Source organism: Scaptodrosophila lebanonensis, unplaced genomic scaffold (assembly GCF_003285725.1).
Source record: "Scaptodrosophila lebanonensis strain 11010-0011.00,11010-0021.00 unplaced genomic scaffold, SlebRS2 tig00000113-arrow-arrow-pilon, whole genome shotgun sequence".
Taxonomy (NCBI): domain Eukaryota; kingdom Metazoa; phylum Arthropoda; class Insecta; order Diptera; family Drosophilidae; genus Scaptodrosophila; species Scaptodrosophila lebanonensis.
Window position 1 is genome coordinate 1,003,658 of NW_022060575.1, and position 121,896 is coordinate 1,125,553.

At 40.1% G+C, this 121,896-nt stretch overlaps 6 protein-coding genes across 7 annotated transcripts; 3 read left to right on the plus strand and 3 right to left on the minus strand.

The window, feature by feature from the left end:
- The first annotated feature begins 36,272 nt into the window (after nt 1-36,272).
- On the plus strand, nt 36,273-40,117 carry LOC115628328 (WD repeat-containing protein 63). Its single transcript, XM_030524385.1, has 7 exons — nt 36,273-36,525; nt 36,581-37,245; nt 37,298-37,463; nt 37,601-38,892; nt 38,945-39,120; nt 39,182-39,384; nt 39,443-40,117. Exons 1-7 carry the CDS (start codon nt 36,293-36,295, stop codon nt 40,071-40,073), a joined length of 3,366 nt encoding a protein of 1,121 aa, XP_030380245.1. The 5' UTR covers nt 36,273-36,292; the 3' UTR covers nt 40,074-40,117.
- A 1,603-nt stretch (nt 40,118-41,720) lies between these two features.
- LOC115628336 (gamma-tubulin complex component 2 homolog) lies at nt 41,721-44,128 on the minus strand. Its single transcript, XM_030524400.1, has one exon. It carries the CDS (start codon nt 44,094-44,096, stop codon nt 41,847-41,849), a length of 2,250 nt encoding a protein of 749 aa, XP_030380260.1. The 5' UTR covers nt 44,097-44,128; the 3' UTR covers nt 41,721-41,846.
- Nucleotides 44,129-47,334: 3,206 nt separating this feature from the next.
- On the plus strand, nt 47,335-62,883 carry LOC115628422. Its single transcript, XM_030524510.1, has 4 exons — nt 47,335-47,395; nt 47,468-47,651; nt 62,331-62,660; nt 62,794-62,883. Exons 2-4 carry the CDS (start codon nt 47,484-47,486, stop codon nt 62,881-62,883), a joined length of 588 nt encoding a protein of 195 aa, XP_030380370.1. The 5' UTR covers nt 47,335-47,395; nt 47,468-47,483.
- On the plus strand, nt 62,849-114,905 carry LOC115628331. Its single transcript, XM_030524392.1, has 18 exons — nt 62,849-63,335; nt 63,456-63,692; nt 79,927-80,050; nt 81,335-82,156; nt 86,372-86,488; nt 87,529-87,652; nt 92,162-92,516; nt 92,705-93,185; nt 93,333-93,544; nt 110,086-110,211; nt 110,754-111,355; nt 111,811-111,975; nt 112,037-112,376; nt 113,018-113,410; nt 113,482-113,695; nt 113,762-113,878; nt 113,942-114,340; nt 114,622-114,905. Exons 1-18 carry the CDS (start codon nt 62,979-62,981, stop codon nt 114,816-114,818), a joined length of 5,382 nt encoding a protein of 1,793 aa, XP_030380252.1. The 5' UTR covers nt 62,849-62,978; the 3' UTR covers nt 114,819-114,905.
- Nucleotides 114,906-115,597: 692 nt separating this feature from the next.
- On the minus strand, nt 115,598-116,358 carry LOC115628330 (ubiquitin-related modifier 1 homolog). Of its 2 annotated transcripts, none has more exons than XM_030524391.1 (5): nt 116,274-116,358; nt 116,147-116,214; nt 116,003-116,078; nt 115,873-115,921; nt 115,598-115,812 (listed from the first exon to the last, which is right to left on the minus strand). In XM_030524391.1, the coding sequence occupies exons 1-5, from the start codon at nt 116,309-116,311 to the stop codon at nt 115,744-115,746; spliced, it is 300 nt and encodes a 99-aa protein (XP_030380251.1). In that variant the 5' UTR covers nt 116,312-116,358; the 3' UTR covers nt 115,598-115,743. The 2 variants fall into 2 exon arrangements, with proteins under 2 accessions (XP_030380251.1, XP_030380250.1); XM_030524390.1 differs by having other exon boundaries at nt 116,003-116,084; nt 116,274-116,346.
- A 404-nt stretch (nt 116,359-116,762) lies between these two features.
- LOC115628332 (transmembrane protein 70 homolog, mitochondrial) lies at nt 116,763-118,007 on the minus strand. Its single transcript, XM_030524393.1, has 2 exons — nt 117,300-118,007; nt 116,763-117,229 (listed from the first exon to the last, which is right to left on the minus strand). The coding sequence occupies exons 1-2, from the start codon at nt 117,801-117,803 to the stop codon at nt 117,023-117,025; spliced, it is 711 nt and encodes a 236-aa protein (XP_030380253.1). The 5' UTR covers nt 117,804-118,007; the 3' UTR covers nt 116,763-117,022.
- Nucleotides 118,008-121,896: the final 3,889 nt, after the last annotated feature.

Here is a 121,896-nt window from a genome sequence, read left to right on the forward strand (position 1 = left end):
CTGTAACAAGTTGTAGCGGAAGCTGCGCCTGCATTGTCTTCTTGGACTCTTAGCTTGTAGTATGTGTGTGTGTGTGCACTATTTTATCGTCCAAAAATCTACAATCAGTGCTGGTTGCATAAACATATTGATTTGTTGTTGTTGCTGTTGAAGTTGCTGTTGCGCACATATAAACAAATCAGCTGTTGTTTGCCGTCAGGCCCCAAACAATAATTGCATAAATCAATTTTACACCAAATTTTGCTGTTTGCAGATTTGGTTGTTACTATAGTTGCTGCTGCTGTTGTTGTTGTTGTTGTTGCTGCTCATATTGGCCAGCCGCATGACTGCCCACGGTGTTGCAGCTACAACTTGCCAACTTACCAGTTGCAGTTGCTGGTGCGTATGCAACATAAACATTGTAGCCACATGTTAATTTGATTAAAAGCACGTTTTGGCAACGCCAATTCAATAACACTGGTAACAACAACAAATGAAGTGCTAAAAAGCAAAGGGGCGCCTGCGCATGCGCATGCATTTTCCTAATTTCAAATACTAGATATACAGTGGAAACCTATATACCGAGCAATCCCCATTCGATTTTAATATTTATATTAATTATTATAAGGTGTATTAATTATTATAAGGTCTTTTCAATTGATCTCTGCATGGAAATTTTCCGCATAGGCTTTGAAGTTTCATGAAAAGTTCAATAATAGTTGATGTTCCCCTAAGGACCGTTTGAAACCTTACACTCATTTATTACTTCTAAGCAATGCGTCAAAGAATTTAGATCTCTGCATTTTAAATTTAATTTTTAAAACAACCTTAAGTCCCGTTACTTTATGATTTGAATTATAATTTTTGTTACGATGTGGTTAGGTCAGCAAAAAACTTCCACACTGTTGAGAGCTTTAAGTCATGCCGATTATTTCCAAAATTTAGAATAATCTTTAAGCGAACATACATGTTTAAGAATCCCTTTACTTTCTTGCAAACTACATTTTTAAAGGATAAATATAACCCAATTAAATAATATTTTCAAATATATGTTGGAATTTTGAATGCTATTGTTGTTGAATTTTTTGGCATAAATCATTACCTTGCTATATTTTTATTTGTGCATTATTGTGGTTTATTTGCCAAAAATTACTAAAAAATGTTGCTTAAAAGTTGCTTTTTGTATTCATTCCTATGTGGCCTACAATGTTGCTAATTGCTGCATACCGATAGCGATGCGATGGCGATCCCGAAAGTAGAAACGTGATTATTCAAGATCAAAAAGTTCAATAAGAGAAACACATATTTTTTAAGAAGAAATTGTACCTTAATCAAGAGCAAGACCGAGTAAAACACATTTTGCATTTTCTATACTAAAAGCTATAAAACGAGAAAGAGGAAGGAGAGAGAGATGTGAATATTTCTCTTGGCTGCTGTCATGTTATCAGTATTTGCGAATCTTTATGCTTGATTTTGCGTATTAAATTCTTTAATTATTTATATTTAAGTAAAAAAGGCGAAACATATTCGAAATAAATTGGAATGGCATCTAGTGGCTGCAATGCTGCCGTGTTTCATCTTGTATTGTAAACCTTTATTAAAATATTTATATTTGCGATTGTAAAATAGTAAAATAGTAATCTACTACTCATAGTATAGTAGCTTGCAAACATTGTTGTTTTCACTGTAGTCGGTGCTTGAACGCTGCGTGGTGGCCAACACAAATGACGCCTCCATCTCCAACTCCATTTATGATAAATGAAAGTAAAAGTACAAACACTTACACTTCATAGATCATTAGCGATGTTTATATGTGTGTGTGTGTGTGTGTGTTTGTTGTGTTTTGTGCGTGGCGTTCAATGCCCCATAGAGACACACACACATACACACGAACACACTAAAACAAGCATACAAACATACATTGCATACTCCCATGTAAAAGTCATTAAAAATAGAAATGGCAGTGCCGCAAAGTGTGCGAAGCGGCAAAAAAAAAACTTGTTCTTTCACTTTCAATGTCACGCCACAACAAAAGACCTTCAACTTCAAGTCAAGCCCACCAAAAGTGTTTGTCTTTGCGGCCACTTTGCCTTGTAGGTAGTATATGTGTATGCGTGTGTGTGTGTGTGCTTGTGTGAGGTTGTGGGGCGCCGCTTCTTCCGCATGGAAATTAATTGCGGCATAAACCAAACATTTTGCGAGTCAATGTACGTAATTTGAAAATCGTGCCAAAATGGTTGCAGAGCCAATTGAGTGAGACTTTGTTTGAAGCTGAATCTGAGGCAGCAGGTGCGCCGCGGCGGTGGAGGGGACACTGACGGTGGCGGCTACAGTTAGCGATAACACCCCCGCAAAATGCTTCACTATACTTACTACACTACAGTATATGTATGTACGAGTATGATTGTTAGTTTGTATGTTTGTCTTTCTGGCCTTTTGGCTCTTTTGAGGCTGCCAGCCTGCCAGCCTGCCTGCCTGCCTGCCTGCTCGCTTGTTTTGTACTCTAAAGTCATTTGTCTGCATGTCTCTTTGTTGAATTGTCTATTTGTTTGCCAAAAAGTGCCATGAAGACAAGTTGTTGTACCTGTTGTTGCTGTTGGTGCTACGCTTGCCCAAAAGCAATTTTATTTGCTGCCGTGCTTGTTGTTGTTGTTGCCTCTGTGGCTGCTGCTGCTGCTGCTGCTGCAACAAATTACTATCATTGCTGTTAATAGTTCATTAAGTCACGGACGGGCGCATGTGAACGAACAACTGAACCGTCTAACCAAGCAACAAACGAATGAACGAATGAACGAACGATTGGGCGAACGTGAATCGAAAACGCAAACGAAATTTCAAGTGGCAGAATAATTGAGTGAACGGTAAGATAAACATATCAATTTGTTATTAAGTCATCAATTAGACAAACAAATAATATGTGCCCCGGCAGGTCTTAAAGGGCACAACACAACATCAGTTTCCATAAACACCCATTGAATGGTACTGCATTTTGTACGGGTTTTGCCGAAACATTTAAACCATGAACTAATAGTCAAGGGAACTCCAAGGAAGCTATTTATTTAGCCAAACATCACAGTTGTAGTGTAATATAAATGATAAACAAATGGTACTCGTCTAAGTTGGAAACTCTTCATCAATTTAAAAGGCATTTTAGTTTAAATAATACTCGTATTTAAGTTCTTTCATTTGTAATTATTACTCATTTCTGCTGCTTGCCATGATGTATAAAAATGTTTTACAATTACGTATTACACTCACAAGTTAGTTCCAATCAATTCTTAATTATATTATAAAATCATATATAGTAGATCTGGTCCTCGTTTAACACGACCTCTTTTAATATGAACGCGGTCTAACACAATTAAAAATCTGCTACCATTTTACACGATAGGAAAATTTCTTGAAGCATTCGCATATACTAGCACCTTGGGAAGACCATTCCAGTTGATAAGAGAATGTGAAAAAATAAGTTTAACTTATAAAGTGTGCTACGAAAATCTATTAAAAGCCAATAAACAATCGCAAAATCATTACTTTTGCAAGCAAGAAGAGCACCACAAGCAAACATGTTTAATTTTGAAAATGTTTGGCTAGATGTACTCGTATTTGCTGTGGATGTTATTGAGATAAAACTAGTAATTACCAATTGATTAATGCTAACATTAGTATCACTTTCGAAATAGCAAGCTGTATCTTGTCTGATATTCTAAGTACGGTAATAATCCATGAATATATGCCCATTACAGTTGACAGAGCGAAGTGCCCCTTTGCGAAATAGTTGTTAGACCTCAGTCTGCTTGTAACTAGCGGTATTTCAAACATTATTATAATATCTTCTGATTCTAAATACACAACATTGAACTGTATACCTGTTAATAGGATAAATCAAATATTTCGCCTGTATTATTATACTTGTATTACAATACAGGTTGTACATTACAAATATTACAATATTTATTCGGCTCCGAAGAATATCCTGCATCTACAAATGTGTTTGATGTATTTTGGTGTGTGAGTTTGTGACGCCGGAGAGGAGGAATGTTAGATACTTACATATAAGTATGCTTATTCATAACAAAATGAATTCAAATCGCAATGTCTGTCCATCCGTATACTCGTTTCAATCACCACTCCTCTTACAGCTTTACAGCTAAGTCCAGCTTTGAACCGAGGTTCCTTTTTGATGCATCCAGAAAATGTCAAGAATATTCGTGTCGGATTAATATATCATAAACGCTATCATACAAACGACATGATTTAAAAAGTGTTTCGCGGTTTTGTCTCATTTCCGCTGTAATCTAGAAGGTCCCATTTTAAAGTAAAGGCTAAAAGAATGGTGTGCAATTAAATGTGATCGTAAGCCATTGGGTAATGGCAATGTCAGTTTTGTCCATTCATAATACCGACAGCTCACATCAGCATCGTGCTGTTCTTTTTGTAGCCAAATTTACGAAAAATTGCCATTTGATTTATATATATATATATATATTGTATGTGTATACATAAGTACTATAGTATATTTGTATGTTTGTATTTTTTGCCACTCGTTCGTTGTTCGCTGATCACCAATTGGCGATCGGCAATCTCTCGGCATTGGCTCGTTGACGTTTCGCGTGATTTATGTCTGTCAGGCAGTGACAGCGCTTTTCATGAGCCAATAAAGTTGTCCGTGTCGTTTTGTCATATTCATATATCATGGCAATACAAATACATACATACAAAGTAGTTCACGTACATGTGCGCCTTATGTCACAGGCGCGTATGAATGAATGGAGCTCCAAGAGCCCCCAAAAGCCTAAACATAAACGAAGTTTAAGTGCGCGGGCATCAACATGATGTTGTTGTTGTTGTTGTCTTTGTGTTACATACATATATACATACATACATACATACATACATACTAAGTATAAGTACATAGATGCATAGTTTATTTTATCTGTGCGATTGGTGACAACGGTGACAAAACACAATTCGGCCCAAAACTCGCAGCTGTTCGTTAGACAAACGGACAGATAGACGGGCAGGCAGGCGGACAAACGGACAAACAGAGAGACAGAGAGACAGATAGAGCGACGCACATGTGACGTTAATTACATAAGCTAAGGAGCGCTTAATTATGGCATTAGCGATCTGCACAATGCGCATGTTTTGGGGCTTATGATGTAAGCGGCAAATGCTGTGCGAAACTTTCAATAAGAATAATGGCAATTGTGTGCGCTAATAGAGGACAAGTGGACGGACGGCGACACGGACAGAGCAATTTGTACTCTGAGAATAATGGCTGTTGTTTCTGCTGACAGCTTCCTCAAGCAGTAATGCGTGCTTTGAACTTGGCTATAGCTCTCAGCTATGTTTGTAAATATGTTCGTTCATATACATATAAGTACTTCCATAGCTATGTGGATATTGCACAATATCGCAAGCATAAATTATAATTATGCCTGGCGTTGCAACAATAAATCTTTGAGTATTTACAACATGACAGAAGTGGGTCGCGGCCCAAGCCTGCAACTGGCTGGCAGGTCTCTCTCTCTTGGCCTTTTTGCATACATCTAAGCAAACATTAAATCTGTGTGCAACAATAACAGCTAAACATTTTAAATGCAGTTATGACTAAATACAAAAGTTATTTTTATGTTGCCGCTGTCGCTTGAAATTGTGCGCATAACTTTAAACATGAAAAGTTACTTAGAGCAAGTAAGAAAAATCAGCAACAACAACAGCAGCAGGCGAGTCGGGCTCGGAGCTGGAGTCCGCTTGGGGCATGCCTTTAATTAAAAGCGACAGGTTTTGAGACATTTTGATCTGTATATAAGCACATTGGTGCTCAATTGAATAGGTGCATGTAAAGCAAACAGATAGTTACAATTCAATCCAATTTGATTCCAATCGTATAATATCGTATAATATTGAGCAATTTTTAAATAACATTTCCTAATGTCGAACTGTTTTTTAATTAATTTAAAATCCATAAACTTGCACTAGTAAACCCCATTTTTTGTGTGAAAGTAATTGAGGGATTTTTATAAGAAGCATTCGCAGATAAATTATATTTATTATAGGTTTCCAGATTCACTTGACTAGATGGCGATCTAACTCTGAGAGATAAGTAGTTTCTTTCTCATCTCTATATCTGTGAGGTATGAACAACTTACTCTAGTTTTTACTTACAATTCAAGTTTCAATTCAAATGGGAGGAGAACAATATTTGTTTCACAATTGTAAGGAGGACATTTTTGATTGATAGCCTTAAGTTATATCTAAGCCACACATAATCGCAGAGAGTGGTGGGGGTGGGAAGATAAAAAAAATGTTTGCCAATGAAGTTTAATTTATAGTGATGATTCCATCGGATTGTGCATATATTGTTCTTAAGTTTGCCAAATATTTATTGTGGGTTAATGCAATTGTCAAGCCAAAAAATTAAACTTTTAATTAAATAATGCATGATGCATTTAAAAAATAACATATGCATAAGATCAATGAAAAAACTTCAACAAATCCAACTTAGATCCATTTTAAGGCGAAATAGTGCGTCATAATAAGGAACGTGTGGTCGACTTCATATGGCAACATTTTTTGTCTACTTTATTGCACCGATCGTTACTGTGGCAGATTGTAGATATAGTGATGTACATAGATAAATCGATATTTCAGTTATAAATTTGGGTTTTTGTATTGATTATTGGAAGTCATATAAAATATTTTGTTTGTTAGCTAATGAATAAAACTAATATGTAGTCTACATGCCATATTATGCGAATCTTGTAGTTGTTATGGTTAAAAAGTTATAAATTTTCAGCCATCCAAAGGATCTCCCCACAAGATCCCTTGTATAAAATATATAATATATATCATAAAATATAGTTTCATTTTTCATGTAAAACATTGTAAATATTGTATATAAATAGATGTAAATGCGTCCTATAGATGCTTACTATAGACAACTTTTGTATTCCCTAACTTTCAACTAGCTTAAGCTGCCATATTGGTAGTAGAAAACTAGTTTAATAAATTGTATATATGTAAAATAAAAAAATAAATAAATAAATGTTCATACGAACAGATAGGCTGATGGATATTCTGTATCGTCAAACGTATACATACTTATACTTATACATACTATACATACATACTTATGTATACTAAGTAATATATATCAAGCGACATTTCCTTCCACCTTTTTTCTGTTGCATACATTTGGGATGTTTTTATTTGACCTTTTAAGTACTGTCAGATGAAAGCATTTCGTTTTTAATTAGAGTGTTGGAAGAGTTTTAAGTTTTGCCATGTTTTTTGAAATTTCAAGTGAATATATTCTGGCTTGAAATAAAATCAAGTACTTATAAATGCCTATTACAGTATAGGACAGTTTCAATATTCAATCCTGCCATAAACATAAAATTTGAAAGGTGTGTTAAATTTTTGTGGATTTTCGGGCTACAACTTTGAAAACAGTCCTCCCAGCATATATTCAAGTGAGCTGCACTGTGCGTGTGTGTGTGTGTGTGTGCAGTTAATGTGTGTGCTGTGGAGTAGAGTTGAGTTGTTTTGTTGCTTGCTTTGATGCAGTTATTGTAATTACATGTCCATGCAGGAGCCGCGCCCAATTGAGGCTGAGCTGGTGACACACTTTGTGGCACATCTGAGAAGATGCAAATGCAGCGAGCCGGCTAGCCACTATCCACTATCCAAGTTACCATAAAATTTATGTAATCAAAGCCGCCAGGCCGTGTTCAAATTAAATGCAACAGAAATTGGCGGCTTGGCGGTTTTGTTTTTGCCTGCCGCCGCTGTTGTTTCTTACGATGCTGATGATGATGTCAGCTGGAGGAGTTGGAGCAGTTGGAGCAGTTGAAGCAGCTGCAGCAGGCATCTCCTTAGATGCAGACCTAAGCAAAGGTTATCAAGATCGAACTGTGGCGCCAAGTGAAACGCCAATTTCACTGGCAATCTCAAAACTCAAAACTGGCAACTGCAAACTACAAACTACAGATGCACGCACACTCCCATGTAATGCAATCGCACGCAATGTCGTTTAATTTTCAGCCCCAGACCGGGTGGCGAAGAAAGGCAATGCCATGGCATATAAATCAACATGTGAGCAACACAATATCGGGCCATTCGTATTCACTAACACCATCTAGATGGGCACATCTATAAAACCCATAGCAATTTCATTTGCTTGAAAAAAAGACAGCAACAACAGAAAAAGGGAAAGCTTGTGAGTACTTTTTTTCTAACAGCCAACCGATTGAGAGTGTTGTCACTGCTCCATTCCCAGCACCTCGTTCAAGACCAAGACCAAGTCCACGTCCGCGTCCAAGTCATAATTATAGCAGAGTCTGGATCATAAATCAAATGCTGGCAGGCCAACCATGTGCAAATCACACTTTGGACTTAATTAAAAACGTAGAAAAATTTAGTAGAAAAATCATAAATCAATGAAACAGGCAACTAATAAAATTCAATTTGTAATCAGAACCTTCGGCAACGCCCTCAAACAAATCCACGGTAATAAGAATAATAACAACAAACAGAAAGAGCAACAAGCGAGAAAAAGCTCTTTAATGGCAACGAACGCCAGAAATACCGCAATAGATGCTTAGAATGGATCCAGCCGATGATGCTGCTGCCGCCCCAAACCAATAACTGCGACGCCTGCGCGACTTCTAAGAATGCAGCTCCAGCATCATCATCCGCATCATCATCCACAGCTTGAGCAGCTCCAGCGGCTTCGGCGGCTTCGGCGGCTCGCGAAGCGGCAGCTGAGCTCATAAAAATGAACATGCCAGGCGGCTGTCAAAAATCTGATGCCGCTGCCTGCCTGCCTGCCTGCCTGCCTGTCTGTGAGACGGCTACTCAAAAGCGGCCAAGTTTGAGTGTTGGCTTTTATGCTTTTGGGCTTTGAAGTGACGGTTTGGGTTTGGGTTTGGGTTTGGGCAGACATACGAGTACACTCAGAGAAAGGAAGTATACTAAATACTTACGTCCTGCTTCCTTACTGACCTGAAACAAAACTGATTCAAAGAGGAAAGAAATAAACAAATAATTACAAATTAATATGCACGAGCTTGTATCGCATAAATGCTGGCAGCCAATGGCCAGTTAATAGAGTTTCAATTGAGTCTATAACTCCCTTCAGTGATTTTCTATAAGGATACATCCTATCGCATAAATACTTAAAGAATTAGGTTGCAAATTGCAAACGAAATTTGAATAAAACGTTCATAACCATGTTCTGTTTCTGATTTCAAAGAATATACGAGTACCAGCTGGGGCTGCTTTAGTTTCGAAGTTCTGGCTATGTAGATCAATATGTCCTACGTCCAAGAATATTCGTCTTCCAATGAAATTCTTGTCAAAAATAACTTTACATTCACACAAAGTATGCACCTCTTTCCAAGGAGGGAATTGGTTAAATAATGCACGATCAGCAGAAATAATTCAACAGATCCAGCTCAGTTGCATTATGTGTGGTCGACTTCAGATTTCCCCCTGCCATTCACATATTTTGATAGAATGTTATTTACTTGTACTTTACTTTACTTTATTTAAAAAATTGATCATTTTTATAAATTTTAAATAGGTATAGAGAGCCTCAAATAAGTATGATATAAGCAATGCAAGCAAAAATCTATTTCAAAATGTAGTTTTAATCCATCAAAATCGAAAACCTACCTATTAAATTGGATTAAATCTGAGGTACTGCCTCTCTATATATGTATGTAATTGAAAAACAATGTAAGTACTAACAAGCCTAATCTTAAATATATTTCTTTGTTGTATAAGGAAGGCGATAGTTGTTTCTATACATAAATCATTATGAAATATTTATAAATTTCAATTTCAATTTATTCACTTTTCTTAAAAACATTTTGAATTTACAAGATAGGCAAAGATATCTTTATGTTAAGGCAGCTTATTCTTTTCTACTTAATTAAACAAAATGGAGACGTCATTGTATAGCTCTCCCTTAGGCTTTCTTATCTTTTAAGTTTAACTTATAATGTAATACTATAAATATCTTTATTTTACTTTCTAATATTATCAATTATTTATTGACAGTAAATTTGTTGATTTTTTTATAAAAATAAAATAAAAATAAAAAATAAAATAAATGTAAAAAGTTAAACAACAATCGACAGTGCAAAGCGGGAAAAATTATACGAAATACCCATAAAAAGCGTTCAAAATCTGTTGACTCCAAATAATAGAAGTTCCGTAACATTTTTCCGGGTGCATAAAGAACAAAGTAGATGCCGCTGCCGTCTCACATTGCCAATGGGGGCACTGCATGACGAAGCGGTGTGTTCTGTGCTGTGTGAAAGAAGCCTGCGCTTCATTTGCTGCTGCTGTTGTTGTTGCTGTTGTTGGTGTTGTTGCTTTTGTTAGTGTTGCCGTTTGTTTGCCCACAACACGTTAACCTTGGGGGCACGACGTCGCACTAAAAGAAGAAAAAAGAGTCGGCCAATGTTCCTGACACCACTAACGCCAACTAACCGACTGGCCTCGGTCCCGATCTGTCTAGCCCCTGGGCAAACACTGGAGCTGACCAAGTCGCCAAGTTTCCAAGTTGCATGCCGCCTCGTCTGTTGCTCTCTGTGGCTTGTAAACAAAGTGCCAAATTGATTGACACGTTGCACATTATACTTGTACAACAATAACAACAATAATAACAACAACAACAACAGGAAGAGCAAACTCTGAAGTTTTCTTTTCAATTTAGAGTTTTTAGTGCTCCTAAATTGAACTTTTATGTTCTGCTCTGCGTTCTGATCCGATCTGGCCCCGTCTGTCTGTCCGTCTGTCTGTCTGCTCGATTCAATTTCTTCAGCTCTGATTGGCTGCAAGCCACCTCTGACCTTTGCATGTGCAGCCATTAATTAGACCCAAGCGACCCGCTTTGTGTCTGGGTCAGGGTTGCAGCTCATCTGCCAAATGTCAACCTACCACATTTGTGCATTTGTGCATCAAGCCGCACACAAGCTCACACACATGCAACATTATCTCATTATTGCATGCAATTTATTTCGAGTGCAACCGAAGGCGAGCGGCAAAGCTCTCTGCACGATGCCGTCGCTCTTGTAATTGCGCACGCACGCGACTCGGATTTATACCTACTATATATATATATATATATACATATGTACATATGTACATTTTAAAGAGGTGTGATCAAGAAATATCGGGGCATTCAAATGTCTTAAGGAGATATAACTAATTAAGCAACTCAATTTATACTTTACTTCAGGGGACCGCAACTACAAGTAATGATTAGTTTGTTTCTTTTTTCAAACGAAAGAATCGTACACTCATAGTAACTCTGAGAAAGCAAGGAATTTACCAAAATCCTTTTTTTTCAGGATTATCTATGGATTTTCACCATGATTTAAACACTTTATTTTTTATTAATTTTCTCAAAATTTAATGATTCATTTTGAGTTTTACTTTACAACTTAATTAACAATCATTATTTTTGAACAACAAATAAAACTCATAAAGTAATGATTATTGTTTGAGTTTTATATTTTTTATCAAAAATAAAACTCATGCTGTAATTTTGCCTGACAATATTTGTAAGAATTTCTTTTTATCGTAAAAAGGTAAAATTTCTTTATTTCGTAATTTTTATAATATCCCTTATAATGATTACAGCCCCTGCTTTACTTTATGACTTCTATCGAATTCGTTAACCATTTTAAAATTGAAAATATAACAAAACAATGTATTGTTCCAACAAATATGGTTGAGTGTTACATAAAGTAGCTATTAATAAAATATTTTATATTTGTAATTTCTTTTAATCGACGCGAAATTCTATCATTCAACTAGTCCAACTTTCTGAGCGCCCATTAAATTGTGATTAAATTGCATTGCATTGCATTAAATATATTTATCTAGTGTCGTAGCAGTAGTCGAAAAGAATGGAAGTGCTAAACGAATCATAAATGGTGTTAAAATTGATTCAGACCGGATTGCAAACGGATCCTACTTTATCGAGTTTCTAACATATTTAAAACTAAGAGCCACATTCGAAGACCAAAAAAACATTTGTTTTACTCAGAAAAATTCAAGTTTATTATATAATTCAAAATTATTTTAATAAAGCTTCTAGTAGTTGCTGACAAAGGAAATCCAAAAGTTCCCTAATATGAATGTGGCACAAAATGAAAAGTATGTAATCATTATTAGTTTCGTCTCTCATTTCAGTAATAAAATTCACGTTTAAATTTGTTTTTGCTTTTGCATTTAGTACTATTACAAACATTGTTCCTTCATATAGTGCATACGTATATAGTTGTTAAGTTTCTTATTATGAGAAAATAAATACATTTAATACTTAACTAAAATACTTTTAAATATTTAATTACAAAAAAATTAAAAAATAAATTTTGGGTAAAATCAAAATCATTTTTAAGAGACATTAATGCACAACCTCCTAAAACTAATCACAATCAAGTTTCGCTAAGATATGGGTCCCGTGCGAATACCTTGGTTTTGTGCAATTACCTTGAAAATAAAAAATTGCCCTGAATCAACCTTAGCACCAATTATGGGGCTAGTTAAGAGTTATCAGGTCCATTAAAAAAACATCGTTCTCATTTGAGTTCACTTAAAATGTGCCACATCTTGGAAAAGCCCGTATATGACTTGAAAACTAGTTTTAGTTTAAAGATTAAGTAGTTGTTGCCCGATTACGAACTGCATGTAAAAGTTCTAGAGATTATTTTTGAACCACACCTCTCACATATGGATGCGTGCATCTGTGTGGGGATCGGGACGTTCACGTCCACTTTCTTTGCAATTTATTTGAGTTTATGTGTTTATCTCTTCTCGCAAATCTGCAGCCACGTAGCAATCAGCGAACGGTGACAGTTGGGGCTACTCCCACCCAAAAAAATAAAAAAATTAAAACATTAAAAAAATGCAAAAGTGCGATAGCGGCCGCAATAAAACAATAATAATAACAACAACAACAACAATGTCGTTTCATGATTTATGGCGCGTAATTTGCGTGCGCATGCGCAAATCGAACAACGCTGGCTATAGCCTTTTTGCTGGCATCGCTGCAGCTTCCTGTTGACAAATGAGCCGCAATGTGGCCCCGAAACTGAACGAGTACTCGTATCCGTACCCGTATGTGTGAGCCCAAGATAGTGCCGGCAGAATAAAAGTGTGTCACAAGGCATTCTTTCGGTTTTAAATTACCGATCGTGGTCCTTGTGATGGTCGGGCGGCAGCCTGAGACTGCGATTGGCTGATTTATAATTTCATTGAACTATTACATTTTGAATTGCTTGGGACAGGCGGCGGTGGCGGCGGCGGCGATCTGAAGTTAAGGCCGCCTCGGCCAATTGATTAACAATCAAAATAAATCAATATGCAGCCCCAAAGCCGAAAATGTCAAAAATCGCAACGAGCAAATTGCAATTGCAACACTTTCGCTGCCGCGAACGGCGTATTTTGTTTTTCACACTTGATTTACATTTTAAATTGAAAAGGCAGCCAAGAAAGAAAAACTATACGCCAGACAATTTCCAGCCTCCAGGCCTGACATACAACGCAAAAACCAAGACGAATTGGGCGACATTGTCTGCTGTCGAGCCGCAGTTGTTGTTGTTGTTGTTGTCGTTGTTGTTGCTGTATGAATATGGATTTGGGGCATATTCACGTACAGCTCTTTTCTATGCAAGCCAACGAGGCAGCCATTCAGACAGATAGCCAGTCCCATGATAAAGAGATCAATGGCAAGTGAGCCGCGTCTAAAGCAACTCAACTCATCGTCTCCGTCTCCGTCATCGTATTTGTTGTTGTTGTTGTTGTTGTAGTCGTCAGGTGAAATGTCAAATTTTCGTACATTTACACTTGCCAACATATAATTTAAGTCTTAATCGTCCACGCCATAATGTTGTTAACCGTCTAATTGAAGTTTCACTTTTTTCGAGCTAAACGCAATCCAAGCTTTGTGCTGGCCTGGTCTGGTCTGGTCTGGCCTGGTCTGGCCTGGTTGGGTCTCGTCTGGCACAACAGTCTGGGCCGAAGCTCAAGACTCGCTGACCTCTGGCCGCCACGCAAAACGCAAAAGCGCAGATACATTAATTATCTGTAATGAACGTTTACACTTATTTATTGGCATTAAATCATCGTTTAACGCGCTTTAAGCATGCACTTTGGCGACCGCACGGCCTGTCGGCCTTCGAGTGCGTCTGGCCGCTTCGCTTCAGTCCGCTTGAGTCGGCGGCTATGCGGCAGGCAATTGGAACGCCTGGCAATAATAATACTCTGTGTCGATGCAGCTGTGAAAGCGGTATTTCAGTTTTAGATTCTTGAATGTAACATTTAGGCAAAACCATGAGGGGATGTATTAGAAGGTACAACTACTACTACGAGCTTCGTTCAAAAGAAAAGGTGAAGGTTTTGCTCAATGTTTTCTTTGATTACAAGGGCGTGATGCATTAGGAGTTCTAGCCAACAATACTAAAAGGGTGCAACGTTTGCGCGTATACGGCTTAAACGATCGGAATTGTGCAAAAATATCTTGGATTCTACATCACCTTATTGCGCCAGTTCACACATCAATTATTGTTCGTGATTTTTGGCCAAAAACAACGCCGTAATCATGCCTCCCTGCGACTTTTTCCTATTCCCATAACTGAAGAGACCAGTGAAAGGGAAGTGTTGATAAGATAAATTGATAAGATAAAGTCAGAATCGATGGCCATAGCGCACATTTCAGAAGTGCTTCGAGGATTGGAAGAAACGCCGGCATAAGTGCATTATATCTAAGGGAGATTTCTTTAAAAGCGACAAAATGGGTATTGAAATAAAAACTTTTGAAAAAAAAAAATAATAGTAATAATAATGCAAAATACATGTTTTCTTTTGAACAGACTATGTATGTTAAGGCCATAAATAAAGTCGAATGATATTGATTTATGATGCAGTGCGGTCGTTTTCTAGAAACCCTTGTCCGACCATTTCGAGAGCGTTCACCGAATCGTTATCGGACTTAAGGGATAAGTCAAATTATCTCAGAGCAGCCAAAGCTAGATCTCTTAGTTTTGTGCGTTGTGTGCATGAAATTGAATTTACAACACAGGATAATTAAAAACAATACGAAACTGACCAGTAAAGGAGCCGGAACAAGACCCATATGGAGTTGATCGGTAAAAGGGGCGACACAACTATAAACCGTAGCCTGCGTAGAAAATCAATGGGGTTTCTGCAATTTGAGAAAGTGACGTAATTGTAGACGAACACAAACATAGGCATAACTTAGGAAGTTAGTAAAAGCTGGTACGCCTAACTGCATGTTCCCTGAATCTCAAAACTAATCAATATTTACTGAAGTAAGACCTTGAAGTAAGCGTTTGCGAAACACAGCTCTCTTCCGATCAAGGTTATAAGATCGACAGCTCATCGTAGTAGTCTCGTTTGTGTTGCACAAATATTGATAAGGTAACGAAAGTTAATAAATATATTTAGCCATTTCATCTTGGGGCAAAAATTAAAAAAAAATCTTTCAAACCTTTATTCTATTTCATAAAGCTCGTTATATTTATTAGATTTACGTAATCTTATTTAATAGTATTTGCCAAGCCTGGCTAATGTTTTGCAGTTTTAATTATAGCAGCATAAAGAAAAATCCTGATACAATATTTGTATTTGATTTTACAGAAAAGTTGAATGGGTGTAGCTAACACCTATTATTGTGCAGAATCACTTGCAGAAATTAATGCCATATTGAATAAACGATTAGGACATGAGGAAGGTCAAACTAGAACTTTTCAATTATTATTTGAGGCCTATCTTGTTAGACATTTTTGCATGTTCGTGTAGATCAGCCAAATAGTTTGCCTAATCAGTTTCTGGAAATAATGCCGTCATCAAACACCTCCTTCTATAAGTTGATAGTTTGGATATAAAACACAACGATTACTCTGCCTAGCTTCATTGGAATGTAGTGTCCCAACAGAAACATGACAAAGCTAGCGAGAATATTGGTGTGCAAGGAAGAATAAGCTTTTGACCAAAGTACAGGGTATCCTTTAATCGGATACCCCGTCTGCCGCAATGCTCTTGCTTATTGTTGTTGCAGTGGTTGTTCGCATTGGGCCGCTAAGCCGAAAGTGATGCAAGTGCTTGGTGGGCTGGCCGACCGGGCTGCTCTGATATGCATGTCAAGTTGCAGCAAATTACAGGCTGCCGTTGCACTTGATGCCACGGTCGCTGGTCGGCTGGTCGGCTGGTCGGCTGGTCTTTGTAAATGCTTCCGTTTTCCCAGTCGCTGACACTTTACGAGTGCGCGGCGTTTCTAACAGAGTCGAAAATAAAAATACAAACATAAACCAAAAAGGAAAAGACGACGACCGTCGCTGCATTGTGTGAGTTCATTGGCATTTTGTGCCACATAACAAATGCCTGGCACTTAATAATGAGTTATGAGCGTGGCAAGCTACGAAGCGGCCCAGCAGCCAGCAGCCAGCAACAAGCAACCAGCAACCAAAGAGGCAGCCCCCAGTGTTTAAGGCTTATCGGCTGGCAATCAGCTGCGGCCTCGCCGGCGCTGACTTCGCCGATTGTAGCTGCTAACTGTGTAGCATCATGTTTTATGTATGTGCTTTGTGCTAATCAAACATTTAATAGTTAATTAATTTGATAGACAAGCTGCCAATGGTTGTCATAGAGCGGACAGATAGATACAGATATAAGTACGTATCGCGACTGTGGCATACAGGTGCAGATCTCAGATTCTTTATACAGCCAAGGCAGCCAAGGCAGCCAGGCAGGAGGTGTGGCCTCGTCATTTGTGCTGTGGGTGCAACGTCAAATTGACACATAAAATTGATGCTAATGATGATTTTTGCAACATATTTTGCACACTTCATTTTTTTAAAGCTTTTTTTCGTTGATATTTCGCCTTTTGGCTAATTGCCGGCACTTGCAGCTCGTTAAAAAAGTTTGCAGTTTAAGACATAAATACGTTTATGCCAGCTACAACAGCTCCGGCCACAACAACCGAGTCAAAGTAATGCTGGTAGAGTCAAATGCTGCATGTTGAACACCCACAAAGCATAAATAACAACGGCAATATCGCCAAGCGTGGCGCCCCCGCCGCCCATGATGCCACAAGTGGCAGGCTGCATTGGATTCGTGTTTTGTTGTTGTCGAACTGTTTTTTTCTTTTTTTTTTTTGGCATCCGCTGCGTTTGTGGCGAAGGTGAAAGTGTTTTTAGCCATTGCAATTATATTGTAAATGATTTTATTATTTATTTGCTGAATTAATTTCCACTGTGAAATATTCCATATAAATATTTATGTTTTAATTAAAAAGCCACAAGGAAATTGCATAAATTTCGTCTTTAATTTGTAACGCACAACTATGTGAGTAGAAGCACGCGATCATTATTTTAGCCACGTTAATAGGGAGCAATTTCGGATGGAAGTACTTAAGTTGAATTAAATAAATACTGAATAGGTGGGCTTCAAATATTTTCTGAACAAATGTGACATGAGAGTGTCGATTACATTCGAGAGGATACAGACGGGATTTGTAGCGGATATCCTCTGGCCTTTTCGAGGTAAATAATCGTGCAAATAAACAACTGCTTTAACTCTACTTACTACTCTGGAAGGTAGCTTAATGAACGTACAAGTATATACCAAGATTGATGGCTTAAGCTCTTATAATTGAAGTACTTAGGGTCCTTGCATTTATGTCAACTACTTATTACGATCCTAAACTTAGCACTGTAGTAAAGCTTCGGCTTAGTATTGGACAGATTGAAAAAAATGCATATTCAACATTTTAACGCCTGCTTCGCTATAAAAAGTTGATCTGCTAGTGTGAGTTAAAATACTATAATTAAAAAATATTAATTAAAGTTAAAAGAATATAATTTAAGCCTTCAGCTTGATGGTTTGTCTATATCTATTACACTTTCGAGTAATCAGTAAAATCCATAAGAGGAGGTTGAATAAGAAGGAGGCTGAAGAGGTCACACCCTATTGACCTTGCCAATAGGTTCATATAAATTATTAATAATATACATTGTAAATGAGACTCAGCTCCTAGTTTAAGCTGTATTTGTATTTAGCTACAGGTTTTATTTAAGTTATTGAAATATTAACACTGCCATTTAAGTTAGTCACTTTTTATCAGGAAAAAAAAGTGAAATCAATACACAGATTCTTTGCAATTGGTAAATATTTTATAAGTGTCCGTCGATTCATTTGCGCGTTTGTGGTCCACGGATCATTTAAATTGTTGCACTGACTGTCTTTGAGGTTTCACATCCTCGCAACATACTTGTAAGTATTTTAACAGAATTTATGAAGTTAATACATACATTTCGCACAGGGAACAAAACGACCTTCAGTTCGGAGTCTCTTTGTCAGTGGACGCGGGCACTACATAAAGCAGTCATAATTGAAGGAGCAGCATTGGCCAAAAGACCCCAACCAACTGCAAGAGCTGCCCAGCCCAGCCCTGCCCAGCATGTGAGCAGCGTTGAGGAGATGCCTTGCCTCAGCGCATCCGCAACAATTTGCAACAATTTTTGGTGCGGCGACTGGTTTTGCGTACTTTTCGGCGTACAAATTTAACGTTTTCATTATCATACTTACAGTTTTTGGACAGCAAACGAAAGTGAACTTTTTTCTTATAATTTTTTTTTTTTTTTTTTTTTTTTTGGTTTTTTGCGTTTGTTGCTGAATGCTTGAGTTTAACTTTTTATCTGCTGCTGATGCTGCGAACAAAACGTGTTCCAGTGTGCCTTGTGCTTTGGCATTTTGGCCTGATGGCGCTCCGATGGCCACTCGGTCGCCAGTTATTTATCGTCGCTTTTTTATGATTTAACATGTGTACGTGGCATACGTATGTACATACTATACATACGCACTCACTCCTAAAAACATGCTTATATTAATTTCATTAATAATAAGTAATTTCACTTTTCATTTCACTCAAAACCAGCAAAGAATGCGCCAACTTTCGTTGCGGGTGAAGCTGCAAGTTGTTGTTGTAATTGCTGCTGTTACTGCTGTTGCTGTGGCAGCTGCCTGCCTGCCGGCCTGCCTGCCACATTGCCGCATCAAGAGTGTCAGAAAGGCCAATCAACAGGCCGGGTAGAGGGGGGGAGATGGAGAGAGATGGAGAGAGAGCGTGATAAGGGGGGCATGGTGTAATGGCCACAAAGTGCCGCCGCTGTCGTGTCTTTGGCTAAAATCGATGGCTAAATTAATTTTAGCTGCTTGCCTTCCCCACCCCCCCTCCCCTTTCCGTCCACTCTTCAGTAATCATTCATTTACTCGTACTGCGTAGGCAGTTGCGCACATTTTGACTAGCGGCCACAAAATGTTGTATAATTTTCGAATATTAACTGTTAATTGCATGCAATATTTGGCCGATCGCCAGTCAAAAGAAACCGCCATGCAGAGACAAATGTCAATTTAGCGCCGCAGACATGTGACTGCAACGGCTTATCTGGCAATGTAAGCCCGCCAGCCACACCATGTTAATTGCTCCAGAAAATTAAGTTATTTTGATTGCTGCCCGTTGACCTTTTTTGTGGCAGCCTGCACACACCCAGCAAATGCCAGTCAGCCAAAAAAAGCAGTCCACTGAGGTAGTCAAACAGTCAGTTTCAGCTTCAGCTTCAACTTCAGCTTGGGTTTCAGTTTCCACTCCTGGCTTTGTCAACTTCAGCCGTGCCAAGAGCAATTCTGGCAAGTCGTGCTCGCCGATGTTTATCGCTACGAAATTCATATAAAATAAAATTACAATTTTAGATTTATTTCGATTCCAAATGTTGGCCAAATTCTCAGCTTTGTGGCTGGTATTGTTGTTGCTTTTGTGGGCCATGTATCGACCCGATCGCATTGTGCAGTCACAGTCGCAGTTCATTTCATTGTCAATGGTTTGTTATGTGCCTGAGAAAACTAATCATTATGGCTCATGGTTTTGTTTTATGACCATGCATTTAATTTGTTTAAGTAAACGGCGAGCGACAATAACACTATGCAGACAAATGATTGCAATTAAGAGATCGACGAAATGTATTTTTAAATACAAGTACAAGTATAGACAACTGCCATTTATGCAGAGTGCGTAGAAGAGCTTACAAGTCAAGGCTAACTATTTATTTAATTATTATAATTTATAAGAAGAAATGTAAAAGAAGATTGTGATTTGAAATGAAATGTTCTAAATCATTTTTTAATTGTTTGCGATCAACCAAAAAGAAGAGCGTTACCATTTATAATTTCTTTTACATTATTTTCTCATGCAAGAATGAGAATGTTTAACTACAGTAGCCATAAAAATCCTACTACTTCTTATATAGATATTGAATGAATAAATCAACTTATTTTAGAAGTGTCTTCTTAGATTTGTTAAATTCTATTTTTCGAAATGTAAAACATCTTTTCTCACCAACACTTTCTGAGACATCGTCGGCAGATATCTGTATGATATCTATGGCGCTTAAAAGTGTCCTTGTTAAGGAAGATTAAAATATGTAAATAAATATGCCCAGCAATATGTCAGAGATTTAAAAGTTTAAGTTGTATTTGTAATTAACTACTTGTATAAGTTTATTTAAAGTTATAAATTAAATGAAATTAAAATAAATTAAAATTAAAGTTAAGTTAGCAGTATAATTAAAAAAGAGGATGTATTGTACTGCCTTAGGCGATCTCAGACAGTAGGAGGCTATTTTGCCATGAATTCAAAGAGCAACAAAAGTGAAACGTGAAGCTTATATTGGCATATATATGCATATAATTCATAATATATTAGAGTTGTATTTATTAATTCCTTACTACATATGCATATAATTCATAATATATTAGAGTTGTATTTATTAATTCTTTACTACTTTTCATATTATATTTTCATGCGGTACTAAGTTTATATGAGTTTTATATGAGCTCATTGTACTCATATTTAACATTAAATATTTATATACATATGCATATAATTCATAATATATTAGAGTTGTATTTATTAATTCTTTACTACTCTTCACATTATATTTCCATGCGGTACTAAGTTTATATGAGTTTTATATGAGCTCATTGTACTCATATTTAACATTAAATATTTATATCCGTACGATTGTTGACCCTAAGGTTTATTGCCAATATTTTCATCTTATATGTTTTTATTATAACATCTCGTCTTTTGTGGGCAAATGTTTACAAGCAGCTGTAAAGCATATGGTAGGTATGTATAAACGATGACATTAGCTTTATTTATAGCAGATATTAAGTATACGCCAAATTGGTTTTTATGAAACGAATCTGACCGGAAATGTGTGAAAAATCAACAAATGTGAGCTGCCACAGTTCGAAGTGCAGCTATCCACCGAATGGACCCATCCATGCATTGCACCTGCACCTGCAACATCTCCAAACTCAATAAAAATGTAATTACGCCCTCTGACAACAACAACAACAGCAACAACAGCAAATTGTGTGCTATCAAATGTGTCTGATGGCTTGGATGGCTAGCGACTGGTGGTTTATGGCCATATCGGCCGTCTCTCGACCGCAGCCCTGACACTGTGTGGCAGCCATTAGCAACGCCCAGGCAGCGTGTCGATGTCAGTCAGTGGCTTCTGCCAAGGCCTCGCGACAGGCGATTGTGATGGAAAAGGAGAGGGCGACGGTGACGGCGACGGCGACTGCTTGGACGCTTGATTGATTACACATTTGCGGCTGTGCCGGCCGGTTGAGCGGCGTGGGTTGCTATTAATGTGTTGCCAACTGTTGGTGGTGCTGGTGATGCTGGTAATGGTGGTAATGGCCATGCATGCAGTCATAATGAGCTGCCATCGCAGCTATTACCTCAGCCGCGAATCGGACGTGCTGGCGCGAATTTCGCTTTCTTCGCCGAGGTTTGACAGCGTGCGGCTAAAACTTTGCACGTTTGACCAAATTTGGTCGCACAATACTTGGAGCCTGGGCAGCAGTTGCCGCTTGGGCTGCTGTGGTGCTGTGGCGCTCTGTCACAATGCCACAAAGAGCTCCCCGCTTGGCATTGGCGCATGCTCCGGCAGCTGCGGTAGCTTCTTGTCGCCACTGCGCCAAATCGCCGTATGTTATGCTCTTTATCTTGATGTCGCCACCGTTGTAGGACGTCGTCGTCGTCGTCGTCGTCGTCGTCGCTGTCGTTATTATACCCTTTATTAACGGTCATTTCAAGTTTGCCTATTTCCGTATGCAATTAGGTCTTCACTATAAAGCAAAAACTTCACTTTGACACAATGGTGGCTAAGATATCGAAAAAAGGACTGCATGAGTTGTAAATCTTTGCTTTGAACATTTTTATCTACAGTTGCACAAATTAGTTGCCGGATTTCCTAAGTATGTCAAAAATAATTCCAATTTTATACAGAACAAATACATTTCTGTTTCAATAAGCTCTAATTAATAAATTCTGATTAAAAATTAAACATTTATTCGCAATGCTGTTTGTTGTATTAGAAAGAAATCTGTGGTGCATTTGTTTATAACGTTACATGTTTGTGTGGAATTTATTTGTCAATCTGAACGTTGTTATAGGTTTCCTCTTCTTCCTTTGACGGTCCATATTTTGTGCGAAATTTATAATTTGGAAAAAGTATTTGTTCTACCAAGTGTGTGAACAAGTTATTTCGATGGTTTGGGGAAGCAAAGGTTTTAAAGTGTATTCAGTTTTCGGTGAGGAAAGAAAATTATCTCCTTCATTTCTTGTAGTTGTTGGTGCCGAGACATGCGCCTGATTTCGCTGTTTAACATAGTTACTTGTAGCTAGGCTGAGGGATTTTCACCAAAAACTGTGTGTATAGACAGTAGCCACTAGTAAGTACGTCGTAGGTTCAGGTCAGTGCACTCACCTCATATACCGTAGTATGTATATACGTGTATGCCCCTGCAGTACGTGTGTATATGTGTGTGTGTGTGTGATTAAAAGTAAAAACGCAGACAATCATAAATATCAAATGCGCCATATTTTAGGGTCTATATGGCTTTTTTCACTACTGAATGCGATTGACACACAAAACGGCGCCATTTTCACTTTTGTTCGCAAACGAACCGCCGCGCACCGATCTTAACGACACCTGGCAGTGGCTCCCCAAATGTGGCTACAGTTCCAACTCTAGCTCTAGCTCTAGCTCCAGCGCTAGCTCTGGCTCCAGCATAAAGCGCGTATGAGTCACACGAAGTGCCTGACTGAGTGGCCGGCCAAGTGTAGTGCGCTTAGTTGCCCCAACAAAAGTGCATCATAAATTATTTCGACTTGGCGTTTTACTCAAAACCTTTTTCATTTTTGAGAGTTGTAATGTTTTTTTTTTTCTTTTATTTTCTTCTTCTGTGTCGGACTGCAACTTCTAGCAATTTTCATTTGTTAGTACCACACTAAAGTAGTCACACGGTCAAATATCTGGGACGGGCGGACTTAGAGGCGACGGTTCGACGACTCGACGACTCGGCGACTCGCCGACTCGACACCGGGCAGGCCACATTTGTCGCTTGGCAAAGCGAAATCGAAATTGAAATCCCGCTTTAGTCGCTGGTGTCGCACTTCGGTCACGAATGTCGGTCAAACGTGTTTTTCGCTATTTTACAACTTTAAATATGCCAACAATGGCCAGCCTAAGTAAGCGAACAGGCGCATTTAAAGCATTTAATTTGTGCGCATATTTTTCTAGGGATTATCACACGGCTGCCACCGCACCTCCACTCCGGAATACTCGTATGCGAATTCTAATTTGCCGATTTCGCTGTGCAGATTAAGGCGACATGGACCAATTGGCGGAATGGCGCGCGAAAATGAAAGTTAGTTAGTTGGCCCCACATTTAAGCCATTCTGCCGCCTGCACTGCGGTCACATCTAAGGGCCTTACTCTCACTTCCAACTCCTCACAGAAGTTGACCCAATTTTGGTCCCTCTGCTTGCCACAAACTATTGCGCCTGCGCCGAGCTGCAACTTGCCGCAACAAATGCGCAAAGTGGAAGAAATCAACAAACTAGCCCTATTAAATGATGGGGCATTTTCCAAATGTAGAATGGCAAACATCCTAAGTATAGTACTTACCAATAAATATAATTTTTTTTTAATATTCAGGATTTTCCATATTACTTTTTATGGCTGCCGATAATTTGATAATGAACGAATCTGAGCATTTATTTTATTTATTGAAATTTTATTTATTTATTTTATTTATTGAAAAAATCCACAAATAGTAAAAACTATGACATCTATTATATTATAATATTAAAAATTAAATTAAATATGTAATAATATTACATTATATTTTCAACATTAAAAAGAAAGCTTAAGAAAAAACTGTAAAATTAATGCCGGCATGTTGGGGGAATTTTATTTACCATTTGGCCAGCAGTGCCCCGAATCACAGCCATATGTGATCAGAGACATTATAGACCTAATAAAATAAAAAAAATATAGTAAGTAGAGGATTAAAATTAATTCTACTTAACAGGTATATTTATATATTTATTTTTACACAAATATTTATTATTACACAAACAGCATTTATTTCTCTTGCTTACATATGTATAGTACTTCACCCGTTGAAATATTTTTGAGCAGGCAACGATTTGAAACAATTATTTCAAGAGGTGTCGATTAAAGTATCAACCTCCATTGCGGTTTGTTGAGAATACTCCACCCTTCTAGCATTGTGGGGAGTCTTAAGAGAAACAGGAACAACACACAATGGACAGGCGAACAATGAAGATGGTTTTCTTTGAACTTTGAACTTTGAATGGTCGTATAAAGTCAAATTAAGAACTTTTCATGTAAGGTGCAAGGGGAAATACCCCGCATGAAAAAACCCTGACCATAAACTTGCGAGGCAAAAGCCAGCACCTCCACTCCCTTCTGCCTTTTAAAAGTCTATAAGTACTTAACATAAATTTGAAAACTATGTGGCGGCATTAAGATATATTTAGTGTCAAAGTTTAATTATAAAATGTTAATAATTGTGCAACTATGGACAGATTTTAGATAAATCAAATCAGAAAAGATCGCTACAAAGAGGATTTCTAGATTACTTGGGATGTTCACATACATCGGATAGCTGGTTGTAATGAGATGGATCAGGAAAGCAAGGGCTTTATTAATGAGGGACAAAGGCAGGAACTGATCACAGTAAGACTATTATGGGAATAAAAACACTTGAACACCCGAAGATACCAGCAGTATGTACATATGTTTGTTCCACTGTACAGCGGCATCAGGCAAATCAGTAAACTATTTAGCCTGTTTGGTCATCCGGCCAAAAACAGCCAAAACCAGCAGCACATCATAGTTAATAAGTAACGTAAATAACTCAATGCAAAGTGCTCGTTTTCTTGTCGCTTGCTTTGCATAGCAAGCCGAGCACTTAACGTTTCCTTTTGTTGCCATAAATTTGCATAGGCTGCTGCGCAGCCGCCACATATGTACTAGTTATTGTCGCTAACTCTGCAAGTCAAGTTCGTTTTTCGTTATCGCATCTGGTACGGAGAAGCTTAGCTTTCCGTCTACCAGCATAAACTTTGTAAATCTCGGCGATCGCTACCTATGCAAAATAAACATTTGTGCACATCTTTTAAATTGAACAATTTCGTTTCGCTTATTTTGCAATTATTTCGCCAACATAATTTCGCATATTTGGAATCATAAAAAAGCTTATGATTATACATTTTGGTGACCCCGACGTGATTGATAATTCCACAAAACCTTGCTTAATCGCGTTAAAAAACAAAGCGTACATAATTGAGTTCATTGTACACAAAAAATATTCAAGTACATAAGTGCAAAAGTATAAGTTCATAGTGCCTACTGTACCGCCAATAAGCAGCCGTGTGAAGCGACATTTTTGAGGGCAACGAACATCAGCAGATAAAACAGTTATTCGCGCGCGTCATTTATCTCTGCTATTTTCGGTTTTCGGTTCTCTCTCGCGTTCACAATGTCTGAGAGCGACGGTCAAATGCGCGCCTTCCAAGCTGTCGCATCAGCTGCTGCTGACGTAGCTGATGCAGCGACGCTTGCGCCAACAGCTTCGACGTCAACAGCTGTGGGCAATGCAGTGCAAGCTACGAGCAATAGTGTTGAGTTTTATAAGCGCAAGGCGCAATCATTATATGCGTGGGCGCTTTCTATTCAAAATAAAATAAATGATTGTGAAATTGACAATATTTCAGAAAGTGAGCTGCGAAAACGTGTGGAAATGCTGCAAAGTATTCAGGCCTCTTTTAATTTGGTGCATGACAAATTAGAGGAGCTGGACTTTGACGAGATTGGCAGCAGTTTGCGCTGCAACTTTGCTGAGCTGGTGGTCTGCTTGGAGGGCCGCCTGCTAAATGCAATACAAAGGATGCAATCTGGCGCGCCGCCGTGTTCGACGCTTCGGCAAGATGATCAGTCTACCATTGTGATAAATCGGTCTCGTTTGCCTGAGCTTAAGTTGCCTACATTCAGTGGTGGATATACTGAATATGCAGATTTCGCTTCGATGTTCACATCAGTGATCGCCAAGGATCCAGATCTCTCCGATGTGGAAAAGTTGCAGCATTTGAGGTCAAGCTTAAGAGGATCTGCGTTGGACACGATTCGTGCGCTTGAGATAAGTGGTGCAAATTATTCAGTGGCGTTAGACCTACTCGACAAGCGGTTTAACAATAAGCGTCTTATTTTCCAGGCACACATCTCCGAGATTTTGGGCATTAAAAAGGCTGAAACTACAAGCAAGCTGCGAGAGTTGTCCGACAAAGTCAACGCAAATATGCGTGCACTGTTGAGTTTGGGCAATATGCAAGATGTAGCTGGCAGCATCGTCGTTCAGACAATTTTGGGCAAGGTGGATGCTGCGACGCAGGCAAAGTGGGAGGAAGCCGCCCCATTAAACGTTATACCGTCGTGGGAGCAATTTGCGACGTTCTTGGATAGCAGGTGCCAAAAATTGGAAAACATCGAGCATGCAATGGCATCATATTCGTCGAATTATCAGGTGGGAAAGAACAAAAACACTAACACCAAACGCTCGTTTGTCGCCACTAACCCATCCGCAAATGGTTGTCTGTTTTGTGACATAAATGCACACGAAATATACAGTTGCCCACTTTTTGGTAATTTGTCGCCTGTACTTCGTTTAAAGGAAGCGAAACGCCTCTCTCTGTGTATAAATTGTCTTAGAAAGGGACACAGAATGAGAACTTGCAATTCTGGATCGTGCAGAACCTGTGGTGCCAAACATCACAGTTTATTGCATTTTAATAATTCAGCTGCCGTAAATTTGATGCCTGAGCAATCGTCCGCTTCTGACTTACACTCGCGGCCGTCTTCATTGTTACTGCCACGTAGCGCTCTCGCAGCTGTTTCGCCATCATCGCTTGCTTCATTGCCTGCCCAAAATCTCGGCTCAGATGTTGTGCTCTTGGCCACCGCTGTCATCAGCATTCAAAATCGCGCCGGGACTTGGGTACCCTGCCGTGCATTGCTCGATTCCGGATCACAGTTGCACATTATAACTTCGCGATTCGCTCACCGGCTCCAACTTCGAAAGACCAAGTCGTCGGCCTCTGTGTCTGGTCTTGGTGACGTCAGTTTCAAGTCTGATGGTTGCACTGTGCACTTATGCTTGCAATCATTGGTCACTGACTATTCCGCAAATATTACTGCTTTGGTCGCTCCTTCCATTACTGAGAACCAACCAAATTTCACGGTTGACATATCTCATTGGGATATACCAAGCAATGTCCGCTTAGCTGATCCGGCGTTCTTCAAGCCACAGCAAATTGATATGCTTATCGGTGCCAATTTATTCTACGAGTTGTTGTGCGTAGGTCAGATTAAACTGGCTGATGGCCTGCCACTTCTGCAAAAGACTCGTTTGGGCTGGATAGTTACTGGAGGTGGCTCGCAGCGTCAGAAATCTGCTTTGGTTGCATCCAAGTCTCCGTCTACACAGGATTGCAATACACGAATCGAGCAGATGGTTCGCTCTTTTTGGGAACTCGAAAGTGGTGTCGATCCGGCTGTAAAACTTACAAAAGAAGAGTTCGACTGCGAGGAGCATTTCAAGGCTAATTACAGGCGCCTGCGTACTGGCGAGTATTCCGTCCGGTTGCCTGTAAAGTTCAGCACAGATCTGCTTGGCGATTCCTATACGCAAGCCTATCGTCGGTTCATAAACTTGGAGCGAAAGTTAGAACGCAATCCACTTCTCAAAGCACAGTACTCTGCATTCATTAAGGAGTATTTAGAGTTGGGTCATATGTCGCTTGTATCGCCAGTTTCGCTAAATTTGTGCAAGTATTTCCTGCCGCACCATTGCGTTCTGAAGGAGGACAGCACAACGACAAAGTTGAGAGTCGTGTTTGACGGTTCCGCATCCACATCCTCTGGTCATTCTTTAAATGACATCCTAATGGCTGGTCCTTCCATTCAGTCAAAGCTCGCAAACACGCTTCTTCGATTTCGCACGTTTCCTATCGCTTTAACAGGAGACATCTGCAAGATGTACCGCTGCGTGCGAGTATCAAATCCGGATAGCTATTTTCAATGCATTCTATGGCGTGACTCGCCTCAAAAGCCTATTCAAGTTTTCCGTCTTGATACCGTCACTTACGGTACAAAGCCTGCCTCGTTTCTCTCCGTTCGCACTATGCATCAGCTGGCTGAAGATGAGCATGAGCTATTTCCTATTGGCTCCGATATCTTGCGCCGCGATTTTTATGTTGATGATTTAATCACTGGTGGTGCTTCTACAAAGGAAGTCATAGAAATTATGAGACAAACCACAGGGCTACTTGCCAAGGCTAATTTCAAGCTAAGGAAGTGGTGCTCCAGCAATCCTGATGTGCTCAAACAAGTTCCGGAAGAAGACAAAGAAACTCTAGTTACGTTTGATGATGGCAGCGACATAACAAAAACTCTAGGACTGTCGTGGGATCCTGCGACGGATTTATTCATATTCACGTTTCTGCCAGCATTGACATCTGGTCGAATTTGCAAGCGCACTGTTTTGTCAACTATTGCCAGATTTTATGATCCGCTTGGCCTTATTGGACCAGTAATCGCAAAGGCTAAGATATTCCTGCAGGCGCTTTGGAGAGAAAGGCTTGATTGGGATGAAAGCCTTTCAGCATCATTGACAACATCTTGGCATAATCTTATTGCAGATTTTGAGCGCACAAAGCAGCTGAAATTTCCAAGGCTTGCACTTTCTGCTGGTGTTTCCATTGAAGTGCATGGTTTTAGTGATGCCAGCATAGATGCCTATGGAGCTTGCGTCTACATCATTTCGACCACGCAAGGCCAATCTCGTGCGGAGCTGCTGTGTTCCAGATCTCGTGTGGCGCCGCTCAAATCGTTGACCGTGCCCCGACTAGAGTTGTGCGGAGCCGTTTTGCTGGCACAACTCATAAACGAAATATCTCGTATGGAGTTATTCGACTGCAAGTTTTATTGTTGGTCTGATTCTGCAGTAGCGCTATCTTGGATTCGCAGCGAGCCATCCAGGTTTCAAATTTTCGTTTCCAATCGCATCGCAACTATTCAAGAGTTGACCTCTGGCATGGAATGGCGATATATTCCAACCGATTTGAATCCTGCGGACATACTTTCACGTGGAGCTTTGCCCAGCGAATTAGTCCAGTCCAACTTGTGGCTACATGGTCCCGCATTTCTGACGAAGGACAAATCTTCTTGGCCAGAGTCTTGCATTTCCGCCTCGTCGCTTCCTGAGCAGCGCTCTAAAGTGTTTGTAAGCACCACACTGTGCGAAGACATTGCACAGCAATGCAAATATGTTAACACATTTGGAAAGCTGCAGCGCGTGTTTGCATATGTATACAAGTTCCTGCACCGTGTACGAATTCCTGGGCTATCGGTGGACTGCATCCGTCATGGTACACTGCTGTTGATGCGCTCAATTCAAATGTCTACGCTTCGGGACGAATACAAGACCTTGCAGGCCGGACACACTTTGAAATCGTCTAGCTCCTGTCTTTCTTTATCTCCGTTTCTCGACAGCTCTGGATTGATGCGCGTTGGTGGCCGTCTAAGTAACTCTGCGCTCGACTTTGAAGCCCAGCATCCAATTATACTTCCAAGGCGTCATCCAGTCACGCGTTCAGTCATTATGCACTACCATGTCCGTAATCTGCATTCTGGACCTCGTGCATTGCTGGCCTCAATTCGGTTGCAGTATTGGCCAATTGGCGGTCGGAAAACAGTGTGCAGCGTAGTCAGCAAATGCACCATTTGTTTTCGAGCCAAGCCTCGTCTTGTGGAGCATGTTATGGCTGACCTGCCAAAGGATCGAGTTGATGCTTCACATACCTTTATGGTCACTGGTGTGGATTTTTGTGGGCCGTTTTTCTACAAAAGCGAGGTCCGCAATAAGGCACCAATAAAATGCTATATTTGCATTTTCATTTGCTTCGCCACCAAAGCTGTGCATTTGGAGTTGGTGAAGGATTTAACCACCGGAGCATTCTTAAATGCACTTAAACGCTTTATTTTGACGCGCTGTCGACCTACGAGGATCTGGTCTGACAACGCTACAAATTTCGTTGGCGCACGGAACGAGATGGCTGAGCTAAAGCGTCTTTTTGAATCCAGCGAGCACCTGCAGGCTGTGCAAGAATTTTGCCTTGCTGACTGTATTGATTGGCGTTTCATTCCGCCGCGCTCGCCTCACTTTGGTGGTCTATGGGAAGCGGCTGTAAAGACTGCCAAGCATCATTTCTACAGATCCGTCGGACTATCGCTGCTCGAATTTGATGAACTGCGCACGCTTGTATGCCATATCGGGGCAATTATTAATTCTCGCCCATTGTTATCCCTTTCAGAACATCCAGCAGATCTCGATGTCTTGACTCCAGCTCATTTTCTTGGTGCTGCTCCGCTGTCAACGTACGTTGAGCCTGATCTGACGAAGCTCAATTTCAATCGGCTGGATCGATGGCAGCGCGTGACGTACTACCAGCAGATATTTTGGGCTCGCTGGCGTGAAGAATACTTGACGCTTCTTCAACAGCGCTCAAAATGGCGAGTGTCGCAGCCTGGGCTCTCCATTGATGATGTCGTTCTGGTCAAGGACGAGAATTTGCCGCCCCTCAAATGGCCATTAGCAAGGGTGGTCAGCCTCATCAGCGGCGCAGATGGCGTGTCGAGAGTTGCAGAATTGAGGACTTCCACTGGAACCATTCGGCGAGCCGTTCGCAAATTATGCCCGCTGCCGAAACAAGATGTTGTTGAAGACCCTGGTTCTTCAACAGGGGGAGTATGTTTGGTCATCCGGCCAAAAACAGCCAAAACCAGCAGCACATCATAGTTAATAAGTAACGTAAATAACTCAATGCAAAGTGCTCGTTTTCTTGTCGCTTGCTTTGCATAGCAAGCCGAGCACTTAACGTTTCCTTTTGTTGCCATAAATTTGCATAGGCTGCTGCGCAGCCGCCACATATGTACTAGTTATTGTCGCTAACTCTGCAAGTCAAGTTCGTTTTTCGTTATCGCATCTGGTACGGAGAAGCTTAGCTTTCCGTCTACCAGCATAAACTTTGTAAATCTCGGCGATCGCTACCTATGCAAAATAAACATTTGTGCACATCTTTTAAATTGAACAATTTCGTTTCGCTTATTTTGCAATTATTTCGCCAACATAATTTCGCATATTTGGAATCATAAAAAAGCTTATGATTATACATAGCCCACAAACAAATTTCTCACATAATTCACAAAACGTCCGTAATACGGAAGCCGTTTTTGCAAATTTCACTGATAAGTTAAGTAAATTTGCGGCACTCAAATTTGAATTTCATGTCCCTTTTATCGGGTGCGACTATCTAACGCTTAGCATGGGCCTGCCTAGAAGTGAGGCTGCTGAAATTCCTGCCGCGGTTGTTGTTTCAGTACTCGTAGTTGTTGCTGTTGCTGTTGCTGTTGGTGTGGTTGTTGCAACAGTTGTTGAGGTTGCTGCTTGGCAAATTTGGGTGCCCATAATAACGGTGCATGGCTTGCCTTATTAGGGGAATGCTGCCCGGGCCACACGGATTGATATTGATGTGCCTGTGAAAAGCAATTTTTCGGTTGTTGCTGCCACTATTGTTGCCACTCTCGTCGTTGTTGTTGTTGTTGGTGGTGGTGGTGGAGGTTGTGTTTCTGCCGTCGAGTTATAAAATATAGAAAATTATGCGCTTTAGCTACCGTTGTCGGTTGTCATCAAAAGCATCGAAGGCGCCGCCAACAAAGCCGCAATGAAGTGCTGGTGACGGTGGCAACGGCATTTGGTTGTGGCACTTAACACCTTTTTGACACACGTCTTGGTCATAGCTATGTCTAGTTCGGCTGCGGCTGCTGCTCCTGCAGCCAACGTCAAATGCAAATGAAGATAAATCGCTGCCTGTGATCTTTTTAGCACCTTTTTGCATACATTGCAGTATGTGACAACCCCAACAACATGCAACATTTCAGCTACAACTGCGACTCTGGCTGTGACAGCATTGCCACTGCCTGCCTACCGTTTACTGATTATGATTGCAGCCCCTCCATGCCCCACCGTCCAATGCAATTCAAGATCCAAGACGCGAGCCTCGCGTGCATATGCATTGTCCGCAGTGGTCTGCTTGCATAGCTCTTGTCTCGCTCACAGTCAATAAGGTTGAATGTCAAGTCTGCTCCAACTGCAACTCCTGGTGCTGCCGCTGCCGCTGCCGCTGCTGCTCCTGCTCCTGCTCCTTCATCTGCTCCTTCATCTGCCAGCTTCCATCTGCCATTGTGTGTGTGCGACTCACTTTGCATATGAGCGCGCGCGCTCCGCACAATCAAAATTATCGGACGGCCGTCGACATTGTTGTTGTTTCTGTTGTTGCTTCTGTTGTTGTTGTTGTTGCCTTCGTGTTGCCTGCCTGCCTGCCTGCCTAGTGGTTGCGGATGAGGAAGTTGTTTGTTAGCTATGAAATGCATTTTGTTTCGCTTTTTCTTGCATGCCATGCCGCAAACTATCGGCAGCTTGTCGCGTTTTTTATTTAAATTACCAAATGTTTTGTCAACAATTTGTCCAATGATTTACACGTTTGCATTTGAGCGATGGCGCTTCCATCGTCAATTGTTGTCCACACGCGGTCCTCGACTAATTTTAAACGTACTACTAGCCACAACACTCATCCAGCGCTTGCTCATACCTGCTTAAATGTGCTGAGTATTAAGCTGACAAGTGCATAAATCGCGTCTTAAATCGAAACATGCCCAGAATGAAAGTGACGAGCGACGCGTGAATTGAATGCCAAGACCAAGGCTGATTAGAGATGGGCCAGTCTCTGATCGTGGTCTTGAGAAGCTCAAGCACAGGGCTAGTTAGGGTCGTACTAGTGTAAAAAAACTGAACCTTATGACGATTTGCAACGCGCTTTTTAGCCATGCAACGAAAACGTTGCTTCAGTTAAATTGTTTACCTTTTATTTTAATATGAAAGATATATAAGATATATAAAAATTGTCGCATCAGATAAATTGTTTACTTATTATTTTAATATGAAAGATATACACATTTTTAAAATGGTCGCATCAGATAAATTGTTTACTAATTATTTCAATATGCAAGATATACAAATTTCTACAATTATTTACTTATCGGCTCAAATTGTGCAGCTATATATAAAAAAGTGGCGTTCTTGAACTTTTCTCATAGTTAGTCTCAAGTTAAATGTTAAATACTGTGGCACAAAAATTGTTCAGAAACGTAAATAATTGAGAGCAAGTATGGATGGACTTGTCGGATGAGGCATCTATCTCGACCCTTTTTGTCATTCTCAAGCGCTACAAATTGTTTTTAATTTTTTCTAGCCATGGGAAAACTGTACGGAGCCTTAGCAGTTTTAGCAACATTTAAAGCAAAGTATTCGTTTCAAAAAAATGCAACATGTACTATAGTATAGGTTTCAACTACCTGTGGGCGTTACTGCTTCGTATGGGTAATTATGGGCTTGTCAGGGATCTGCTGCAAATTTAAATTTAACAAGCCAAGGAAGATGTGGTCATTCCACATGAACCAGATCTTGACTCGGCATTAAATTACTCTGAGAGACTGGCTGGAGGAATACCGTGGCATAACAATTTCCGACTGTACTTCAACAATTATTTTACATCAATACCTTTGTTTTAAACACCTTGGAATCTTAGCGTTAATTTAATTGACAGTATAATTGGTAGACAAAAGGTTTGTATAAGGAGTTATAGTTGGCAAGTTAGTGTTTTTTTTTATACCACCTTAACTTAACCATGAATATTACGTAAATACTTTACCAACGAACTTATAGGGCCAATGCATCACCTGGCAAACTTCTATCCTCTGCAGAATTCTGAATTGATGTAGAAGAAATGCTTCCCAAAACTGAAACTATTGCGAAGGTTGGAAAACGACGCTATAATCTACAAAACGAATTAGACAAAAAAAAAAACAGAGGGGTCCCACACAACAAATTCCAAAATAAAACGTTACTCTGCTTAGCCATTCGCCTATTTGGATCAAAAATAGAATAAGACGCACATACGCTAAGAGCGCAGGATTCTCTCAAGAGAATAACAATAAGGATGCAGTTGCATTGTCTTTTAACTTAAATTCCACAACTTGATACCTTAATTAAATAAATTCAAATGATTTGAAGTACATTTTCGACATTTTGTTTATGCTCGACTTATTTGAGAAATACCTTTGCTTATAAAGACTTCAATTAAATTATCACCACCAGCACATTTGTTGTACTAAATACCTAATATATATGCTAAAACACAGTCATTCAAAAAAAAGAGAGAACGCTACAGTCGAGCAAGTCCGACAGTGTAATACCCTGTACCCAGCTAAGTTTCCGGCACTGAGGTATATGCGCCCATAGCATCAGCAAAAAAAGGAAGAAGAAGAGCGAACTTGTTGCTGCAGTTTGGGGGGGTTGCACTGGAGAGAATTGGATAAAAATTTTAACAACAGTAGATAATTATATATTAATTATGTGTGCAAAGTTTGATTTAGGTAGCATTTGAAATGTGGACGGTATTGACGAATTCTGTAGCGGGGGAAGGGGGCGATTATTCCAAAAAATAAATTCGTCCTTTCTCGGACATAGGAGAATCTGGATGCCAACTTTGGTTATTCTAGCTATTATAGTTTCTGAGATCCTTGCGTTCATCCAGACGGACAGACGGACGGACGGACGGACGGACATGTCTAGATCGATTTCTCTCGTCATGCTGATTTAGAATAGAATTACATACTTTGCACAAATCTAATATACCCTTTTTACCCTACGGGTACAGGGTATCAAAATTAATAAATCATTTTAATCGGAGATTATGCCCAACAAGGGTGAGCATACATTCGTAAAAGGGCAAATCCTTAAAATCGAGAACAACGCAAATGCGAATTCGATGTAGTGTTTTGTGAGTAGCCGACCACCACTAAATCGGACCCAACCTGGCCGTACATTGACCGTAGTCGCAGCCACAGCCGCATCCATCCAAAAACTACAGCAACAGCATCGATGACGACGAGCTGTCCATCAGAGAACTTTCGATTTCGATTGCGTACGAGGAGGCGCAGACGCAGGCGCAGTGTAGTGTAGTGTGGAGGCAGAGGCAGTGGCAGCTGCAGCCTTTGCTCGTCACTTTCCTTTGGCGTTTGTTGAACTGCCAGTGCCAGTGCCAGTGCCACTGCCACATGCTGGTGCATGCCGTGGCAGCAAAGAAACTGTAAAGTCAACTGCCACAGATCACGTCGCGGCAGGCCGGCCGAACAAGAAACACACATTTCTGTTGTTGTAGCTGCTGCGTTTTTTGAAGTCTCTGTGACTGACACACAATTGCGTTTTTTGCGCATGGTTCCGTATTTGGTCAAAGATAATGATGTGAAATGCAACAACAGTGGCAACGGGCACAACATTTTGCAATCACCCACTCAAAATTGTGGCCAACAAGCCAAATGGCAGAGTTGCTGGTCGAAACAACGAGCGGGACGGGATGAGACGAAAGAAAATGAAATGAAATATATGTAAATGAGTGAAAATGTTTTAACTTAATTTTATTTATGTGTGTTCACGTGCAATTTTCCATCGGTATGGACATCGTTGCCATGGCAGAGAAACTCGGCCGGCATGTCTGCGCATGCGTCGTATTTCCATGTATTTCCATGACAGCCGGCAGGAAAACCCTTCTGTTTTACAATACTTTATGTGCACACGCTTTAGTGTCAGCCAGGCTTGAAATAGAATTGTCTGGCATTGAAGCATACTCGTATAACCGGACTGTGTAAAAATGGATCGGCCAAGTCTTCCAGCGGAACCAATGGGTGGCACCCCACCGCCAGAGCTGGATCAGGAGGCCCTGCTGCCCCTAACACAGAGACGCCTTAAGCCGTACTTGAAGAAGTTCATGCAACCCGATTCGGATGAGGAAGATTTTTACGGCGATCCCAAGCAGTTGTACAATGTGAACGAATCTTGGCGCACATTGCTTTCGCTGCCCACATGCCAGAAGGTCATGATCACGTAGGTGGTGAGTTAATAAGAATCAAACCTTTTCTTATAAGGAGTACATCCGCAGTCAAAAGGTGCAGAAGGCACTTAAGGTCGAGGTCGGCGTCAATGTAACGCAGGAATTTCCATGGAAGCAGGTACAATTCAAGGATCTGCGGGACACTCTCTTTGAGGAGCTCGAAAATGTTGCAGAGCTTAACAAGCTCTTCAAAGGATTCAATCCCGAGCACTATATACTGATAGGATACTGTCCCACACTAACTGAGCAGGACGACGATCCTCCTGAGGGCGATCCATTCATATTCTTTATTAGCGGCAAAGAGGCCAAGCTGGCCATGGGAATTATACAGAATATGGAGGCTTTCGAGCGCTGGCGTATGCGTCGCCGTCTGCGAAAGAAGCCTCGTCGCTGGGTCAGTCATGGTACCGAAGGAGAGATGAACATACTTGTCCAGCAGCTAAAGGACGAGCCTGTGGATGTGGAAATTCAAAGCGTGTATCCCATACAGCAGCCAAAGCCGGAAATTTTCGGATATCGCATGGCACGAGATGTGCGCGATGGCGTTATAGAGTTGCTGCCGAATGAGAATATCAAATTCGATAACATAACCCGACGTCGCATTACAATCGGCGTACAGTCGGCTCCGCGGCGAGTCGATCGCGAGCAGCAAACGAATCCTACATTTCCATCCAATGCCTGGTCGCAGTACCTTTACGAAATTGATGACGCGGGTAGGTATTAGGATCTCATATATTTCCTCAATTAATTTGTTTTATGATATAGATCTTGAGCTTGATGAGTCCGATGTCGAAGAGGATGAAGAAAAGAAAAATACAAGCAGACCTTCCACAGGAAACACTGAGAAATCAGAAAAACCACCACCTGAGATGTCGGACCAAATCATGTTGCTTCTAAACACACTCGAGTTTAACCAGATAGATGGATACCGGTATGTGCACCTTTTCAAACTTTGGCTCCAATTACAAACACAAGGAAACAATCCTACTCTTACATTAAGACCATCCCCTGCCTCAAAAGCCTAGTCTAGAATACTATATATTTGTAACGCGCCATCATGAATTTTAGGAACGATTACCAACTCATATCGGCCAATAAAGTCGTACACTACACAAGCCCATATCTGCAGGAGTTCATCTGCTTTGCCAACATTTCGAAGAGTAACAAACGTTTCGTGGCCGGCTACGATTGGTATCCAAATCTTTCTGGACTGATTGCTGTCTCGTATGCGTTTAGCACCCCCTGCACCATAAACGAGGCTTCCAAGCGTGTTGACTGGGTACAGCGAGCTGTACTTGAGCCCAATCCCGTGCTGCTTTGGAGCTTCTCCGATAACCTCAATTATAAGTTGGAGTTTGAATCGCCCTTTGAAACAACCGCACTTTCCTTCTGTCCCTACGATGGTGATTTTCTGTTTGGAGGCTGCAAGAACGGCCAACTGGTCGTCTGGGATCTTCAAGGACGTTGCGAACGCCTAGAAAATGAGGAATACTTGACCGCTGCTCAGGCTAAATACCGCACATTGATTCAGGAGTACCTGAACTGGACGATAGACCTAGACGAGGACGTGGTCGTACCGCCGGCTACTATCTCCCCGTTGGAAAATTCACCACGCGGTGTCATTACTGGTATCTATTGGCTCAGCAATCATTTTTATATCAACAACTATGGCAAGGTATACATCGACCCAGATAAGCGCCAGAAACATAAGTTCTTTGTTACTTGTTGCATCGATGGAACCATCAGCTTCTGGAATATGAACGCGCCCGTATCCAAGAAAGATAAAGAGAAGCAAATGCGAACTAAGATGCTTCCAAAGGAGCTCACACAAAACGAATCTACGTTTAAGAGCAAGACGCTCAAGCCGACCTATAACTTGTGGTTCAATGAGCCAGTTACTTCAATCATAGCTGACACTTCGGTGTTTTCCATTCAAACGCCAAGTATTAGAGTAATCAATGCTAGCCCAGCCAATTATCCGATATCTCTGCTGCCAAAAGATCCACCTTCTTTTCGCCAATCAATGATTGTGTCCACCTTTTATGGCCGAATCCATCGCGTCGATTGGCAGGGCATGTACACGGATGGCGACATCAAAGAGCAGGTTAACAGCTCCCTGCAATTCGCCATGGTGCACGACGGTCCTGTGGTGTGTATGCGCAAGAATCCCTTCTATCCGGAGTTGTTCGCCTCGATTGGACGTAACGTGTTCGCCGTGTGGAAGGAGGACTACAACTATTCGCCTATATTTTGGCGCAAACGTCCTTGTGATCTAACATCAGTGGCCTGGAGCGAGACGCGCCCAGCTGTCCTCTATCTGACGCGCATCGATGGTATTCTGGAGGCCTGGGACATTTTGGGTAGGAAATTACTATATTATATGTTGAGTGAAGCAACTTTTCCGTTTCGTAGCTCGCGACGACGATGCCTGCTTAAGTGAGATCTTAGGCGGCGGCATTATTACGGGCATTACGGAGCACAGACCCTCACTGCCATACAAAATTCTTGGCATTGGAGACTACAACAGCAGCATACGTATGGTCAAGTTGCCACACACATTCGACGTGCCACTGGACAACGAACTCGCAGTAAGTCGCAGCAAGGCAGACCTTCTCACAGATGCCCGGATAATCCAGTTTTGTATTCTAGAAAGTGATGGAATATGTATTAAAACAAGAACGCCGCAAGGTCAACATACAGTCCTGGGAGCAAAAATACTACGAACTAAACAAGGATATTATCGAAGCAAAGCGGGAGGCGGAGCAGGATGCTCGCCGGGAAATGGAGAGAATCGAACGTGAAGAGCAGTTGAATGCGCGTAAGCGCCAGGCAGATGAAGATGAGGCAGCGGCGTAAGTTCCTTATCCTAAATCGACAGTATTCCCACTAACGGTATTCTCGACTCCACAGGGCCAAGAATAAGCCGCTTAGCAGCATGCCATACAATGAGCGCATGGCTCATCTGTGGGACGAGTTAAATTTAAATCGAATGGTAACAATTCTAATGTCGCGCAAACAAATGGATCCCGAAAAATTGGCACGTGAGACAGCACTGGAGAAGGAACGCTTGGCATACGAGGTCTCCAAAAAGGAGTCTCATGCCCAGCTGCTCACTACTGTGGCCAATGATGTGGCTAACATCCGTGCCCGCATTCTGCCAGCCGAGATTCCCGACACGCAGCGTAGTGAAATGATTCAGGAGCGCATCAATAATGAGTTAGCGAAGGCTGACAGCTACGAAAAGGTGGAGGAAGAGGCCTTCGAAACACTCCGAAATTTTTCCGAGTTCGAGCGCATCGATTATATAGAGTTCCTAGAACGCGGTCGTCAACGCCGACAGTTGTTGGATCAGTCCTTGGGAGGCAACACGGAGCGCATACATTGGTACAACGAGAAGACTCGCGACCTTTCGATCTACGATTGCAACTTTGGATACGATTTTCTCTACTCCTCGTCTGCAATTCCAAATAACCCCAGCGTATCTACTGTCGATTATAGACCATCTGATGTTTTAAATTTTGATGATCACTCACCATTGTAGAGCAAACAAGTATTATCAAATAGAAAAGCATTCGTTAAATTTAATGCTATTGTTTAACTATTATCAAGGGTATTATCAAGGGGTAATATTTACAATATAATAATTAAGGCCCATCTATAGTATACAAGTATATAAAAAAAAACTGTGCTTCTTAAACAAAAGTGGCCAAATCTCCATGGAAGTTTGTACCTCATTTGCATTTGGCCATTAGTTGTCAACTTTCCCGACCCACGCGTGGTGCGATCACACTCTCAAAATATTCATTTTCAGTTCAAATGTTTGTCATTGATAAACTCCTAATCTGCTGAACCGATTTTAATCATATTTCACATGTATCTGTAGTTCGGTCTAACTTAAAACATAGGATAGTTTTATTCAATTATTTATCGTTTTTACAGAATTTTGTTATTATTTCATCAATATGTATCCGCGTACGTCAAAAATAAGACTGACCAAAAATTCAAACTGAAATAGAGCATCAAGTTAGTGTTAGTTAGTTCTTGAAGTGTTGAACGAAAGTGTGTGTTTTTGTCAGTAAGAAGAAGTATTCAATAATGATTCTAAAACGACTGATGAAATATAAATTTATATTTATTTTATTTTTGATTTTATTTTGAAATGTGAAAAGTCCGCAAAGTACATAGTGCCCTCTAAAATGCTGTGAAGCGAAGCACACCCGATCAGCTAGTATCTTTATAAAAATAGATGTAAAAAAGATGTGCATAACTATACCATACTTCAGAGCTCAACAACTTTTGGGGGGAGTAGTACTGGAAACAGACAGACGAACTGACATCCTGTATTCTGAGGAAAGAACCCCTGCTATATTATATGTATCTATTCATAGAATAATTTGTGAAATTGATTGAAAATAAGTGGGAATGTAGTTACATTTTGTCGGTGGAGCGTGTTAGGTGAATGAACGGCCATCAATGCAGTCAAAGATTGCTTTCCCACGGCACTTCGCAGCACATGTCCATCACATGCATATCGCCTACTCATGCACCAAGTGGACAAGTATTGTAAGCTCTATCATTTCGCTGCCGCACTTAATGATATATATTTCGGGAGCAATGCATCTGAACTTTACCATAATTTTGTTACCATTATTATTGACCAACTTGCGATTGAGCAGCGAGCAGCGAGCCGCGAGCCGCGGGCTCGACACAGAGTTACATCATCGACTGAACAGCCAGTCGACCACCTGTTGTCCTTAAAGCGCAAGCCGCTAAGTGGCCGACTCAAGTTTTGATCCATTAAATGCCGTAAGTTTTTATTAAAAAAGAAAAAGAAATCTAAAATACTTGTAGTTGGCGCTGCATTGCGTGCTGCGTGTTTGGAGCAAGTGCATGCATTTTTTCATATTTACATAACAATTGGCCTTTGAATTCAAATTGGCAACTGGCTCAGCGGCTGTGGTGGCGGCCGTTGAAGTTGAGGCTGCATTAAAATCTGTTTACCGCCATTTAAAATAATTTACGATGCTATGCAAATCGGCGCTTTCGTCGCGGCTGCCGTGACTCGGCATAAAGGCAGAGAAAGACTCGCATATACTCGTATACTCGTATATCGATTATTCACACCCATTGTGCGCCGGCGCAGCCTGTCCCGGATTGTGGTCAAAACAATAAAACAAACACGGTCAAGTTGGGCGCTGACAACAATGTTGGCTTTAATGTGTAAACACTTTCAATTTGAAGGCACGGCGAATTTGGCAGTATTGGGCGCCAACTCCAGTAACATCATAAATCAAAAAATAAACAAATTAAAACTTTACAAATCGCTGGTTGTCGACTGCTCCTCGGACTGCAACTGGCCATGGACGCTCTCCAAGCGTCGTAGCAGCTGCTTGCAGGAAACACCCAGCGAGTCACTCTTCTGGGCTAGCTCGTCAATGAGTTCCATAATGCTCAGCACGAAGCTGCTAAACTCTTCCTCGTACTCGCCCACGCCACTCTCGAATGCGTCGTAGTCTGTGCGGCCAGGTGGCGTCTCCACGTATCTGCAATAGTTAAGACACACATGGCCCAGCGTGAAAATGGAACGCACAAAGGTTGAGTCCTCGCTGATCAGACATAGGAGAAGACACTGATCCAGAAAGAGCTGGAATTGTGTCTGGAGGTCATCAATGTGAGGAGCCTTCTCCACCGCGCGCACCAACGTCTCCCAGTGCGGCTCAATAACGTCTTTGGTCATGTACTGCTCCAGACCCACCACGCTGCTGAGCATACGCTGTCGAAGCATGCACGAGCAAGTCGTCTGTATGACATCCTCGGTCTGCAAATGCCACAAGCTCGCGAGCTGTCGCTGTATGTAGCGCAAGAAGAAGAGCAGGCGGTGGAGCAGCTGCAGCTTCGAAATGACTTCTGCATGCAGCACAAGACTGACTGGCCATTTGGCCTCATAGCGCAGCGTGAACGCCTCATAGCCAAACAAGTTCAGTGTGTCCGGCTCCGTTTCGCCCTCACTGGTCATCACTGTGGCCGGTTCGGTGTCTCCAGCACTTTGTGCGTCGTCCTGCCCATCACAACAATGAGCCCGCTTCATGTGCTTGGCCAGTTGCGTGAGCAAATCGCACATCATTAGCTCACAATGCAACAGATCCTTGAATGGATCAGTGCTAGGCTGCAGCACATCGCCAAGCAAGCCCTGCAGCTTTTCGGGTAAAATGCGATCTACATTCCGTTGAAGTTGTTCATCTGCATGGCTAATAAATGCGTCTGTAAATTGCTCCGGCTGAAGCAGAAAGTAGCCAAATACATTGCGTAAATGGAGCATTATGTTTTGCTCCTTGACGAGCACTTGCAGCAACTTCTGAGCCGATAGCTCGTAGCTGGTCTGGAGCAGGTCTAAATGTTGGGAGTCGTTGGGCGCATAGGTGAGCGGAGACTGCATCAATTTTAGTTGCACATTGCACTGACGAAGAACATTTAGATACTTTCCTGCATTTAATATGATATCGGCATGTGGCAGCAAGAAGCTGGGCAGTCTTTCCAAATGCAAGCGATATCGCTTGAACCAGTATTCATAGCAACACTGCTCCGGAGATAGAAGCGTACTGCTCATGGCACTCACACGCTCCGTGTCCTCGATAAAGAACTCGCGCTGCGGATCGTAGATGACACCCTTTTGTGTCCAGATCTGTACCAGTTTCATGTAGCTCTGGGATACATTCGCAATCAACTGCTCCATAGCTTTGCACAGATCCTCCGCTTCCTTATGATCCTTGTAGAGCTCGTCGAGTAACGAAAGCACCTGCGCACTGTTCAGCCTCCCATCACGCACAGTGGTTGAAACCTTAGCATAGGCTTCCATGATGATCAGCGAAGGACGCAGTTGCTGCACCAATTTCTGCAGATTCAACCTTCCGTCATGCAACTCAGTTTCCAACTGGGCTTGCAGCTCATAATAGCTACTGAGATACTCTTGAAAAGCGGCAGCCAAGGCCTGACGTACCCGTCCACAATTGCTAGTCATGCTAGTCTCCTCAACGAAGCTCTGCACGCTGATATAATAGCTGATGAGCGGAAGAAGCTCATTTGCCAGCGCACGAAAGGCACAGCAGAATGCGTCATCAATCTTGAAACGCACTTTCCCAATATCACGAGCACTTAGCTCCGCAATCTTATCGAATGGCAGATCGGGCTTGATATGAGAGGCAGGCACACCCGAAAAGGCGTAGATTAGATCGCGCATTAGAAGCTTTTCCTGCCGCTCTACAGGTATCTTTCGAACATCCTCGGTGGGTATATAATAACCATCGACTCGTTCAAATATCCAGGAGTCCCGCTGCGGTTCCTCCGCCATAGGCGGACTTTGCAATAAATCTTTGAGCGGGCTAAGACCAGTCGGGGATCCGCTCTCGCTAATATCAGTGGTCTCCTTGTCTTTGATCGTGGCATCAGAAATTGCTGTGAATTCCTCGATGCGATCATGCACGCTGCGAATCTGCGTTTCCAGCTCACCTTTGCTCAACTGAAACCGCATTTTACCCGCGAATTTCTTTTCTATTTCGGATTCCATGATGCTGTAATTCTTCGTGTATCACTAGTGTGTGAAATAGAATTACAGTGATTGAAAAATCAACGCTCATTATTGTATGCTCTATTTTGAAATCTGTTTAAACATTTTAACACCGATTAATGGGAATGGGAATCTAATGGGAATGACCTCTTAAATGTGCGGAAAGTGACGTGGGCAAGGATTTCATCGGAAACGATCGAAAAGCTTATCTACTCGGTCCAACAACCAATTAGTTAACTAAAAGGTCTATCATACAATTATATTATTAATGAGTAAAAGCAGTGAGTGGATCATTAATATAAGATATTGTAATAAACATTGATTTGTTTTGATTTTTAGTTCATATGATAACTCATCTTTTATGTGTCGTTTGAACTATAGTATAGTATGGAAGATATAGCGATTCAAATATTGACGAAGCACTGGACAAATTAGGCTGTGAGCCACTGGATATCGTGGAAGTCACTCCCTGTATTATTTTAAATCTGAAACAAGAGGCTCGTTTATACATTTTGTGGGTCATGATGCGCGCTGGCACTAGGCTATATTGCAGTTATCTGAAGCTTGTCAAGAATACACCGTGCCAGGTTGGTCAGCACGCATTTCGTTAATGGGAGTCCGTCAGCGCTGAATGGGCATCAGAATTCATTCAGGGAAATAAAAAAGCAGCTGCGACACATTACGATTAAAAGCGAGCGCGCCTGTTGGTGACATCTTCAGCGAAGCAATAACAGGTGTTTTCTTCAGATAATTTTTGCGCCATTTGTGCGATGAATCAACAGGCTGCGTGATTGAGGCAGCTAGGCATGTATATACGTGTATGTGAGTAATTAATCATATGAACAACAAATTACATATGTATACTACTATATATCTGTAGGGAAACTGCAGTACGTGTCGTGCATTTTCTAGGCAATTTAATAAATTCGTGATGGGAAAGGCCTAAACCGCTACTGCACTTTCTACAACAACAGTAATGAGAGCTGACTATGAGAGCACTTTACTTGCGGGCTTTGTTGTCACGTGAGTGCTACTTGTCGTTACTGTTGTTACAGTTGTTGTCGTTGTGTCGTTGTCTCGATGTTCTCATTCTAAACAATGCAACGACAGCGTTAGCAATAGCGTCAGCGACGACGATGGTAGGTAGCCACATTAGCATAAATAAATAAATAACCGTAATAACAATAGCAACAACAAATTGCACTGACAACGTGAGTAAATAAATAACAACAACTACAACACGGCCGAGCTTTTGGTTCCTCTGCTCGCCATCGAGTGCACTCGCTCCTCACATGGCGCGTGCTTTTGCTCACACTCTCTATTGCTCTCCGGACAGAGAGGCATAATCCAACGAGCCCCCACGCCCACATGTATGCACGGCACAGTGGGCTGAGCTAAAGTTGAGTTGAGCTGAAGCTACCCAGAGGATGAACCCTTGGACATGGACAATTTTCTCTGCCAGATTTATTTGTATGCTCTTACTAGAATAACATCAGAAACGGTTTAATAATAAAAATAATTAAGAATGTGCATATGTATGTAAAGTAAATTCGATTGCTTAGAACGATAAAAGCTGACAGATTAGTAAAGAAAGAGAAGCAATGGTTTTTATACCAATGTGCATGGGCCAAGTAATTGCTATTAAGCGCCTCAAACTCCTCCGTCGTCAAGTAGATTGGCCACACATATTGGCCCTGTTCATTTGTTGTTGTTGTTATACTCTGTACATGAAATGTACAAGAGTATATTAGGTTTGCGGGAGCTGAAAAATGTAACAGGCAGAAGGAGGCGTGGCAGACCCCACAAAGTATATATATTCTTGATCAGCATGACGAGACGAGTCGATCTAGCCCTGTCTGTCTGTCTGTCCGTCTGTCCGTCTGTCCGTCCGTATGAACACCTGGATCTCAGAGACTATAAGAGATAGAGACACCAAATTTTGCACGAAGATGCGTTATGTGTGTATTCTATACGAGTTTGTTTTATTTTTTTGATTTTCCCCCCCACTTCCCCCCTATGGGGGTTTTCCCGATTTTCCATTCGTATAATCGCCTATATCTCGGAGACTATAAGACCTAGGAACACCAAATTTTAGTCCCAGATGCCTTATGTGAATACGCAGAAAATGTATATTTTGGAATTCCCCTCCCTCCCCCCTCTACCCCGCAAATCGTAACTCCCGTAATTCTTGGAATTTCGAACTAAAATTTTGGAAATACCCCCCAGTTGGTTATTATGTGTCCGTATGCCAAATTTCATTATGATAGACCGATTTAACAAGAAGTTATAGCCATAAATATATTTGCTGATGCAGCGCTGCTGCAGCGCTGCTCAAGCGCTGCCCGCGGCTGTTGTTGATGTTGCTGTTTGGTTGACTGCGAAAATGCTTACACAGACACGAATAGATGCGCATAGGCATACATACACTCACACAGACGCAATTGCTATGTAAATGTTCAATTATACACCCTTTACGTGAGTTCGAATACCGAGAGAGGTAAAATCGATCAAATTTTTTTTGTTTATTTTCTTAATTTTTTTTAATTTCTATATTTATTCTAAACATATGTACAGAGTATTTCAAAGTCGGGACACCCGACTTTAGCTTTTTTTACTTGTTTTTGTTGATATTATTGTCGCCCAGCTACAATCGAATAGAGTGCAAAGCTCAGTTTCAGTTTCGGCAGCGCCGTCCGGCACGGCCTAGAGGAGGCAGCGCCGATGACGATGGCGCTGACGCTGACGCTAGCTTTGATGTGCGATGTGCTTTGACTGCAAAAAGTGCCGTTTTAGGTTTCTTTTTTGTTGCTCGGCTGTCATTGCTAGTTGTTGCTATTGTAACTGTTGGCTATTGCATTATTTATGTTGTTTCTTAGTACATACATACGTCTCACACACAAATGATAAACAAAACGCAGACCCTCACGCACACAAGCACCCACAAGCTGATTTGCGGAGAGGGTGAAGAGAGTTCCCATTGGTGACAATCGCATTCGCGCGCCTACTGCCACAACACTCTCCGTATCGGTCTCATTGTCAGTCTCAGAGTCGGTGTCTGAGCCACAAATGCGGCCGCATTCTCAGTCAAACAACAAACGCAACTGAAGTAACAAGTTTGCGACCATCCACGGCTCGAAAAAATAAATAATAATAATAAAACAAAAATCCCTTCAATTTTCAGACGGCCGTTAATTAAATAAAAGTGAAATTCCGTTATCAACTTGAGTTGAATTTTATCGGTGCAGGAAAAGTGCCAAGAATCGGCTTTACTATACAAGTAATAGTATAAGTGCGGAAAAGTGAGTGTGCATGTGCGCGAGTTATGAAATATCTTGAGCTCTCATCCTTTGCCCGCCTGTGTTTGTGTCCAGTTTCCAGTGCCGCCCTATGTTTCGCCTTCCCACACAGGATCAGTGTGTAGTCTGGCTGCACCGCATCCTTTTGCTGATCTTCACCGTTTGGCATCACTGCAGCATGTCTATGAGTCGCAGTCGCAGCGAGGCGCTCAAGTGGATTAGAAAGCGTTTCTCACGCTCGCGGCGTCAGCCCCCAGGGGTGAGTGTAATTGTAAGCTCAGTGCAAAGTGTCCTGCACTTTGCATGCGCAAATTATTGAACGGTCTAAACTGGGTCATGCCAGCCCTTTGATTCACTAGCAGACATACCCGCATCCATCTACATACACTTGCCCGCATAACTCTGCGTACACACAAAAAAATACACAAATTTTAGCTTTAACTGTGAATATCTTTTAACATATGCAACTTATTGATCTAAATGTTTTTGATTTGCTTAGACTCGACATTTTTCTTAATAACTACATTTTTTTAAATATTAATATAACAATGAATATATTTTATTTCTATTTTTTAACAAAACCTTATTGAAAAATGGACCCGCAAAAGTCTGCGTACAAAATGTTTTTCAAACATATTATGTCGCTAAATTCCTTATTAATAGCTTGTTGGGTATTCTTTTCTTTGAAGGACCTCTGCCAGACGTCGAGGCATCGATTCCACCAGCTTTTTTGTGTCCGCCGGTGTTATTTTTTCCCATTCCTGCAAAATTACCTCCTTGAGCATACTTTTGGAGGTAATGTTGTGCTGCCGGATTCTGCGCTCGAGCAAGTCCCACAAATGCTCAATAGGATTGAGGTCTGGAGATTGGGGAGGTGTTTGCAAACGTTTTTTTACGTTATACAGCAACCACAGCCTTACGCTGTGAGCTGTATGTTTGGGATCATTATCTTGTTGGAAATAAAAATCATTTTCCAACCCCAACTTCTGGGCACTTGGGAGCAAATTGTCCTTCAAAACTTGGATATAGCCTTTTTGGTCCATTATCGACTCTATGAACTCCAGCTTCCCAACGCCATTAGCTGCCATGGACCCCCAAACCATTATTCCTCCTCCGCCGTGTTTGACAGTTGGCACTAAATTTTCTTTATTTAAGGCTGTACCAGATTTTCTCCACACCAATTTCTTGCCTTTTATGCCAAAAATGCAGAACTTGCTCTCATCCGAGAAAATGACCTTGTCCCAAAATTCAGCAGGCTTCGACACGTGCTCATTTGCGAAGTCCATGCGCTTTTTCTTATTCACCTCTGAAATGTGAGGCTTCCTACGGGCAACTCGGCTGTGATATCCAGCTTTTTTAATAACTCTTCGCACGGTGTCTTCAGATATGGTTTTGGAGAACCTTTCTTCCACCTCAAGACGCACCTGCTGAGCAGTCATCCTTGGGTTTAAGCGAACTAAAGCAACGATACGCTTTCCCTCTCGCTTTGTTAATAGAGACGGACGCCCAGATCGTGGCTTTGGTAACACCGAACCCGAGTAAACATAATTATTGAACACCCTCTGACATGATGAGTGAGTTCTGCCCACCAGCTGCCCAATTTCTCTATAAGATTTGCCCTGGACACGCAAATTAATTATTAATTTTCGAAGGTCAGTGTCGATCTCTTTTCCTGATGGCGCCATGGTTGTGATTGATCAAACACAACTTCAATGCATAGCAAAAGTCTTTTGCAAACTTCAAACAAAAGAAAAAGTGCAACTAAGATAACTGTAATTGCATATTCTCTTATTCTACACAGTTTAGTCTGCTTGTACGCAGACTTTTGCGGGTCCATTTTTCAATAAGGTTTTGTTAAAAAATAGAAATAAAATATATTCATTGTTATATTAATATTTAAAAAAATGTAGTTATTAAGAAAAATGTCGAGTCTAAGCAAATCAAAAACATTTAGATCAATAAGTTGCATATGTTAAAAGATATTCACAGTTAAAGCTAAAATTTGTGTATTTTTTTGTGTGTACGCAGAGTTATGCGGGCAAGTGTATGTACACGTGTAAATAGGCGAGGGTGGTTTGAAAGATATGTCTGGAAAATAATTTTCGGTTAGTCACTCGTTAATCGGGGTTTCTCAAGTTTTATGACGCTCTTAGCTTATTTCATACATATATACACTTACATTTGTATATACTTGTATATCGTGTATCTTCCGGGATGCAGGTTATTTGAAAAGTAGAATAGCTAGGCTAATGCACAGCTCTAAGCTATAAGGGGAAAGTCAGGCTCCTAAAAAAGCACATGTATGATATACCAAATGAAAAACGAAAAGTTTTGATAGAAAGGCTAATATGAAGAGAAGCTAGGTGTGTAGAGTAGCTATAAATAATAGAATTTAAAATGTGAAAGAATGTATATGAGTATTGTACACTCAAAATAAAGAAAACAATAACATTTAGCTATTACCATTAGTTTGAACGTACAAGTATTGCGTTCAGTGAAATATATATGAATTATAAAATAAATATTTTCAAGCTAGCCTTAGTGTTTGATATAGAAACAAGGGAGAATTCTACAGTTGAGAAAGCCTGTACCCAAGGAAACTTCCCGCGCTAGTCGAAGTCGTACTGTCCATGGACTAGGAGAGTCTACTCGGCAGGTTTGGTCAATGTGCGTTCAGCCGTTTCTGAAATCCAGACGCAAGGACAGGCGGCGGCCATGTCCAAATCGATTTCTTTCGTCATGCTGATTCAAAATATGAATACTTTATGGGGTTGGGGATTTACCCTTCGGGTTAGTGTTATAATGAAAAGGTTTATTTTTATATTCATTATCATTATATTAATACTTAGAAAGAGATACATGAATAAAAAATGAATAAATAAATATCAGAGGGGTATATAGTAGTAGAGGTACTCACAGAATTTATTTGCTCGAACACGGTTTGAAGAAGCTATGTATTTAAATGGTTCGAAATACCCGTCGCACATTTTGTAATTATTTAACGTTTCTTATGAATTAGATAATTCTTTGGGGGATAGTACCTTTGTACCTGTAATTTGTAGATACATAGATACCCGCATTTGTGGACGTTTCCCCACTTCACACATTTAATTTGTGCCATATTTTCTTGGTATCTCCAATTCTGCACTGGCATTCAATTAGAGGTCATCGTTTCTCATTCCTCTCGCCTGTGAAATTCAATTAAAACGAATTTGGCGCAATTTTCAGTCTAATTTTATATTTCCTGTGAATCGAGTGCGATTCGCACACAAAAGGGTTAAAACTCTTGCACTGGCGTGACTAAGTTCAATTTCTCCCGGGCCAGACGTCAAAAGTTGCTTAAAGCGTGTAACTTAAGCCCCATCCTCTCCACCCCCCCTACCCCTGCACGAACGGAATCACCCGCTTTGCGGCGTTGCTAACCATGACGTGGTCGCCAACTGTCTGCCGCTTTGTTCCGTTTCCGTTTTGCTAAATATCCAGAAAGGTGTGCCGGGGTCTGGGTGTGTTGTTGTTGTTGTTGGTGGTGTTGTTTGTGTTGCTATTGCTATTGTTGCTTTACTGTTGCTATCCTTAGGGCGTGTTGCGCTTGTCGTATTCAAGGCTCACTCCCCGAATGGTGCGCCACTTTGAGCGATTGTGGCTGTCAGGTTTTGGAACAACAGTTTTCGGGCCTGTCTTATCAATTTAAACAAATGCCAAAATGTGAAACTAATGCCACGAAACAGCACGTTGTTAAAATCAAATTTATGCCATTTTATGAAAGTTGTTTTGTTTTGTTTTTTTCGTTTGGCAATTTTTGTTACTGTTTGCCATTTCCAAATTGTTGATTGGGCGTGTGCGGCTGTATCTGTTGTGCACTATAGATATATACATATGTCAGCCACGTACATACATTGTACGTCCGTAGAATACCAAAAAAGTTAGCTATAGTGTGAGGCAATTGGCGATAGTTCCGTTTTCTATAACTTGCAGGCGCGTGCAACTTTTGCTCCAAATACTGAAATACAGAGGAATGTGAGGGCCCTGCTCACTAAATGCCAAATACTTCAATTTAGGAACTTTCTGCTTTGTGTCCATCACTCGTCTACACTGTACATAGGCGCCTCGTCCGCACCCTGGACTTCCCTGTGCACCATATACCTATGAACGTTTGTTTATCCAGCTGATGTTTACTTCACACCACTCAAACTTTCAACGACTCTGGCAACTGAAGAAACCGTAAACACAAATCGCATGTTTCGATCAAAATCGCATAAAATACTCTAGAAAATGGCACAAAAGCCTGTCAGTTGAGGGCGCTCGTAAACAAAAAACATGTCAAAGGCATAAACTAAGTAAGGCGACAAAAGCGTTGCAAGCAAGCTACGATGTCTATGTACATACATACATACATATGTATGTACATACTCGTACATATCTCGAAAACTTGCCAAGTTCAAGGCAGTAACAGCTCATGGATATCTCTATTATGTTGTTGCTGCTGTTGTTATTTTCACGGCGCATAATTATGGCGAACAATGTCTATGGCAAAAGGTCTGGGCGCTGGCACATCAGCAAACAATGCCAAACACGGCAGATGTGGGTGTGTTGTGTTTATTGTTGTTGCCGCATACATATACTTGTACATATGTACATGCATATAGTATATACATACATAAATACATAGTATATTTAGCATTAGTTAGTCGGTGGCGCATTCAATCAAGCGCACAACTCAGGCCTTTAAGCATGCGTCAGTCAGCCAGTCAGCCAGGCAGCCATTCAGGCGTTGCCCATTTTTTATAACCAAGTATCTACAAGTATGTATGGATTCATCCGCTCAGTCATTCAGACAAAACAACGTTCGTTTCGTCGGTTCGCACGCATAGAAAATCATTCAAGCCTGCAATGGCCTATGTTTTAAGACAGTAGAGTCCCCTTAATGGTAATAGAAAGTAAAATTTCATACTTTCAATAGGCAAATAAATATTTCCATCACTTGGGTTAAAAGAGAATACTGTGTACCCATTGCTATGTAACATATACAAGTAGTTTATACACAGTTCAAAACCATCAATTCAATTCATACATATGTAAATCGTTTGATCGTAATAAACGTGCTAGAAAACAGCCAGAACTTCAGGCGCTTCAAGAGGATCAAACCGCTCGCCCTCCTCTTCCGTAGTCTTCAAATAGCTTATAAGTAATTTCAATTTAAAACCCATACCGCATTATAGAAGGATATTCTTTCTATCAAGGTTTTCTTCTAAAATATATAATGGACCAACTAAGTACAGAGTTATGTATAAAGATTAACCAAAAAAAAAAAACATGCTTTTAGTTCCACCAGGACGTAATGGAACAAATTTTTAAAAGGTTTTTAAGTTTGTTACCCCATTTTTGTATGGAAACAGAACCTGGAAATATTATTAATTTTACATTTAAATAAATAAATATTTTAAAATAAAATACCGTGCCATTTTTGGCCAGCTCTAGACAATATATTGAATAACTAAAGTAATTAATAACGCATAATCAGACCTTATCACTATATTTAAATGTGTCGGCTTATGTAAGCAATCAGAAATCTGCTCTTAGATATTAAAAAGTAAATAAAATATACTGTCGCACTTCAATTTGTATATTTTTTGGAACATAAATGTTACTCTGCAATGCTTCTGCAAAGTAGAACTTGGTCTTAGTCAGAATCAAAAACAAATAATACAACTTTCAAATACGTTTTGAAATTAAAAATTCGAAAAATTCGAAAAATCATCGAATTGGTGTGGTAAATATTTGGTCCTGCGACCATACATAAGTAGTATTATCTAAACAACTTCATCGCTAATAAATATCTTATTATTGTTCGGTATTATTTAGAGTGTCTTCAAAGAGTTTATTTTCTAATGGGGTTTCCAAATTTAATCGAACCCCCTCTTCTGAGAAATGTGTTCCAGTTGAGCCAAATTAGATTATTTTGAATCTTAATAGCTGTTGTTGTTGAAGGCAAACGAAGGGCCGATAGAAGGAATTATAGCGGGATTAAATTTAATATAAGACAATGTTTCTCCTAAGCAGTTTTTACTGTATGTTTGTGTAAGTGTGCGTTACACCCTCAACGCGGCGACTCTGCCTCTAACATTTCAGACTGGCGCTCAACTCATTTCAATTTAGTTTGTGAAAAACGCGCGTCGCAAACGCTTTGAACTTGTTTCTGGCCAGGCTAAAATACAGACAAGCTGGGAGTCAGACTAGCGCGTTTTTCCTACTGATCGGTCATCGGTTGCGCCACACCGCCCCGCCCCGGTCCGCCTCCCCAGTGAAAAATTGCCAAAGAAATTTGTGTGTGCACTGAGCGTTTTGATTTTTTGGCGCGTTTTTCATTTGTTTAGGCCTCTCATATTGGCCGGACCTTTACACACTCCTTTGGTTAGGCCTTTTCCTCCTAAGGCTACGGCCGCCACAATTACCCAAAAAAATAGTACAAAAAGAAAAATAAACAAGAAAAGAAAACTTTAAACTAAAAAACAAAAACAAAAACAAACCGAAAAAAAGCAACAATCATGTATTGATAAATTGCCAGCCGACGATTTCCGTCGTGACCTGCGCGTTATGCAAAATGCTCAAATGTAAATAAATATTAAAATAATACAAAAATCACTAAACAAATACAACAATAACAATAACAACGGCATCAGCAACGGCCACGAAAAAGGCACTGCCACACTGCCTTCCTTTTCATTGTAACTGCCTTGTCCAGGTCCATGCTTGCCGCCCTCCCCCGCCGCATGGCTTGAGTTGGGTTTTTGTTGTTGCTGTTGTTGCTGTTGTTGTTGTTGTGAAAAATGAAGTGAATCTGTCTTTTGTTGTAAAGTGAATATCGCCATGATAATAAAACAAAAATAAAAAATAATAATAATAATGTAAAGCAACCAATTTTGAAGTGCCTCGCGTTTTGTACAAATTTTTCTTTATTTATGAAAACAATAAACGCAACTCAAGCTCACAAACCACGCATTAACCGACGAGCTCCATCTTGGGACACTGAGCTGGGGTTCGCGTTCGGGTTCGGGTTTGGCTGGAAGCTTGAAGCTGGACGCTGGACGCTGGGCGCTTGTGGTTTCCTGGCCACAGCGACACGCATATAATTTGCATGTGGATATCTGCCGGGCTTCGCATCGATCTTTATGAGTCGTAACCGAGAGTCGAGCGACGAGACTCAACAACAGCAACAACAACAGCAACAACAACAGCAACAACAACAGCAATATGGCTTATGTAATCTGGAAAATATTCATGAAGCAATATACGCGCCTGCGCTACGAGAAGCAGGCTCTGAGCCCAGCGCCGACATTGATCTGGCATTCGTATGCTGCCATTGAAGCGACGACGGTAGGTTGGGCCCAGTTTTTGGGGCAGGGTAGCCGGTAGGATGGGGCGATGGGGGATGTGAGGGGGCCTTTGTCTGTTGTTATTGATTGAAATTGAGTCATTTTTATTGGCATTCGGTTTACGTATTATTTTTTTATTTTTTGGGATCCAGGCAATTGCCCCTAATTGTGGATTAATGATGTAAAATTAAGTGCTTAAGTATGGGTCGCACATATCGTGGGATCGCTGGCATGGCAGTCGTAACAGGGATATAAAATGTGAAGCTATAAATACCAGTATATATGTATATACATACATATGTACGAGTACGTAGGTGACCAAGCATTGGAATTTAAGGCTGTATTAATATGTTTTGGGTCACCATTAAGCAGTTGATTAATCAATCAAATGTGTTTGTTTAAGAGCGTAATCTTTTTAAACATTAATAACAATTTTTTAGTTAGTACAACTTTGGCTCCAATTTTATATTGAATTTATTTTGTAAGCATTTTGAAACCAATCGATTTGGGTTTGAAGCTACGAAAAACACCTTAAGCTTTATTTTCCATACTTTTCTCAGACTGAAGACAGTTTATTGCCTTCACCTTTATCTGAGCTTGTTCAGAGCGAACACCTTTCAAGTTCATTTCATGTCGATAGCTCCCAGTTTTAAAAGTAAGACGACCACACACTGCTGGCCAGTCCCCGTGCTTGCCAAATGCAGTGCCGCGCTTTCCGTTGACATTCAACGGCTTTGACAGCACATTTCCCGCACATTAAGCCAATGAGATAAGGCAGGCACAAAGAAAAAAAATAACATGAGCCAAAGCATAGCTGAAATGCAAAGGAAATAGCTGAGATTTGGTGGTGAAAAACGAAAGCGCCAACTACTACTAGCGATTGGAGCAGTGTCCAGTCTTTGGCGGCGAGGCCATAGACCATAGAGTATGGAGTATGGCGGTAGAAAAAAGTAGCCACATTTGACGTTTTTGTTGTTATTATTGATATGATTCGTGCGACCAACCAAGTGGTAACCAACTGACCAAGCAAACGATCAACAGCGACCACAGACTGGGCGGCTGGTTCGCAGTCAAAGACAGAGTCAGCGTAAGACTTGCAGTCAGGGGGGTGCAAGGGAGGAGCGACCAAGACGAACCACCAACCAACCACTTGGTCGGCTAAACGTACTCGCTGCCCCATTGATAATAACAATCAGAAAAAGTAAGAGATGCCATATTTCAACGTAAAGTGTTAAAATGTCGATATTAATTGTAGACTAGCTGCGGTAGCCGCCACTGTACCACTGCACCACTCCACCACTGCACCACCGCCCTCTCACCGAGCGACCTGCTACATCGATGTTCGGCACTTGGCGCTCGTTAGAGACGTTCGCATTTAAATAAATTGCGATTATGGCGCAAATGTGGCAGCCAACTACGCGAGCCACTGAACTGTGCACGGCGGTGCATGGTGGCATGATCGGTGGTTGCAAATGCGCTAATAATATTTATCAGTGCCTCATTTGTTGCACCGTTGGCACTGGACTTTGGGGGAGGAGAGCTGGCAGTAAACCAAAAAAAAAAGCAAATAAAAAGTCTAGCTGGCAGCTAATTGCTTTGCCAGATTGTCGGCTCCGGTAGGTGGTTTGTGGCTGGCGCTGTGTGGCGCGGATGGTCTGCCTCCTCTCTTTCATCAGTTTTGTGGACTGGCGCATTGTTAACTGTGCCCATCCAGCGATCCATCGATCCAGCCATCAATGCCAGCCCATGCATATTTATTTAACTGAAGCTTGCATTTTGCATCAACTAGAAGAAATCATGCAAAAAGCCTCGACATGCAGCGCCGAATGCCGCCGAATGCCGGGAACGGCTTTCAAATCGAAAATTGTTAAATGCATTTGAGCATTTTTCCCAACCGACCGACATGAAGTTTGTTTAACATGTACGAGTGTGTGTGTGTGTGTATGTGTGTGTACTTTTTTCCGCACACACGCACGACGTGGGAATTTGCGGGCGACGCACTCAAACGAATAATTTTGCATACAACAAGTTAAAAAAGGGGGATAAATAAAATGTGAAAAAAATAAAAATGTTGCAACGTCTTTCCCCCAATATCTGTAGCCTTTTATGTACGATTTGGCATCTTACGTTGGCGGCCATCATTTCTTTTTTGTCACCCGGTCGAGAGGTTAGGCCAACCCATTAACGACACGCATTCATAGTCAAATTCAATTTCTTTGCCACATCGCACAGTGGTCCGAAATGGAATGGCTTCAATATAAATATCAGTTGCTCTGCTGTGGCTTTCTAAAGAGGGCAGATATAGAATTTAAAGCACAACCTCTCAACAAGGCACAGGTCTATGGCCGCAAGCTCATGTTGAATGCGAATCTGTATCCCCCGAGTTAATGGCGAATAGAACGTTTCCGTCGCAGTTAAATGATCTCACAATATATGGTGATATGTAATCTTTACAAATGATAGCTGATTTCATAACAAATTCAATAGTGAACTTAGGGAAAAAAATAAAATTGGATCTTACTATATACAAATAATAAAAGCTTAATCTTCAAAATGCTCTTATCTCTGGGTGCTGCATATTCCAATAATACATATACTAGCTTTAGTTAGTTTGAAAATGATAAACAATTCAACTTATGAAACATTTTATTCGAATGCATTTTAAGAATAAAATTAAAACGAATACTTGTATTATATCAAATCAGACCCATGCCAACCTGTTAATAAAAACAGAATATTAACTCAGCCGAAACGGGATTAAAATAGAAATGAAGAATAGAAATTTCTTGAATAGTTCCCAAAGATGGTTCTCAAGTCAGACCAAGTCCAGAACAGTTTCAAGATCACGCAAAATAGCACGAACTTCGCCTTCAACCCCACAGTGCAGCTAAAATTCGTACTTTTGTCGAGCTGGATTTGTGCTTGGCACCACTGTGCCTCGCTTAATTTGGAAGCGGGAGCAGCACCCACTCGAGTGTCGTTCGGGCCACAATTGCAATTTGCGACGCCCACGCCAGAGCCAAGACCAAGCTGCAATGCTCACTTATTGGCCCGCTTGAACGAACTGACGGGCGGGTGGGGCTCTTTTGGCTGAGTGCGGCGGCGCCTCGACGATTGGACAGCCTCGATCAGTGGACAGCAGTGGTTAGCAGCTAGCGGCACCTAACAAATTAGTTACTGACGCAATATTTTGTGTATTTGTCTTGTCTTTTCCACTATCAAAATCACACGCAATAAATTTAATTTGTGTGCTGGTCGCAGGTGTTTTTGCCTACTTGCTGGTTTGTTGCTGTTTGTTGGCCGTCTGTGTTGCCTGTTTGTTTTTGTGCTGTTTCTTTAGTTGCTGCCTGCGCTTGTCCAATTAATAAAAGAAAACGCAGTCATAATGTTTTGATTAGCACACAAATGTGACAAGAGATGCATAAAAATTAATTTTCAAGCTTGTTTTCGCTGCGCTCTTATCGACTGCATAAATTATAGTTAAAGTAAATAAACTTGCGGCGCTCGATGTGGGTCAGAGAAGCGGCATTAGATGAAATTCGAGTCGCGTGAGAGTTCCCAAGGTTGAGTCTCATCCCAGTGCAGCGAAGCGACCTTCCTTTAACGACCTGACACGGTCACAGCCACTAGACTCCCCCAGTCTAAAATACGACTAAAATACGAGCTGGCATTTAAAGTTAAAAAGTCGATCTAGTGCAACATTTTCGATTTCCTTTTAATGCTGTCTCACGCCCATAATTTGAACAGCGGGCTAGCAGACGTCGCGACTCGTCGCTCTGGGGGCCGGGCCCAATGAACATGTCGGGCAAGTAGTCACTGGTCCCTGGTCAGTGGACAATGTTCAGTGGTCAGTGGTCAGTGGTTTTATCAAGCCACTGAGAGGCCCGACTTCTCGACACACGCGTGACGCGCGACGCTCGCAACGCTCGCGACGCTCGCTGCGCCCCTAGGCGGCCGGGCTGGGCAATTAATTGATGAGGAGCGTCCGGCACTTGGTCAAAAGTTGTCTTGACAACGTGGCGTGGCAGCAAATTACATTTGCTCCGGCAGTGCGTGTGTTTTATGCCCATGGCCAATGGGCAGAAATCGGCAGCAGTTGATGGCAGCGGCTTTTGTCGGAATGTGGCACAACGAAATCGAGCTGGCAGTGCAAAAAACATATTGATGATATATTTATTGCCACTTGGCCGTGTCGGTTTACTTCAAAAAGCAAAACAAGAATATTATAGAAATTTACCGGCAATCGGTATATTGTGGAGTAAATGATACTGGAACGCCGGACCAATTGAAACAAGTCTCCTACTTAGCCCCGATTTTCAGTTATCTTGTTTACCGAATTAAGTCGATTAAGACAATTTTAGAAATATGAGATTGCACATTTGTGAAAGGAATTTGTGTCAACAAAACAGATAAAAATATGAAAACAGTACAAGTTCTATGAGTAGTTTACAACTCACTGCAGCTTGCATTTCTGCATCTCTCGAATCTCCTGCTCTGGAGGCAAACTTTCAGATTCAGGCTGCTTTTATGAAAGTCTAAAGATTTTTTTTACCCTGTATGTAAAACGCAGAAAAATAAATATAGACCAGTTAGACAAATCGCCCGTCTGTCGGTATGAAGGCAAGGTTCTCTAAAGACATAAAGGAGCCCAAGCTTGGCCTCCAGGTACTTTTAAGCCCTAGGTAGTTAACGTTTTTTTTGGTTCACCCCCTTTCCAGTCCACCGCTTTTAGTGATTTTCCATAGCTCCCGAAATTTGGGGAATTTGCGTACATTATATTTCAAGTCAGCGTAAACTATTTGAATAATTTAAAATTTGCTGAATAAAATCTTACTTACTGCATTTTAAAAAAAGGAACGTTGTTATTTATTTAATAGAATCCCGTGAAAGAAAGTTGGGCAAAAACTCACTTAATATAGGCATTAAATATCGGCTACAAAAACAAATAAAATATGTTTTTGAACATTTGTAATATGCTTTTATGCTAAAAAAAAAAAAACGGTTAGCTAAAAATTGAATAGTTGAAAAATTTAATTGAAAATATTATAATATGTTTTTATTTAACAACTGAATAACTGAGATGAATTAAATTTTTTCATATTTCAATGAAATCAGTCAATTAAATCAAAAGCTATTTATTGTTTTGAAGACTTACCACCAATTAATGTTCTCAAAAAGTAAAAATATGACAATATATTCGATATACATATAAAATATGCTATAAATTACATTACTATATTATATAGAGTGTATTTCCAAGATCTACTGAAAGCATTTTAATGTAACGCTAGAACTGGGAAAAACTTGCTGAGACAAGTAATAAACATAATTTAAGCTAAGTGGAGAATTTTTGAACACATTTTGAAATGGCGATACTTTTCAACCCACTGTGCGCTGTAGAACTAGAAAATGGAAGAGGCGCGTGCGCATTCCTAACAGCGACATCTAGCGGCTATTCTTAGCTGTGTCTAAGTTCGTTGCTAGGACTTAGTACAGGACTCTAGCGCTGAAGTTTTTTTAGTGGGTGTGCAGCTCTAAAGGCGGTCAGGAGCAGCGAGTGTTGTGAACGCGTTTTTCCATTGGAGGCGTACTTTTTTGGACATACGTGTGTGTGTCTGTGTATGTGTACGTGTAAGAGTAAAATATGCAAATGGCTTTGAAAAAGTGGCTCACAAGTGGAGACCAAGTTAGCAGCCGCCTGCGCTGCCAAAGTGTCACATTGTCACATGGAGCGCAGAAGACATATTTTGGCAAGCCAACATTGAAATGCCAGGCTTTGTTGTTGTTATGTGTTATGGTCAAATTTTTGTGGCAAAGGCGGCGGCAGCGGCAGCGGCAGCGGCAACTTTGTTCGCCTTTGTGTACACACTTTCACTACAAATTTGTGCGCAATGTGCCTGTGTGTGTACTCGTGTGTGTGTGTGTGTGTGTGTGTGTGTGTGTGTGTGGTTGCGAGTGTGTGTGTGTATTGTACAAAGAAAGTGAATTCTACTGTGCTACACTTGACCTATGACAATTGCAACAACAGCAACAACAACTGCAGACGTTTGACGTTTTGAGCTTCGCAAACTATTTGATTGCCACCCCTTACCCCCTTTATGGCAAATGCCGATACTGCATTTTACGGCTTAAGTTGCCGCTGCCGCTGCCGCAGCTGTTACTGTTGCTGTCATCTGCTTGGCCCGCAATCGGATCAATGTTGTCCCCAATTGATTTTTGTTATTTGGTGGCACGTTGGCTTTGCATGCAACATGCCCAGCATGAGGCAAGCTTGCGACTACAGCGCCCATTACGCCCACCATTGGTTGCCATAGGAAACCCTCGACATTCGCTTATGAGTTGTTGTAATTACAGACAGCGTTGATTTAACACCTTCAAGACCTGCAGTAGAAGGGCGATCCAACATACATATGAGTAACATAACATATAAACATACTATGCATTTAAGTAGAACAGATCGGGAAATATACTTTAGAACGTAAATGGAAAAGAAACAGAGCAGCTGAGACTACATTTGCATATAAATTTTTGCTCTTTTCCAAATTTTTACAATCAAATCTCATATACGTTTTCGTAGCTGAAAACTATAGTATTGAATTGTTAGTGGTTTTTGAATGAAGTAATATTTTCATGACTAATAATTTATGTTAACAATACTAAGAATGATATTGTTGATTGAGCTCGTTTTCGAGTTTCGATTTTAAATAATTCCAACAGACTATTAAAGGTATTGCCAAAAATGGTTTTTGTGAAGTGTGATCACTTTCTGTTGCATTTTAATAATATATTATTTTGATCCGGGTTCGTTTCACAGTAAAAACTTTATCAACAAAATTATGCTATTATTTAGTCATTAATTTTAATCTTTTGCGTATAACATTTTCAAAATGCTTGTATTCAATTAATTAGTGATTTCAAATGTCATATTTGTGGTTATAAAGAGTGTACATAATTTTAGAATAGAAGTCTGATTAAATTAAATTAACCAAGCACGTTTCTTTCAAGTTGCTACCTTTTACTTAAATTGTTTCACTTATCAATGAAAATAGGCTTGTGGTACTTTTCAATATCATTATTTATAAAAGTATTATTAGTATTAACAATAATAAATTTACCCATCAATATCGACATTTTCTTAACATTTTAAGGATTTATTAACTGAACTGAACTAGCATTTCTAGTTACAGGGCTGCTTAAAGAATGTTGTTCAACTTTTGTTACACAGCTTAGTTCAATTAAACTATGATTAACTTCCATAATATGTACATACTTGTAGGTAGGTTTAATTTTGCTCTTGGGCCCAATATGTCCCTCAATTGTCAAAGAGTTAAGGCATTGCATGCATAGTTTGCATACTTTTGCAGCACAATACCTTTGGCCCATTTGCAATGTATAGTATATCTGGCAGATACAAAGTAACAATGTTAACGCCCCGCACCACGCCACACACACACACACACACACACACACACACACACAAGACACAACCCCACTCCACCCAACACTATCTGTAGTATCATTTAAAGCAGCAACATATTTTGAACTTCACACGTGTCTCTTGGCAGGCTGACACGAACACGGAAAGCGCAAAGTCAACAGCAAAAACAACAACAACAACAACAACAACTGGGCCATTGGCAGTAGAGGCAAGAGCAAGAGAGGCAGCAGTTGGATTGGAAGCAGGCATTGAAAGCGCTGAATTAGCGGCGGCTGGCCATTTAAGCGAAGTCTTGGTGCTGAATGACACGCAAATTGATGGCGCAGGAGCAGCAGAACGAGCGTCCGCACTAGCGCCGCCGGGAGCAGTGGCCGGCGACATGCACGGCGGAGCGAATGAGGCCAACAAAATGGGGCGTTGCACGGCGCCCATAGCGCGCAACGAAGATGAAGATGAAGTGGAGGAGGAGGCGCAGGCGCAGGCGGAGGCAGAGGCGGAGGAGGAGGAGGAGAAAAGAAGCGAGCAGCGATCGTCGACGGCTTTGGAAATTCCAAATGCTAATTATGTGTGCTGTCAATACAATGTTGCAGCCGCAACCGTCGCAGAAACGAAGCCCGAGACGCTGCAGCGCAGCAAGTCGCGTGTACGCACGTATCTCAAGAAATGCAAGGAACGTTTAACGGGTCATCAGACGGCCAAGGCAACAGCAACAGCACCAGCAACAACAACAATAGTAACAGCAACTACAACTGCAACAGGAACAGCGACTACAACCATGACCACGACAACAGCCACAATAACAATGAGCAAGAACGAAGCAGCACCCACAAACAGTCAACCAGTCCCAGTCATTTCAGAGCTGGACAACGAAGACGAGGTTGAGATTGAGATGGAGGAAGAGGAAGAGTGTTGCAGCGATGCGCCCAGTGCTTATGCCGAAGCGTTGCCCATCGTTTTGGCTCTAAGCACAACGCCTGCGCCAACGACGCCACCTACAACAGCAACAGCAACAGCAACAACAACAACAGCAATGCGCCTGTCGACAGCCATTGATGCACAACAGGCGGTCGTCGTGCAACAGGCGCCCATGTACCAGCAGCCACAGGAGGCAACCGCCAACACTTGCAACACGGTTCGTACAAACATACCACATATATACTATATACTCGTACATATTCGTACAATTCTCAAAAATTGTTTTCGCCAACAACCTACAACCACTAACTTGGCCCTTTATATGTGCCCTCAACAGGAACAACAACAACTGCGGCCAACCGTCGACGATGCCACGTTGGCCGATCTGATTGACAGGCATCTCTCGCACATTTATCCCGTCTACTGGGCACGCACGCGTGCGATACTAATGCGGCAGGCACGTGAGCTGCTCGTGCGCTCCTTCAATGGCTGCCTGGCGGCATTCGAGCACCGATTTCTATGCAAATTTGCTGAAATTGCGGCAACGTTGCGCACCACTCATCAAATTGGCGAGGTAAGTCGCAGTTCTAGGGTTCTCCTAAGATTGTCCAATTGTCAATGCAATGCGCAGAAATTAGCGTGCCTCGATTTAAGTACAAACATATGTAAATACTGGCACACTGCTCAGCACATGTTTTTTGATAAGTCTTTATATTAAAAGAGGGCTCTTCTAATGGTAATGATATAGACTGTTCCTGTAGGTAGCAAGAGGTTGTTACTACGCCAAGCTCAAAACATTCAAATTATTTGAGAGTGGATTTGATTTGAAGTAGTATTTAAACATATTCAATACTCACATTTTAAATATTTCATTTTCAAAAACTCACACTTTATTGATATTCTTAGTATAGTACAAGGATGGAGGCACAAGCAATATATTTATCTATTTTAATTTTTAAATAGAAGCATATTTAGCATTTTTTTTTTGACTGTTATATTGCCTAAAAAGAAGCTATAAACAGAATCATATTTAGAGAAGCAATTTTTTGAATATTATTTTGCGTAAAAAAGCTATAAAAAATACAACCACATCAGTTCCAGAACTCATTTTAGTGTTTAATACTCAAAAAAATGCATTGCAACTAGCAATATATTTCTCTATTTTAGTTTTTAAATAGAAGCATATTTAGAGAAACATTTTTTTTTTGGCTGTTATATTGCCTAAAAAGAAGCTATAAACAGAATCATATTTAGAGAAGCAATTTTTTGAATATTATTTTGCGTAAAAAAGCTATAAAAAATAGAACCACATCAGTTCCAGAACTCATTTTAGTGTTTAATACTCAAAAAATTGATGAAAACCAACAAAACACATTACATAGTTCGTGTATATAGTTGGTTTGATTTCGATTATTTTTTGTGTTTGTTAAATTACATATGTGTACTACTGTACATTCTACGATTGCTCAATTGTCGTGGAAATGAGCATGCCAAGTATTTTAAAGGCGCGCTGCTGGCTGATTGCGCAGCCCTGGCAAGCGCTGTACAATTTGGTCTAAACTAACAGCGAGCAGCAAGCGACACAACAGCAAACAGCAACATTAACAGCGCTCTGTTAAACACGCCATGCAGACTGTAGTTGGGTCTCTGCGTTTAGTTGGAGATTTGAACTCGCGGCGCGCAGTCTTGTGAGCGGCAGAAAGCGACTACGACGACGTACAGTCGGCTGAAGTTGAAGTTTCGAGGCGCCAAAGAAATGTGCAAAAATCAAAAATAACTTCACAAAATAGCACAATATTCCAAAGCTACGAATACGAATACATACGAGTACATAAATGAGCAAAGTATTGAAAACAAGTGGATTTTAAGTGCAGTGCCAAATTACATTACAAGTGCCTTGTTAGTGCCTACAACATACGCCCTATGACATATACGTGTATAGTATGTATGATCGAGTGTGATTTTTTTGTAAAGTGCAAATAATTTGTTACTTCTATCGCATAGCAAAAACAAAAACAAAAAAACTACAGTGCCTATAACATTTAACAATAACTTTTTATTGCCTGCATAAATCAAACGCTTTTGTTTTAGAGTTCGAGGTAATTTCTGCTTTTTCATATCTAAGCACTTTTATTGTTAGCGTTAATGTTATTGTTATTGTTATTGGTGTTTGTGTGGTTGTTGTTGTAGCTACCTGCCCACCTATCAGGTATGTAGGTTCAAGCGCGGCAGCACAATCATTAAAATATCATGGTGGCCAAAGCTCACAAATAAAATTGCACGCTTTTCGAATTGAAGTTCATTAACAGCCGCAACTGTTATTTTGGCCGATCGCTATTGCGGTTGTTGTTGTTGTCGTATTCATAACAGTTTCGCAATTTGTTTGCACACGTCCCTGACCTTACCTCACCACAATGTTGTTGTTCCGATCGGTTGCAGCAGCCAGCGCTCAGAAGCGCTAATAAGAATTCATTAAAAGGCAATTGCGTTTACTTTGCACAGCCAAACAAACAGTGAGCGGCTATTTGCATACAAATTATAAAGCAAGTGCAAAAATGTACAAGAGCATGTGTGTGTGTGCATGTGTGTGTGTGTGTGTGTGTGTGGTGAGTGTGTATAAACAAAGCACGGAAGCCGTGGTCAACTGACTGTCCTTCGAGCCAACGACGGCGACCCACGCAGCCATTAGAATTTCCACTCAAAGACAAATGTATGTTGTATAATTTTTAAGTCAATGACAAGTGTGGGCTCCGTATACGACTACTCGTACAAGTATGTACTATACTTTCAAAAATGCCATTGGTGGTACTTGGCAATGTTCTTGACGATATTGTTAAATGCGCTTATCAGCAGACAGACACATACAAGTAAAGAACACGCAGCACCATGAATGACTGGGGCTCTGGGGTGGGGGGACATTGCAAGCGAGCGTGTCTAAAATTGTAATTTATAATAATTTTCGTAACGCATACGCACTATTTGATTCCTTCAATGTGGCGCACATGGCGCACATTTGGCTTTTGGCTTCAAACTGTGGGAGGCACAGACATAACCACACACACACACACACACACACACACACGTAGCCGCAGAGATCGTAAAGTGCTCAGCTTGTCGACATGACCTACTTACACTTACACACACACACACAGACCAGCTTCAGCATCGACTAATGTGTAAATGTGCATAAACTTATTTGAATCAATCAGCAAAATTACGATCACCACAGTAATCACTTCTTCAGTGCAGCAACTATTTACATTTTTCTTTTAGAAGAGAGGAAGCAATATTAAGTTGAAATGTAATCGGTATTATAACAGTTATACCCATGTTCAGACACATTAGTTAATGTACTTCAGATTTACTAAAAATCAAAAATAAACAAAAATTTTAAAAAAGGATTTGTAACAAAATAACATTCCAAACGGGTAAATAGAACCTCACCAGCAGGTGCAAAAAAAGCTCATGTTTAGATATGAATTCCCTTAATTTTTGTTTACACATTTTTGGGGACTACCGTCATCATATTCTATTTCCCAAATGTGTGTGCCTATATAAATATATATACCATAGATAGACTTTGAAGCTTGCAAATTCTATAAATGTCGAACGAAACGGTTGATTACTCCTTTATACCAGTACATAGTATCTTTAAAAACTTCTGAACTTAGCGGTAGAAACTTCTGGGAAGTTTTCAAAATTCGACATGCCGGACCTGCTTTTCATTTTGCCTTAAATGATTTAAATAATTGTAATCAATAATGGAAAATGATCTGATCTCTTTGAATCGTCTGTTCATAGATGTACAACGATAGAGATCGGTTTTTTATTGATGACAAAATGTTTTTTTTAACATATGGCTTGAATGCAAATATTTTTTCGTTGAACACCAAAAAAAGAATGTTAACTAATAATATGTTTTGCAGGAAATTGAATAACAAATACTGTTTAAAATGTGCTTAATAGATTCATGTTACTTGTAGTAATATGTAATATTTTTAGATAAATATAATTTTGAAAAAACGCACAAAATATTATAATATATTATAAAATATATTTAATTATTGACTTACAATTAATCAATATGGCTTGTAAGCCACAAAGTTCAAAAACTTAAAATCCATTGTAGGTGTTATAAACAACTTAAAGCTAGAATATTACTTCTAATTTATATTAATTGTTGCAAATAATCATATCTGTATACGTATATAATTTGTTGTATGCAATATTGAAAAGAGTACAATGTTATATATTTCTCACCAATCTCTGATTATGTGTGGCTTGGTTTATTTTTTTAAATGAAGAAAACAATAGCTAAAATTGAAGGGACATAAAGAGAATAATTCTATTCTTAAATTATTCATTTTGGCGGAAATAATTTAGATTCGATGGAAACTTTAAAATACATTGCTACTTTAAACTTAATTTATATTCATTAATTTGTTGTTTTTAATAAGCTATGCGTGAGAATTTTCTTGTTGCAGTTGGCACTGTAATTACAATCAAGGCATTCTAGCATTCTTGCTGTATTTTTACACAAAATCTTGCATAGGCAATAATTACTGTACACGCATTTGCTGGATGTCTGAAACTGATTTGATTTGATTTCTTTTGGTTTGCGCTGAATGGCGCATAATGTTCAATTAGTTTTGCAAGCGCTGCAATAGCTGACATATGTACATATGTACATATGTATGTGTGTTCTCGGAGTTGACCCGAGCAATGGGAGTAACACACACACTTACACACGCACACACACAACAAATTGAGTGCAGAGGGCGCATGCAGCTGCATGTTAATTACCTTTTAATTTCTCAGCCATTCTTTTTGGAGTTGCTGCCGCTGTTGTTGTTGCTGCTGTTGCTGTTGCTGCTGTTGCTGCTGACTGCCAGCCAGCCAGTCAGCTCTAGAGCCTGCCTGCTGTCTGCTTTTAATAATAAAAACCCAATTGCATTCTGCTGAGATTTCTGTTTTCTGTTATTCATTCATTTCACCATAGCACGTTCCGTAATTCAATTCGTAGGGCTTTTGTGCGCATGCGCAGCATAGAAGGGTACTAAGTACCAGGTTTTTTGTTTTTGTTTTTGTTGTTGTTGTTGTTGTTGTTGTTGTTCTTGTCGTTGAGCACTTTAAATTGTAAGCGGAAATTGTGTATTAAGTGACGGGAGAGTTGGGGGCTTAACAATAGAGGAGCGTATAGCGCAACAGTGTATAAAACTTATTAGGCCGTCGAGTTGAAAAAATAAACTGAAATACTTGTTAAATAAAATAACACACATATAGTACTATACAATCGAGATGCCCTCGCCACTGCTGCTGTAAATGCAGCAGTAATAGCTTCTACTGCAGCTGCCTTCGGATTGGAACATGGCATATCACTTAGCCAGACAGCAATTATTTCCTGCATCGATATGCTAGGCCATTGCGATTGCAGAAACAGCTTCCGAGTTGAGCCAATAGTGTGCCGAGCATTAAGCAGACAAATCTTTCAGCACAGCCATCGTCACTCGCATTGGCAAATGATAAACAGTTGCCAAGACTTGCAATCAAGAGGCTTTACTTTTTTTTCTTTTCTAACTGCCCGGCTTGCTCTTCTTCTTCGTCTCCAACTCCGACTCGGCCGCCATCTCCGTCTCCATCTCCGTCTTCTTCGACTACGAGTGCGAATGCGAGTGCGAGTGCTGTCGATGTCTAATAATTTGCAGAAAAGTGCTTTGAACTGTGTTGAACACAACATGATCGGCATTTGTTAGCGATAATGAATTGAACATTTCTGAAAACATGTTTGTACATAATTTGTATGCAGGCTCCTTGGCACTCGGCGGTACTCGACACTCTGTACTCTGTACTCTGCACTCCCGCCATTATGGTGTCTGTTTGTCCAACTGGATATTTGTTTGTCTATTGGCCCAGAGGCGGGCGACTCGTCTTGGCTGCCTTTGCGGCTCTGCACACAGAAATGCGAAAAAGTGTAAAGTGCATATTTATGGGTTGCATAAAATAACTTGTAAAATGTACTCACGAGCCTCGTGGATGTCCGTGTGTCGAATTTCGAATGCGTTGCCATGCATTTGTTTGGCTAAATGAACGTACGTGTTGTATATACTAGAGTATATGTTTGTTTGTCCACACACACACACACACACACACACACTAATGTATACTCGTATATGCGAGTTCGTGTGTGTTTGCCAAATTATGGCAATGACATGTCGTATATGTGCATATTAGAGTCAGTTCTCGTTAAGGATATGGCGCTTTCAAAATTTGACACTAACTGGCCCAAGTTATTGGCATGACGCGAGAAATTGAATCCCAATGAAATTTTATTGTGGGAGTGGCGAAAATAAAACTTCGGAATTCGATTGCTAAATTTGATCAAAAAATGTATGTATATATATCATTTATATATATAATACAAGTAATTTAAAACAGAATGTGAAATATTTTTACAATAAATGCAGAACAATCGCAAAATTGCTACATGAGACAATAAACATCGAAATAAAGAGAACTAGTTAGGCGAAAATATTTATATTAAGTAAAAAAATTATATAATTTATTTATTTGTACATCCCAAGCCGCTCTGGTTTCACATAAATATCTCTATAGCTATTGTCTGTGAAGAAATCGTTGACGGAACCCTCATATACAATGCATAGGTGCCTTTACAATTATTAAATATTCAAAAACTACTTGAAATCCGTTGTATCAAGTTGATATTCAATTTATAATTTGAACATTTGTTCTAACAGTTTGCAATAAAGCCCTAGTCTCAGTACTTTATTCCTATACTGAGTAGTGGCAGAAGCTAATGAGTTTATTACTTTTTCCCGCATACACGTATGCGGCTTTTTTCTTCCACCCAAGTAAGTTATTCTTATTGTCAGCGGCTCTCTACACACAATACCATTACAATTATCCCAGCATTAACACTTAAGCGCGGTCATCATCCTCCAGCTAAATGATAGTTGGCTTTGGAAATACATATTTTCCACTTCATTATGAGAGAATACATACATACATACATACATACTACTTAGTCACAATATTGTGTAAACAAACTGCGTAGTAAATGCGAGGGAACATCTCTGGTCCTCCCCGCAGCTCCCTGTCCTAGACAGCCCGCCCAGCCAGATAATCACATACCATAGATTAAGTTACGAGCTGAGCAAACGCGTGCATTATGATGTTGTCTGCGGTAGTTTTTTATATAACCCTGAAGATTGTATATGAAAGTATGTATGATTCTTAAATGCATAGTATGTACGTATATGTATGTGTGTGTATGTGTGTGTGTGTGTAGAAGCAGCTATGTGTGGACTGCCTTGCAATAGATATCGAGTCGAGTTGCATGCATCCAGAAGCAGCCTTGAATAATTCAAACGCGTGTGACTCGCTTAGTAATTACCCGAACAAAAGCCACAGAGCATTGGAACCAAGAAGCCTGATGTCCGTTGAATGTCCGTTGTCTTATGCGCACTGCCCGGCTGATGAGTCGGGCTTTCAGGCGTCCACAAAATGCGCGCCACGTCAAGTGGCAGACAGACGCATACTCACATATATGGGCTCCTTTTTGTTTGACTGGCTGGCTAACTGGCTGAATGTTTTTTATTTGTTTTGTTTTTATGTCATCATCGTCATCATCATCTTTGCTTTTCGCCTCGTCTTTGTCTCTGTGTCTCTGCCCCTATCTATTATCTTTGCGTGTGTGTGTGTGTGTCTCTGGGAGAGGTGAACGCTTCCTGCAATGCCGTCAACAGGTAAAGCCACTTGCACTTTGGGCTTTGGAGCTGTTAGTGTGGGAATCTAACTGCTTAAAATATATTTTGTAACCAAAGCAAATAGTTATAAATTGTGTTTCCCGAAAACGCAAACACAGCCGTCAAACTGACAGCCCCAGACTTGGGGCCCTAGTGACAATTGTTTGGACTCTGCGGCTGCACGACACGCTCTAATAAATTGTTCAATAATAAATTATATACGAGTACAGCTCTGCCAGGATTTGTGTGAGCGCGCAGCGTCACGTTATTTGCGCATTTGTCAAGTTCAAGCGTAACTCTCTGTGCCTCAGCCAGGCGACCGCGGCTGCAACTGCAACTGCAACTTCGCTCTTTGCCACCTTGCCTGGGGGGCCAGATATTGGTGCGACGCACAGTGGTTCCACATAATGTTTTAAGCATTCAAAATCTTCCATTGTCATTATAATAGAATTCAATTACTTTTATGATACATTAGGATTCAACTTTGGTTGTAAAAACCCGCATTCCAATTTCTCCAAAAGGTAACTTATAGTACAAGTAGTAACCAGACGCCGTAGCTGTAGGTAGGACTTAGATAAAAGATGTCGTTTATTTTTGAGAGCTAAAAACTTTTAGCCTCTGTTAAATTTGGATAAAACACTAATCATGTTACTTATCTCTTTATTTCAAAAACATTTTATTCTGATCATTATGCTGAAATTCAGACTCAAGTACACAGTGTAGAGATTTTGGAAAATTCAAACTTCAAAGCAGGAAAAGGGCTTCCAATGTTTGTAAACTTGGTTTTTATACTCTCGAAAACAAAAACACAAAAGAAACTACATACTAGGTAATATTTTTCTTGGGACCTGAATTATTAATATTTATAATATATATATTTAAGGTATAGATAATTTAGTAAGATGTTTTTTCTCTCAAAAAATAATAAATATTAAAAAATATTTCACATTCAAACACATTAGAACAAAAGTTTAAATATTGGAATTAAGTTGTTATTGGACTTACGCACTTTGTTTAGTTTTGAACTTTAATAAAACTCGTAATTAAATACTTTTGTTTCAGAATAAAAGTTCCTTGTTTTTAATTTTTAAATTTACTAAATTTAAAGTTCTAATTAAATCCAAAAAGTCTTCACTCTTATTCTTATCCTAACCCTAAAGAGAAAATGTTCGCTTACGGATTAGAATCCCATTTGCAACTAATTGCCATACAAGTACTTAAGCTCGAAGCAAGAATAATATTGGAATCCCTGATTCGATAATATAGATAATTGAAAATGATATCATTACTATATCTGCCATTGGTGGCTGAAATATGGACATCTCAAGATTGGATACATCCGTAAATTATACCTCATGAAATTATAAAAACTCAATTGGTTGAATTTTGAACTTACTTAAAAATACCTTTACAAAAATACGAGCGTCTGGCAAATTAAAAAAAAATTTATAACAGTAATGAAAAATAATTGTAGAGAGGGACCCGCAAACTAAGACCAGTGGAGATAAATATAATTTTTGAAGACCATATAAATTATTAGGGAATAATTTCTTACTTAAAATGTCATCAGATGATCTCGAGGGGACTGAAGCCGGAAGTATAACTCTTAGCTTTCGAGCTTTTAGAATTTAATTTAAAAATGTTTACTAAATGGAGTTATGAACTTGAATTTCTAAACGGATGCAGCTTTGCTTTATGGATTATATGCACATGTACCTTTAGCTTTCTTAGCACCCTTAGTTAAGGCGAAGAGGTGGTTGAGGCCACTTCTAATGCTGGTCTTATTTAGTGCTTGTCCACTGTGCATTGTCGGACCGCCACCTTCGTGATTTGTGGCCTTAGGGCACATGTGCGCAACGTCTTGGCTGCTTGGTGGTCTTTCTGTGACTGCAACAACAGATACGACTAAGACGATGACGATGACGACGACGACGACGACGATGACGATGACTCCTTGTGTCTGTCGCCTGGTCACTGTCTGGCTTTTGGCCGCCGGATTAGCATTGAAATTGACTTCGTGCTGTGCTCATTAAAATTTTACGTGCATAAAGTTTATTTCGATTTGCGTTGGCTATTTGGCTGCTCCTTTTCAGCGTCCACTGTCTCGCATTCGACGACGTTCGTGTTTCGAAATAAAACATAAACCAAAAAACAATTACATTTCGTGGCTGGCAACAACCACAACGAATACAACAATAACAGCAGCTTAGAATTTTTCCAAGTATTTTCTTAGAATTTGTACAAATAGCTACCAGGTTTGTGCTTTTGTTTAGTTTGACTTTTCACTTCCTTATTGGGCAAAAAGCAAATCATCAGTGGTAACTGGCAAGTTCTCAGAGTTGGGGCAACGGACAGGAGTGCTCGTATAGTAGACCCTTTGTCCCGAACTTTCTGCTTTCATTTAACGGAGCGCACTTATTGGCGTTTTAATGCGCCCAACTGTTTGACTAGCTCGGTGACTGACTGGCTCTGCTTGGCTATGCCCGACTCGTTGCATTAACAAGTTTACGGCCGTTTTGGAATTGATGCGGCTAACAACTTTTTCAATTACCCCGATCATGATGATGATCCCGCTCAGTCAGCTGCCTCCCTAGCTGACTCTTCTGCTTCTGCTTCTACAGCTTGAGCTTCAGTTTCAGCTGCTGCGGCTGCTATTATGCCATGAAAACTCGTTTTCAGCCACCAACCACCAGCCAGCAACCGAAGTTCATGATCAGCTGTGAACTGAAAGTGGTTGATTGGAGCAGTGCGCCAGAACTTGGCCAGTTACCGGTTTGTGCTGTTAGCTTTTGCGCCCGCCAATTGCTCGTAATTGAACTGCGTTTGTTGTTGGTAAGACGACCGGTCGACCGGTCGATCACTCTTTCAGTCGTTCAGTCATTCAGTCCTTCAGTCGTTCAGCCATTCGATCGTCTCGATCTTCTGCAGCTCGATCTTTACAACTACGAGTATTACGTGCACAGCTTGGCTGAACTGGGGGCGCTTCTGATGTAACAGCAGCAGCTCCAATTTGGAGGCAGCCAGTTTGCTTTGGCAATGCTTTATGATCTTCATCACATCGGTCACCAAAATCTCTTTGAAGTCTATGAAATCGAATCGCTTGCACACACACACACATATATACTAGAGAGAGAGGGAGAGAGTTCGGTCCGTTGTTATCTTTTGAGCCCGACGAAGTGACAGCCTGTGAAGTGCTTGATGCGCATTACTGTGCCTGTGGCATTTGCCACATTTGCCCTATAATATTTCAACACTCGATCACTCGACGGCCGTCGGGATGGCGGGCAATGTAAGCAGCAACTTCCTGCTTACAGCAAACACTCGTACGAAATAATTTAGTTGCCTGCCAGCCTGTGAGCTGCTTTGAAGAAGTTGCAAAAAAATAATAATAACAAAGAATGAAAAATGCAAGCAACACCACCACTGCAACAACTGCAACACCAACAACGTGCAGGTTACAGATGGGTCCGTGAGAAAAATAAGTTGACTTGCATGTACAAGACTGGAAAATTGTGCTTTCCTAGACTAAAGTCTGCATAGAGTTTCTCCAGGCTTCATGGTTTCGACGGTATTGTTCGAAATTAAAATTAAGTTCATTACATACAAGTTTTCATGTAAAAAATCGATTGAAAGGAAGGATATTACCATACCATGGAATATATAGCCACTACTGAAGTCCCACAATTTTGATCCAATTAAATTTATTAAATACTAAAACTCATAATAATATTACAGTGCGGCTTAAATGTTTTATTATGATAAAAACGTAAACATTTAAGCAGGGTTCTACCTCGCGCTTTTAGCTATAAATACTATATTTCTAAATACACAAATTTGGTGTTCATTTTAATAACTTTTCGGATCCTAAATTGTCTGATGTTCATGAACCTGACTCCAATACAAGACCAACTCTGGAATTCAATGCTACAATTTTAATTCAATCGCAGCTCTTATGATTCACTCTTGATTCAGTTTTCAATTCAATCATATGGGTTATCATATTATATGTGCATCATGAACACTCACGGGACTGCAACACGTTCCTCTCTAGCACATTTCGGCGTCATCTGCAACTGTGCGACTTCCAAGAAAATGCAGCGCTGCTGCTGCCAATGCTGCTGTTCATGCATTCCGGCAGTGCGAGCCAGCGTGACAGCCTAGACCTGATCTATTTTGGTCTGGCAGGCAGGCTGCCAGCTACTTTGCCGGCTGCACATGCAAAATTGTGGGCCCGTCTCCGGAGCGTCCCCTCCCCTTATCCACAAGCAAAATTAAACAAACAATTTGTAGGTGTGGCTGTTGATGGTGGCCCGACATGGCTTGGCCTGATACTCTGCCCTCTTACCGGCTGCCAATTGCCAGTTGGCAGTTGCCTGTTGCCCTGACGTTGTGTTGATGATGGTCGTTCTGGTAGATGGAGCGGAAATGTGCCGTTGACTCGAATGCAATAAATATTCGCATACAAAAGTTCAAAGATTTCCAGCAGGCGTAGCATGCATGACAATGAGGAATTCTATGTCAAGCACTTGATCTCTGGAGAAACCGATGCAATTGCAATTTATTTATTTATAAGCTCAATGCTCTGCCCAGAATGAATGCTATATATTGATTTCTTCGAACAGCTACGCTTAAAAAACAAATTTGAGAGATATTTGGGCTCACTTTTCATTTATTTGAAAAATAAAAGGGAATACTTGTATTGAGCATTTTCAGCAAGTAATGCTTTAAAGAAAGGCACTCAATAAATTAGTTAAGCAATGAATTAGATAATTGAAATAATGCCATATCTTAGTACAACCTCTTATTTATCGAATTTGAATTAATGTGGTTTGATGGTACTTTTAAGCTAATACATTCCTACTCTTAAGAAAATAGTACATTATAAATGCATTTTTTATTTGAGATTTTTTTATTCCACACCTTTGAAGTAACTGTTGTAACAAACAATTAAGCATTCAAAAGCCAAATCATGTGAATATTAAATTTGAGCCTGAAATTTAGCACAGCTAATAAAAATGTACTAACTATTTATCTATTGCCTTCAGCACTTATGTAAACTTCAATAGAAATAACTTTATTAGCAACCCTTTGGCATTTTCACCAATTTTGTTTCGTCGGCTTACACGGCGTATAATTAATATTTTTGCCTGCGGGCGCTTTGATCAGGTGTGGCCCTTTGCAAAGCGAAAACGCACACATGTCTTAATTATTACTTGTTTTGTCCAAAATTAAAAAAAGATTTCTGCAAAAATCCAATTAATAGAAAAAATTGCTGGGTGTCAGCACATTTTGTGCCCTTTGCTCACATCGCCAACGTTTCTGTTGGTATTTTTTCCTACTGTTAATCATTTATAAGGAAAACAAACCAAATGCATGTGCTATATGTATGTATGTATGTATATGCGCAATGCCTTCGTACGCCTTTGCATGCGTAATGTATTGGGCCTCTCCGACGGTGGTCCCAATGGCCGCCAGCCCAAAAGTCCGTCGTCTGGCGGCGCCGCCTGGTCATGTACGACAAACGCCCGCACCGAATAATTGGCATAGGTTGGGCCCGACCACCTCGGGCGCCACTCATCGGGCACAAGCATAGTACAGAGTGCAGAGTACAGAGTAGAGGCATATGCATAAATGCTAATGCTGCAGCTTGTTGGCTTGATTACTCACAGAGCATACCGACTATATCCATACGAGTAGGTACATGCCTAAATATTTTATGGCGGTTTTATTTTGTTTGCATATTTTTGAATTTTTTCGGGAGTGATTTAGTTTTCAGCAACATCAAAGGCGTGGGAATGGCGCTCAAGAACACATTTCCATACGCAAAACAGTGGTGTATAAACAAGGGGGGCACTATGAGGATTTGGCTTCGCAGGTCAATCGATTGGCTTGCAAAATCTATTCTAATTGCAATTAGATTGGATAGATTTTTGAAAAATTTAGATAATGATCTGTTAAAAATTAAAATCATTTGCCTTAAGCCAAAATATCAACACAATAATACTATTATCAAGTCATAATTTGTACAACAATGTAGGAAGATTCTCGAAGTGGACTTTCGAGCTTCAATTCCATTTAGAGCGCCCGATTTCAGTGTTCGATTTTATTTTATATATGCAAACATATGATCAGCACGACGAAATAAATCAATATAGATATGTCCGTCTGAACATACGTCCATATGAGGACCTATAACTATTTAACTATTGTAGTTAAACGTTGTATGTACTTGGATCTGTACTATCCATACGTAGACCAAGTTTATTCCAAAGTATAATCGTGATTTTATTTAGCTGCCATAGCATCGATCGGCGTGAAAATCAGTGTTATATCCTACTTGTTTCTTTAAAAATACATACACTCGTATCTTAAGAAAAATATGGTGTTCAAGACTTTTGTATAGATAGTGCCTGATAATCCAAAGTTGTATAAAATCAGAATGGTTGGTATATCAAAGTTTATTTTAGTTAAAAGGCTGTATACGGGAAAGACTGAATAAGTACGGAGTAATATTCTACTAAGTAAATACATATACTTAAGTCTTTGGATGAAACAAATACCAGTTAGAAATTAAAAACTGTAGCTCTGTTTTAATCCCCCTGCGAAAAAATGTCGGAGCCCGCCACTGCATAAGACCTGCATATATATGTTTATATATTATGTTTAAATATTTATGTGGCTGACTTTTGGCAGGATACGCGCGGCACGAACAGAAAATCCTCAAAAACGGCTGAAACCTTTTGAGATTTATGAGCTTTGGCCGCAAAAAGGGTAGCAAAAAGCACGAAATAACAAAGCGAATGAGCCGCCTTTTGCCAATGGAACGGAAATTTGTCGCCAGTACAAATTGAAATCAACAACAACAACAACAATGTGAAATGCCTGAACTGACTTTGAACGCGAAATGAAAAATTGAAACGTACTACTTAAAAATAAAAAGCGTACGCACATCGTCATAATCGTTGGGGGATCTGGGCTCGGATCTGCGTCCAAGCCGATTCTTGGGGTTGGCGCGTTGGCGTCGATGATGATGATGATGGCGATGACGACGACGACGACGACGACGACAATGACAAGCGGCGACCGAACGACGAGAGCATTTGGGTCAATGACGACAACAACATCAACAACCACAACAACAACAACAACAACAAGAACAAAAACGAAACGAAGCAAAATGAAACCGAAGCGACGCTTTCGATGATTTGTATGTTCTAGAATGGGCAATCAAGCAGAAAATGTAGCCGCCAATATATCCAAAAATTAAATTTAGAAAAAAAGGAAATCATTTGAGCATGTGGCGACACCGAGTTATACAACGATACCCGCAAACACGAATCATCGATCCATTTGCGATCGAGCAGCTAACTGGGGGAGTGGGGGACTGATGAACGGACGAACTGGAAGGAAGTTGGCGTGCTATTGCCATTGTTGTTGCGGGCCTGAAAAACTCACTAACTGACTAAGTGACTGACTGACTGACGGTATGTGTGTGCCTTCCACTGATTGTGTGCTGCGAGTTCGTTTGAACAACTCTGGCGACGATCATTTTGTTCAATCGATTGTAAACGATGCGTTGCGAACGCTGCGGCTTTGATCAAATGACAAAATTGATCATTTTCTGTTTGAATGAATTTTCGTTGGTAACCCCTGGCCCCTTCCAGCCCCATATTTGTTGCTGTAGTCGTTGACAACAATTGATTTATGTTGGTCCCGCGAATTTTTTTTGTTTTGTATTGTTTGTTTTTGTTTTTTGCACAATGTGCTGTGTGGGGTCTGATGGCATGTGCATTTTTGCATCGGCTTTGGGTCGGGCGGGCAATAGCAATCAAAACAGCACAGCAACAACAACAACAACAACAAAAACAACAAGAGTAGCAATAGCAACATCAAGAGCTTGTGTTACCAATAAAATATCAGTTTTTTGTGTTGAGTCAAAAGGCGCTATAAATCAAGCGAGTGTGCGCACCTTTTTTATGTGCACGTTTGACCATTTGCCCAGAAACTGTAGAGGGTGGGGGAAGGCTACAACAAATTCAAGGGGAGTGGGGAGCGGAATGGAAAAGCAAAAACAAGCAACGGCAATTGCTCGAAAATTAGCAACAATGCGAAAACATTTTCGCGTCATAACAATTAATAGCTGGCAAAAGCAACAACAAAAAGCTAGCAAAACTATTCAAAAAAACAAAAAAAAAAAAAACGAACAAAAAAAAGAAAGAAAAATCAAAGCCAAGCGACCCACAAGCGCCGCACGAAGCAGACGCTGGACAATTGGACATTTTGGACACTTGGACAGTGGACGGTGGACATTGGAGCTTCGATGCCCAGTACTGATGCTGGTCGAGAGTTTCGAGTTCGCGTCTACTTAAATTCGATTTCACATTCCCGTAGGGGTGAAATCTTTACGTTGGGTTTTACGTCGCCGGCTTTGCGTTTTCTTTGGCATTTTTTGTTCGTCGTTGCTGTTGGTAATAACCAAAAATTAGCAAAAATTGCTAAAGTTTGACTTGCATGATTTATCTATAATTTTACATCGCCAGGCGGCAGTTGCAGTTTCTGGCTTTTGTGTGCTGTGCCTGTGCCTGCCAAACTGGGCAAATGGTTGCCACACTCGCTATCTGATAGGCTTCATACAAACACACATACACACACACACACACACCCCTGCGATCCAAAACTCAGTCACTACTCGCTTAGTATTCACTGGCAGAGTAAGCGCCCATAAGTCTGGGCTATTTTTAATGCGATTTTTAACCTAAACGCTTTGCATGCACAGCACTCAATCCCAAGTCCCAGGCCTGGCATTTGGTTTCCTCTTTCGGGGCCGCCGCTTAACACTTGCGGGTGTTGTTGTCTACATAATTTGTTGGTGTTGTTGTTGTTTTTTTTTTGCCACAACATGTAATCTGCTGTCGATGCAAAATAATAATAAAAATTTTCAAATTATTTTGTTACTCAATCTGAGGCTGTGAGCTCAGCCCAATGCTTCAAATAATTCACCCACCTCTCTATATCTCTCTCTCTCTCTCCTTCCGTTCATTGCAGTCCTGGCTATGGCAGGCAGGCTGGCCGCTGGCAACCCACAATGGAGCCTTGGTGCTGCAGCTGAGCGCCACTGAGCACGCGCACGCACTACGCGCCGCCGAATTGTATTTGTGCGTCGAATTGGGTAAGTGGGTCGGTTGCATGGTGGTTCGCATTTAAAACAGTGGTGACAAAAATCAACTAAAGCCCTGCTAGAGTGGCAATACTAATTGCTATTTTATTAAATTTGAAAACCAACCAGAATTTGATTAATGCTTAGATTAGAACTAAACAGAAATATGCATATTTCAGACATTGAAATTTCAGATTTCAACTAAAGCCGTGCTACAGCAGTAATACTAATTGATATTTTATTAAATTTTAAATTTGGAAAATAGTTGGTTGGTTGGTGTAATATTTTAAAACTACTGAGCCAGAAGTTGTTTAATGCTTAGATTAGAACTAAACAGAAATATGCATATTTCAGACATTGAAATTTCAGATTTCAACTAAAGCCGTGCTAGAGCAGTAATACTAATTGCTATTTATTGCTATTGTATTAAATTTAAAATTGGGGAACGAGTTGGGCGTGTAATTTTTCAAATGAAGTGAGCCAGAAGTTGTTTAATGCTTAGATTAGAACTAAGCAGAAATATGCATATTTCAGACATTGAAATTTCAGATTTCAACTAAAGCCGTGCTACAGCAGTAATACTAATTAATATTTATTACCTTTTATTACATTTAAAATTAGGCAAACAATTGGTTGTGTAATTTTTTAAAGAAAATGAGCCAGACATTATGTAATGCTTAAATTAGAAGAAAACAAAAATATATGTAATAAAACATAAATATCAATTATACACAACCATAGTATCAAATGAAAATACATAAATACCACAGATAACATATATATCTAGATATGCCTCCAAATTCCCACGTTAGATATATAATAATACTAGTTGTTGGCAGTTGTGTTTATGGTATACTTTTATAATTTACTATAATAGTTTACTATAAAATAAATCATTTTTAAAGCAGTAATTCAGTAAGTGTTTCATCAAGTCCAGTTAAAAAGCCCAGAAATATAAGTACTTGTACTTGCATATTAATAATTCGGTTTTTCTTCAAACATCTCTGTTACCCATCACTTATAGGTAGAAAGCAATCTTCAAATGTGTTAAAAAATCAGGCGATTAGTTCTCAATAAACGAGCTCAGCTATTCAGTTCTGAAAAAAACAATACTTAAAAACTTAATAACTTCTGATCAAACGCGTTTTTGTGAAAGTAGAGCTCTTATACTAGTAAGTATGTATATCTATAGCAGCTTTTGATTTTTGTCACGCTTAGATGCAGAATCCAGCCACTGTGCCTCGTAACTAATCCACAGATAGACAGTCAGTCAATAATGGCCACTAATTATTGCAGGCGACACCGAGGCAGCCGCAACAGTTGGTTTGAAGCTGTGCGCTGTTTGGCGCAACGCGTCGCAGCAAGAGTCCGCGAGTGTACAGAGTCGTTGCATCGACTACAAAGATCCGAAGACATTGCCACTGAGCGTGGTGCAGCTGGAGCAAATGTTGGGCAGCTCCTCAGTGGGTGATGGCAGCAGCGGGGGCGGCGGCGAGTTGCCGCAGCTGCTGCAGAATTTATTGGTTAGTGTGGAGCGCAGCATTGAGCGAGTCTCTTTGAATGAGCTGCAAATGCCAATTGCCAGCATGCAGCCGTGTGACGAGCTCGAGCCTAATACCAACAGCAATAATAGCAGCAATAATAACAACAACAACAGTAACAGCAACAGCAACAGCAACAACAACCACAATATCAGTAACATTAACAGCGGCATTGGCTCGCCAAAGTGCGCGCTGAGACGCAGCGATTTAATTACCAAAAATAAATTGTTCAACAATCGTTACATGCTGCGACGCCTCACAAATCGTCAGGATAGCATGAACTCCACCTCCTCTGGCAACAGTTGCAGCAGTAATGGGAGCAGCAGCAGCAGCAGCCACAGCAGCCACAGCAGCCACAGCAGCAGTGCTGGCGAGGAGTTGCGCACTCACAACCATAACCACATCAACAACAAGAACAACAACAGAAATAACAACAATACCGAAACTACCAGCAATATTGAAAAATCGACATCGCCAGCCTTGCCGCTCTTCTGTCTGGGAAATTCTTTTCCACACATCGACAGCGACGAGGAGGCAGCGGATGGAAGCAGCAGCAGCCATAAAAGCCAAACAACAGGTAAGTTGCATTACGCATACGCCTCATTGGCCACGCGTTGCATGTGGCACGTTTTCAGCTTTCAGTTGAAGGATTTCTGTTGCACTCGTTTGCTTTTTTATGCCATTGCATAAAAGCAAGGCATTTCGCACACACTCTGGCTATGCAAAAACGGCCATAAATGCACAAATTACTGAAATGCACTTAAATGCGCACGCTTTGCTTTTCGCCTCTTGGTTGCATTGCAAAACATGCTGTTGTGCCCCACTCCAGTCGCTTATCTTGAGATTTCTGGGCGGCGTTCGCCTTATTTGTTTTGAGCCGTGCCGCCTCCATCTCATGCAAATCTCGGCAAAGCACATACAAGTATTCAATTAAACGCCCCGCAACCAAAAAAAAGGAAGGAAAAGACCAAATAAATACAAATCTTTTATTAGCTCAACAAAATGTTGCATTCGCTTTAAATGGCGCCTACAAGTTGAAAATAATAAAAAGATGACGGCTGGCAAATTTAGCGCTAATTTAATTGTAAATAATTGTCTAAGCATTCTTATTCCGCGAGCACTTTATTCAATTAATTGCACATGCTTGTAAGATATTTCGTGGAAATACTTGTATTTCATAGAAATTCAGAGGAAAACAACAGCCTCTTAATGATAACAAAAATATTGAAGTTTAAAGCAATTAAATGCTTCGAGTACAATTATTACTGTAATTTAAAATTCAATAATTATGAAAGTAAAAAAATAATTCTTATTTAGTTTTTCGCTTAATTCCTAAATGTATTATTAGTTATTGATAGAGTCTGTGATAATTGAAAACGACCGACATAATATTTATTACTTATGGGACTAGTAAGTGTATAACTCCTCTGAGTTAGTAGTGCTGTAATAGATCAGAGGTTTGTAGCGGCCAACAGAGATGTTATATAGTATGATCAGATAGAAATGAGAAACGATATGGCCAGTCCAGTCTAACTGTTTCTTTCAGTTATTGGAATCTTGTTCGTGTAGATAATTTGTCGGTTATACAGTTTCAGTCAGATCGGACAATTTCTGGCATATCAGAAGCAGTAGCTGTCATACAAGTATAATATATAACCCAGCTTTAGAACCTTTTATTTGGAATCAATTAAAAGCAGCATTATCGTGTTTTCTCATCGTCAAATTCTGCTGTGAAGAAATTTTCTCTAAGACTCAAACGGGATTGGTACTTTATGTTCCTCAACAAACGCTTGACTCACCCTTCGATCCAAATAGTTTCAAATCATTGTTCAGACTCTAATGTCAAATTGTGCAACTAGTCTCTATAATACTATATGTGTGCGCGCTTGCGTTACTATTTGATGCGCCTACGATGCAGGACACAGACTTTGTTCTGGACGTGCATTATTTTAAACACGGTTCCGCTGGTAAGTCCGGTATTTGCACAGAACTGCATCCATGCATATATTGTCACTATCAACTGGCCAGGTCTTGAACATTGACGATTTTTTCTACCACGTGAGACTACTTGTTGAGTTTGGTAGCTTCCGTAGAATCGTGCCCTATATTGTTGTGTTGGTGGGCTGCGATGGGGTGTACGCCGCACTGTGCACTTTCTTATTTCGATATCTGTATCGACGTGACGTTTATCACATCAGTTTGGTGAGTCTGTCAAGCAGTCAGATTATTTACGCGCAGTCACTATGAGGTCTATTTTCAGATGGTGTTAATATTGTTCTTTACATGTATCACGAAGCTGATTATCGGCACCATTGGTTCCTTTACCTACCCAATAGCTCTGAGTGTTATAAAATATTTTGGGACCGATCGGATGCAGTACTATGAAAGGAAATATCGATGCTGCGGTCTTCATGGCCCCGAAGACTACATAAAGTTGAACCACTCCATCCCTTCCTCCTGTTTTGTAGAAGGCCGCAGCTTGAATAGATCTGGTTGCTTAGAAGTCCGAACCTGGTCAGTTATGACGCTCTTCTTCACTCGCCGATATGTGCATACGGCCATCATCGAGGGAATTGTCTTGTGCCTTCAAAGAATGCTGTACAAGCGTCTATTACGCCGGCAGGTTGACTTCGAGTGACTGGAGCAGCGCTCAGAACGCTCAGATCGCTGCCGCCGCCCACTGGATAGCGAAAAATTGGTCATAAAGCGAAATGGCTTGGTTGGCTCAATAGACATACGAGAAACCATTACCAGTCGGTACACAATGCGAGCCGCAACAACAATGTTCGGCCCACTGCATCCGTCTTTAACCGTTTGTTAACCGCAAAATATTGTTTACTCGTTGCTCACCCGACTCGGTCTTTGCGCAGTACCAACAATTTTGGCCAGCCAGCCAGCCAGCCAGCCAGCCAGCCAGCTAGCCGTCAAATGCCTTTTAATTTGTCAAAGCCTAAAATATGAAAATTAAACTGAAACCAAACCAAACCGAACCGAACCACAGCACACCACACCACACCACACCAAGACAAAGTATTTTCGCATACCACAGCCGACCCCAAAACCAAAGCAAATACAAAAGCCAGCCCAACCGAGCCAAGAGCATTAAGTGTGGGTGCCATTTGCATGCGTCCATAAATCAGCTAACAAATGCGGGGGCAAAACTGCGCGTATTGAGTTACACTGGCCAACAGGTGTGCACCACAAATTCTGTGCGACTGCTCCAGCAATGGTTGCAGCTTTTCCAGTTGCAGCAGCAGACGCTGCAATGTGTCACATTTATCACGGGAATTGTCGCAAGGCCTTTCCCAGCTGCCGCGGCTAGAGATGAGCGCGTGACAAACATTTCATTACAAGTTTAGTGAGATGCAGTCTACAGATGCTACGATGATAGTGAGACTTTTTCGACTTAAATCGACTCAGCCTCTGAGACAAATTTTTGGTTATCAGTCAACTTAGCGAGTCCTTGACCTCACATGGCTATGAGTTGGAGGTACAAGTATAGCGGCCCAGAATGGTTTATAACATTTGGGAGACTTACACCAAAAGGGACCAAAACACCAAATGTTTTACTTTTGAATTAATTTAAATTTTATTCGAGTTCATTTTTTGATTTGTTTATTTTATTATTATTATTTTAATTTATTGTTAGTTTAATTTTTTCCGATATTTTTTCATACTTTTTTTTTGTTAATTCGTTAGTTCTTATAACGGCTCTGCAAATTCCCCCACCATGTCAGAGATTCGGACTATCAGATTTTCTTGTTTTTATATGGGCCTCTTTTTTTCTTCTCAGTTATTTTATTTAAGTTCTCTTTTGTCTTTTTAACATTGATAGCTTTATTTGTCGATAAATAAATATTTCAGTAGTATTTCCATTCCATTTCCATGCATTTCATCGAAGTTTTTGGGCAATTTCTTTTTTAAAATTTCACTTTTTTGAATGTACTTTCGCATGAACTTAGGCTGGAAAACATATTCATCGAAGTCAGCACAACACTTTTTGAAAGATAGAGATAATCAATTATCGCCATAAGCTTGTTTTATCAAATGAAACGCTTTGAAAAATCTTTATTTCAAAACACAACTTAATATTTTGATCGGCATTTTTGTACCGATTGTTCAGTAAGTAACACTCCCTTTTTAATAACTCCGCTTCTAGTAGAGCAAGTGCAAATTTTAGTGGAAGTCAGTAAGAGGAATACGTTTCCAACCAACAAATCACAATCTGCCTTTCATCACATCAGCTTAGTACTCAGTATTACAAGAAAAATAGGCGAAAACTGAGTGTTTTGACGGTAATTTTGAAAACGATTATAACTCTCGTATATACCCATTACCTCACCATGGCAGTTTTAATCAAAATCAGATGATATGGTTTCTTTTTACTTCACCCACTTTATTAAATATTTTCAATCACTGACTGCAATAATACTTGCACCTCTTATGACTCGAAGACTTGGGACACTTTTGAGTCTAAATATGAAGTTCGTTGTTTGAATTAAACATACGAATATCACGTGTTTTTAGTTACTAAAGTAATTTCCGTCGCTATTCGAAGCACCCCACACCGGGAAAGTGCGCAGCAGATTTATGGCTAACTGGTTTGTCCAAAAGTCTGAGGCGCATGGACGCGTGTGGGCACTGATTGCGCTTGTAGCTGTCGCCAAATTAATCAAATGGCATTATTATGCAAACAAAATCCTTCTCCAGCTGAACTAGTTTCTCAAGGTTTCGCGCTGACGTTTAAAATGCAATTAACCCATATTTTTTGTGTCTTGTGCCTTTCTTACAGACCACAACAACGGCAATGCCGACACGAATGGCGATGAGTGTGAGGCAAAGTTGCTGCCCGCCAGCTCCATCAATGAACTGCCCGAGAAGTTGCTGACCAGTGGCGTCTATTTGCCAGGTGAGTTACACACATGGATGAGGTGACAAATAGCAGGCATAAACTTTCCATTTTGCCGCTATGCATAATTACCGGGACAGTAGTTACAGTGAAAGCTCCATTGGGCGGACCTTAATTGATTCAGAAATTGTGTTCATTTCTAAATAACTACGATAATATAAAAATATTTAAATTTATACCCAAAAATGTGGACATTACTTATTAATATTGTATTATAAGTTTTAATTACTTAATCTGCAATCGGTATTAAAATAGATAGATATTTTTAAATTCAAATTCTACTATGAAGCAAATATTTTTAATAGCAGGCATAAACTTTCCATTTTGCCGCTATGCATAATTACCGGGACAGTAGTTACAGTGAAAGCTCCTTTGGGCGGACCTAAAGTGATTCAGAAATTGTGTTCATTTCTACTACGAAATAACTACGAAATTTTTAAAAATATTTAAATTTAAAGAAATACCCAAAAATATGGACATAATATGTTTTAATTACTTAATCTGTCATCGGTATTAAAATAGCGTATTTTTCGATCCGTTACAGTGGTCTGCAGGGATATTTCCAATTTAAAATTGTAATATCAAGCAAATATTTTGTAAATATCTGCAACTTACAGTTACTTTAGGTAGAAATAATGGGCGTTCCGACTTTTTCCGACTTTTACTAAAAATCTGTCTCCTTTCAAGTGCTCTCACTGTCCACACTCAAAAAAGATGCATAATTCTAGACTTTCACTCGAAATTTGCTTATAAATTGCCAGCAAGTCCGAAATTGATTTTCGCCTTGCACGCCCATCAAGACAATTTCCTGGAGAAATGCAATCCAAGACGCCAAGACCAACACCAACCAGTCTAGAGACGCTTTTCAATTTTCAATTAATTCAACAAAATCGAAAAAACAACTGTCGGCAATTTTCGCACATTTTCACACATTATCAGGCCAATTTATTGGCGACGACCACCCAGTGTGTATTTCTAACCAATACCCATAATAATAATAAAGACAACAACAACAACAACAACGTACACTTCCATTACAGGAACACGCACCCTCAAAGGCGACCCACTTGTAAGTGTGGATGCGGCTTGTGTTGTTGCCGCCGGCTTGAATTGCTACGAGATTGCCACAGTTTTGCTCTACTACAGCACCATACCGGAACGCAGGTGAGTGGGGCATACCATACGTATAATCGTGCTTATTTCGAATAAGAGGTGTTGGGGGAAAGGGGGAAAGGGGGCCCCGTCTCAATCAGCAGTTTAATGTCAAAGCAAAAACGCATGGGAATGGGCGCACAAGATGAGCGAAAAGAACGGGCAGGCAGCGAGGCATTTCAATTTGTCTGGCAAGAGTTCATAGACTCACAACAAGCAGCCCATCCATATTTAGTTATGCAAATGTGCAGTTAATGCTGGACAAGACGCTGGGAACGTTGGGAGCGTTGGGAACGTCGCTGCACTTAAGCCTTTAAGACGTTATGGGGCCTCAGCCAACAGTCGCAGCCAACAGTCTCAGTCTCAGTCAAAGCCTTTCGATGCCATCGTCGTTGTCTGCCCATCTGTCTGGCAGTCGCACAGAATGCATGTCAGTCAATTTGCCACTTTGGCTAAAAGGAAGCATGCAACAGCAACAGCACCAGCACCAGCAACAACAACAACAACAACACGTACATTGCTGCACTTGCATTGTGCTGAGAACTTTGGCATAGAAAATAGAACAAAAGCCTGAGCTAAAAGTCGATAATTTAAAATTCTAGGCAGAGCCACAGTTGCGGTCTTTGGCATTGCAGACACGTTGTTCTTTTTGTTTTTGTTTTTGTTTTTGGTTTTGGTTTTGTTATTCGTTATTCGTTATTGTTGTTGGGGTAGCGGGTGCACGACAATGCGGCTTCCCTTTGTACAGTCTGACCTCGCATCACGTGAATCATCACGGACGCGGAATTTCCAGCCCATGGTGTAGCACACAACAGTAATATTATAGCTGATTTGAAATTATTATAATTGGCTGCTTCGATCGAGCTGAACAATTTGTTAACTCGAGTAATTCGTACAAATTTTCAAAAAACTGCATTACATTTTGAATTCTCATAATATTAAATAATCAGCAGTAAAGCCAGATCACAATAATCATATTTTTTTCACACGATTACTTTAATTTCAATTCATAAATTAAAGAGCTATTTAATTAGTCAACATACTGTTTTTTTTTTTTTTTTTGTTCATGATATTTTAAATAATTTTAACAATTTGTGGCCTTAGGTGTCTTTACTCGTCAATCACTACTCCTTTGGATCAATAAAACAAATCCTTTTTCATTTGGAATGCAATTTCAAATTCCAATTTCCAAAACTTCCCCAAAAGATGTGTTCCTGCTTTTGTAAAACTTAATCAACTTTCCAAAACACCAAAAAAAGACAACATCTTAATCAATCACAGGGTCCTTCTGCAAATACCAAACGTATGTTTTGACCTTCGATTTTTTTAAATCCTTGTTATATTATTTACTTTCAGAATTACCGCTTTCAGACTTTTCATAGCCGCTTCTTCTTTTTCTGACTACCTAGGTACTTAAATAGTTTCTGATCAAATAACTCCAGGCCTTCACATTACCAATATCGAACCTACGCTGTCCAGTTTTATTATTCAAGGTGTGACTGTATTAGCCCCCCTCATGATTCCTCTATAATCTTATGCTGGAGGGCAGTTGCCGCTGGCACATTGAATGATTTTTCTAGACAGTTTCGTGACACTTTAAATTTATGATGTGAACTTTTTGTGAGGGTCCACCACACGTTTCCTGGAAATCTGTGAAATCTAAATCGACATGTGTTCACCATCAGTGTCGGGTCTAGGCTCTAGAGTTCTGTTTTGTTACGGTTTGCCATTAAGGCCGAGAACTCGTACGCTGGTCGGCATGTTAATTGATTCAATGCCAATTGCTAAAAACGCGGCCAAATCGTGTAGAGAACTTTGGCAAACATTTGCCGAGATCTGTGGTAGCTGCACATGTAATTTTGACGCATTAAAAAGTGGCACAAGTTAATGATTTGGATGTGGCAGTGAAGTTGTAGTTGGAGTTCGGCCGGAAAGCTGGAAAGCCACTCGAGCATTCGAGCATTCGAGCTCTGCAGCCATTGACATTATTTGCAGCAAAAGTATTAAGTAGAGAGAAGCGTTTGTTTGTCGACATGTGTTAGGTATTCATTAGTTAACCGACGACTGGCTGCTGCTATCTGCTTGTTGGCTGTTGTCCAAACATTCAATATTTGAGTTTTGTAAAGTTTCTCCAGTTGCACTGGCAGTGGCAGGTGGGGCAATGTCAACAGCAGAGATGTTGCTGGACACTTACATCACACATCTCGCATCTTACATCTGATTGCCAGCGAGGCTGACCCCAACGTGCTTAAGCATCGCTATAACGACTATATACGAGTATGTATATTACATATGCTTATACATACATACATACATACATACTACACATGTACATATGTGTGTATGTGCGCGCAATTAAATGTGGTTTTATGAGCTGCGCTTCTTGGAATCTTGTCAGGTACATGAATATGCATGCCTGCGCATAAAGAAAAGCTCGAATTACACACGGGCGGGCGGTGGACTCATGTTGCACTTTAAATTTTAAATGCCAAATGGTTTTTTCCTTTATTGCCAGCCGGCATTAAACTCAAAAGCAACAACAGCAGCAGCAGCAGAAAAATTACTAAGCTGACATTGCGTGCAAAACTTGCCTGGGCGAGGGTGGGAACAGAATCTTGGCCTGGGAATGCGCACATTTACAGTTACATTCTGGTAGTTGGGAAGCAACAGCAATCGTGTGTGGTACGTACACTCCACTCCAAGAAAGAAAACTCATCATATTCTGAGAAAATTTATTTCAAATTCATTGACGAAAGTTAGGGAGATTATTCCATTATTCCAAATTTTGTAAACTTTGTACTACTTTGGTAGAGCGGTTTACTAATTTAGTGCAAATGTAATGCAAATACAAGTACAACACACAGAAGGATTCGTGGCAGACAGCCAAAAGAATATAAATTCCGTGTCAGTATTGCGAGATGAATCGATATAGCCATACCCTTTTGACTGTCAGTCCGTTGCTTTGATTAATCCCTATTCTGCACACAAACACACTCAGTAACGCATAGATACATTCCCGATATATAAATAAATATTATTGAAATGGTACGAATACATATAGCACGACTATTTTACATTCTTTATTAAATATAGTTACTTTTAAATTAATTTAAGAAATAGTTTATAATTGATTGTCTTTTTTTTTGGGAGAGGGTACTTAAGAGGGTCTGCTCAAGTCTAGCATTCCATTCTTGTTTTAAAATCTTTCTGATCCCGGTCAATAATTTACATTTTAAGTGGACAAAATAAAATATGGGTCTGTAATTGTTTCTTGTTTGAGTAGAACATATATATGTACATATATATATATATATAGTAGAATTATATATTTTAATTATTATTTCACTGCCCTGCGCAGAATTGGCTGCGAAATGTGATGATTTCAAGTTAATATAACTATTTTACTAATATTGTAAATATTTAAAGATCGGAGCAATCCTAACAGGACATAAGTAGCCCAATCGGAGCAGGAATTTCGTAAAGTCCTCCCTTTTTGTCGTGTATAGGCAGCTTGTGTTTTACCAACTTCAGTATTTTTCAATTTACTCTAATAAATGAAAAGGAGAATATTTTAATATTTTTTAGAATATTTTTTATTTAATCACCCAGAAAATAATTGTAATAAATTTTATTTTTTTATTCCCAATAATGAAACTGTGAAGTATTTAAAATTAAATTCCACTGTTATCTTTACCATTTGCAGCTGTAAATTTATATTTCGTTATTAAATTATTTCTGTATCTGCTAGAAGATATTTCCCAACAACAACTCTCTGAAACATACCAAGCATTAATTATTTATTCGCTCAGTCATGATCAAACCTATCACAAGTATTAAGTAGTGTCCTATGTTTCCCACTTTTAGTTGCAGGTTTTTGTTCGGTCAAATTTTGGAATGCTATTTAACTGTTACTGTAGGCAGAGCAACAAAAACAGAGTGTGTGTGTTTGTGGTTGTCTGGCAGGTGGCACAGATTCTTAGTCTTTTGGTTGCTTCTAGCAGCTGAAGACTAGAAGTTGCAATTTGCCATTTGCCTTTGCGTTGATTAAAAGAGGCCACCAAGTTGTCATTTCTTGATTTACCTTAAGTTAGTGGCCATTTGTTGTGGCGGCTTGAACTGAACTGCCGCCTATTTGGTAGTCGCTGCGTAGCATGGACTTGGCGACGGGAAACTGTTAAGACCAAGTGCAGAGGCCGCTTATTGCCAATTAAGTTGAACTTGTTTTGGGCGTTGCCCAAGCGTTAGTGCCGCCGCCACCGCCACCTGCCGCATGCCACAGCTTGCCATTTGCCACTTGTTGTGCATGTGTTCTGCTGCCTTAGCCCAGGAAACCGCTCACCACCAGCACCCAGTGTGGTGCAGTTTGGTGGGCTACCTAATGCAGCGCGCCACATTTTACACCACACCACACCACAATTGTTGACGTTATTTATGCGGCTTGACCGTGCACTTCTATGCAGAAAGAAACAAAAAAAAAAAAAAAAACACTAAAACTAAGCTATGCGCATTTTGTTATTACAGCCAAACAACTGCAGCAACAGATGGCCATAAAAGCTACGCCAACACAACAGCAACAACAGCAACAACATCGCAGCAACAGCAACAGCAACCCGCCCAGCAAACATTTACCATTTTAATTGCCATCGAGAAATCGCAACATTTATGCGTAATCGACTTAATTTGCCAAAGCCTCAAATTGTTAAGCAAGCAAATCGGTTATTGTGAAATTTTGGTCGTTTGTCTCGAACGGAATTTGTTGCAATTGTGCAACGAGCGGCAGCCGCAGCCGCAGCAGCAGCAACAGCAACAAGAAAAGCAGAACGGCATCAGCAACATCAACATCAACAGCAACAACAAGGAATACAACGGCAACTTGGTAAGTTCACAGTTTGACCTTTTAGCGATTGCACAAAATGAAATCATTAGGGCTGAGGTTGACGCCCCAAACGGTGGTAGCAACAGTAACAGCAACAACAACATAACACCCAATTAACCCGATTTACATGGCCAAAAAGCCAAAGAACTTGGCTACTAATGACTCTACTACGACCTACTACCCAACAGGAGCAACAACAGCAACAACAGCAACAACAGCAACAGCAGCAACGAAAACATCGATCCACAGCTACAGCCGCGGCAGCAACATTGACGCCCCCATCGTCACCGCATTCAGTTAAATTCATTAGCATCGACGAAGTCACGACAAGTGTTGCGCCATCGCAGCTGCCGAGCAGCGTGAGCTTCAGCGTGAACGGCTCGCGCCTGCGCAGCGGCCTGCATCATCACGATGCGCGGAAATGGCGCGAGTTCTTCGTCCAACTGGAGGCGTTCGAACGGCAATGCAGTGCGGCCGGTCAGCGTTTGGTTAGCGCATTGAGCGATATACGCGCCGCCGATTTGCAGGGACTGCCGACCCGTCGACAGTTGTACGGACAGCATCGTGCATTGAGCCGTGCCCTCATGGATTCTGAATTGCATAATTTGCGCAAGCGTGGCGCGCTCATGCTGACACGTCTGCAGGAAATGGCCAGAGCGATCAACTCTGGCCACAATGTCAGCCACACAGCAGCAACGGCAACGGCAACAGCAACATCAACATCAACAACGACGACTGTTAACAACGCTAGTAATTACAGCTTTAATACAACAGCCCCGACAATAACGACGACGACGACGACGACTTCGACAACAGCAGCATCAGCAGCATCAGCAGCAGCAACAACATCGTCTCTGACGTCAGCGGGCAGCGGCAACGCAGACGCCGCCCTGGGTCTGCGCAAAGTGACGTTACTGTTCAATGAGGTCGACCGCGCCGCCCAGCGTCTCGAGCAGCTTACCGAGCAGCGACGCGAGCGTTTGCGGGAGCTGACGCGTCAGCGTGCACTGGAGGATGAAATTAATGAGGTGAGTGTACTCCTACGTTGCTCAGGGATGGGAAACGAATCTATCCGACAAATCCTAATTTAAGCCCGATTTGGGAATCCCTCCCTAACTAATGTTTAAAACAAACCAATACGACTATATTAAAGCTGCGACATTGATAACTACAAAAGTGTATGACTTAAAACGTTCTTTCTACAAATCTGTCGAATAGGGATACCCACATTTTTTGCCTCAAACAGACTATAGGCATTCAAATCCTTTCAACTACAGTTTAACAAAATAGCGCACAATTAGCTCCGTTCTTGGCAGAAAAGATAATCTTTCATCAATGGATTGTACTTTCTCCTAAACATTTTTAATCATTGATTTAAGTACATAAGAGTTTCGGATCTGTAGACTCCGATTCTTGGAGCTACACTTTTTTATACACGCGTCATATTCTATTTTCTTCAATATAAGCACTTACATACATCATAGTAACACCCGTTTTGGCTCAATTAATCAAACAATTTCAATACGAAATCACACCAGAGAATACTCTATTTAAACAAAATAATAATAATAATCACAAAATTTTCAAATTTCCAAAATTATTGAGTTTTGATAGTTATTTTGGAATTCATGATCCATAATGGAAAGGCAGCAGAGTCAAATTTTACCAACACTCATGAAAGAAGAATCACAGATCTGTCATTTATTAACTCTATGACCTACTGAAAATGTTATATTTATTCCTAACCATAACATATGTACTATACATATATCTATTTAAAAATACATTAGAGGTATTCCAATTTAAAAAAGTTGAAGAATACCGCAAGAAAATGCTGCAAATGTTTTGTTGTGTACTCTTTATAGATAGGGTAACCAAATTACTTTCTGCAAATTCGAGCAAATTCAAACTCAGGTTTTTTTTGTTTTCATACTTTGTATGGAGCAGATGTTCGATAGTTTACTTCCGGGAAAACTACGTTTATTAAGAACAGAGTTGATTAGAAATGGTTGGTAATTGAGAGATTGAGAGATGAAACATAAATTGAGTTTATCGAGCTTTCCAATTGTAATTACACTAAAAATATTTCACAACTTGTCATCCCTGGAGACGTTTATCCATGGTTGCCAATGAGAGAGTTTTGTAGCTTTTTTAGCTTACAGTTAGCAATTTTTCATGCTTGTCAGCTGGCAAGTGAGGCAGCGAACCAGTTGCCCGTTGTCCGGCTGCAGATACAAAATTTGTTTTTAAGTGATTATGCCAACATCAGCAACGGCAACAACAACAACAACAACAACGACGACGACAACATGCACAGACATGCCGCAGGAAATGCAAAATGCCAACTGCCAAATGTATCTGCCAGATACGAGTACACACACGCGCTTGACATTGTTAATTGAATATGTATTGCATTTAGTGTTGGCTCTTATTAATTTATTACGCGCATCCGCTCACTGTCCCAATGCCAACGCCGACAAGGAGCAACAGAAACAGCAGAAACTCTTCTCGAGCATTAGAGTCACGCCATATTAACGCTGACGAATTGAAAGCCAACGATTTTATGGCAGGCCCGTGGTCAGCACTAACACCCATTGCACAGTGGCTCATTCTTATTTCTCTGCTAGCAAAAATTGAAAAAAAAAAATATATAAAAAGTATTACACTTTTGAGACAATTTAATTTTCATCCATTTAATCTCCACAATTTGGGCCTACAAGTATTTTACAAAAACTCTGATAAAGTATTTCTAAAGAGATTGGTTCTAATAGTATTTAAATATTTATTAGAAAACCAACAACTTATCGCGATCTGGATTATAAATGAGCAAGGCAAATTAAATGAATAATATCCGCTGATTAACAGTATACCTCAGGTTACGATCATTCAACGATTTGGCTTCTACAAGTATTCCTGCAATGTGTAATTTCTTTAAATTAGAATATTCTGATTTTTAGGCTCCACCAAAAAGCATTCACACTTTTTCGGGCCTGGCGTAGCTCAACGAGCTAACAAGAGTCCCGCAATGTGAATTCGTTCCTGGGTACAGGGAAAACTCCCTTAATGGACAACTCTTTAATCCGGACACTCTCTTCGGCGGACACTTTTTCTAAAACATTTGATCGGTGTATAAAGTATTTAAGTATCCCCTTAAGCAGACACTCCCCTTGGGCGGACAAAAATTGGCCGACCTCGAGTGTCCGGCCAATAGAGTTTTCACTGTATATGACTCGGTTCGAATAATGGCGCCTACCATCATCGCATAAAAAGCATGACTTCAATTATTTGCAGCTAAAAAATTCTGTATGAGTGGTCTCGAATCTATAAAAAACTCAAAAACTTTTTCGCGTTGGCAACTCCGTGACGTACAGCCGTCAAATTAATAAATCAAAAACATTCATTCGCAGTAAGCTAGAATACCCTATTATCCTTTCAGTATTACAGGTATACCCTGTAATAAGTAAATTTAATAAGAAACTAAGAAAATGAAAATAAAGTGAAAGCCTTGATAGCAGGAACATATCAGCTCAACGGCTATATTTTCTAGAAGACCATTAAAATGTAATATTTTTAAATTACTTTGAATAGATAGAAAAAACAAACCACATTCCGGCTATTGAAAAAATGCAGAACTACTCTTACTGTATTTTTAAAAGCTATCTATTTAGAAATACAAGTATCTAGAGATGAATATTTAAGGATTAACCTTCCTCCCAATATCTGTCAATAATAATATAGTATTTTTAAATTACTTTGAATAGATAAAACAAAAAAAAAACAACACTCCGGCTATATTTTTAAAATCCATTTATATAGATCTACTCTAGACACGACATACTTGTATGTTATGCTAGGACTCGGATTCCTCCCAAAACCTATCATAAAAATTCACTATCTCTGCCATACTGTGGTGTGGCCTATTAAGCCGTACTACTTACTAAGAATACTAGTTGTACACTGTGCAACTATGCGTTAGTCTTTCATTAGATAAGCGTTCGCTCAACTGCCCGTTCATTCACTCTGATAACATAAACAGAGGCAGCAGTGGCAGCAGCAGCAGCAGCAAAGGCAGCAATTCGAATTCAAAAGCTTTTTTCGAATGCGGCTTCTGCATCTGCAATTGCATTTACAAATCGTTGCTATTTCCTGCTTCGAACCTCATTCCATTGCCGCGATGTGCTGGGCGAGCATATTAATTGACATGTTAATGGCGCAGAGCCCTGCAGTGCCAGCGAGAGATGCGAGACAAATGCCTTTTCATTATCGCTGCCCATTTATTTTGTGTTATGCACGGCCACCAGCTACCTTTAACCCAGACGGTATGCATGTGGGCACAATTGAGCCAAAGAAGAAGCTTGAGCTGCAACAGAAACTGCAGCAGCAGCAGCAGCATCAGCACCCACAACTACGGGTATGTATCATGGCCAAGCACTTTCGTTGAGTAAATGCGTTGTCGGCCTTATCTGCGGCAGCTAATCTCGCTTAATCAGCGCCTGTGACAGTTGCAGCAACGCCCCAATGTAAAGATGCCACAGCCGGCAGCAGCAAGAGGTGGCAGCGATGCAGGAACGCTAATGCAATTTCGCTGATTAATCACAATCATTTGTTGTGGGCTTAAAGTCGCGTGAGGCAGCGAAGACGACGACGACGACGACGGCATGAATGCGTTTACATATTCGTCATACTTTCGCGCTACTATTAAGTTTTGCCATTATTATTATTATTATCATTATCATTACCTACTACATATACGAGTATGCTGTTGTTGTTGCTGCTAGTTAACAAAAAGTATGTCAAATTGCTAACACGCAGCAGCGGCAGCGGCAGAAACAGAAAATGCAACAACAACTTTTGCTGCTAGATACTGCTGGTGTTAGCTATATACAAGTACATACTACAAGTATATATGGCTCTTCAATTTCATTTAATAATTTGCGGAAATTGGCATTTAACAATTTGCCTTAGCTTGTTAACCTGGACAGCAGCAACAACAAAAAATAATGGCTACTACTCTGAACTTTTTCACACGCTTTGGCAGCCAAGTGAGTGGCCCAACCCTGTTGCTCTGACCAATTGATAAATGTTTGCCATTTTTCTTGCTTTGGCCAAGGCAAAATTGAATTTTAATTGCCGACGAAAAGTTAATGAGAAAAGTGAAAGCAAGGTTAAAGAAATTAACAAGATTTGTGCGATGATTATATTCCATTGAGAGACCAACTACTTACGAGCAAGTCCAACTGCCAGTTTTCTAATCATTGATTTGAGTGAGCATGCAAAGCACTCACTCACTCACTCCTTCCTTCATTCCTTCCTTCCTTCCTTCCTTCCTTCAGTCATTCAATCAACTCATTCAAAAGTAGTTCAAAGATAAGCCAACAAGCTGTTTGCTCAACAGTATACCAAACGTATATATATATATACTTGTAAATATATATTCACTATGTGTGTGTAAGCAACTATTTAGCCACAACATGCTGGCAATTAAAAGTGTTGACAGCTACCAATTTTGCCTTGTTTTTCATTTTGTTATTTCAAATTAAATTTATATAGTTATGCATGTATGTATTGTACGAGTATGCGAGTATGAGCGATCGAACTAATGCTCCATCCATTAGCCATTAGAGAGCGCGTTCAAACAAGGTGCGAAAAAAGATGCCGCCACCTTCAGCGTAGATCACGAATCGTGGCTTGCTGCGGCCACCGCGACATTATGATGCGATATGCGATATTGTATCTAAATTGTTGATCGCCTGCATTACTATACTTTCAACGCACGCTGCGCCCAAATCCAAGCCAAACCAAACATACATACATACATACATATGTGTAGTGTACACTGTCCGCTCCCACTTCCACTCCCACTCCCGAGCCGAGACCGCAGCCGTAGCCGACATTTGCACAAATACGGCGACGTCTGGCAGGGGATGTCAGCCTTGGGTGTTGCCGATCTGCCTGTTATAGCCAAAGAGCCCGCAGTTGACGCGTTTTGCCCGATAAATAAATAAACGGCGATGTTGTCGCGCCGGTGAAATTGGATTTGCTTGGCGCGCTTTCTTTGAGCTTTTTAATTAATTTGCGCCTTGTCGGCGCTTTGTCGCTTTGTCGCTTTGGTGCTTTGTGCAATGAAAACTATGTTTAATTGTTTAGCGCCTTGCATTGCAATTGCAATCATAATTGGAGCGACAAGTTGGGCTAGGAAGCGGCAACAGCAGCACCTGTTGCCACCTGCCATCCACAATTGGCAACACTTAGTGTAGCAAGTACCGTGACTAATCTGGGTAGGCCTGCTCGAATCCTTCTTAAGAATTAGTAGCTGGAGTTTGGAGTTCTGTTTACAATAAAGTGTTTGGTAAATTTACTTAAATTTCCTTGCCTATACATTAGATTGTTCACCGAAAAGGTTCCCCTTCAAAAATCATCTTTACGAGGCATACAATTCGACTGCAATTGAATAAGCTCTCAAACTACTGGATCAATTTTAAGAACTCTTTCACTTACACTATGCCCAGTTAAAATATGTAGACTATATTATATTTGCAAAAAGAGATAGGGATCCTTACTAAAACGCCAATAATGTAAGCCAAGGTGTAACAAAATTACCTAATAAATTCCTGACCAGAATGCTTCGCTCGACACCGTGACTTATATCGAAGACACAGTCCATTACCCACAGGAATTTTTAAATTCTCTAAGCCCTTCTGCCCATCTTGAAAACATGTCGATTAGTCTAACTGTAATATCCACTTGATCTGCCCACCGTTCTAGCACGATCAGTGTCGGACTTGAAAGCACTTGTTTTAACTTAATTTCAGTCTCGAAATACTTAATAAATGAAAAAAATACCGAATGAAACCAGATTATTTCGTTTAACGAGCTTACAGATATAATTTCGATTATTAATCCCAAAGATATTTTAGTTCTCATTCTTATATCCATCTTAGTGGCGACTTTACTTTGATCATTCAAATGGTTTTATTACTCATGACCTTACGGTAAGATAATTCCACCATTTCCTAGAAATAGATACTACTCTCAGTATGGACCGTTTTTACTGTTATAGGAGTACTATGCCGATTGAAGTAATGTTTCTTATTCTCATAACAGCTTAATACATATCATTGAAAAATTCAATTTAAATTTCGGAGTTGATCAAATCCAGAAGATTTCTCATATTTCACGTTCCTTCCAAGCAATTTCTACTGTATGTACATGTTCTGCTCAAGAGTCATGTTTGTCAAAGAACATACGCCTAATAGTGTAAGACTTGGCAAATTTATGGCCCCTGACACTTGAACCTGTGTGCCAGGAATGCGGTGGCAACTTGCATAAATAACATCAGCAACAACACACACAGCAACCATACAAGTAAAGCGGCAGCTATGTCAAGAACAAGTTGCATAGAATTCGGTCATGCAGCAGCAGCAGCAGCAGCATTCTATGTGGAAATTGCAACCAGTACGGCAGGCGCACAAGTCAGCTATGAAAAATTAAGGCTTATTTAGTGTCGACATGCAAGCCATGCAGGCCAGACACAGTGGCTGTTGAGGATGCCGATGCCAATGCCAATGTCGAGGCCAAGACCAAAAGCGGCTGAGACATAGATAGAGGCAGAGGCAGTGGCAGAGGCTGCACCTCATCATCGCATTAATAATAACTGCGAGTATTAACCCTCTGAGCCATAATAAGTTTTTGTACATGCACAAGACTCTTCTCGTTGCGTCTGCTCCCCACCGTCTGATAATGCCTGACCGTTTACTTCTCTGACCGCCAGATGCCACATGCCCCGAGCGCCGACAACCAGTTTATGGCAACCGCTTGCAACATGTCATGCAAATTTTTGCAAACAAACAATATCACAGCTCGGCTGTGTCATCAAAGCGGACGTTAATCATACGTTAGTATGGCAGCCATGGCCGCCAGCGCTTAGAATGCGCCCCGCAATGCTCCCTGCCATTTATTTAATTAACATCGCCGACCAACAATGTCTCGGACTGATAATAGCACGCTCAGACTTAAGCGACAGAGCCGAGTTGTCTAGACTTAAACTAGTTCGAAGACGCTACTTTATTCATTTCATCATGGGATTTTTAGATTACAATTCATATTTAACAGTTTGCAAATAAAAAACTATTTAATAATTGTATTCAAATTAAACCTTGAGAGGCTAATAATTAATTTGCACATATGTTCAGAGATAGTTGAAATTCTTACGAAATTTGCAAAACAATTTGGCTTAGTTAAAGCTACTGCAAGAGAAATGAAGAGACAAATATTATAAAAAGATTTTTAGAAAGAGTTTCATCTAAAATATATATGTATATATGTTCACAGATAGTTAAAATTTTTACGAAATTTGCAAAACAATTTGAATCCCAATTAAAAATAGGAGTACGAGTAAAATTGTGATTTACTAAAACATATAAACATTTTATCATTTCTTGCTGAACCATTATTCTTTTCATTTAAAGTTAAAGCAATTGCAAAAGAAATAAAGATAGAAATATTAGAACCATATTTTATCAATTTTAGGTGAATCAAGTTTTTCTTTTTATTTAAATTAAAACTATTGCAAGAGAAATAAAGATACAAATATTATAGCAAGATTTTTAGAAAGAGTGTAATTTAAACTAGATTTTGCTGCTGTAGTTAAATAGGAAGGTTTTTTAAAGTATATATATTTAAATGGTTTAGATAGCTTGAAACAATATTTCGATATAAAGATGTCATTTTAATAAACTTAATCTGGATTACAAATTTTTTTTTTACAATCGGATGAAAACAGAAATGATAAAATACGATAAGAGACAATAATTTATGGACATCCGTCATTTAATCTCGAATGGCTAGCGATCTTCTAATATTTGTGCAGAAAGAGAGAACTTACTTTTGCAAACACTATTTTTCTACAAACTCTATTGAAATCATCGAAAGATTTTTAGAAAGAGTGTAATTTAAACTAGATTTTGCTGCTGTAGTTAAATAGGAAGGTATTTTAAAGTATATATATTTAAATGGTTTAGATAGCTTGAAACAATATTTCGATATAAAGATGTCATTTCAATAAACTTAATCTGGATTATAAATTTTTTTTTTTTACAATCGGATGAAAACAGAAATGATAAAATACGATAAGAGACAATAATTTATGGACATCCGTCATTTTATCTCGAATGGCTAGCGACTTCTAATATTTGTGCAGAAAGAGATAACTTACTTTTGCAAACACTATTTTTCTACAAACGCTATTGAAATCATCGCAAAAGCATTTAGATATAACTTAAGTTTAATATGAAATAATATTTAGTGGCTTGCGCTTTCAGAAGATGCAACAGCTTGAAGAAATTTATTTTAAATACTTTCTTCATGGTGTTAAAATATTCAACTCCTATAAATATTTTCAAAGATTTGCCTGTATGGGCGAAACTCAATTTATTTTATTGTTACACTTTATGGTTATACTACAATTTAATTATCAAGACGCGCACGGGTTCAACTAGGAGATCGAAATTCAACATTTTTATTGCAAAGGACGCAGTTGAATTAATTTAACAAACCTGTAGTATGCATAAAGGCCTCACAGCCCGGTACCCCTACTGCCCCAACAGGGGGGCTAGTCTGGTAGTCTGGCCGTTAACGAAACGTAATTGTCGTCGTCATCGCCAATCGCCCATTGACCATCTCTCGTTGCTCGTTGCTTGTTGCTCTTTACCGGTTGTCCATTGTCAAGGCGCGTCAAAATGTAACTGTCACTTTGGGTTTGACATGTTTTTTAACACTAATTTTACACGCATTTTTAGAAATCGTCAACTTCATCAACAGCTGTCATCATTTTCGTAGTCGAGAGTCCACACGCTCTTCGCGATGCCGTGCAGACGATAAGCTGCATTCACTGTCCCGTGTCCCCCCCCCTCCCCCCTGCCCACGCCACTGATCTCCATCTCTCCTTGCGGCAGCTGAGGCGGCACAAGTGCAGCATTAAAGCGGCTTTTCGACCAACAACAAACAGAGCCAAGTTGCGTGCAATATTGTCACCACATTAACGTCTTGGCCTTTTGTGGCCACAATTTATGACTTTGTGCGTGTCTCCTCTGTACGCGTGTGTGTCTGTGTGTGTGTTGGTGTACATTAGTTTGGAAAGTGAAAAATAAGTAAAATTTTAATCGCCTTTTGTCACAAAATTGTTAAACCAAATTGCTTTATTACGCCTGAAATGCAACCAATTGCGCCTAAGCAGGCAAGGCAATGCGATTCGCTTCAATTCCAAAGAGCAACACGTACTCGCAATTAGGAAAGTTTTCAGCACTTTAGCTTCACTTTTCCCATCTGCTTTGGGAGTGTTATAGCATAAGGCGTAAGGCCTGTTACTCTATGCAAATTCGCAGACTTCAAACCCTTCTAAAAATAAAAACCATTAAACATTTTCCAGCCCGAAACAGAACACTAAAAAGTACAAGAAAGCTACTACTACAAGTACTTCTATTTAACTTTGATTCATCGCTTAAACGTTTTCATTATGAATAAACAACAAATGAGTCGTTGGTTAGCAATTAACATAAATGTATACTACACATAATAGAAATATATTATTACAAATATATATATTATATATTATTTACAAATGAAGGGTTCAATGCATTTATAATTAATTGATGATGATGAATGACTGAATGATGCATATAAAAAAAAATATCGAGCCTTTAGGTAAAATGTTGTTGTCTTTATGGATTGAATACATAAAGTTTTGACCCAAAAATGTTAGTTTTTGTAATAAACTTTTTAGCTGATGTTGGTATTATTACACTTTCATAAGTATATACCGAAACAAACCGCAGTAGAGTACTTCATCATAAATCAGTATTTTCCAATGCGCTGATAAATGTTCCTTTTATCATTAAACCATACCACCAATCCAAAGTCGATAAAGTCTCCTACCATTTCTAGCTGTTCAATGGCATTAACTTCATAAGTTGAAAAGTACAATTGGCCATCCGTACAATCTTATCAAATAAAAGCAGACCAAGTGCTTATGTGAAGGAAAGTATAGACGCCTTACCAAATATATTATCCGCCTTTTTAAAAAAAATATTGCTTTTATATAATGTACCAGCGTATCCGGCTTGGGTTGCCACGCCACTGACTTGTAGAGCTTATTAAGCATTCCAATACCTCCTTCGCTTTTTATGGCTTCGATAAGGTCCTTGATTATAGTTGAGTACCCACTGTCGTCTACCTTTCTTCGTCTCTACAAAGGATATTCATGACCTTCTGTTTGTGTTTCTTGAATCAGATGTGGATGCTCTTTCAGGTGCCCTATTTTCGCTCACCTTTTCTTTAGTTTTTTATATCAAAAGATGCTTTCTTGAGGCATTTGTTTGATTTTGATTTTATTTACTAATGAAACAGTGACCATCAGATGAAAAAGTGACTGTCAAACAAATGAAAATGAGCAGATGAGTTGATTCCTTTTAACAATCGCCACAAAACACAGGATCACCCGTGGGACTATTTTGAATATTGCCAGAAAATTTGATCAAATTCGGTTGAGCGGTTTCGGAATCTATTGCGAACATACATACATACATTTTTGTCATGTCTTACCAATTAAAAATGGTATCGAGCTTCAAAATGTATTCATTCACATTGCAAATCTATTAATTAAATCTGACATAACAATGATACTATACATGTACCTTAATTGGTACGTAAAGAACAATCTTAAGTGCAGATATATATTACTTAATTCTAGAGTTCTAAATGCCATTGTTAATCATTGAAAGAACTCATAATAAATCCATTACACTTCTCAATGATAAACTCGTCAACAACATGCCTTTAATTCATTTCTTCTAAGAGCACCGTCTTCATTCAGTTTTATCTCCAATATGGCTTCATTTAATGTCTCACCCATCAGCAATCCATGGGATATGCTGTATAAAACAAATCCGACATGCTCCAGATGCTTTAGTCACACACTCACGCACTACTTTAACCAACTGGTTATCTATGCTATAATTTCTAATATGCTGCCATAAATTCAAATACAAATTACACGACATTGCCGCTAAAAACTTTAAAACCGAAAGATAAACAGTCCGCGATATGCGACGCACAGACATCCAGAGGAACAAATTAGCTAGACAAGTAATGGAAAATGTATATCATTTAAAATGTGCTTGCCATAAATTACTGGACATGTTACGGCTACAAGCGATCAGAGACAAAGACAGCGACAGCGACAAACCCAGAGAACCAGAAACAGAAACACAAACAGAAACAGAACTCAAAGTTGAGCCCATATTGTACTCGAGTGGTGGAGTGTGGCCAATGGAAATGCCAATAGTTAGCCGACAAATGGCAAATGGCGATGCCGGCTGCTATGATGATAGCAACAACAACAGCTACAACAACAACAAACGCAACACCAACAACTTTGTTAAGTGTCAAAATAAATTCGATATTGTGGCTTAAAAAATGTTTATGGCCCAAAGATAAATTTGCGACATTTGCGTAAATTACATGACAGCAGCAGTCGCTGCCGACGCCGATGCTTTGAGCCATGAGCCATGAGCCATGAACTGAGCGGAGCTACGCATGCGCAACAGATGCTCACAGCTTGGCGCTAGTTGACGCAGCTGTTGTTGTTATTGTTGTTGTTATTATAGTTGGTGCTGTCGTTGTAGGTGTTGGTGGCACTATTTTGCATGTGTTTTATGGCATTGCCGACCAACTTGTAAAACTGTCACATTAAATTTGCGATTCATTCCCCCGCAACAACTTTAACTACTGCTGCCCAGTTCTATCAGCAGCGTATCAAAATAGTTGCCTAGCTTTAGAGTGCAATCAACTCTGCGGCATATGCAATGCCACACAATCAGCTCAGTTGGCTTATCAGCCCAAACAAAAAAAAAAAGCAAAGAAAAGAAGAAACGACATCCGCAGCAGCAGTTGCAAGCAAATAAACATGAGTGTGTGCGTGTGTGTGTGTCTTCATTTGTGTGAGTGTGTGTGTGTGCGTGTGTGTGTTATCGCCGCCGATGCTGCGACTCCAATGCACTGGTGCATGCACTGTGGGATATATCGAAAAAATTGTTGATAAAAAATGGCATTTTACCTTTTTTGGAATTTGTTGGTTGTGGGCCATCTCTGGTAAGACTTAATCAAGCCCCAATGGAACAGACCATAAAATTAAAAAATACACTGCAAACTCCCCTAATGGACACCTCTTTTATCCGGACACTCTCTTCGGCGGACACTTTTTCTAAAAACACTCGATCGGTGTATTAAGTATTTAAGTATCCCCTTAAGCGGACAAAAATTGGCCGAGAGTTTTCACTGTATATATAAAAATGTAACAACAAAAATTCACTGAGTGTTCCATGTGATAATTACAATTTTAAGGGCTTTTGCGTATACATACTTTTTCAAGTATAAATTTGAATCAAGTGCGAAACAATCTCAATTTTGAAATCGAGACCATAAATTATTCGTCATTGATTTCAATCTTTCAATATATCAATATAAAGAAAAAATAAAAAATATCAATAGAAATCAATGATGTAGGGATTTATTTAGAAAACATGAAATGTGGAATTTTTCTTGATATTAGTATATACTTGTATTTCGAGAATAAAAAGATTTGTACCTAGCTACAAAATATAAGATTGCATTACGATATGTTTATATACATACATACAAATATAGATACCTAATTCTGTTTTTACATGATGGATTGGTTCTATAAAAAACCGTGTAAAAAAGTATGCTAAAATAGGTGATTGGTTCCTCATCTTTACAACTTTTTAAAATCAGTGAAAAAACAAGGATGTATGTTTATTTTTTTAAATCACATACATAATGTAGATAGGAACCCATATAAGAATGGGATATATAACAATTTTAATTTTCAAACCGTGTTAAATAAATAAATATTTTTATAAATATTTTTATTACTTATTGTCGTGCGAATTGGCCAGCAAGCTTTGGGCATGGCGTGACAATTTGGCATTTTTATTATTAAAGACCACACCAATAACATTTTGTATGATCCGGAGCCTACTCTAGAACAAACTCCTGGAAGCTGGTTCAGCTATGCCAGACCCCGCATAAAGACATTGAAGCAAATTGTTGATTGTGTTTACGAATATATTAATTGTAATTTTTGCTTAAATATTTCACTAAAAATAAGAGATTAATATTATATGTTGATATAAGAGTACAATGTACATTAACTTCATTATTTAAATTGATCGGATTTCTAAATTAATAGTCACAATTTCGTAGCAATATCTTTTTTAAAAAATAACTTATTTTATTCATTAATTATTTCATCAGCAGTAATAGGCTGTCGACATAGGCTATATACATTCAATTTCAGCTCGGAGAATATTTTAGCAGATGTATATAATGTCTATTAACTGACAGTCTATAAATATTCCATCATTCATATGTATTTTAAATGAATAGCATTTAGTTTAATAAAATTTCTCTATATACTTGTAGGTACATTTTTATAGAAACTATATAAAGCATCGACCTCCTTACCCATGGTTCAGTGCAGCGCAGTGTGTGGCGTTGAAGTCTTGACGCTGTCTTGTACAATGCGGCGGCTACTTTATACCGCACCAACACATCTGAACATCACTGAAAAAAAAAAAGAGTGAGAGGAGGCAGTGGACGGCGATATGCTCGCCTATTTACTTAGCTAAGCAAATTCAAGCATAAAACAAAGTTTGTGCCGTCACAGCAACATCGTCGTCGACGACATCGTCATGTGCTGCCAGCTGCCCGCCGCCTTGTATCTGTTGCTCCGTTCCCCTCCACAAGTTCCCAGTCTGACTCTCCGTCCCAGTGCCCATTGTTTACGTTCGCTAATTGTTTTGATTTTATTGAATTTCATTGAGCGTCGATGACGGGAAATTGAAAATTGCTCATTATGAGCATGTGAGCAGCCACTTGATTTTCAGTTGCGTTTCTGAGCTCTAGGCTGCAGCCCGCGAGTCGTTATCGATCGCTCTTTGTAATGAGCAGCACTAAGAGATAGTGAACAACAATTATACTACAAGTATATACAACAATGTCAACGCTTAGTGAATGTGAAAAGGCAGCCAAACATGTGGCCACTGGAATTGCCAATTATGTGCGTCTAAAATGAATCGAAAAGAGTCTTCGAAACATGGTCTATCTATTGATATGTTTTAAGACAACTTAAATATTCTAAAAACACATTTTAAAGAAATTTATTTATTTATTTTTTTTGTTTAACAAGCCAAGTCGAGAAGATAATAAGCTATGCTATAGGATCTGATAAAGAGTCTCCTTAATTATTTCTATAAATAATATTGCTTGAAATGTGATTTTTAGGATTTCAAGAGCTCCCCAAATACAGCGGCTCTTCACTAATTGACCTGATGGATCAAATTTCTTTCTTCTTATTAGAGAATAGTTCGATTTGGAAGGTTTCTGAGATCAATGTCTTTAGATCTATGTCATATCACATTGGTAATGTAACAATCTTGTATTGACTTTTATGCATTTTTAGGTTGCGCCTCTGAGGTGCTTTCGAAAGGAGTACGTAACTCAATTAGCTTCCTATACTTATCTCATGTATATAGAAAGTGTTACGAAAGTTAACAAATGCCTTTTTTAATTGAAGTAAGCACTAATTTTTGGAAATAAGGTACAACATTTGTCTATTAGTTTTCAGATTGTCAGTGCATTTCATAAAATATTTCATTCCTTCTTTTTAAGCTAAAAAGTAGTCAACACTTGTTATCTTAGTTGTAATATTTATAATTGTTGTTTCGAACATCAAATGCTGACAACATCTTAGCGTGGAATGGCATTTGTGTATTTCTCTGAATATGCAATCATCAATCAATTTATAGGCAAAAATTATGATAGAAGTTATATTAAAGCCAACCCACAAGCAAGTTGGAACTGAGATTAAAGCTCAACTAAATAGAAGAAGGCTTGCTTCTTTGAATGAGCATTTTAAGTAGTTAGTTGCCAGCTGATTAGAATGACTATTTCTTTGACTTAATGTGAAAATCGCAATGAGGTCAAATTCAAAATGATCTATTGTTTGCGCAAGTGGTGGTTACACACAAAGAGACTTGGGGTCTTAGGCTTGGCTGGCCAAGGGCCCAGCACAGTAGGCTGATCCGCCCTCACATATACAAGTATATATACACGTATGTATTCGACACTCCCGTTCTGTCAATGCAATTGTTATTCCTCTTCAAAACACACGACCAATGCATCATCAATGAATTAAGCCTCGACAGCTGTCCCTGCAGCGGAACCCACGCTGCCTAGACTGCCGATTATCGCCAACGCCAGTGCCGTACTAAAAGTTTCATTGAACCAAATCAATTAATTTATTTACGATTGCGTGTGGCAATCGTTGAGAAACAAATCTCACAAATGCCATTTCAGAGATGTCGCCGTCGAAGGCAATAAACATTTAAAAGCACAACTAAAAAGGCCGTTCACAGCCTCATGTAAACAATAAAGCAACCCGGCTAGTCATTACATACACTCACATATAGTATAAACACACATACATACTTACATACTTGTATATGTGTACATATGTACGTGTCGTATCTGATAAGTACAAAAAGCCTTAGTCGCAGTCGCTGATTGTGTGCGGCAACTGTGAAGCTGAAACTGAAACTGAATCTGGATCTGAAAAGTGGAGCGCAGGCAGTGCTTTGTGCCTCATTTCATTCATTGGGGAGGACGTGGCAGCCGCAGCTTGTGGCAGTAGACATGCCCCAAGAGCGTAGACATAGCCGTAGCCCACACCAAAGTAGGTGCAACCGTTTGGCATTATCTCGAAGCCAAAGATCGAAGACGGCAACAGCAACAACAGCAACAACGGCGGCAACAAAGACGACCAAAAACGGAAAGTGAACGCGCCGGCGCACGCGTGGCGTCCCAAAACAGCACTAACAGTGGTCGCTGCCACAGTCTCTGCCCCTGCCCCTGTCCCTGTCCCCACCTCCACCTCCACCTGTTAACAAACCACAGCCAATGTCTGGCGATGCGTTACCTGCGCCTGCGTCTTCGATTGTATCAATTCAATTGGACGCAGCAGGTGATTAAAAATTGGTTAGAGCTACAAAATTATCAATGTGAGATCGTTGATTGCCCCAAGCCCCAAACGCCGGCTTGTTGGTGTTGTTGGAGTTGCTGGTGATGCTGTTGCTGTTGTATTTACTACCTAATACCTTAGGGAGTTGGCCGCGGAAATTCTTCAATCATTTTATATGATTTGTGTTCGATTGGATTTTAATTTGTAAATTGGAGGCTAATTAGAGCAGCGCGTCCATTTTATACAAGTATATGAGTTTCACTTTTCGTTTAGCCATCGAGAGAGAAAGACACCGAAAGGGGCAGGAAGGGGAGAGAAAGGCAGTCATTAAATGAAATGTGTAGCCAACCTTGGCCAAACCTAAGGCGTGGGCGCCTCACACATTGTCTATGCATGCTCGAATATGTGTGAAGGCTTTACATTTCCAAAATATAGTATGAGTAGCTTCATTTATGATTTTACAACTCTTTCTAGGTCACCTCTTGGCTCACTAGTGATGGTGCAGAAACCTTGCAGAAATTTGCACAACTTCAATGGGACAATGAGACGCAGTTCAAGGCCCAAGAGCAGGAGTTCGAGAACTACTACTTCATATCGATGGTGAGTAGAAATGAAAAATATACTTGTAGTACAAAAATGGAAATATTCACTAAAACAGCGACAGTTAGAGGAAAATTCATAAAATTATTGATCGATTCAAAAAATAGTATTACCATAGAAATCTTTCAGTTATTGCAGAAACACCAATAGTTGCGAATTAAATGGTGTCTGCCTTACGATCTTTTAATGCTCCCTGACTGTCTGTTTAGAAATTCGTCTGACTGTCCGTCTAATTCTAATTTTTTAAGAGCTCGAATGAGCAGATTCTATGATAAGGAAATCCCACTAAGCTTTGCTCGATACCCTTATTCATTTAGAAATCCTTCAACCTAGGCCAAAAATCATCAATTAATTTCTATATTTTGTAAAAGTCAGACATTGCCTTTGATATTTTACTATCCATTAAATAAAATGGTTATGGAAAACTAATAACGAAGTTAAAGTAAATATATGTAGAATCAACCGTATAGTATATTACAACTTATATTACAATACACAATAATAAGGAAACTTTTTTAATCTCTATTATTCCCTTTATACAGAAACACTTGGCCAAAGGCCGCGATCTGCACGCGGCGGCAAATAATATGGCCGTGCTGGGCGATAGTGCCAGCAACCTAAAGGCGGCGCTGGACAAGTTTGCCGAGAAGCTGGAGGAGACCCGCGAGCGCATTGAGGGCGCAGCTCGTCTCCTGCATCTGCTGACGCAGCACACACGTGAGGAAGCCATACGCGAAGAGATGCAGCGTCTGGCCGAGCAATTGGGCGCCATGTCGCTACTGGAGCGCTATCGGCTGGACAAGTCCTCGGCGGCGCTCCGCAAGGGTGCTGGGCTGAACGCGACCAGCAGCACGCCCACGTCAAGTGGAAAGCTGGCTCAACGCTCCAGCTATCGGTCCAGTTCGGGCAACGGATCCTTTGAGGGTGTGCAGTCGTGCAATTGCTGGCGCGAGAGCCGCAACCTGGAGGACATGGATGAGTTGTTGGCCGCCACAGCCGTCGAGGAGGAGGATGGCGAGGAGGAGCAATCGAAAATAGCCGACTCTGGCGTAGGTGTCTGCGATCGCTGCGAGGGCAATCCGAAGCTGGAGCGTATCTGCTCCTGCCAGAGTCTTAACGAGGCGAACAATGTCTACGACAAAAGGTCAGTGAAAATCTCTATAACGGCACCTCTTGTGGAACGAAGTGGGCCATCAGAGATATTTATAAGAAAAATTCCGTCCTCACGATGACTTAAAAGGTTATCAGAATCGGATTGAACTTTTAAGGCTATAGCAGAAACCAATTCTGAAGTAGTATATTATTTGGATCAGTAAGGTGGCATATATTTGGCACATTTCAAATATTTTTCAGCCTAGAGCTTATAGGGCAGAACTTGATATATAGTAGGTATTGCTTATAAAAATCATGGTAGTAACTGTTATTTAAAGTTCCTGGTAGTACATTGGGAAATCGATCAGAAAAGCTTCTCCTAAGAAATCTCGAAAAACTCTTCTAGATTTCTTTCTTACTATATAGGTTCAAATATATGTATCTCTTCCCTCAAGAAAAGGTACTCCTGGGCAACTGAACTAAAATTATTTCCATCCTTCCTTTCAGTCACAACTGCGATGAGCTCGATGATGAGTGTTTCGAGCGACCGACAAAACGTTACATGGACATGCACTCGCCTGTGGAGGCGAATGCACATCTACAGTGCCATGCATCCAGCCTGGAGCTGCCCAAGCTGGATGAACTGAGCTGTTTGGACCCAAAAATACAAAAGTATGTGTGACCAGAGGCCCCGTGCGTCCAAGTAGTTAATTAAGTTGACCCATATTTGCAGAACGCTTCTATTGATCATGCGCGAAATGATTGGTACCGAACGCGACTACGTGCGCTCCCTGTACTACGTCATCGATAACTACATCGATGAGCTGCTCCGAGATGATATTCCGCAACCGCTGCGAGGTCAGCGCAATGTCATCTTTGGCAACATCGAGAAGATCTTTGAGTTCCACAATTCACATTTTCTCAGCGAGCTGGAGCGTTACGAGCGCAATCCCCTAAAGGTGGGCGCCGCCTTTTTGGAAATGGAATCCAAGTTCTATTTGTATGCCTTGTACAACAAAAACAAACCGAAGAGCGATACACTACTCAGCGAATATGGCAGCTCCTTCTTCAAGGTAATAACAACTCGGACTTTCTGCTAAAAATTTATAAATGTTTTCACCGTTATTCACCGTTATTCAACCTTTCCACTATTACTGAGGTTTAGCTTCATACATATGTATATAACCTGCGATCCACACTTCAGGCAACAAACTAAGGGTATTTCCGATTGCTGTTTGAGATTTAATTTTCATTTTATCGATCAGCTGCAGTGTGAGCGATAAGCCTGCAGAAAATACGGGCACACCAATTGTTAAATAATAATCTAATCAGAGACATCAAAATGTGTGTTCGCTTTTCCGTTATGTTGGTGTCAAATTATAAAATGAACAATTTGCAGCATTTAAACAAATCAAATCTAAGTGGCACGGCAGCAATAGCTTAGTTTAGTTGTAAAAAATCAAATCTAAAAATCTTCTTCTTAAAATCTTATTTTTAAAATCTTCCCTGAGTTGGGCGATTATTACATTTTTAAATTAAAATTGTCATAAAATATTTAAAGACTAATAATAGTATAGAACAAAACAATTAAAAAATCTAAGTACAAGGCAAATAATATCTATTAATCAGTACATACATACATATTTAGTATACATACATAATCGTAATAATTTGGATATTTGTGTATATTTGAAACTTCCCTCCTTACTCACAGCCCAAGCAACTGGAGCTGCAGGATAAGATGGACCTGGCGTCATATCTGCTGAAGCCTGTCCAACGAATGGGAAAGTACGCTCTACTGCTGCAACAGCTGGTGAAAGCCTGCCATAGTGTGGAAGGGGCAGCTCTGCAGGAGATTCAAGCCGATGTGGAGGAACTGCAAAGGGCCGAGGAGATGGTCAAGTTTCAACTGCGCCATGGCAACGATCTGCTCGCCATGGACTCGCTGCGCGACTGCGACGTAAATGTGAAGGAGCAGGGTCGTCTGCTGCGTCAGAACGAGTTTCTCGTCTGGCAGGGGCGCGGCGGCAAGAAAACGTTGCGTCAGGTCTTTCTATTTGAGGAACTGGTGCTGTTCAGCAAGGCCCGACGCTTTCCCGATCACAAGGTATGAACTAAAAGTGTGGACGAGGCGATCACTAATACTAATACTCTAATATTATTTGTTCCTTGGCACAGAATCTCGACATTTACATCTACAAGAACAGCATTAAGACCTCGGACATTGGCCTGACGGCGCACACAGGGGACTCGCCTACAAAGTTTGAGATTTGGTTTAGGAAACGGAAACCCGACGACACTTGGATGCTGCAGTGCATGTCGGAGGACATCAAGAATGCCTGGACCGAGGAGATTTCAAAGTTGCTCTGGAAGCAGGCGAAACGAAATCGAGGTAAGGTCGTGCGATTCCACTGCGATCTGACAACCCTGCGAACTAAATTTTTGGTATGGATTTCAGAAATTCGCCTAGCTGAAATGTCCTCCATGGGTATCGGCAGCAAACCGTGCCTGGACATACGGCCCAGCAACAACCAGATCAATGACCGATCCATACCACTGACGCAGCTCAACAAAAGTAAGTGTCTCCCCTTGATCAAATAACCAATTGTAACCATCATTGAAGGACAAACTCTTCCAGCGCCCAAACTACGTCACGTTGAGCCAGGCAAAGGCAGCATGCGTCGTCCCAATTCCCTGATATCGGAAAGTTCTCTGTCCAGCGGTACGAGCAGCTCCTCGATTAGCACCTCGTCGGGCGGCGGCCATGAAAGTGGGCGCCACAGCTTACACTTTGGAAAGTTGCATAGCAGCGCCAGCGCCAGCGCCAGCAGCAGCAGCAACAGTAACAGCAACAATGCCACGCTGGAACTCATCAACGAGACGCAAGCACTGAAGCTCAACAATCATAGCCACAATCACAATCACAGCGAAGGCACAGCCGAAGCGGCAATTAACAACAGCCACCATCCAAGTGGCAAGAATGGCCACTCGCGCCACCACAAACGCTCCACGACAATTGTCAGCCAACTGTCCATGGGTATAGAGCTTGAATTGTGCTACTTCTTCTAAACGCACCCCGTTATCTTCTAGTTTGTAGTAGTCTTGTTGTTATTATTGTTGTAGTTGTAACTACCCCGTACTTGTATATATCACCACCTCCTCCAAATCCGTATTATTAGCCACAAAACTGTAAATACTTTCCCCACACTTGGCAATTTCGTGCTGCATGTTCCGTATATTTATATATATGTGTGTGTGTGTGTGTGTTCCCGAATGATACTACACTGCTACATGTTTTTTCCCCCATTTCACATCTAGAGAGCGGCATTGTCTCCGACATCTCTCTGACGCCGGATCAGGAGCTTGCGGCAGAGCATGCGAGCAGCAAGGCGACTGCCACCAGCTGGTCAGCATCCACCACATCGACGACGAGCGGCGCCTCCACGGTGGTGCTGAGGCGCTACAAATCGTACGCTCATGCCGCCGAGACGGCAGCGCCGGAGCACAGCAAATAGTTGCTTGGATTTCTTTAACATTTAACTACAATATAAATACATACATACATATTTTCAGCTAGAGAGGAGAAGAAAGTTTATTAGCTTTAGAGAAAGGTTTCATCAATTCTGATTATTATTTACATATACATACATATGTTCTACAATATATTGATCAATTTGTTATTTATTATTTATTACTTTTTAGTTGTGTTAATTTGTCATAAATATTCATGTATTATTTGCCTTCTATGCACCATTTAACGTTTAATTTACTTAATTAACATGTATATGTTTAGGCCTTCTTGAATATTTGAAATTATTGAATTCATTGTGTCAATCGAAATATATACTTCATAGTTCTAATCGATCACCACACCCCTCAATACACAGAGATATCAATAACAGCGCCCACATATCCACGAAACAGAAGTTCATTTAGTTTTTAATATGTACGTTAAGTGCCTAAATATAAATTATAATTATATATTTTTAAAGTAAATACGAATAATGCATATAAGCAAAGATATATTAAATAAATGTTGCTTCGAGTTCGCATTGTTTCAATTTCAAATTTGAAACCATACAGTACTATGGTTGCCAAGTGTTGAGTAACGTACTACAAAAATACTACTTCAAAATAGCACGCAACAGACACAGCGTTGGAATTCCCAACCGCTTATTCGCCATTGGCGAGACTTATAACAAACCATGATGCCGGCCATCAGTAGTCAAATGAAGAAAATTTTACAACCCGAATCATCGTGTGGGCCTTTGCCGTAATTGGTAGAGGGACGTAATTCTGATTGAAAAATGATTTTCTTCTTTTTTTATACAAAAAATCATCATCATTAGTTTTCTTATTCTTAGCTTAATTCTAAAGAGCGTGTATTTTTTTCAAGTGACTAGTGAAGTCGACGTGAGAGGCAATAACCTGTTGAATGTTTCAGCCGCCGTGCAGCGTCGATATGAAAAGCACGTTGTCGTTTGGCTGCAATTCATACTCCAACTCGCCCTGAGGATTGATTTGTAATTAACTGTATATATATGGAAGTCAAATAAGGGGAATACTCACCAATAGTTCCCAATCCGTGTCATTAATCAGAACCAAAATGCCGGGTCGCCTTTAACAGAACAAATAAAAGTTACAATCAACTTCGAAGAGGAAGTTGTCACAGCTCGCCTGTCTACTTCTCTTCACTTACACAGTGTCTCCTTGCAAAAATAACTCTGGCCGCTCCGTAAGTATATTAGCATGCATCCATTTCAGCAAACTAGCAACTGTCCCTGGACAGAAAAACAGAATAAAGTACACACATACATACATATATATTATTATCAACACTTACATTTTACCGTGCCGTCCAATGATAGTTTGCGGCGTTTAATGTTGCCAAACAACAGCTCGGCCCCTGCACTAGAAAAGTAGAAAAAGTATCAATAATGCTCATTATGTTTAATACATTGCTCAAATACCTGAACTCCAAATTAATTTGCAATTCCTTCGCGCTCATTGCAATTATGTTTAGCGCTCTTCCTCTTGTGTCCGCCGCACAGCTGACCGTTGTTTCACATAAAAGTTTATTTTGTGATCTAGTTCTTTTCATAAATTTTTGAATTGTGTAGTTCTCTTTCGGTTGTTCATCCAATAGACAGGTGTTATTTTTAATAATAAACTCTAATTTATTATCAACATTGTACTCTGTACAAATTACATTAACGGATTTTTGCTAGGAAATTACAAATTATTAATCAACTATTCCTTAGAAATTGAAACTGGAATTCAAAATGAGGCTAATGTGCAGAAGTCGGGCTACTTAAAAAACACTTTTCAATATATCCATGTATTTTCAATACTAACGTTTAAAGAACAACCCGTGCGGTTACCTACACGACTTGAGTTTGGAAAAAATCAGGGTTTTGGCGTGAACCATATGATCCCTAAAGGCAAAGAAGCGCCAACACTTCAAGTAATTCTTTTAATTTTCAGTCTAGTGGGAAATCTTGAGACTGTTTTAAGACAAGGTTATTAAGTGTTTTACATGTGAAAAGATCAGGACAACTTTGAGAATATTACTTATGAATAAATATTTGAGATACAGAATTAATCAGTTATACAAATATCGTTCGAATCGCTTCACATACTACCTAATATTTCACACGCTACCTAATATTTCACACACTATACGAATTAAAAATTGAGGCCAAACAACTTATTTTATTATCTATGATTTTGTTCTTTTATCGTCGGTCGTGTCTGCACTCAAGTCCAACTTAAAATCAACGGGCTTGTCATAGCCCATGATGCGCACGTAGTGCTCGGGATCATCAAATAGGGCCGGGTCCACAAACAAGGCACGCTTGCCGACGACAAACGAAGTGAACATTCCGGGCACTTCAGGCACGGTCACATCGTTGGTGCGGAATTTCGTCTGAAAAGAGCGAATATTCAATTAGCCAAATTTTCCAAACCCAGAAGCATAATCTAGCCGATCCATTTACCTCAATCTTTTGCAGCAGCAGGGATATTGTTGTTGCTATATATTGATCAGTGGAGGGGTTATAATGAAGCTCCGTCACGTACTTCTTGGTTATAAAGTGCAGCAGCAGTGGCGTGACAAATGTGAAAAAGCCGGCCGTGGTACAAATGAAAACAGCCAGGCCTGTGCCACCGATTTTCATTCCCTGCTCCAGCAAAATGGGTTGCGCAGCCAAGCCAGCCAGACTCGTAGTCAGTGAGAACACCTTGACGACTTTCATGCGCGACGCCAGCGTGCCATAGTAGATCCGCTTCAGGCCACTACCTTTCGCACCATCATCGGCAGCTGCTGCTGGGGAGGCCGGTCCGGCAGCATACCATCTGTGCGGCACGGCTGTAGCTGCTGCAGTTCTGCCCGCAATTGTGATACTGAGGCCGGTAGCTGTGCTTCCGCCTCCACGATAAGCTTTGGTTAGGATTGAGGCGAATTGTTTGCCGCAAGGCAGTGCGGCACGCATTGTGAACATGTGGAACTGAATTCGTTTGTTCTGCAACTCTTAATATCTAACTTTTTTCGCTGCAACCGAAATCTGAGCGTATTGTTGAATAACAATTGAGCAGTTCAGCAGCATGTGTTGGAGAACAGCTGTTTTGTTCAGGGTGACCATGGCGCAGAACTCCGCAGCACAGCGAATGTCAATTAACGTGAATGGTATGAAACTTGGCTAAGTAACGGCTATTTCAAACAAAGAGCAAAGACACAAACCCAGTTGGCTTTCAAAATTGCAATTAAACAATATTGTTATGGCGCCTTCCTTTAACACTTGTATTCAACAAAGCAGAAGAGCAGATTTACATATTTACGGCGTTGTGCACAATGATGCTATTATATAATCGGAAGTGGGCCGTGTTTGGCCAAAAATCTATTTAGAGCGGGCGCAAAGGTTTGTCTACGTGTGCATGCATGTGCATGTGCATACTCGTATGTGTAATGTGTGTGCATATAGCAGTTGATTAACGACAACTGTGGAGATTCGGAATGGAGCTGGGTTTTTATTGTTTGCTGTTCGGCTATTTATGCGTGCACGGCATGTTATGAAAACCAAAAGCACATACAAAATTCGCATGTAAATGCGTATTAATATGCTCGAATTAATGCCAACCACTACGCCCACTTGATGTGGCGGTGGGCGGTGGGAGGTGGTGGAGTCGTTGGTGGTGCCAGCGTAGCAAACATGCTACATGCAATTTGTCGCTGTTTGGTGCAACCGCTGTTCAACCACATTTTTAATTTATGTTCATTTAATTGTTTAAATTAAATTGCTATCGAGGTTTGTTTTTCAATTGATTGCTGTCAGGCACGCTTCGTTTGATTTTATTAATACATAAAAAATCTGTATGCGTGTGCGAGGGGGGAGCGAAAAAACAAAAGGCGAGAGCTGGTCGAAATTCTTGAAATCTCTTCAGTGCAATACTCGTACAATGTGCAGTCGAGCGTCACTAATCAACAATTTTCACAGTGACCAAAAATCACATTTGATTTTGAATTGCAATGACGACGGCCTTCCCGACCCAGACTCAGGCCCCGACCTCGACTCGCCCACAATTCTTCAGCAGCTCAACTGGCTGCCCCGTCTCACATGTCAGTGTGTGTGCGGATGTGTGTGCGGATGTGTGTGTGTGTTTGGTTGTGGACGCTGTTGCTGATGATGCTGATGCTGATGCCTGCCATTCGGCAATCCTTTTGTTATACGTGCCTTTTGTTGTCATTTCATTATTGTTATTTCATGCATCATATTCACACACACACACACACACACACACACACACTCACTTACCGAGTAGCACGTTACTATTGCTGCTATATCTATGTATGTATACATATACATATACATACACATATATATTTATGTATGGGTGTGTGTGCATAACTGCATCGTTGGTTGTTGCTTTCGTTGCCAATTGTTTGGCCAAAAATTTCACATGCACTCGCCTGGACGACCAGGCCAAATAATTCATGGCGCAGAACTCGCGCTGATGCTTCAGTCTGCCTACATACATACATACATATGTATCTACTTGTATATATACATATGTACATATATGTATGCACACACAAACATGTGAGCGAGTGTGCGTGTGTATTTTATGCATTGCTCATTCAAATTCGTGGCGGTATCAATTTATTTTTATGCCTCTTTTATGTCAAGCGTAATCTGCATATGGGTCTTTATAAATATTACCTTGCCACAGTTATTGTATGATTGATGTGCTTTTTGATTAAATGTGTTTATTAATTCATTCATTTAGTCAATTATTGAGCTCACACCCGCAAATTCGACACCTGATTTAATATCTGTGTTGTTAAAACTAATACGGATATACTCTCAGCATTGACACGAAACTAATCAACATTTTCCAGATGAAAAACTTATGTGTGATTAAGATTTGTCGACTTTATCATCCCCTTGATTAATATCTGCATTTTCTTAACCAAAAGAAGGGCTTTCAACAATTGATACGAAACTTGTCAACAAATGAAAAACTTATGTGTAATCAAGATTTGTAGACTTTATCATCCCCATGATTAATATCTGGATTTTTTTAACCAAGAGAAGGACTCTTTTATTCGCAATATATTACACTTTTGAACATAAAAATAATATTTTATTAAGATTGAATCGTCAAGAGATTGTTCTAATGGGATCTATATAAAATAATGAGACTATAAACCAAAGTTTTGTAATTCAAGCTTGAAAAGTTATCAATGCTGATAGACTTTCAGACGGTTCGATTTGTCTTGTCATGCTAATCATACTTATATTTGTATATCCATAACATGGAATGTACGCGTTAATTTGATATTATTGTAATTTGATTAGATTTCTCCTTCTTTTAGCTTATAAGATGCTTTTTATAATTTTTATATATTTTCCTCCTATGTCGACAGTCATATGTTTGTTGACATAAATAAATAATTTAAAAAATTAAATAAAATAAATAACGTGCATTTAACATGCTGTACGAGAAGTCTAAACAAGGGGGAGGCTGTGATCCATTCCACATTTCATTCCGGAAATTTTAGATAACAAGATCTAGGCAGGCCAATGCGACTATTAAATTATAGAGTACTTTCTTATCTTTCTCTGGCCAGTTGTCTACAGTGTTTTAATATCCCTCTTATATCCCCTTTATCTGGCTGGTATAAGGCAAATGAGAATAATGTGGATGTGGATGGTAACGCAATATAAAGCGCTCAAACATTTGGAAACGAACATCGCTCCAACCTGTGTGAACGAACATTTCTCACACGTCCCTGAAACTTGTGGTGCAGCAAAGTTGAAAGTTCATGTTGCAAGTTGCGGTTCGTTGAGGCATCGGTAAGAGTTGCGTCGAAGTTTGAGACTAACAGAGTGAAGTTCGAGTGCTAATGTCCTTCCACTTATACTCAAAATGGGCAGCAAGTTGAGAAGGATTTGAGAGGACTCGCCAAAGGGGCGATTTACGTATACTATATACTCGTAGGCAAAGGCAGAGTATGTATAAGACTTTGAAGGCGGCTGAATGCAATTATGGAACGTTTAACAATTAATATTGAAATGAAATTGCGCACAAAGAGGGAAAAAATTACAAAAATTGGATAAAAGCCAACTGGAACGTTGAAGGGGGAGGAAGTTAGTGAGAAAGCAACAACTCGGGTCTGAACGCAAGAAATTAATGTTGAAATTGTGGTGCCGATGGTCGAGAGAGGTGGTAGAGTAATAAATCATTTAAAATTCACTTTAACACGCGCAGCACACACACACACACACACACACACACACACACATACATACTATGCCATAGACACACAACTGGCTACATCCCGACCATGAGGCATGCTGCATGCAGGGTCCATGACAGTTTAGTGGCACACATAGGTGGGAAAGAGCAGAGAGCTCTGCAAATGCTGCACTAAATGCTGGAATAATTACGAACTTAAACTATGCGCATATTTAAAATAGGACAAAAATGTGCTGGTGAAAAGCACTGAGAATAAAAATAAAAACAAACGACGGCAACTAGCGGCAAGCCAAGGTCCCGGGTATACTCGTATGCACGAAAAAGTTGATAATACTCGCATGTGGGGTACTAAATGGCTTGGTTACACACCCTGAATGGGTGTCTCAGTCAGAAGTGTGAAGGCTGCCCACACAGACCAACTGTGTCTGTCAGCAGCAGCATGTCTATAGTAGAGAGGCCTAGGGGTCATTCGCTACACAAATTTTGGAACTAGAAGATAACTAAAAACAAATGCCAGCATATACTCAAAGAGTTCATATATGGCAAATAGAGAAAAATACACGAATATGTTGATACATCCTTCTACACTCATTTGCATTGCCAGAAATTTACTTGCGTTGCTTTTTTTCAAAAAAAAAAAAAAAACATAATAGGTGTACTTATTCTCTGAACCTGGTTCGAACGGGATTGATTCTAGAGGATAACCCTCTTTTCCCGGAACTCAACTGTGCGTCCCGTTGAACGCCTACGTATACAAATATTTCTGAAATTTCATTTAAGCACAGGATAAGACACTTCAGGGTATATACAAAAATTTGTAATATATATTAATATTCA

Excerpts from the sequence above, each read along its gene's own strand:
- LOC115628328 (XM_030524385.1), top strand. The coding sequence starts at position 36,293 with ATGGATCGGCCAAGTCTTCCAGCGGAACCAATGGGTGGCACCCCACCG. Across the intron at positions 39,121-39,181 it reads CACTGGACAACGAACTCGCA|AAAGTGATGGAATATGTATT; the intron begins GTAAGTCGCAGC and ends TTTGTATTCTAG. Across the intron at positions 39,385-39,442 it reads GATGAAGATGAGGCAGCGGC|GGCCAAGAATAAGCCGCTTA; the intron begins GTAAGTTCCTTA and ends TCGACTCCACAG.
- LOC115628336 (XM_030524400.1), bottom strand. The coding sequence starts at position 44,096 with ATGGAATCCGAAATAGAAAAGAAATTCGCGGGTAAAATGCGGTTTCAG.
- LOC115628422 (XM_030524510.1), top strand. The coding sequence starts at position 47,484 with ATGTTTCGCCTTCCCACACAGGATCAGTGTGTAGTCTGGCTGCACCGC. Across the intron at positions 47,652-62,330 it reads CGCGGCGTCAGCCCCCAGGG|GCTGACACGAACACGGAAAG; the intron begins GTGAGTGTAATT and ends GTCTCTTGGCAG. Across the intron at positions 62,661-62,793 it reads GCAACGAAGATGAAGATGAA|CCGCAACCGTCGCAGAAACG; the intron begins GTGGAGGAGGAG and ends ACAATGTTGCAG.
- LOC115628331 (XM_030524392.1), top strand. The coding sequence starts at position 62,979 with ATGACCACGACAACAGCCACAATAACAATGAGCAAGAACGAAGCAGCA. Across the intron at positions 93,186-93,332 it reads GGCCAGAGCGATCAACTCTG|CAGCATCAGCAGCATCAGCA; the intron begins GCCACAATGTCA and ends CTTCGACAACAG. Across the intron at positions 110,212-110,753 it reads ACTACTACTTCATATCGATG|AAACACTTGGCCAAAGGCCG; the intron begins GTGAGTAGAAAT and ends CCCTTTATACAG.
- LOC115628330 (XM_030524390.1), bottom strand. The coding sequence starts at position 116,311 with ATGAGCGCGAAGGAATTGCAAATTAATTTGGAGTTCAG. Across the intron at positions 115,922-116,002 it reads TTTTTGCAAGGAGACACTGT|GCGACCCGGCATTTTGGTTC; the intron begins GTAAGTGAAGAG and ends GTTCTGTTAAAG. Across the intron at positions 115,813-115,872 it reads ACACGGATTGGGAACTATTG|GGCGAGTTGGAGTATGAATT; the intron begins GTGAGTATTCCC and ends ATCAATCCTCAG.
- LOC115628332 (XM_030524393.1), bottom strand. The coding sequence starts at position 117,803 with ATGTTCACAATGCGTGCCGCACTGCCTTGCGGCAAACAATTCGCCTCA. Across the intron at positions 117,230-117,299 it reads TGCTGCTGCAAAAGATTGAG|ACGAAATTCCGCACCAACGA; the intron begins GTAAATGGATCG and ends CGCTCTTTTCAG.